The sequence below is a fragment of the Hippopotamus amphibius genome, chromosome 2 (genome assembly GCF_030028045.1).
Source record: "Hippopotamus amphibius kiboko isolate mHipAmp2 chromosome 2, mHipAmp2.hap2, whole genome shotgun sequence".
Classification (NCBI taxonomy): Eukaryota; Metazoa; Chordata; class Mammalia; order Artiodactyla; family Hippopotamidae; genus Hippopotamus; species Hippopotamus amphibius.
The window spans coordinates 174,490,593-174,612,488 of record NC_080187.1 but is presented as its reverse complement, the minus strand read 5'-3'; the positions used below and the strand labels follow the sequence as shown (position 1 = coordinate 174,612,488).

At 41.2% G+C, this 121,896-nt stretch overlaps 5 protein-coding genes and 2 non-coding genes across 16 annotated transcripts; 1 reads left to right on the top strand and 6 right to left on the bottom strand.

Moving 5' to 3' along the window:
* Window positions 1-202: 202 nt before the first annotated feature.
* Window positions 203-56,056, bottom strand: CHD8 (chromodomain helicase DNA binding protein 8). Of its 6 annotated transcripts, none has more exons than XM_057721263.1 (38): window positions 55,952-56,056; window positions 36,289-37,346; window positions 35,033-35,404; window positions 33,933-34,318; window positions 33,057-33,171; window positions 27,522-27,704; window positions 27,372-27,440; window positions 26,946-27,001; window positions 26,313-26,430; window positions 23,160-23,243; window positions 20,432-20,569; window positions 18,857-18,978; window positions 18,469-18,712; window positions 16,940-17,116; window positions 15,822-15,965; window positions 15,305-15,560; window positions 14,574-14,784; window positions 14,126-14,321; window positions 13,476-13,643; window positions 13,106-13,285; window positions 12,843-12,953; window positions 12,305-12,501; window positions 11,855-12,054; window positions 11,594-11,774; window positions 11,416-11,505; window positions 10,852-10,955; window positions 9,610-9,739; window positions 8,605-8,680; window positions 8,088-8,142; window positions 7,736-7,943; window positions 7,124-7,332; window positions 6,311-7,030; window positions 5,941-6,092; window positions 5,364-5,666; window positions 4,389-4,502; window positions 4,022-4,201; window positions 3,508-3,624; window positions 203-1,183 (listed from the first exon to the last, which is right to left on the bottom strand). In XM_057721263.1, the coding sequence occupies exons 2-38, from the start codon at window positions 37,129-37,131 to the stop codon at window positions 617-619; spliced, it is 7,776 nt and encodes a 2,591-aa protein (XP_057577246.1). In that variant the 5' UTR covers window positions 37,132-37,346; window positions 55,952-56,056; the 3' UTR covers window positions 203-616. The 6 variants fall into 6 exon arrangements, with proteins under 6 accessions (XP_057577246.1, XP_057577249.1, XP_057577252.1 ...); XM_057721266.1 differs by having other exon boundaries at window positions 11,594-11,750; XM_057721269.1 differs by having other exon boundaries at window positions 37,299-37,346; window positions 55,952-56,046.
* Window positions 4,719-4,827, bottom strand: LOC130847234 (small nucleolar RNA U6-53/MBII-28). Its single transcript, XR_009052018.1, has one exon. It is a non-coding gene; the product is annotated as a small nucleolar RNA U6-53/MBII-28 (small nucleolar RNA).
* On the bottom strand, window positions 9,047-9,156 carry LOC130847232 (small nucleolar RNA U6-53/MBII-28). The gene has a single exon (XR_009052017.1). It is a non-coding gene; the product is annotated as a small nucleolar RNA U6-53/MBII-28 (small nucleolar RNA).
* Window positions 56,057-58,236: 2,180 nt separating the features above from the next.
* On the bottom strand, window positions 58,237-72,802 carry RAB2B (RAB2B, member RAS oncogene family). The gene is made up of 8 exons (XM_057724968.1): window positions 72,447-72,802; window positions 72,151-72,222; window positions 68,955-69,022; window positions 65,531-65,613; window positions 65,221-65,313; window positions 61,315-61,426; window positions 60,662-60,730; window positions 58,237-59,895 (listed from the first exon to the last, which is right to left on the bottom strand). Exons 1-8 carry the CDS (start codon window positions 72,490-72,492, stop codon window positions 59,788-59,790), a joined length of 651 nt encoding a protein of 216 aa, XP_057580951.1. The 5' UTR covers window positions 72,493-72,802; the 3' UTR covers window positions 58,237-59,787.
* Window positions 72,803-72,840: 38 nt separating this feature from the next.
* TOX4 (TOX high mobility group box family member 4) lies at window positions 72,841-86,633 on the top strand. 2 transcript variants are annotated; one of them, XM_057722724.1, is made up of 9 exons: window positions 72,841-72,896; window positions 73,108-73,176; window positions 78,498-78,740; window positions 79,622-79,882; window positions 80,225-80,455; window positions 82,060-82,140; window positions 82,504-83,247; window positions 84,238-84,401; window positions 85,028-86,633. In XM_057722724.1, exons 1-9 carry the CDS (start codon window positions 72,891-72,893, stop codon window positions 85,086-85,088), a joined length of 1,860 nt encoding a protein of 619 aa, XP_057578707.1. In that variant the 5' UTR covers window positions 72,841-72,890; the 3' UTR covers window positions 85,089-86,633. The 2 variants fall into 2 exon arrangements, with proteins under 2 accessions (XP_057578707.1, XP_057578705.1); XM_057722722.1 differs by lacking the exons at window positions 72,841-72,896; window positions 73,108-73,176 and adding an exon at window positions 73,252-73,407.
* METTL3 (methyltransferase 3, N6-adenosine-methyltransferase complex catalytic subunit) lies at window positions 86,158-98,330 on the bottom strand. The gene is made up of 11 exons (XM_057722725.1): window positions 98,014-98,330; window positions 91,008-91,225; window positions 90,514-90,918; window positions 89,366-89,541; window positions 88,549-88,765; window positions 88,132-88,319; window positions 87,709-87,747; window positions 87,419-87,527; window positions 87,230-87,295; window positions 86,968-87,080; window positions 86,158-86,379 (listed from the first exon to the last, which is right to left on the bottom strand). Exons 1-11 carry the CDS (start codon window positions 98,111-98,113, stop codon window positions 86,268-86,270), a joined length of 1,743 nt encoding a protein of 580 aa, XP_057578708.1. The 5' UTR covers window positions 98,114-98,330; the 3' UTR covers window positions 86,158-86,267.
* A 6,934-nt stretch (window positions 98,331-105,264) lies between these two features.
* SALL2 (spalt like transcription factor 2) lies at window positions 105,265-118,421 on the bottom strand. Of its 4 annotated transcripts, none has more exons than XM_057724746.1 (3): window positions 118,349-118,421; window positions 109,581-109,898; window positions 106,948-109,181 (listed from the first exon to the last, which is right to left on the bottom strand). In XM_057724746.1, exons 1-3 carry the CDS (start codon window positions 118,419-118,421, stop codon window positions 106,951-106,953), a joined length of 2,622 nt encoding a protein of 873 aa, XP_057580729.1. In that variant the 3' UTR covers window positions 106,948-106,950. The 4 variants fall into 4 exon arrangements, with proteins under 4 accessions (XP_057580726.1, XP_057580729.1, XP_057580728.1 ...); XM_057724745.1 differs by lacking the exon at window positions 118,349-118,421 and adding an exon at window positions 110,286-110,413; XM_057724743.1 differs by lacking the exon at window positions 118,349-118,421 and adding an exon at window positions 110,286-110,576 and having other exon boundaries at window positions 105,265-109,898.
* Window positions 118,422-121,896: the final 3,475 nt, after the last annotated feature.

The following is a 121,896-nucleotide window of genomic DNA, read 5'->3' as shown; positions in this document are numbered from 1 at the left end:
TGAATCTGGAACAACATTTTAGCTAGGCTTTGCTTACATATAACCCTTTAAAGGAGTAAGGATGACTTGTCTGCCCTATCCAAGGTAACTTCGCATGAACAGTAATGAACTTTAGAGAAGTGGTGTTGAAATTACCCATCGTGAACATCAACTCAGTATTTATACTGGGTTTGAGCAAATATAGAACAAGGGAAGAGTGGGAAAGGATTAACTTAAATTTATTAATGCCAAGGGGGAAGGAAGGTAACAGTTCCTGACCCTCCAGCTGTATCCACAGTTCGGTCAGGAACAGGCTCTGCCAGAGGCTAGTGCCAGCGCTACATAGTCTGTGGTTAATGGAGGTGTCTAGGGAGGGGTGAGCACATCAGCTGCTCTATAGTCTCCTTTCCTTCCCCAGAAACGAGGAAGTAGTCGTGTATTATTTTAGGAGTTCCCCTGCCCACCCAATCCTCTCAAATTTGGAAGTAATCAGGTACAAGTTTTCTCTTTCCTTTTCACCTCCTGGAGTCCTGGGTTTCCCCACATCTCCCCTGCCCCTCCCACTTTTCCATAGTCCAAGGGCCAGAGTAAATGAAAATACAGCAGCCACCCAAGCAATGGGGACCATGCTGGGGCTTCAGTCATCAGCATCTTCGCTGGAGTCTGAGTTGGCTGGCATCATAGGATCATCAATGAGTGAGAAGTCCCTTTCTGAGCTGTCATAGCCCTGAGATAAATCATCATCATCATCTTCATCCTCATCGTCCTCATCCTCCTCGGGCTGCAGTGGTGGCAACCTCAAGGCAGTACCAGAGGTGGTAGTGGCTGGTGAAGAAGGGTAGCCAGTGGCTCTCAGGCCTGGATGGTGATGGTGGTGATGGTGGGGGTGGGGGTGGTGGTGGTGGTGATGAAGCATGGTGCTGGAGTCTACATGAGGGGATGATGCTGCACCACCCATCACAAACGGCATAAAAGGCAAAGATGCAGAAGTGGCACTGCTGTGACCTAGAGATGACACAGCCTGCAGGCCACTACTGCTGTGTTGGAAGGTATTATGCAGAGATAGGGACCCAGTGCCTGCACCCTGCATCAGGGCCATCATCTTAGAAAGGTCTGGTTGCGTCCTACGAGCCCGCTTCTTGCTGCTGTCCGGTGCAATAGGCCCTGGCAAAACCCGGTTGAACACAGTTTCAGCATGATGACCCTGGGAGGAAGGAACAGAAGACAGTAAAAAGAAAGGAAGGAAAAATCAAAACAGAGGTCAACAGAGTCCTAGCATGAAAATGCTTTTTCATTGAATCTATCTTTAGGTGGGGCAAAACAAGTATAGTCAGGTGAGGCTTGATGGTCATGGGGAAGAGAAAAAACTGGACGTAGCTGGTTGAATCATTATGATGCTGAAGCTAAGAGCAAGGATTTGACACTGATAACTCATATGAATCAGAGCTTTGATTTTTTTCTATGACTACATTGTACCTTTACTCCGGCCAACCATTTCAAAATCGCTTACCTTTGTTAGTAAGGGGCCTGAGTAAGACAGTGAATGAAGCAGTACTTGCACAGTGTGCTTTACCAATGGCAGGTTGTTCACATGATCTTACCATGTGAAGCACAGCACGACCATGTTGACATTTACACTACTATCCTTCATTATTGCATCGGAGTGGGATAAATTCAAGATAGACCAGATTAAGATTCTGGATGTCTGGAACACCAAAAAGATTATGGGGTAGCTCCTTACTAAATTTACTAAAAGTTTTTTTCACATTGATACAAAAAACTTACATATCTGCTGAACTTTAAACTGCTTTATCTAGATGGTCTCACTATAAATTTTGGTTAAATTCACTGAAGCTGGAACTTAACTACTTTGCTAGACCTAAGTACAACGCTGGACAAACTGGCAATAAACTCAGACAATGAGTACCTGTCTCTGGACTTGCCCAATCTAAGCCTGACCTTTCTGACCTGGAAAAGACAAATATCTCAATACTCTATCTGTTTAGGCTTTTAAGATGTAACTATAATAGCACCAAATCACTGTAGGGTCCAGTAATACTACAGTGCTAGATACGCCATCAATTCTGCAGTAAGAATTCTATACTAATCACATTGTAATTTTCTGTGATTTCCTATGATCTTTTCTTTCTCAGAGTTATCAACTGATTATAAAGAAGTGCAAAAGTACCTGAGGTAAAAATAGGTAATGCTGGAGGAAAAGACTGCTCTATAATGTTAAATTCAAGACAGAGAAGGTATCAGCCTTCTCACCATCAGCCTCCCACGTCAACCGTTCTGCTTACTACACCCTTGGTTCCATGGAGGCTAAGAGGGAAAATTAAAACATTCTTCCATGGTAACCATATTTATATGAAACCACTTTTACCAATATAAAAATAATAAATGAGCTTTATAAATTCCCTTCACAAGTAAATATATATTATGTGCAAAATAATGTTCTCTTTGGAATTTGTTAAATGCAAAAGACAAATATTTTTCATTTGGAAATTAACTTTGTTAAAAGATAAACCATGTGGTTTTATATATATATAGATCACATACACATAAAGATGTATATAAAAGATCAAATGGGGAATGATTAAAAGTGAGTATACAAAGTGCTAATCCATTTTAAATGCCTACCAAACCAAACCATGATTCATGTATGTTTATATTTAAACAATATGACTGTTGTTCAAAGTAAGGCAAAGATAGCCAAGAGAAACTTTTGCAGTTATATTTAGATGGAAAGGATTATGGGTTTTTAATCCACCAAATCCATAGCCATGATAAAAAGCATAAGTACATTTGAAAATAATGGAATAACCTAATGACCAAAATTGTTGTTACTATAAACTATAAAACATGATTTCCTGTCTTTTTCCATTACTGGCATATTATTAGTGATTCCCAACCTCTTCTATGTTGGGAAATCCCATGACTGTTTTCTCTAGTAGGTTCCAAATCCCATTTTCTTCTGGCTTGCCACGCAGCTTGCAGGTTCCCCGACGACCAGGGATTGAACTCCGGCCCTCAGCAATGAAAGGGCAGAGTCCTAACCACTGGGCCGCCAGGGAATTCCCCAAATCACTTCTAAAATATATAAAACCATAAAACTTTTAAGAGATTATCTGCTTCAAAACCCTCAACTTTTCAGGATATGTAAATTGAAAAAGTTAAAGAATCTGCAAAAAGATGTATATAAAAGTAGGGAGGGAGGGGGAGCAGAGCTAATGGTAGTCAGTATAAGAGCAGAATAAGGCCTTGAACTTTGTAACACGTCTTAATAATTCTTATATTTTAATATGCTGAAGTGCTAAAGTTAGCTTTTAGAATTTTATGCTCTTCTAGAGATGATGATTGCCACAGGACTGTAAAAATACCAATAAAAATGCTATGGTTTCTTTCTTTGTGAACTGAAGGTAAATTTTCTCAAACATACACTGGAAAAAAGATAAATAACATTAAATAATTTCTCTAGTCATATCTAGTGTGAGAACAGAGTCGTAATACCTCAGTTTCACTCACCTTTTTTCCATTCCTAGAGTTAGCTGTCTGTACTGGTTCCATTCCCAAACAGTTCAATTCTGCCTTATTATTTTTTTTACATCTCTGCCATTTCTGTTTCCTGCGATCCTCCATATACTGCAATACAAAAGCTGCAGTTATCCTAAAGGAATAAAAAAATCTTCTCTGGAGTAATTATTAAGGTACTAGTGTCTACTTTGACCATAAATGCTTATTGTGTCAATAAATAAAGGATTAGTCCTAGTGGAGAACTGCCATTAAGCAGACTTCTCCAAAAAACTTAGGTGATTATGTAATAGTTCATGGTAAATATCTGCCTAGCATTGAGTTTAACAAGTATTGTAACATTATTTTCATCCTCACAACAACTCTGTGAAGTAGGAAGACTGACTATAATTACTCTTATTTTGCCGATGTAGAAACAATGACATAATATGGCATGCTTCCTCCCTCTCACATAGCTTAAATACCAAAAGAATGACTTTAAATCTTGCTGGATGGAACTGCCACTCACCGCTAGAAATCGGGGATCGACAGCGAACTCTGGATGACCCTGTAACCACATCTCCAGTTCAGCCCGGCGAGGGGCATCCTCACCCACCAGCAAAGTACCATCCACCTTATTGATGACAGGGATCCGGGTCTCCAGGTCCACGTCAAGGTGATTAGGCTCTTCCATGCACTCCACCTCCAGCTGCAAACCCAGAATCCACCCCCATGAGCACATACTCTTCTTTTGGGTAGGGAGGGAGGGGGAGCAGAGCCAATGGTAGCCAAAAAATAATATCTTCTACTCCCTCAATCCCAACTGCCTTCAACAATTACTGAGAACAAAAAGATTTTATCTAATCATCATGTTAAAGGCTTTCTCTACGACTTACCTCAACTAGCTTCTTTCTGTTCCCTTTCTTCTTATGGAAAAGAGGATGTCCATCTCCCATTACTCCATTAGCCATCAACTTGTGCTTCTGGAATGTTAACTTCAATCCTTCCTCCTAGGAAGACAACCAACCCACCCAAGACGTCATATAGCATGTTTTTAAAATAAAGATTAAGTTTGGGGGACTTAGGGTAAGGGTCATCCTCTGGTTCAATAACAGTGAGAAGGAAGAAATTTTTAATTTCTACCCATCTGATTAATGGGTAGAAATTATAAATATAACAAAACCTACATATTTTTGCCTTAGAAAGATTTAATTTCTTGACCTCGTGCCCCTCAGGTAGATTTAAGAGAAGCAGAATTTCTCTCAACAACACCCAGTGCAGGGAAAAATCCCCTACCTGGTGTCTCAGTATTAGCATGGCAACTCATCATAGGGGCAAAATCCTGATATTCCTGTCACATGCTAATTTCAAAAAGTTTTCTTGTTGAATACTTAATCACAAGCTGCTAAGGTTCATTAGGGAAGAGTAGCAGGAAAAACAAAATTTTCCATCCTTACTACAATACTGATTTAATTTCAGTAAGAATGATTCCTTTTTATTTTTAACTTTAATAAGGCCTATAATACTTGGGTATCATTTTAATAGCTTTTCCACAATTCAATTTCAATTTTTAAAAACTGGGTTTCTAGGATCTAGAAGCAAGCCACTCAAAAGAACCACTGTGTCAATTAAATTTCTTTTAAAAATATGGTTTCTTTTAACCTAGACCCCAGGAGATTCAAGTCAGGATCAGAGCCCTTCCTTTACTGCAGTGACTTTTCCTTGATGGATCTTTGTGAGCTATAATTTTTTTTTCTCCTCTTATTTTTAAAGTTAGCTGACCAAATGAGCTTCGTATTATGTTCATAGAACTAGTCAGCAAGAATTACAGCCTCCTTCCTCACTTCCCAATGCCTAAATGCTCAGCTTACATCTTTGATCTGAACTGTAAACTCCTTCTCATCCATGCCTCGGCGAAGTTTGGTGAACTGAGCTGCTGCTGTGGTGACTGCGGATACTTCCTCCTCTGCCATGGAAGCTGCGCTGCTACTTCGTGGTGTGGGGACTGGAGAGTCACCATATTCTCCTGGAGTCAATGCGGGACTGTCTAGCAAGTGGTTGCCTGGCCCCAAAATTCCTCCTGTTACCATTTCTTGGCTCCGGCGGCTAGAGGGCCACTTCCCTGAGAGTACGGCCTGGCAGACGAGGTCAATACGGTTTATCAGGACACGATCCTGAGTAGGGAAAACGAAATCAATTAGGGCCCGAGTACTAGCTATGTGGTCCTGTGACAAATAACAGTGCCATCATTATCAGGATAAATAAAAATCACAAGTCAGAAAGGAGGGAGGTAAGAATATCAGATCCCAAAGTCAAATGGGAAGAGTTTCATAAAAAAACATGTAGCACTAAACCCAATCAAAGAAATCCAGAACCATCTATTCCTTGTTCTCTGTGTATGTCATGCTGTATTTTTAGACTCAACATATCCAGGAATGAGGCTGTTACCTTGGGCCACTCAGAAGCTCTCTGTCTTTCTTGTAGCAGCAGAAGCTCAGGGGTCATTTGTTCTCCATCTTCATTTGGGAATCCATCTTGGGACATAGGGAGGGACAGGAGACTCTCTTCATCATAGAGCTTTGAGCGAGACCGGTCAGCAGCTAGAGAGCATACAGAATGTGTGAGCAAAGGTGGAAGAATAAAGTTATATAGGAATGGTATTAGACAGACTTTAAATAAAGGCCCTAAAAATAACAGATGTCTTTCGATATTCTATCAAATCTGAATCTGAATCTCAGAAGATGCATTTAGAAAAGAAGGGAAAGAGCAGAGAGGAGAGTATGGGGAAGAGGGCCAACAGCCTGTCACATGCACTCACTTAGCTTCTCTTCCTTCTCGTCCTCACTCTCATCAGTGCTGGAGCTGGAGCTGGATGAGGATGAGGAAGAAGAGGATGATGGTGACAGCTTGCTCAAATCCAGCTCAGAGTCTGAATCATCCTCATCCTCCAGTTTGACTGGTGGAACACTCCGGGAAACCAGAGGGGTAGTATCAGAGGGGGCTACTCGCATCTCATAGTCTTGTGGGGTTGGTCGGCTCCTGGCCACCACCTCATGCTCTAGCTTTAAAGTCAGACTCTCCAGACTGGGGACCTGGGCAGCTGTCTCCTCAGGTGGCTTTTCAACAGGAGCATCTGGGCGCAGGGGCAGTGGTGAGGCAGTGCGCGAGGTATACTGCTGGTGTAGCAGTGGAGTAGAGCAGCGTGACAGGGATGGAGCTGGTGCTCCTGCCTGATGGTTCTGCATATAATTCATACGGGCAGCCAGAAAAGAGAAGTCTGGGTCCTGCATGATGTTGCAGTCTGTTTGGCTCACCCCATGGCGGGCTGCCCCTCGTAGAAGCTCCCCATCATGACGAATCGGCTCCCACCATTTGGGCAGTTCAGGACCTGGAGGCTGACATAATGCCAGCCGATCTTCCAAAAGAGGGTGGCATAAAACTTGTTCCCGTAAGCGCCGAAGCAATTCAATACGGTAGAGAGTTCGTGAGGCCCTTTCCTCAGTGATGGGCTCAATGAACAGATTAGGGTCCGGGGGTTCTACAAGACATAAGGGTGGAAAAAGAAATGAATCAAGCGTTGGTTCTGCCACAGTCCATCCCCACTCACCTAAGACTCTTCAGCACTGCTTACCATCTCCAGCTGCTGGGGGAAGGCGGCACACTTGGCGGCACATGGCCACAAAGCCATGGAAATACTTGGTAAGGCTTTCATCTGTTTTTTTGTCCAGTCGGGCAAAAGTGCGGAAGCGATCCCAATGGAATTGCATTGTATCAGGGTCATACTCCACACCAAAGGTAGAAACTACTCGATAGAAATCAGTTTGTTCACGCCTTGTCCATCTACAAAGGAAAGAGGAATCACGCAACAGTGATCAGAACACAGGGACTGGCTTAGAGTATCTACACATAAAAAATATAAGTAGGGAAAAAGAAAAACAAAAAAACAAAAAACAAACAACCCAGAAGACAGCAGAAGAGGTAGTAAGAGGTGCTCTATAACATGTAAAAATTTAAGAATTAGTAAGCTAAGGGGGAAAATGATGCTAACAAACAACTCAATGAGGAGACCTTCCTGGGAGTTAATAATTAAGTATGGTTTTACATCATAGAGGTGTAACAAAGGCAAAACAGATGGTCCCTCTGTAGGGGACTCTAAATAATGCTTCCTAAGATGCTTTTCAATATATGGCTCCTAGTTGAAGACAAGATTACAGCTCAGTACAAATTCCCAGCCATATTTTACCGTTGCTGTTTCTCCCGCCGTGCAATTTCTTTTAGCTTGAAGGCTGCCTCACAACGCCGCCTTCTCCGATCCCCACGTTCTGCAGCCTCTATCTTCATCTGTTCTCTCTTGTAGCTGCGCTGATAGGCTGTTACTAGGCGCCGAAGCCTAGCTGTCAAAGCAGAGCCTGGAGGCCAGAATAGATGGCCTGGCTGTTGGGTCACCTGGGCTGTGGGAAGCAAAGTAGAATAATACTGGTATTTCAACCCACCCAAAGTCAAAGCTCTCAGAAATCCCAGGAAAGGACAGAACTCAGTCAATCCCCAACCCCACCACCCCACACAAAATTGTACTAGTTGACTTAGAAGTTTACCTTCATCTCCATCTATCACTGAGATCTCCTCATCCATCATCATCAAGGGATCACCCTAGAGAAGGAAATCCACCCCGCAGGATGGAGAAGGGACGAAAAAGGGGTAAAATTGGCACTCTGAAATCACTTTCTTGGGTGTGTCCTTTATGGGACCAAGGTATCAAGAAAATTTTCTAATGAAAGGAACCCTCATAGAAAATTGGAAGCAAACAACTAAAAGAATAAGAAAAGAAAACCTAAACAGTCAGTTCTTACCAATGGCTTGAAGACAGTGGGACTCAGGAAGTTAAGTAGTCAAAAAATATACTTCATTGGCCAGGTTGGGTCCCACCTCCTTTACAAAGCCATCCCTGACCTCCCCCAGCTGGCATTACAATCCTTTCCACTAATACTTTATATTGTCAAACGGTGCTTTCCATTTTGTATTATAAACTAATCAATATACTTCACGATTCAGGGAACAGGAGAATACTATTTAGTAACAGAGAAAAGCTAGACTCAAATAAGAATTCCTCACCTCATCATCTTGGTCCTTTGGGGGACCCTGGAGTGGTTTATATTCAGGATCTTCACAATCTTTATCAAAGTCAACCCTAAAATTATCCAGAGGCATGAGAAAATGACAAAGTTCAGTTCTAAATTGCTTGACTTTAAATGAAAAACTTTGACCACCACATTTCTTCTCTCTTAATAGCTCCTTTTATTGTTTAACCTATTTTCCCCTCCTTCCCAACTAGTATTTACTTTTATTTCATTTGAATGGTCCATGCTTGCTTATTTTTACTCCTTTGCTCTACTGAGCAGAAGGATGGTATAATAAATGATTTGCAATAAATAAACAACCCAATTTCCTCTGAGGGTCCTACACTAGGCAAATTGAGGTTGTGACCGTCAGACAGAAATCCCTCAATCACAAAGGACTGGGAGGGTATTCATGAACTAAGCCAACTATTTCACATGCCCCTCAGGTCTCCACATGAGAAGTTTTGTTAAACTCACTGGCACCCAAAGCAGGGCAACACGGCCCTACCTGGTGGCTCAGTATTAGCATGGCAACTCATCATCGAGGCACGTATCCAGGCAGAGTAAACAACTTTATGCATCAACCGTCACTGGGAGATGACAAACCAGGGCTAAAATTTCCAGAGGCTCTATCACATAAGTGGCATGGGATTGCTGCACTGCTATTACCTTTCAAGAGGACCAGTGATCCTCTCAGCTACTGTGGCTCTACAGAAAAGCATTGCAGAGAAAACTGAATAGGACGCCAAATAAGCCACTTGAGAATAACATTAATTTTCACCCTTAGTTGCATCATATGGCAACGTATGGTTTTAGGCCAGTTTATGAAAACCATTCTGCTAGTCCCACTGTTTGTTAAGAATTTATCATTCATGAGTATAACCACCATTAAGAATCTCAATGGGTTCAGTAAAGGCTAGAGTTATCTCTTGGCACAAACAACAAATACCCTTCATAGGGCAGACACAGAGCTTTAAAAGAACTAAACACTGATGCTTACCCTTCCACTATGTCAGAAAAATTATCCAGCACTCGATGTTCTGCTGCAATGGCTTTGTCATCTGGTCGGCCAGCCTTTTCCAGGAAGCATAAGGCTGGGTCTGCCCTCATAGTATTATATTTTTCATAGCCTGGAAGAAAAGGAGCCATAATTTGAAGAAAATCAGAGATTCATTTTGCCTTTACGCTTCAAATGCTTACTTCATATGCTGCTGGAATAACGATGTGGGCTACTTTGCTCATAATGCAAAAAATAGTGAGAACGTTAACCTGGGCAGCTGTTTCTACACCAATTTAGAGTCAAAGACTTTTATCACTAGTTATTGAAAACAGGAATTTAATCTGTATTTATAGAGAATGGTGATAGATTTACTTAGCCATTTAACGGGTAATCTTTTATCATCATTCTTACTATTAATATATAGGTGAGAAAATTTCAAAAGTCAAATAATTTAGAGCTAGGTCACACAATTTTCAAATACAGGATAAGAAGTTTGTACCTGCAAACAAACAGGCACTCTGAAAGTCTGATGAATGATGAACACACTTCAGGATGTTTGGATCTTATAAAAGCCTCTGTCTCACAAGTAAATCTAAGACTACAAATGCTCACAGTTTTTCTTATTCAATTAAACTTGTCAAAAATGTGAATAAAGTGCCACTACCTTTATTTTATAGAAGTAAACAGAAAAATATATTCAAAAAAATGATATTCCAATTCACTAAGTCACTAGGCTGAAAATTAGCAGTTACTGCTTTCAATGCCTAGAATTTGTTATTAGGCAAGACTGAACGGGGAATTTTCTCCCTTTTCATACTCTATTTTTGTTTCACTCAATCATGGCTGTTCACACCTACATGAGAGAGACTACTGAATATTTAGACAAATAAGATATAAGACAAGAAGAACACTTTCAGCTAGCCACAGGAAAGTCACACGGATTAAACATGGTTATTAGTAACAAGAGTGGACATGCATTGTGGAACCTTAACTTAGATACCACTACATACAGATTGGTAACAGTGATCAGAGAACAGATGGGAGACTCCCTACCTTGGGATTTGACTATCCACCTGGTCTTTCTTGAAAATCTATTCATAGGAACTAATGGCTCTGCTCTGGATATGTAAGGACTAGTTTCTCATTCAAACATAATTATTGGTTATGAGCATTTTGCTAAATATTCCATCTGTGGACATAAATCTACAACAGGAAAAGAATAGACTAAGAGCAGATACCTACCATGCTTAAAGACTCCAATGAGCAGGGACTTATCAGCCTCACTGTCCCACCATGTTGTTGGAACCTCCAGCTGATCCACTACTGGGAACCATATGTCAATCTCACTAAAGGTGTAAGAGGCAGAGTCAGCACAGCAATGTAGGAAATTAAAGTAGATGATCCTTGGAAAGATTATTACAGGTATCTTCTTTTATCTATTAATGCAAATGGTCATACACCTGCCTATTTCCTTCCACTGGTATCAAAAACAGTTGTCCCCCGGTATCCACAGGGGATTGGTTCCAGGGGTCCCCTCAGATACCAAAATCCACAGATGTTCAAGCCCCTTATATAAAATGGTGTTGTACAATGAATACAGTTGGCCCTCCACATCCATGAATCCAACCAACCGTGAATCAAAAGGATGCAAAACCCACAGACACAAAAGTCTGAATATATAGGATTGACGACTTGATATATAGATTTTAATTACCAGGTATTCCAAAGATAGTTTAGAATGAAATAAGTAAACCAGTCTTTTCTGGAATAAAGCATGGCATAAAGAAAAATATAGCATAACATTACCTGGCAATGGCACCCCCTAACACCTTCTCTGCCTGGTCTCCAATAACCTCCTGTCTCAGATAGTATAGCATTCGTACCCGCAACAGCACCCTAGAAGGGAGAGAGGAAGAACTGGCTCAATAATAGTGTAAAAAGCTTGAGGTGGAAAATGCTTTAGTCTGCTAAATTCCACCCTTACTTGTTACACTGATGTTTCAAGTGCTTCTTATAACTCTCATCTTGGAACAGAGTATCAGGGTTATATTTCCGGATCCAATCTGCCTTATGGATATCAAAAGTGCTTTGTGACTTTACTTTTTTCCCCTTACGTCCACGGGGCACAGGGATAGACAGACCTGAGAAAGGGGATACATTGAAGACTTGGATTGAGAAAAACCCTTGGACCTGAAAAGGATTAGGTAACCTACAGAAAAGTGAAAAACAAAGACTTGATAACTACCTGAATGATTCTGCAATTCTTTTGTCTTGCCATTTTCAGCAGGGCTAATCAAGTCCCAAATGAAGCCTTTGATATTTTCATCCCCACGATAGTGTAAAAGACAGTACACGAGGATGGCCCGGCAAATTGTTTCCACATCTCTTTCAGTCATCCGTCGCTTGAAGCGTCCATGAGACAGAATATCTCGCCACCGTCCCCAACTTAAAAAAAAAAAAAAGAAAGAAAGAAATTATATCGATACTTTCCTGACTCTAATTCAATGATATTCCCCATCCCCTCAGAATCACATTTCCCAAAAGGTGGGAGACAAAAAGACCTTGGAAAAACATGGTAACAGAATAAAATTTTTCCCATTATCCACTCTTTGATCATAGTTTCCAACTTGAAAAGCAAACAAGGTGTCTCTCAGGATGGAGATGCACCATCTCTGATGGCAAAGTGGGTTCTTACCCATATACCAGGAGGTGCTTTTCCACCCGAAAGCAGTCAGTGCGTCCATAGGTATGATGACGGTCATGTCGGCGAGAGCGTGGCCGCTCATCATCTTCACTTTCCAAATCAGAGAATTCCACTAGGTCATCATCTTTCAGAGTGCTGAAGTGGCGGGTCTGTTTTCGTACTCTAGGTGTGTCAATCACCAAGTTATTCTATGCAGAGAACAGAAGAAGCAACTCTCTTCACAATATGATCATAAGAAAGGAATTAAAGATAATCAGATAGAAATAGCCTTGGATATAACATTTGTAGATTCTCAAAGAGAGATTCTTTTCTGGACATGCAAAATAACCTACGGGTACTCAGGAAGCAAAATTAAGTGGTAGTTATCTAAGTAGTTTTCTGGGACCTCCTATGTAGAAAGTTTTTACACTGGCCCTGGATATACCATCATAAGCCAAGGTCAGCATTGAAGAATCAGAGCAGCTATAAAGATTCCAGAAAGCAATGTGTTTTCTGCAATACTTCCCTCCTAAAGGAAAAGGAAGCTCACCTTGCTATTGAGTAGATCCATATCCAGGTCAGCCTTTTTGGCCCACTTTTGCCAAAAGTTGGGGTCATCCAGAGAAATATCAGTCCTATTTTCAGAAGCCACAAAGCTTGCCTAGTGAGGAACAAACAGTAAAGTTGACTATACTACTTTTTTGAGTAATGGGAAACCAATATATTTAAAACTACATTTAAAAAACATATTAAATTCTAGATATTCCTGTCTCTTTCTCTGCTTCTTTAGCCTCTAGAACCAACAGAACATACCTTGGCAAAGGTAGAACCCTTTCCTTCAGATTCAATGGTGATGGTAGTGGTTCGTCTTAACAAGATCTGGTCAATGTCCTCTTCACAAAACTTGGAGCCCTCATCATCTTCCTCCATTATGGCTGCATATGCTCCTTTCCGTAAGAGATCTTCAATCTCCTTCTTGGAGAACTGCTGAATCTACCAAATCCAATAGAAAGGTGAAAAAACTACAAGAGAATATTATCTAACCATATCATGACATTTTATATTTTAAGGAATAATAATTGAGAACCCAAACGAGGAGTCAGGTTTTTGTACAAAAATAGCTTTCATCTCCCTCCATTACTATGACCTGCTACAAATATAGCTATAGATTAAGAAGACTCACTCCAGTAATGTTGCCATCACGACCACTCATGGATTGAAGCACAGCTTTATCCAATCCCAACTTGAGGCTAGCCTTGTCAAACATCTCTCTCTCGTAAGAGTTACGAGTGATGAGACGGTACACCTTCACAGCTTTGCTCTGCCCAATTCGATGACATCGTGCTTGGGCCTGGTTTTAAAAAAAATGGGAGGAAGGGCAAAGATAACATAACATTAGAGGTGGCTCGGAGGAGAAGAATTCAAAATACCAATTTACATCTATAAAGCAGCCATGAGATCAACTCAAAATCAAAAGTCAACTTCAAGATGAAATTACTGCCCCACCATCTAGACCAGGGGTCAGCAAACCCTAGTCACCTGTTTCTGTAAATACAGTTTTTGCTGAAACACAGCTCTACCCATTTATTTACATATTGTCTACAGCTGTTTTTGTGGTACAAGAGCAGAGGTGAGTAGTTACAACAGAGACTGTCTGATCTGCAAAGCCTAAAATATTTACTAACTGGCCCTTTACAGAAAAAGTTTGGTAACCTAACTAACCTAACAATTCTATACTCTCTAAAAGACAAGACTTTCTATGAGATCCTGATCCTGTTGTAAAACCTCCCTAAAGGTTAGGTGATTAGTCCCTAAGACAATGATTTCCTTTACCTGCAGGTCATTTTGCGGATTCCAGTCTGAATCAAAGATGATGCAAGTATCAGCAGCTGTGAGATTAATGCCAAGTCCACCAGCCCGGGTGCACAGCAAAAAGACAAATCGGTCTGAGTCAGGCTTGCTGAAGCGGTCAATAGCAGCCTGCCGAAGGTTGCCTCTAACTCGCCCATCAATACGCTCATATAAGTACCTGTATGGGAATCAGAAAAAAAAAGATTAATCAGCTAGGCGGAAAAAGAGAACAAAAAAACAGACTGGGATCAATACCAGTACCTCTAAATCTCTAGTTCACCGAAACTTTACCAGAAAGTTGACAGTGAGAGTCTTAAACACTTCTCTTATCCCAGTCCTTGGTCAACTTTAATTAAACCCAGGCCCGCCTACTCTTTGCAGCTTTATGAGTACATAGTAAACACAAGGCAAAAAATGACTCTTTTCTCACCTCCTCTGGATTAGATAATCCTCTAGGATATCTAGGCAGCGTACCATCTGGGAGAAGATCAGAACCTTATGGCCACCAGCTTTAAGTTTCGGAAGTAACTTGTCAATAAGAACCAATTTGCCAGCTGAACGAACCATGGCCTGCAAGTGGAAGTCATGAGGTATAATATGGCAAGCTTCTCGAAATTCTGTTAGGATTTTTTCTTCTGCACCTGACAAAAGAAAAATCAAACCTGATGGTGAGATTCAGAGAAACATACTAAGGCTGCAGTTTATTTAACTGAGACAAGGAAGCAAAGAAAAAAAGGTAATCTGACTTGAGATCAATATTTCTCACACACAGAATTTCAGCACCCCCCAAATCCTAAATCATCCTCAATTTTGTTAATACAAAATATTTCACATAAGTCAGGCTTAAGAACTGGGTAAAATATGTGTAAACATGTGGACAAGGACTAGAATAATACTTGCAAACCACTAATACCACCCTACTGGCATCCAAAACAGAAACAGCAAAATGGAGTACCAGTGAAGACAGAACAGAATGACTTGAGTTCTTATTCATGAAATTCTAAGTAGCAAATCCTTTTTAACTTTGGAGATTATGTAGGATCAAAAGGGTAGAGAGAACTAGAGAAAGATGTTCCACATGAGAACTGTTTCAAAAGGAGAAATCCCCTCTATTCCCAAATTAGGATGGATCAGTCAATGTATCCATTGTTATTCCCTCACCATTGATGAGATATGGGTGGTTGCAGCATTTGCGCAACTCCATCATTGTATTGAGTAGATTAGGCATGTTAGTATGACCTGCCCCTTTGGAAAGAAAGGAGAAATTCTTCTCCAAAATAGCCCGGTAGTATTTCTTCTGAATGTTGGTGAGCTCTACTTCAATAATGGTTTCCTGCTTAGGTGCCAAGTTTTTTTCAACATCCTCTTTGAGTCTTCTCAGCATCATTGGCTTGAGAATGGCCTGTAATTTTTGAACCTGTGTCCAATACAGAGAAAAAAAGAAATCGTAACATGAGGACAAATATTCTCACATTAGGTGGAAACATGGAGAAATACAATGAGAGTTTCCCAGTAACTGAGAAAAGTAGATTTTGGACAATGTCACAAATGATGAAGGCACAAGGTTACACACAAGGAGTTCAGAACAGCCCTTGATATCTATGACAAAAGGCATCTGCCTAGTACAAGCTTTACCTTTTTTGTCCTGGGTTAGTACCACATTAGACAGATTTCCTACCTGTTCCTCTGTCTTGAGATCCCCAAAGTCCTTGAGGAATTCTGATTCTGACGGAAATTGTGAAGGTTCCAAGAAATGAAGCAAGCTGAACAGTTCTTCCACAGTATTTTGCAATGGTGTTCCTGTGAGTAGCACTTTGTGCTCCTAGAAATGGAGAACACAGAAGAATGATAAAACTCAAAAGGACTTCTGGGGTTTTCTATCAAGTTTATAACTTTAGCTTTCATTTCTTAAACTATAAAATTATGGAAATGTTCTTAACTTTTCTTTTACTTGCTCCTTCTTTTGATAAAGTATTCAAGAAAACCCTTGATATAATTTAACATATTAATTTATCTTAAATATTATACACCAATAAAGAAATATTCAGAATATGTTTTTTTCCAATAAAAAATGCCTCTCCACATGCAACTCCCCACAGATATCCTAATATATCCCCCTCTAAGGAATGTACCTGTGCTGGATTAAATATGGCCATTAATTTTTGGTAGTTCTTCCTACCAAGGTTCACCCCTTGAACATGGGCTTGCCTTGTAACTTGCTCCGACAAAGAGAATGTAGCAGAAGTGATATCATGTGAGTTTCAGAGCCTATCCCTCAAAGGCTTTTCAGCTTCCACCTTTACTCTCTTGGAACACTGCCCTGACTACCATGTACAGAAGCAAAGACTGGCAAAGCCATGTGGAAGATGACCCAGCCAACAATCAGCTAATTGTCAGCTGCAGCTGCAGCTGCAATACTGACTCCAGGCAAGACCACCGAAAGAATGGGCTCACTGAGCCCAGCCCAAGTTGCTGAGCTAGAGAATCATGAAAAACATAGTTGTTCCAAGCCACTAGGTTTCTGGATATTTTGTTATGCAGCAATAGATAACTAATGGATAACCCACCTCTCCACCCAGTTGGGAACCACTAACCTACAATCACCTTCCAACTCGAAAATTTATATGACTTTTAATGACTTTCAGGTTATCATTCTCATAGGCCATACCCACCACCCAATACCAAGATTCTGATTCTTTTCTTCTCTGCTAAATTAAGGTTATATTAATCCCGCAGGGAATTAGGGTTACTTTAATTCCAGGTGTTTCTGCCCACAAGCCAGTGAGAGGAACTCACCAGGTCCATGTGCTTGAGACTATCAAGCAGCTTGCAATTACGGTTCTTTAGTCGATGGGCCTCATCGATGATGACACAACGCCACTCAATCTCACGAAGCTCGGGACAGTCTGACAAAATCATCTCGAAAGTGGTGATCAGGGCATCAAACTTGTATGCACCTGGGATGAGGCGCCCCTAAGCATGAAGGCAGTAAAGTCAGAAAAGGCCTAAAATATACCTAAATGAGAAGCTATTCTGAATTACACATTGTTTTTTATATTCAAGCAGGCTTAATAGGAAACACAAATTGCACCACCACCCACCTCTACCACTGTTCTTCTTCCTGATAAAGAGTGCCAAATCACTGAATCTAAGATATGCTGCTTCCTCAACACACTCGGCTTCTTGGGAAAATGACAGACCTCACTGAATGAAACTGGACATTTTTGACTGTGCTGCATGTGCCTACCTACTGTATTTCAGCCCTACATCTTCTGTTGGTAAACACTAAAATCCACAAATGTTGAGCACTGCTGAAACATACAAAATAAAACTAAAAGTGAAATAACTAATGTAGTATGTGGTAATATTGGTTACTATCTAAAAGTAGACAGAAGAATCCAATTGTCTTAAAATTAAGAGCAACAATATATGACTTGAATAAGTTTGGTTAGGTAGAAATTAAAAACACAGGGGACTTCCTAGGTGGCGCAGTGGTAAAGAATCTGCCTGTCAATGCAGGGGACATGGGTTCGAGCCCTGCCCTGGGAAGATTCCACATGCCGCGGAGCAACTAAGCCCGTGTGCCACAACTATTGAGCCTGTGCTCTAGAGCCCGTGAGCCACAACTACTGAGCCCATATGCCGCAACTACTGAAGCTCATGCGCCTAGGGCCCGTGCTCCACAACAAGAGAAGCCACTACAATGAGAAGCCCACGCACCACAATGAAGAGTAGCCCCCGCTCTCAGCAACTAGAGAAAGCCCGTGTGCAGCAACGAAGACCCAATGCAGCCAATAAATAAATAAATTAATTAAAAAAAAAAATCTCTTAAAAAAAAAAAAAAACACGGGAAACTAATGGTAGGGAAAAAAATCTCATGAAATTCAATGTTAAGAAAGGATGAATGATTCAAAGTTTTATTTTCAAACTTAAAAAACTGATCTTGATGAAAATTTCAGTAGACTTAAAAAAGAAAAAAAGAAAGAAAGGACAAGGCTTATATTCACCATCGTATGAATCAAGAGATCAAAGCAGCTAAATGAATTTCATTCTGGAAAGTTCTTTCTTGATGAAAACGTATCAATGCTGATAAAACGCTATTTAAAATGTATTCATAAAAAAAGTCATAACTTCCACTGGATCAAAATATCCACTGGACAAAAACAGCAAAGACAAAAAAAATGCCCTGCACAATCTAGACAAAAATTTTGCCTTAAATCACCAAGAGTCTCAATAAAAGTCTCTGATTCACATAAAAGCCTCTAAAACACCAGGTACCTTGGCCTACTCTCTAAACCATAATATCTGTATTACATACAACTCACCCGTGAATCTTTGCAGTACATTTCATACTGCTGAATCATCTGCCGGCTGGCCAGACTGCCATGGTACACAATAGTGTTCATCTCTGTCCACGTGTTGAACTCTCGCTCCCAGTTAGTAATTGTAGACAATGGGGCAATGACCAGGAAGGGGCCATGGATGCCCACATTATATACTTCCTGTAAGAAGGCAATGGACTGAATGGTTTTGCCCAATCCCATCTCATCAGCCAAGATGCAGTTCTGCCTGCAGATTCATCATGGGAAAAGAAAAGCATGTCAAAAGAGACCATCTTTTTAAAAGTATGTAAAAAGAAACTCTTTCAACAGAAAATAAATAAAAATAATCCCAGACTAAGCCTATATCTTATGGTCCCACTCTTTTCTTTACCTGTTATACCAATTAAAGAGAAGCCAATTGACTCCTTCCAACTGATATTCCCGTAATTGGTTTCTGTTTTTATACTCATGTGACAACTCCAACTTCTTCCAGGCACTTGCTTGTGGACGATTCTAAAAAACAGGAGATTTGAATAAATGGGGTAGAGACACCAAGGAAATTAGGTGAATTTACTAGGCAGTTCTAACAGTTGAAGTCAATTCAAAAACATTATAGCTTGGATTAAACTTGTTAAATATATTCAAATTCATGAGTACATAATGACACTTTAAAAAAAAAGGAAAAAAGATGGAGAAAAAACCCTCTGATCACTTTTGGAGGATGCTAAGGAAACACTTCATTATTCTGAAACCGAGAAATAAAGAACAAGATAAATAAAGCATTTATCCTCCATTCCTATATCATCTGTACCTCAGGGTAACCAAACAGTAGGTGAAATGTATTTCTTTTTATAGAAGATTCTGGTTAATAAATGAAGAAATGACAGAATCACCATTTAAAACTCCTTAAAGAATGGATCTCATCAACTTGATGATGGGTGATGACTTAGAGGGCTGGGATAGGGAGGGTGGGAGGGAGGGGATATGGGGATATATGTATAAATACAGCTGATTCACTCTGGTGTACAGCAAAAACTGGCACAATAATGTAAAGCAATTATATTCCAATAAAGAGCTTAAAAAAAAAAAAAAGAATGGATCTCAACAATGAACAAAAATGGCTGCTAATATCACAAAAGACAACCTAACAGAACCACCTATAAAGTAGATTTAGTGGTCTCTCTCCCCAACCTGATCAAGCCTCTAAAATAGTGATATCTAATCGAACTGTCTACAATGACAGAAAATGTTTTATATCTGCCTTTAGCCACATGTGACTATTGAGTATTTGAAATGTGGCTAGTGGCTACTATATTGCATACACAGCACAGCTAAAAAAAGTTCTAATAGACATCTGTGCTCAACTTCTACTGATGTGAAATATAAGGGACAGAAAAGGTACCAAGGGGAATATAACTGGCAAACTGACTACGGAAAACCCTAGAGAACAAATCACCTGGTTTCTACAAGAGAAAATTGCGAAGGAGGGAGAGGAGATCAAGAGGAAACTAATATGATTAAGAAAGATTTGAGATATATTAACTAATAACAATATATGGACCTTACTTAGAATTTAATTCAATTTAACAAAAGTTAGAAGATAATCAGCGAAATATATCTAGTGATTGCCGAATTGATGATATTTAGGGATAGTTAAATTTTTTCAAGGGTAACAATGGTTACCTTTATTTACCTTTTAGACATAAACACTGAAATTTTACAGATAAAATGAAGGAATCTGGGATTTGTTTTAAAATAATCTGGGAAACAGGAAAATGAGTAGGGAGAGAACTACGTGAAACAAGATTGGCTATGTGTTCATTGTTAAACTTGGGTGATGGGTACATTATATGATTTCTTCCACTTTTATATATGTTTGAAAATTGCCATAATAAATAGCTAAAACAACAACATAAACTCTATACGAGGAAAATTAAATCATTGCCTATATGGCAGATGTACTTACCACCCTTTTGAGTTCTGGGTGCCTTGACTGGATCCGTTTAAATTCTCGAATTTTGCCCTCATCAACATCCTCTTTTAGCTCCCATGTACTATCCTCATAGGGCAGAGAGCACCATTTCACCAAGTAGTAAATTACAGGCTAGGAGAGAAGAAGCCAAAGCTTTAATGAAATGATTCTGTGTTCTCTGCTATGATTAAAAGATAAGAATTTGACTAAAGAATCAGATCACAAAGTGTTAATACCTAAAAAGGTACCAAAAAAGTCAGGCTGAAAATACCAGCCATAGGCTCACCTACTAATGCACTGTACTATTTGTGGCTTTGATCATGCCTCCAGACAATTTATCAGAATCTAAAAGTGAAATTTCTACCCAGCACTATCTAGAACACTAAGCACTGAAACATTATGTTCATCAACCAAAGAGATTAAAAAAAAACCAAAAACCTATATGGTGTTGAATTAGATTGAAATTGAATTGTTGAACTGAACTGTTGTTAACTGAATTAACTGCTATTAATTGAATTGTCGTTAATTGTTCAATTAAAAGATATGGTAGCCCTGTTCCATAATATCCTCCTGGCACCAAATTTGATATAACGGAAGCCAGGCTACTTTTAGAAGTGAGGAACAGGTTACATCCATAGGAGCAGAGCAGGGCTGAAATCACTGAGCTTCTGAGTTCCTGGAGCTCTGAGTGCAGATGCTATTTCAAAGAGCAGTCATATGGTGATAAAGAGATTTCCTTGCAAGCCCCAGGAAGCTAGGAGATAACTAGAAGAGGTATCATTGAAGAGAGGTAAGAGTGAAGAGGAAGGGAAAATGCTGAAGCGCCAACTACAGTGCTATGCTCTATCTATGCAGACATTCTAGTGCAAGGGGCGGGGCAGTGACCAGCAGTAATGTGGCTCCTAGTCTCACTAGTCAAGATGATCATTGACCTGACCGCATTTCCACATTCGGCTTATGTGAAGCATGAAAAATTCGACTGGGCCTTGTGTAATCATAATGAAATCTCTAATTATCCTCATAGAATACCCCTTAAAACAGCCAACAAGAAGTGTGAAGATATAAGTGTCTCAATAGAGACACAGGTCAAGGAATACCTAGAATTAATGTAATTTCTCTCCTACCTTTTTCTTTATTGTAGTGACTTGGGTCACTTTCTACATGAAGACATTTGTCCAGGTCACACATTTCCCCAGCACCCTTATTTTTCCAAGGACTTTAACATTTATTATATTTATTTCCACTATTGGGTACTATAATAAGGATGACAAATTAAACTCATTTTGGAGAGGAGGGGAAAATGGGTAAACAGAATGTTTTTACCTAATATTGGGAGTGTAAATTATGGTACCAGGGTACTAAAACACTTTCCTCTGTCATGTCAGTCCCAATACATTCCAGAGGAGCCTAATCAAAGTTCATTACTTTTGGAAGATGAAGGTATAAGCATAGTGGTAGAGAGCATAAGATTTTCAAGGCTGGGAAGGCTGAGATCCGGAAAGTGATGAGAATAATTTAATAGTAGCCAACCTGTCCTGACTAATAACTGGTCTGTTCCTCCCACAAATGAACAATAAGCAACAATTCCCACCCCTAACCCCAAAAGCAGAATATATATTTTCTGAGGCATTCTTGATAGGATTTAAAGACGCTGAATTGTAACGGGCCTTGGACATCTAAAGTTCTATCTGAATAACCCTGAAGGCTTATAAAATAAACTTAGAATTCTACAGGGGAAGACTCTGACTATAAGGATGATATATGGGAGCAAGTCACTTAGCTTGTGAGTGAGCCCTGCCCACCACCCAGCACTGACATCTTAACAAGGCTCTGCTGTTCACTACTAGTCACTCTGTTTGAAGTGATAAAAACTTGATGAAATGTGGCCCTGCAAAATTAAACCAACAACTATGACTTGAAGTGAGAAAGAGTTCTGACAAAATGGTGGTTCATAACCTAAGTAAATTTGAATAAAAGAGAGCAATGCTGAATTCACTGGTGGCTTAGATCTACATAACTCTTCTTTGGAAAATGAAAAAAAGTGATTAATGAAAACACATCACTAAGTGTTTTAGCATATGTAAAATCTGCTACCCAATCTAAGAAAGCTTTAGTGCCGTGGTTCCCAAATCAAGCTATGTACAAGAACTCCTTGGAGAACCAACTTAAAAATACAGATCTCCAGGTCCCACCCTAGATGTACTGAATCTGAACCCGTGCGAACAGGACCCCACAGTCTGCTTAAAAGTACTGATTCAAATGCAGTATATGTTTTAATGACAAATGAAAGTGCACTTAACTGATGCTAAGTTCAGGAACTAAATAATTCTCAACAACATGAAGAAAGCTAGGAGTCTATGCAAGTATTTTTACATTCATAAATTTGGAGATTCGTGAAGTATCCCTTTCTCCATCCCCACCTCGCACCCCCAACTAAATGTCAAGGGTCTCCCACACAAAATCGAAGAGAAAATGAGGCCAAGTCAAATGAGTCCTTGTAAATATAGCTCCCAGATATTTAACTTTATGAGAATCTTTCCTTTTAGCCTCTCTCTGTATTCCTTTACATTCCCAATATCATTCTAAGGATCTCTCAGAAAAATTCAAGAGTGCCTTTTCAGTCCAAAGGATTTTTCAGCCATATCTGAAAAATAAAGGATGGGCAAGCAGACAGGCAGAAATCTTTAAGAGGCCTTTCATGTTCCTCCACACCCCAACTCACCTCCCCATTGTCCTTGTCAATACTGTGAGACTCATCCAATATTCTATCCACCTCTACATAGTCTGGGTTGAAGGGCTCTTCATCCTAGAGGAGTTATGAAATCAAACAATAAGACCAAAAGATCATTGTCCAGGAAACCCACTCCTCCACCCAAACTTTAGGTGATAACCCTACTTCAAAATTGATTAAGAAAAAAGAAGGGAGTTCCCCATTTTCATAATATCAGATCCTACACACTTACCTGTGTTTGCACCTATCTTCTCACCTGTTACCAGATAAAGTGTCACTACTCCCTAAAAGAAGCCATTCTCTCCATATATGCTTTGGATTCCATTCTTTCTTGCTTTCTTAGGGATCCCTCTCTACTGAAGCATTCCCATAACATACAAACATGCTCTACTATTTTACTTTTTTTTTAAATTAATTTATTTTGGCTGTGCTGGGTCTTTGTTGTGGCATGCAGGCTCTCTAGTTGTGGCACGTGGGCTTAGCTGCAGTATATGGGATCTTAGTTCCTGGATCAGGGTATTTCACATCTTAAAAAGACCTCCCTGACTCTACACCCCCCTGCAACTATTCTTCTGTTCTGCTTCATACCCAAACTTTTTCCAAGAGTTTTAAACACACAGTACCTCCATTTCATCACTTCCTTCACTTACTTGTCCACCCATTCCACTCGTTTCTACTTCCATCACACAATGAAACTACTCTTGTCAAGGTCGTTAATGATCTCCAAATTGCCAAATATAATGGAAACATTTCTCTACTTAGCTTAGTTATCTCTACAAAGTATTCAACAATTCATCATTCTCTCCCCAAAGCACTCTCTTCCCTGAGACACCATATTCTCTTCGGTAGCCTTTATTTCGGTTTCACTTTTTGTTCTCAGTCACCTTCACTGGCTCTTTTTCTCTAAGTCACTGGTATCCAACTTTGGGTGCAATCCCAAGATAAATAACCCAAGGCTCCAGAAAAAGATCTCAAAGAAACCTTCAGGAAAAAACTCTTCTTTCTTAAGACACTTTCCCCCTGATTTCTGTGACATATCTTTTTCCTAATCTTTCTCCTACCACTCCAGCAAACAGTCCCCTCTCCTTCACCTGGTCCTCTAAATTTGTGAGAACTGCTTAAGGACTGGCTCTGGGCTTACATCCATTCTCTTACAGAAAGAACTTTAAAAAAGTACAGAACTATTAGAAAATATAGAACTTTTCCCCAGGTGATTTTGTTCATTATTAAGGCTTTATTTAATAACTATATATATATATATTGATACGTTCCAAATTTTAATTGCAGCCTAAAAAATCCAGATTTGTATATCTATTTGTTTGCTAGACATGTGCTATGGAATTTTAAGCTTAACATGGTCTAAACTAAAACCTTGATTTTACCCAAATCAGTTGCTTCTAAAATCTTCAGTTCTTTAATAAATGACTCCACCTCAAGCCATCTGCTCAGACCAGAAACCTATCTATACAAGCCATCACAGCAAATCCTGTCAGTTCTACTCTAAAATAAACTCAAATCTATCCACTCTAACCACTGAAACCACTCTGCTATGTCATGATAATTTCTCATCTAGAAAATTTCAAAGCCTTCTTACTGCTCATCCCACTTTCATGCTTAATGTTCCCCAATTCATTCTCCAAAGTCTAGATGATCTTTTAAAAATGAAAACTGGTTTATGTCTTTGAGCTGTTTTAAATAGTCCAATGGTTTCCCTCTTTGCACTCAGAATAAATACAAAACTAAAAGGTTTATAAGCACCTGCTTGCCTAAATTTCTGACCTCATTTTGGGCCATTCACTCTCTACTGTACATCAATCCCACTGTCCTTTCAGTTCTTCATCCTATCTCAGGACCTTCATATATTGCTATCTCCCATGCCAGGGATACTGTTTGCATGTGTTCATGGCCTTGCTAACTCCTATTCAAAATTCAATTCTCAGTGAAGTCTTCCTTGATTATCCAAAGCAGACAATTTTTTCTCACGTCTTCTTTCCTGGCACTTACCACAATTTGAACTATTTTTAAATCTCTCTCTCCCCCCATTAGATAGTGAGCTACGTGAGAACACAGACCACGTGTGCTTTGTTTATCATAATAAACAACGAATAAATGAATGACTGATTTGGTTAAATGGACCACTATAAAGGCAAATATGAACAGCATATGAGTCAGTCAGCAGAGCTTGGCTCAACGGTCACAAATTATATATCTAATACCAATTGGAATGGGATTACGGTTTCATTGTACATCTCACAAATTAGGCTTTAAAAGAACAGAAACAAAAAAACAAACAAACAAAAACAAACTAAAAGAACCCACAACAAAAAACAAACCTACAACCCAATCATTATTATTTTCATACAAAAAGAAATTATAAAACCTACATGGTCCTACTTGTCCTCTCCAAGTGATGTGGAAAATAACTCATCTACTGGCAAACCTGGTGATATAAAGTTAGCTTTATCAGATGTATTTGGCCACAACTGGGTTTTTTGCTGAAGCTATATTCCTTCTTTCGGTCTTTCTTACTGGGTCTTCTTTAGGTCTTAAGAAGCTTTGAAAAAGAATTCTTCTTCTCAAGGCACTTAGTAATGAAAATTCCCATTTTGGGAAAGGTATATGTATACAAAGCTTTCAAAGCAAAATTGAGAGTTAAAACACAGCTCAAGAGACCATTATAGATGCTCCAGTACTTAGCTAGTAGTAACACTGGTGGGATATTAAAGCTCCTTTATCACCATTTCTAGTTATACTGGATTAGAAATTTGAGAAAATAAATGTTCTCTCTTAATGATATGGTTGCTTATATCTACAGGTACCATCAACTGCTGAAGACTGACATTAGAGGGAGAAGAATGCCTCAAGTGGATCAGAGGTCAGTTTATCATCTGTTTTGAAAATACTTCATGAATATCAAACAACTCAATTTCAAAATACCCTATACCTTATAAAAAGACCATATTTAGACCAGGTAAAACAAAGCATGAGGCAATCAAGTAAGGAAAGTCCAACAAACAAAATGGAAACTTTATACCCATATATACAAAGCAACTATAAATCTTTTGAAGAATCAGTCAAGGCTGATAACCCCAGTAATTTATGCTTTTGTGAAATAAATGACAGGCGATACCCATTCCTAATTACCTCATGGAAGAAGTGTCTCATCTGAGCCATTTTGGTTTTGAAGCGCTTTAGCTTTTGATGGATCCTCTTATCCTTCTCCAGTTGGGAGATGGTAGCCCATTCACAGTGCAGATAGGAGCTATAGGGGATGGAAACAGCCAGTCAGGGGGCGAGAAAGGGGAACCTGCAGGCTAGTGTCTGAGATGTGGGGATTAGCCAGAAGCAGACATAAGAGTACGTGCTTCAGTGCGGAGGTAGTCTCTTAGGTCAGTGCTTCTTAAACTTGATTTTGCACACAAACCACCTGGTCTAGGGTAGGCTTGAAAGTTCACATTTCTAAAAGGCACCCAATGGACGCTAATTCTGCTGGTCCACAGATCATGCTCTGAGTAGCAAGGTCTTAATGTCAGACTAAGGTAGAGAGGATTACAAGGGATTTTATCAGGAACCACCCGCACCCCACCTTTCTGCAGGTAAATATCAAGAGTCAATTCCTGAGCTTTTCTCTGAATAGACATCCTCCTCACCAAAAACCATTTGGGCGAGGTAACTATAAAAAAAGGGACACACTCCCACCCAGGATAGACTATACAGGAGAACTTTTTACAACCCTGTGGAGTTTGGGGTGAAAAGCTTTTTGCACAGATCACATACTAGTTCTTGTACTTGACAAAAAATTCTTCTGCTTCAGTATATTGTCCAGAAGGAAGCTGAAAAGAAAGAAGTTACAGTTACTAATAACTTATTTGTCAGAGAGAACCTTTCATTTTAACACGCATGGTAGAGCTTCATATCAATGCTCCCAGAATATATTACTGCCTAAAAGATTAAAGAACTTAATCTGGTATTTCAATGCTAGAGGCTTGATAGCTAGAGAAAATAAACCCTTTCCCAGTTTAAACAGATAAACCAAAGAAGGGGCAATAAGACAGTTCCTACTTTCCACCTAACTTTTCTCCACCATCTCTTGTAACTACACTGTAGCAATATAGCCTGACATCCAAAGGTGCTCATTACATATCACTACATAAAGCCTGTAACTGTAGCATTATGGGCTGACATTGAAAGCAGAGGCCTCACCTCCTTCTTCACAATACGCATAGAAAGCACTTTGTCTACAATGGCTGCATCTTCTTCACTGGGATTCTCCTGCAGCAAAAGATGCAGTCAGTCAACAGAGACTGTGAGCTGCAAGACAAAGCTCTCAAATTGCTCAAGTTCTCAGCTTACCACAAAGAACTGCATGGAAGGCAAAGTTTCACCATCTGGTTCCTGCACTGGCTCAGGGAGGATAGGCTCAGTTTTGATTGGACCAGTTACATCTACTTCTTCTTCTTCTTCATCATCTGTGATCTTTATATCCAGATCCTCTGTATACTTTTTCCGCTTAACTTGGCGGTTTGAGCGTCTCTTCTATAGAGGCAAAAATGGTTAAAATAACTGCATAGGTCTCTCAAAGAGAAAACCTTTAAAACTATTTACCTATAGTCATATACTTAGATTTGACACCAAAATTCCTATGAAAAATCAAACCAAAAGATGATAAAGAACTTATTTATCAAATTATGTGATGTCAAATCATATAATTTATTCTATGTGCTGAAATATATTAATTTGCTGAGTTATTGTATCAAAGTATCAGACTCCACCTGAAAGTAACCTGGGTACTACTGGCAAGAGGCTCTGAAACATTGAAACAGGACTCTTAACCTGCAGGGTACAATGAACTTCACATCAAGAGCAACCCTGGAGTACAAAGGTGCAAGAACATTTTGTTTCTAATTGTTTCTCTGTTTTAGTTCTAAAGTTTTGTTTGTTTGTTTGTTTTAATAAATAGGGTCATACTGTATGTATTGTTCTGCTATTTACTTTTTTTGTTAACATTTTTCTTGGAGATGTTTTCCATATCAATACATTTCAGATCTGCTTTATTCTTTCAAGTGGTTGCATAAAAGATATCAATTAAATAACCTCAGTAATACTTGCAGCTCATGATAAAAAATTAGGAAGGATGGAGAGAAAATTATTTTATTTTTCAATCATGATTATAACCCCTGGAAAACCCCAAATCAAACGAGTCATTAGAAGCAGAACTACTAAAACTGAGTAAATTGCCTAGCATAAAATTAATTTTTAAAAATCAATAGCATTCTTATATCAACTAAGCCAGAAAATACAATGAAAGAAAAGATTCTTTTTATGAAAAAAGATTATCTTAAGCATAAAATTTAGTAAGAAATATATAAAATCTATGTAAAGAAAATTCTAAAGAACAATATAGGACATTAGAGAGCTGAATTGTGAAATATATATACCCTCCCTAATCACATAAATGTGAAAAACAAAATTAACAAAATTTTTTTAGATAAGCTGATTCTTAAATTCAAACAGACCTAAACATCTAAGAATAACCAGACAAAATATGAAAAAGTATACCTGGCCTTACCAGATATTAAGGACAATATAAAGCTATATTAATTAACACAGTTTGGTACCTCTCCAAGAAGAGATAAACAGGTCAATGAAATAGTGTCCAAATATAGACTAAAATACTTATGTGGATTTAGAACATGATAAAAATAGTACTTCAAATCAGTGAGGAAAAAGTGGATTATTCTACAAAGGGGATTGAAAACAAATGACTAGCCATTCAGAGAATGTAAGAAACAAATTTACGAAAAGTTTGAAAGATTTAAAAGTTTAAAAAAAGACAAAATTTCTAAAAGAAGATGTAGAAGATTTTTTTTGTTAAATAATTCTGGAGTAGAGAAGGTGTTTCTAATAAATTGACTGATTAATCTGACCTTGTTAAAAATTTAAGATATCTGCATTATATCAATATAATCCATCACAAACAGAATTGAGACAAATAATAAGCTAGAGAAAAAATGCCATATGATATATGATACATTTCCCAAGCATAAAGAGATCTTTTGAATAACTAAGAAAAGATCAATACAATAGAAATATGGGCAAATAACATGAATAGACAGTTCACAGGAAAAAAACATGAATGGCTTTTAATATAAAATGATGCTCACACTCAAAATTGTTACAACTGAAAACTAAACTGAGATACCCTTTTTTTTGGGCACCTAAAAGAGTGGCAAAAATCAGAAAGTTTGAACAAATATTTGAAACAGGAACTCACACATTGCTGGCGACAGTACACACTGGCATGAAGAAAATTTGACAATACCCCTTGATCCAACAATTCCACTTCAAAGATACTATCCTACAGATAAATTTGCACGTGTATACAAATCTCTGTAGCATTACTTGTGGTAGTAGAAGACCAGAGAAAACCTAAATGCCTACCAATAAGGGATTGGTTAAACAAATTACGCTATAGTCAAAACATGGAATACTATAGAACTATTTAAAAAGAATGGGGTAGATTAGCAAGGCCGAAAGTTGAAGAGGTGGAATTGGAACTCCGACTGCTGGTGAAAGTGTAAAATGACACAATCACTTTGGAAGTTAACTACCCCACAGTCTACTGACTCCTGGGGATTTAGCTATGAGAAATGAAAACCTATGTCCACAAAGTGTATGTATTAAGACTGTTCACTGCAGCCTTACTCATAACAGCTCCAAACTGGGAACAAACCAAATGTGTAATACAATGAATAAACACTGTGATATATTCATAAAATAAAATGTTTCTCAAGAGAAAAAAAAAAAAAGAATGCACTTCTGGTACATCAACAACATGAAAAAATCTGAACATTATGCTGAAAAAAGTGAGACCCAAGAGAACATACTATGTGATTCCATTTACATGAAGTTCAAGAATAAACTTAAGTTTACTCTATGGTAATAGAAATGAACACAATGGTTGTCTACGTGGGGGTGAGGGGGACAGGATAGCGACCTGACTGAAAGAGGGTACAAGGAAACTTTCTGGGATGATGGAACATGGGACTTCATTAAATACTTTCTCTACTTTGGTGTATATTTCAAATTTTTCATAATAAAAAAAGAGTATGAGGAAGAATGAGCTATATCTTATCTTTTCTGATAAAGAACTACCTTCAAGATAAAATGTTGGGGGAAAAAAAAACACAGTACAGAAGAGTTAGGTATGGAATACTTACAGTAAGTGGGAGTGGAATTAGAGTGCTTGTGAAAGTAAAGAATATTTCTGGAAGGATACACAAAAACAGTAAGAGAGGTTACCTCTGGGGAAGAGAACTGGGGGACTATGAGATCTACATTGCCAACACTAGCATTACCAACGTCAGGGGCGTAATTGTATCCCCTCAAATTCTTATGTTGAAATCCTAACTCCCAGTACCTCAGAATGTGACTGTACTTGGAGACAGGGCCTTTAAAGAGGTGATTAAGTTAGGGTGGGCACTAATTCAACTGGACTGGTGTCCTTAAAAGAGGAGGGAATTTGGACACAAGCAAAGACACCAGGGATATGTGGAATGAGGAAAGCCCATGTGGGGACACAGTGAGAAGGTGGCCTTCTGCAAGCCAAGGAGAGAGGCCTCAGAGGTGACCAGACCTGCTGACCTCTTGATCTTGGAATTCTAGCCTTCAGAACTGCGAGAAAATAAATTTCTGTTGTTTAGCCACCCAGTCTGTGGTATTTTGTTATGGCAACACTAGCAAATTAATACAGCACTTTTTGAATTTTATTAATCTTTGTATTTTTCATATTACAAAGATTTGCCTCCAGTTTGTGTTTTGATTATTTAACAAACACTTTATTTAAGCCTTTACTTATTTAACAAACACATAAATAATTCTTACTATGCTTTCTTACCTAAACACTGTTCTCCGTGCTTTATAAACGTTTACATTTAATCCCCCTAACAACCCCACTTGGTAGATATTACTATCTGCATGTTAGAGATGAGGAAATTGAGACACCAGGAGGTTAACTGAACTTGCCTGAAGTGACAATGTTAGTAAATAGCAGAGTTAAGATGAGAACCTATGAAATCTTGCTCCCGTCTGTGGTCTTAACCACTAGGCTGTCCAAGGAATTTCGTTGTTGTTGTTACACACGCATAATTTTTATAGTTAAATGTATCAATTTTTGCTTTATGACTTCTCAATTTTAATACCCTCCTTAGAAAGATATACCTGATTTTATAATTATTTTTAAAAAACTCATCCGTGTTTTACAAATGTTCATGATTTCAATTTTTACATTTAGACCTTTGATTAAACTAGAATTTGTTTTTGTTAGAGTAATGCAAGAAATCCAATTTTGGGACTTCCTAGGTGGTGCAGTGGTTAAGAATCCACCTGCCAACACAGGGGACATGGGTTAGAGCCCTGCTCCAGGAAGATCCCTCATGCCTCGGAGCAACTAAGCCCGTGTGCCACAACTATTGAGCCTGTGCTCTAGAGCCCATGAGCCACAACTATTGAGCCCATGTGCCACAATTACTGAAGCCCACGCACCTAGAGCCTGTGCTCTGCAACAAGAGAAGCCACCACAATAAGGAGCCTGCACACCACAATGAAGAGTAGTCCCAACTCGCCACAACTAGAGAAAGTCTGTGTGCAGCAATGAAGACCCAACACAGCCAATAAAATAACTAAACAAATTTATATAAAAAGAGAAATCCAATTTTATTTCTTCCTTAATGTGTATAGTCAGTTGTCCTAACATAATTAAATAATTAAATAATCTTTCTTTCCAGTGATTTTATTTTATTTTATTATTATTATTATTATGGCCATACCACGTGGCTTGCAGGATCTTAGTTCCCTGACCAGGGACTGAACCAGGCCCTCGGCAGTGAAAGTAGGGAGTCCTAACCGCTGGACTGTCAAGGAATTCCCTCCATTGATTTTAAATGGCGTTTTAACTCATATACTAATTTCTCATAACAACTATGTGAATCTATTTCTAGACTCTATTTTACTAATCTGTTACTTCTCTAATTTTAAAGTCTTAGTAATTATTTCATAATATGCTCTAATGTCTGTTAAATCTAGCTCTTGCCTCATTCTCCTTTTTAAAAATGTCTTGGCTATTCTCACGTTAATATCCCCCAGAAGAACTGAAGTCTCAGTTTATCAATGTATTCAATGTATATTAAGGAAGAGGGGAGACATTTATAAAGTACTGATAGCTAGTGAGGCACCTGAGGTTTGTTTAATTCAAACCTCCATTTTTCAGAAACAAAATTTAGACACAGCTAAGTAAACTGGCCAGGCCCATTAGAACTACTCAGAAGTACCATGGGTCTCCTGAATCATTAACAGCCCGTTCTTTCCATGGCTGGAAACTAGAGCAAAGATGGTACCATAAGGTAACAGAGATAGAGGACTAAAGTTCTTCCAGTCCAGCTTCTATTATTCTCTTCCCAATGTTTCTCATCTTCAAAAGGTAGCAAAAACATTGTACCTTAAAAACCCCAGTTCACAGAGTCAAAACTCTGAAGTGTAGAAGTAAGGCAAAAGGGATAGCTGGACAGTTCTAAGAGAAACCAATGTACTGACATACCTAAAACAACAATCTTGCAGCATAATTTCATATTTGTTTAGTCTTTGAAACACGAATTTAAGAAAACGAGTACTGCCATTTTTATAGTAATATGCTTTTTTTACTTAAAAAAATTAAAATTTAAAAGACATGACCATGACTAGATCTTGCCTCTTTTATTTTTTAGGACTACCTCTGGTTGAGAGAAGCTGCTGAAATGTGCACAGGCTTATCATCTCTCAGTATCTATTCCTGGTTTGTCTGTCAGAAGTAAACATGCTTTTTTTCACGAAGGTCTTTAGGGATTCTTTTACCTGAATGCTGCTTTCTTCATCTTCTCGAGGTGATTGTGCAGGCATGACTTCCACATCTGAATTATCGGATGAGGTATTACGCTTTCTCTTCTTACCCACCACAGGAGTGATGGTGCTAAAAAGGAAAAACCAAATTCAGTTACAGTGAAGGCAAGGAATATTTAGGAGTAAGAACATATAATTAATTTAGTCATAAACGAAGCCTCCAGGCATAAGTGTCTAGATCTTCAACCTGTGGGACACACAACTATTGAGTAGGGTGTTTGAAAAAAGAAGATATTAGGGTTTCTAAAATACCAGTTAACCTTTACACCAGAGACAAATCTTTGCTACCACTGTATTCACAAATACCTGAAGGAAGGTAGCATAACATTACAGAATGAATTCCTGACTAAGAATTACAAGGCCTCGTTTTAGTTCCAGTTCTGTCACTAGCAGGGCATTAGTTTCCTAACTAGCAAACACATGATAATACCTGGCCTGACAGTTGTTCAAGATCAAGTAAGATGATAAATGTGAAACTTGTTTTTTAAAGCTGAAAAATCCTGTACAAATATAAAGCATTATTATAATTACACCAGAAAGTCTGAAGAATCTCAGGGTGTAGGTGGTAGGAGGCTAGTGAGAAGTCTTTCACACTATAGTGATACAAAATCAGGAAGAACACAGAAAAACAACAGGCACAGCTTTTAAATGTACCCCATAACACAAGACTGGCTAGCTTTCCTATGCCTTGGGACAGGGAAAAGAAAGGCCTTATTATCTTCTATGATAGAGAGATCACCTTGAACTCTGTAGCTGCAAAATACAACACGAATTTAAACACATATGCACTATCCTCAAATGTCCCATCAATTAGCAAAGGGTGGTACTCACTTTAGCTTACTCTTGCCCTTGGTTTTGGAGGTACCAGATGTTTTGCTCTTCTTTGGCTTTTCTTCCTTGAGCCTCTCTCCACTGCTCTTCTTCCTGCGTTTCTTTTCACCTTCCTCCTCAGGCCGAACACTAGGCAACTCATCCTCATTCAGGACTCGAGGTATGTTCTGTTCACCCCGAGCACGGGCCCTAGCAATGGCCTCTGCTACAATTCGATTTGCTTTCTCTTGCTTCTTCTGGTGCTCCAGCCTACGGTTTTCCTCGATTCCTGTCTTGCCCCCCGTATGAGGAGCAGAGCTGGCTGATGAGGACAGAGCTGCCACTTCACTGGCACTTAGAACTTTAACTACGGAGAGCCCAGAAGAGGTGCCTTGGGAAGAGCCAGCCTACAGAAATAAAGACACTAAAATTTCAACATGCTTGTAGCTAAATGACCCGAATCAAACAGCTCTGAAGCAGGTAGGCTAGAAACATTAGTTCTCTAATTCCTCAAGAACCAGACTCAGATAAGTCTTACTGAACCTAGAGACACATTTAAAAAAAAAAAAAGTATTTTTTGGTGGGATGGGAATGAGAAAAGGCAAGAACTGTGGTAAATTAACCTTCAATATCCTTTAGCCATGCTCCTAATGCCAATATTCATCTCCATAATTCCAGAAAAATTTCAAACAATATAGCCAACACTGGTCTCTAGGCTAAAAGTAAAAAAATTCAAATTCTACTCTTGGCCTACCTTTATCTCCCTGGAGGTGAGAGGAGTGATAATCACTTGACCTCTTTAAGACTATTCTTTATATTTCAAATGAGAGGATACTTCCAGTCATTTTTACTTCACAAGAATATTAGGAAAAGATTACAAATGAAACAGTTCAAAGACAAATACTACACAAATCATCTCTTAATCCAAACCCAATAATAACCCTCAAATCTTTTCATGGTATAATTAAAACAAGGTTTCCGTGGGTGAAAGAAATAAAAGTCTGAATCTCGCTTTAGAGGTATGAGTCTAGACCGGCCCCACATTCACCAATGAGTGGTTACTGAGGGTAACAGCAAGGGACTAAGAGATTTGTTTTCCTTCTTAACTATGGAAGTCTCACCTGTGGCTGCAGCACCACCTTGAGTGGTACTGAAAGTCTTTGTCCCGGGCCCTGTCCTGGTCCCATTATCTGAGCCTGCTGCACAGAGGAGAGAGTCACTGGCTGGGTTGAGGGTGGCTGTTGGGGTTGTGGCTGCGACGATGGAGGCTGTGGTACAATCTGGATTTTCTGCTGTGGCTGCTGCACCTGCAGCTGGATAGTTACTACTTTGGCAGGCTGCCCCTGGGCATTCTTGGCTTGAGTCAGGGCTGCTAGCTGGTTGCCCTGTAACACTATCTTGCCTGGTAGACTCCCTAGTACGACATGCCGGTGTCCTTGGGGACCTCCAGACTGTGGCTGCTGGAGGACCAGCGTGATGCGTTTCGATTCACCCTAGAGTGAAGAAAGGAAATTGCAAGAGGTATAACATTAAAGAATGGTAGACTCCTTAATATTTACACCACTTCTTCTCATCCTAGAAATATAAAAACTGAGGGTCAGAAAACGTACAATTCCTTTTGTTCATCCTCCTATCTGCCCTGATAAAATCTTTTCTATAATCTCTGCCCAGCAGGTATCAAGCCTATTCTTGAAAAACTGTTGAGAGGCTTGCTATTTTCTAAGGCAGTCATTCCATTTTTTGGAAATCTATTAGAATCAAAGTCTTTATATTGAACTGAAATCCACCTCCTTATAGCTTGTCTCCACCAGCCCTACGTATCATAATGTTGTCTTTCCCTCCCCCCCAAATTCTTCTGGCCCTTGATTCTGAGGCTAGAGCCACTATCTTCTTATAATAGAAACTAGTCTTTTCACTGGGCAAAGTCAGAGGAGGACCATCTTAGTAATAAGAACACAGGAAAGATACATATAGCTTCTGCGAGTCCTGCAAATATAAATATCTTTTCAAAAATGATTCTTTATTCCCATTGCACCCTATATTACTCATATAACTTAACATCATACATTATTGTGCATTCTTGTTTAAGGTCTGTATTTCCTGACAGACTGTGAGCTCTGTAAGGACAGGGACTGTGTCTATCTTGTTCAGCACCAGCTAGGCACAGTGTAAATATGCAGTAAGAGCTCAAAAAATACATTAACACTACCTGCTTCCAACTAGTAAGTAACACATACATGGCTGTCAATACTAACTGATAAAAAGTAAAGACGGAGTTTAAACAGGATTTCCTAGAGACAGCTCTTGTGCTTGCTCTCACACAGTCGCTGGGCCCTCTACTAAACCAAAAGTCACCTCCCCCTTTCACTCAAGTCACCTGGGTAGGTGTAGAGGTCAGTGTAACTGCAGGCTTCAGTGGGGGCCCTGTGGCCCCAGGGTTTCCAGCAGGAGCTGAACCCTTAACTGGCTGTAGGACCAGCTGCTTTACTGGTCGGCTGGGCTGGACAATGCGCTGAACAGCAGCCTGGTTCCCAGGGACCTTGGCGGCCAACACTGTATTACCAGAGACAATGGAAACACCAGGTCGAAGGGGAGTGCCGGTTAGCACTTTGGTAAAAGTGACTTTTCCACCATTGGCTGTGCCAGCCACAAGGGGCTGAGCTGTGCTGGTGATACCCTGGGCCTGAATGTGTGCCACATGGGCACCAGTGACTGAGGAGCTTGGTGGGGCCTTAAGGATGACAATCTTAGGGGCTGACTGAGGCGGCTGCGCTCCAGCACTACTGGAGGAGACAGCTGTGGCAGAGACACCCATGAAAGGATTCCCTTGGCTCAGGATCTCCTGGCTCTTGGAGACCTGCAAAAGTCCTGACGTTGGCGGCGCTGTCTGTAAGACAGGTTGGGCAGGCTGCTCCTGGCTGACCGGCTGAGTGGTATAATCATGCAAGGTTAAAGATTCTGGAGCTGGAGCTGTTGATTCTTTGGGAAGTTCTGTGGGGGCTGTTTCCTGTGGTGGGGGCACCAAGTCACTTGCTGATGGATTCCCCACATCACCACCTCCACCATCCTGGTTCATCTGATCCAAGGAGTCCAGAGAGCTTGGCAGTCCAAGGGCTTCCTCAATGGGGTCTTGTGTGACCTGATTGAAGCTGTCATCAGTCAGAGAGTCCAGGCCAAATAAATTTGGGTCATCAAACAGATCCATGATGGGGTCTGCCATCTTGGGCAAGCAATGGGGATTACCTCCCCAAGGTTTAGGGAGGGAAGGGGAGGGGGGGTACTGGCTCTCCCCTCCCCTCCCCTATTAAGAAAAAAATGTACACAATGGAAGAGGACTACTCTTCAGGTAAAGAAGCAAGAAACAAGTGCATGTCAGATTGTCCTGACCTTCATGGAGCAAGATGGCTAGGTCTTCAGAGGAAGATGGTGGAACTCCTGTTGTAGGAAGACAAATGACAAATAAGCAAAGTAGGTGACCTCAGGGAAAATTTCTAGCCTTAATATCAAATAGCATCAAAATAATAAGAGAGGAGGGAAATGTGAGGTAATCTGAGGACAGAGACATAGTGGAAAGAACATCCACATTTCTGCTTTAAAACTAAAAAAAGAAAAAAAGAAACAAACCAACCCCCTTTCCGGGCTCTTACACACTTTGAAGCTCTGTCTGTCAAGATCATTCAGCTGTCTCTATTCATTTCTTTTTACAATTATCATCCTTAAGTAGAGATCAAGAAATGTAACATTCATTCACCTTCTATTTCAGGTTCTTAAATTGACAGAACTTAACAATATATCAGCAATACTTCAGTGAATATATATACAGGCTTCTGGATACAGTGTATTTTATAAGTTTCCCTTGTAATTTAGATACTTTTACTCACTACTGGCAAAAATAACCACCTTTAACCAAGCTTGTTGTATAATCTCGCTAAGTTTATAGCATAATTTTACCCAGGAAATTTCACAAACTTTATTCTAGTTGACCTATCCATGAATCTATACACAGTGTTTCTGTTATGAAGTCTCCTCCCAACTTTCTCATATTTAAGATCAAAAACTTCCTTTACAAGAGATTCAAAGAATTCTACAATTTCATTCTGGTTTATATTCCCAACTTTCACTCTCATCACTTCCTATACTCTCATCACTTCCTATATACCCTACATTCCTGTCCAAACAGACAATACAGTTCCCTTACTCACATTCCTATCTGCATGACTTTGCCTATTATGCTGTAGCTTCTGCCTGGAACATCCCCACCACCCTCCTCCCAAACATCTCTTTCCAGCTAAAATCGTTGACACCCTCAAAGGTCTTCTACTCCATAAGGTAAGCAATTTGTGATGACTTGGTCCCTTCACCTTCCTTAAATATCCACAGTGTTGTCTGCACCTTATTTAAAGCACTTATATTTAACATTTTATTAAAATGATAAGTCTCTCATCCGTTTCCTCTGAAGGCCCAAAAGGTTCCTTTGTGCAAATTATAAAAAGCTGCCTGCTCAAGATGCTTGTCTGCCATCTGCTGGAAAATTGTCATATTAAACACATTATCTATGATGATAATGAACATGTGCAATGCATACCCTGCACAGCCCTGCATGGTGGCCCAGCTCCTCTCTCCCCAAGAGAGAAGAGTTCCTGAATGGTGGGGACCATCTCTTATTTACCTGTAGATCCCTAAAGAACCAGAAGAATACCACATACACAGTAGCTACTCAAAAAAAAAAAAAAATTAATGAATTAAAATATTTGCTTGCAGTGTCTGGAAGAACCATTTAGTCTTTAGAGAAAATAACTGTTATTCCCTGATTCTAAGATGAGACAGTAGAAAACTTCCTATCTTGAAAAACTGTCCTACAAATAACTGAAATTATGTTTAACAAATCCACATCTGGGGCTTTAAGTTCATAAAAATGTTGGGAAAAGGAAAAACCAAGAGAAGGAATCATAAGTACATCACCATGTAACTAAACGACATGAAAATGTAGTATCTGCTCTTTGTATATGATATCAGTGTTTGTCAATCCAGGAAAGTCTTGCTTGGTAACACCATTTCTCCTCTTAGAAGATGTCAGAGAAGAAATTTGTCAGTGACACAGTACAGACTTGACTGAAGACAGCTTTTCCACACAACCCCCAAACCTTTCCCCCTCTTCCTTAACCCATTCCAGTTATCCTTATAAAACAATATAATGTGGGTAAGTAACCCAGAAACTCAGACACAGATAAGAGAATAGACTCATCAGTAGTTGGCACATCAGTCAAAATTACAAAGCACACCTGGCATCTCCTCCAATGTTAAAGATCTTCCTAGTTTCAGTAACCATATACCCTTCACATCTCAACCAGGGTCCATATCACTTCCCACTCCTGGCTAAACTATTCCACCAGCTCATTCCAGCCTCTCCTCTCTAATACCTGCCCCAAAGTTACTCAAAATGGTGATCAGAAGAGTTATGGCTATTTCTTAATTTAATGAAAATCTAGTCAATAATTTTATAAATTATCTCAACACTACCATCAACTTTTTTCTAGTTATGCCCTACTTTGCTACCTATTATCTTTCACCTCTTATTCACTGTCAGAGAAGTTACACTAAATACCTAACAGTTAGGTGTCACAAAAAAATACAGTGAATGTTTCCACTAACTAGAAGTTTACCCTAATAATAGTTTATAACCTGCCTTTTCTTCCATTGGGTATTTTGTCCTTTCCAGGACTCCTTGCTATTTATTCACCCAAATGCTCTTCCTATCCTCCACAACAGCCCAACTTCAGAGAGAGAGAGAGATCTCATTTTTTAATGGGAGAAACCAGGCAAACAGCTTCTAAAACATTTCCTTACTTCCATATGACTCAAGTATAAGTTTTTAAAGGTCAATGCACTTATCATTTACCTCCCTTCTCAATTTTTGGGCCAAATTTCTGCTTCTCCTGGTTTGGTCAGGGCCCAATAATTTAAAAAACTCACCACTGATTTAATGCCACACCAGCAAGTCTCACTACTTCTCAGTTCCATCCCATCAACTCACCTCTAGTGACCTAATTCATCTTGTACAATTTTCTTAACCCTCGTCTCCGGCTTCTTTTTAAATTCACATCTTTAAGTTGTCTTTGACTCAAAACCTTCTCCAAAAATACCTCCAACTTTCTTCACCCCTCCTTCTATTCCTACTTATGGGTCACGCTGGCTATACCTATATCTGGTCTGCTCTACCAAGCTCATCTATCCCATGAATTCTCTTTTCATGGTTCAAACTCTGGTAATAAAAATAAATAGATGTTAAGCATTCAAATATATGAAACCCATAAGATATCCCTAAGTAAAGCAATTGCCTAGATAAAATCACAGCAGAGTTCTATCATATTGAGAATGAAAGCCAGTCTTTGCCTACCACTGCCCCAAACAGAAACATGTATCTGCTCAAAAGGAAAGACAGTTTGATGGTTGCACTTAATCACTTTCCATAATTCCAAACTAATCAGTAGACTAAAGGGGGGGGCGGGGGAGGGGGAAGGGGAGAAATAGAACTAACTAGTCAGTTAAGGTTAAAATTCAAGGCCACCCATCTAAAACTTCCAAATAACAAGCCAGAGAAATTCTTTATATAACAGCCCTTCATCTCACCTTCTTCTTTAAGGGGAAACTACTCCTTTCCCTTGAAATAAATATAAACTGATGTTTTTATGCAGCTTTACCACCTTTAATATAGTTCTCCTGGGTTTTTTCAGAAATCTAGTGTCCCAATTCTCCTGTTCTTATTTTAATGTGTCTCCTTACCCTTGCCCATTTCAATAACAACTTGTCTGTCCAATCATGAAGGACTTAGTTTTAATTCTACTCTATACTTTTCCATCCCATCCATACCTTTCAACAAAGCAGTGGGAGATGGAAGGCCTGCAAAGTGTGAAAATGTGCATTTAATGTTATAATTTTATATTTGTCAAATGGAAAAAGAAAATATCTCATTGTTTAGGTTATTTATATTCAATAAAACTGGACAATATCTCTTGGCCTGTGAGGATCTGTAAAAGACAATATGAGTGGGGCTGGGGGGCAGAGAAAGAAGCAGTATGCCTGGTTTGGAAGGACTGTCAACATCTCTGTGATGGGATAAGATTTCTTATGGTCTCTCAAAAGGGAGTTTATCATATTGTTTATGACAGATGAGAAGCACTGCAACAGAAATTAGTCCAGTTGTCTAATACATAAAATTATATAAACTGAACTACAGACATCCACTCTCCATTTACAGAGTTCTCTGTACTGCCCATCCTCTTAGAAAATAAGAGACGAATGCCATATTGACAAAAACTGACCTTTTTGGGGGGATGCGGGGGTAAATATGCACTTTTAGAAAGTACCAGCCATGCCCACTTAACCTCTAACTGCTCACAGAACTATTTTACTTCCAAGTATTAATCTTGTTATTGGAAACTGTATCCTTTCAAGAGGATCAGGAGCAAGCAGAAGACATAAACACATTATGGAAACATAAGCTGGGTAGAAGCAGTCTGAAGAAATCCCTTGAAAATAAAATAAATCAGAAGGCTTAAAATGAAAATCACCAACATAATTTTAAAAGAGAAAGATTTAAAAACTGTACCATGGAGACATTTGTGAGACTCAAAGGGTCTCAAATCTTATAAAGAAATGGGAAATGAACACCCAAGGTGACTGTAATCACAATTTAGGGTCAGCAAAGGATCAGGATGGAAAAACATAGAGCATAAGAAATGGAGCTATTAACTTGAAGCCACTCAGGAGATTTCCTCAAGAAGATCGAGATCCTAAGCCATTTTCTCTATCTTCCCCATTATCACTGCCAAATGTGTGGCTACTCTGTTTTTGTTTTCCCAATTACCGAAGGAAAAAGCACTCAAACCTCAATCAGGAGTATGGACATTTGGGGCAAACATGGCTGGTAAAGTGAGTCCTTCTGAATAAACAGGGAAAGCAAAATAGGCAACTATGAATGCTAAAAGCACGTACGTATGTTCAAGAGGTAAAGGAGAAACTACAGACATTATATACTCATGTGGAAGAAGGAAAAGGGCAAGGTAAGGAAGTGCGGGGTTGATGGAGAGGGAAACGCGACTGGGGGCGGGGGTGGCGGGGACCCGGGTACATTACCTGCTCATACTGCCAGGGTTGGTGGCCATAAGGCCCATACAGCAGAGGCGGGAGCTTTCTGGCAACCGGAGCCCCCAAAATGGAGATGAGGTACATGCACTTGAGGGAGTGAGCTAGCGGGGTGCCCTCCAGGGTGGGGATGGCCAAGACGGGAAGATGCGGGGTGGGGGGGTGTGGATGCCCGGGTGGGAGCAACGTTAGGGCGGAAGCTACAGGCGGGAAGGCCCGACAAGCCCTGAAGGAGAAAAGGAGCTCGGCCTCACCCCAGCAGGGTAAGAGAGGTGCCTTTACCTGCAGCAGCCGTGGGGGGCCGGTTCGCCCCTCTCGCTGTCTCTCCAGCACCAGTTCCCCCTCCTCCTGCGCAGCCTAACTTGATGCTCCTGCCCGCCCCGTGCCCTCATTGGCTACACTCCACTGCCACTCAGCACAAGCGGACAGACGCAAAACAGCGCAAAGGGTGGGACTAAACAGAGCTTCCCCCTCCCCCGCCAAGGCGGAGTTAGGTTGAGAGCGCACGGAGAGGCCTATCCGGTTTCCAGGGCCGAGGCGAAGCCTGCAGCTTGCTTGAAAAAAAAAAGAGGAGCCTGGCCAGAGGAACCGTCTCAAGCTGCGGGAAACTAGTCCTGGGGATTAGATTGCCACACCACCTACAGTTTTCTGCACACCAAAGAGCGTAAACTCCTGAGGGAGGGTTCCACACTAGGCCAACTCCGCCTCCCTCTGAATCCCCTGCCTCCTATCAGCCCTGTCAACTCCTCTGCTGTAGTGACTATACCTTATCCCACGACCCATTAAAAAGGGCCAAATCTTCCCTCCATCATAGCAGTGAGTCAGCCCAATTGCTGGAACGTGGGGCCTTTTACTCTTAAAAGATAAAGCACTCTCTGTCACAACCCAAATTTCATTCTTGATACTCCAACCCTTGGGCACCAGCATCTCTCTAGAAAGTAATCGCAGGTAACCACGAACAATTCCCATCACCCTCCACTCCAAAATACACATCCACTCCTCACCCCCAAACCGGGTATCTAGCCCTCACCTCACTTCCCTTGAAACTCAGCCCACACGACATACTGGGCGAGTGTCCAGTTTGCAGTGCCACTTGAGACCACTCTAATTCCCCAGGGTGGTCAACCCCAGAATGATGGTACAAGCTTAAATCCCCCAAAGTAAACTGTTAATAAAAACAGCCGCTTATGTCTTGACCACTAATTTCCCCTGAAATGTAACCACCCTCAACACTGAAATCCTATTTTCTGTGCTCTAGGAAACAAACTAGGAAGAAGATCAACTTGGCCTTAGATCTCCTATTTTTAAAGATCTTAGCATTACCACTAAAGCTAGGAACATCCAATCCCCACTCCTGTAAACAGCAATACACTATTCACTCAGGCTCAAAACCTCAAAGGTGCCTCTGAAACCTCCCCCTGTATCCACCATCCAATCATCTGCCAAGTCCCATTGGCTCTCCTACAAATAAATCACAGATTTTGGAGCTAGCAAAAACTCCCCAATCATATCAAGTCAGCCCTCTTGTTGCACAAGAGAAAACGGAGGCTTACAGTTGAGTGATTCAACCATGAAACTAAGTGGTAAAGTCAGGATTCGTATATCTCACTCCTCTATTTCTGCGGCCACTTCTTTATGCAGCTCTTGTAAGAGAAAGAAGCCTCATAATTGATCTCTCCCCCAACTAATTCTTTCTGCCACCAGATTAATTTCCTAAAACACAGTATGGCCAAATCGGTCTCCTGTTTAAAACTTTTAAAGGGTCCCTGTTACTTAAGACATAATTCTTAAGCCCACATTTCGCCTTTCCAGTCTTTTTTTTTTTTTTGGCAGGGGGCGGGGCAGGGATGCCCCCTGGCTTGTGGGATCTTAGTTCCCCAATCAGGGATTGAACCCGGGGACAGAGCAGTGAAAGCACCAAGTCCTAACCACTAGACTACCAGGGAACTCCCTGCCTTTCTAGTCTTACTTTCATATTATTCTTCTACATATACACTTACATGCTGGCCAAAAAAGACAACTTAATATTGTCATATATTTTTTCCCATCTGGGCCTAGCTAATACGCTTGCCTTCAAATTATGTCATCCTTATTTCATTTCTTTGTCTTATCAAAATCTTACTTATCCTTTAAGATCTACATCAAATGCCTCTTCATCATCTCAACATTTATTGAGACTACAATATACAGAGTAACATGGTACTATTAGAGGACCAAAGATGAATAAGACAATCTCTACCCTCAGAGAACTTATAATAGGTCAGAGTACATTTGTGTATACACATGGGGAGAGGCTGAAGAGTAGGGACTATGACAACAGTGACAAACGTAAACAACTATAAGACAAGGTGATACGTGCAGTGACATAAACGGGACTATTTCAGGAACACAGAAGAAAGGGACTTAATAAACTAAGAGAAAAGGGGATCAAGGAAGTAGTTTCTTAAAGGATGAGGAGGCATTAACTAGGGAAGGTAAGGTGGACTACAAGAAAGGGGTATTCAAGCAACAGGGACAGTAAGAGGAAAGGCAAAACAAAGCAGAGCAATGAAAAACAGCATGAGATGGTGGAGAGGAAACTCTAAGTAGTTCTGAAGTTCAGTCTTGCTAAAGTATAAATCAAAAAGGAGAAACAGAGGGAGATAAGATTGAAGGGATAGGTATGGGCTAGACCCTTCAAGGAAAAAGCCTTGAATGCCATGTTAAAGCATTTTGTTATAGGTGGATGAGGAGCCACTGAAACATGGAATGACCTGATCAGAAATGCATTTTAGTTAGCTAACTCTGGCTGCTGCATAGAGAATAGATTTGGGGGATGAGGGGACAGAGGACACAGAAGTAGTTAGGAGGTTGCTGTGGTAGTCCAGAAAAGAGTTGTATTGTGGATGTTTGCTGATTTTTTTTTTCATGCTCCCCCTTTCCTATATTGGAAGAGTAGCTCAAGGTAAAACTCTTCAGTGGAAGGCTGGATCTTAATTCCCACTACAGAGCTGAGGTAGGTGGGTGGGGGTACTGAAATGAAGGACAGAGTCCTACCTCCTCTTCTTGTTGGAAAAGAAGTATGTACATGACCTAGCCTAGTTTAAGGCACTCCTATGGAAAACTTTGACTTTGCAGTGGTAATACAAAGACCCAGAACCAACCAGTTAGACAATATTCAGCAGTGGCAGACACTGGAATTCTGCAGCATGAACAGACTGTTCAGTGGTATGATCCTGGCCACGTTCTCCACATCTCCCACTTCCCTTGGTCTCAGATCATTTTCTAAATCAGATTCTCTAGCATTGCCACTGATTTTGTGAGCCATACAATATCCTTTGAATATGTTCCCATTCTGCTTAAGTTAGCCAAAAGATGATTTGTTGTTTGCAACCAGGAATCTTAACAAGATGATTAGAGCCTGAATCACAGAAATGAGGTTCAAAAGGTAATGATGGAAGGAAAGGACAGAGCTGAGTAATATAGGGGATAAAAATTGGTAGAACCTAGGTTTTACAGGGAAAGATGAGTTCAGCCATGTTTAGTTTCAGTTGCCTATAGCATGTTAAGTAGTGATATTCAATAGGAGGCTGGATGTATAAATCTAAAAGTTGGCTTGGTGACAGATTTAGAGTTATCAGTGTCAAACTAGTAGTTTTAAGAGTGGAGATTACCCAGGGAGTATGAAGAGCAGAGCAAGTATATGAAACACTGCACCAATACTGTTGGGGAGACAATAGGGAATGCTGGGGGGTCTGTGAAGAACTGGATGTCCATTCCAAAGAGAGCAGCTGCTATTCAGCTCTAGTTAAGTGCTGTCATGTAGAAACACATCCAAGGTTGAGAGAGAACTTCAGGTTTTTCAAAAGCCAGAAATACAGAGTTTTATGTAAATCTTCTGGGTTTTAAATGTAGATAACTAATTTTTTAACATATTTACTTTTGGCTGCGTCGGGTCTTGGTTGCGGCACGCGGGATCTTAGTTGGGGCTTGCAGGCTTAGTTGCCCCGCGGCATGTGGGATTATTAGTTCCCCAACCAGGGATCGAACTTGCATGCCCTGCATTGGAAGGTGGATTCTTAACCACTGGACCATCAGGGAAGCCGCTGTAGGTAACGAATTTTTAAAAATGTTTTAAACACTATGCAGGCTAAACAAAACACTCAGCTGGAAACCCCCAAATTTGAGATTTTTGGTGTGGAGTGAGAAAAGCTAATGAGGAACCCAGGAGAACATCCGGATTTAAGAATCAGAATAAGCCACACCTACTAAGCAGGTAGAGAAGCCAAAGCTAGAGAAGCAGAGAGGGCAATGTCACTGAAGCAAAGAGAGTAGGGTGTTGCCGGGGAAAGAATGATCAATTGCACTGAACAAAGCAAAAATATCCAAGAATATAAGAACTTTAAAATGTCCGTTAGATTTAACGCATCTCTGTTTTTCACTGTCAAGCTAAGAGTAATAAGTCCCATATGAGCTTTCGTAGTATTTTTAAGTACTCTTTTGGAATAATTATCTTCTACTTCATATTTTCTATTCGTATGTGGGGGTATGACAAGCTTAAAGTCAGAGGGATCTGGGTTCAAATTTCTGTTCCACTAAGTAAATAAACCTTTCTGAGTCTAGTTCATTCCTCTGTTCAAAGGGGGATCAAATTACAGGGTTATTAATGAGGATTAATGAAACACCTCACACACTTCTTGGTATATAACCACTATTTCTAGGAGGTACTCAACAAATGTTGCTGGATAAATATTCTGGAAAAAAATTGTTTTGCCAGTGTCTCTACCTACCTTGGAGATGCTAGTCAGCCTTAGAGGGGATCACCACCCAGATAAATGGCCTTCAAAATAATTCATTAATTTCAGCAGGCTAATTCTATTGAGCTTGAATATGCACTGTAGTCCTTGCTTCCTCTACATTAAATCTAAGTTACAGCAAACAGGAAGGACTACACTTCAGGTTCTAGAGTCTGAAGATCACGTTCAACTACTGGCTTCAGTTAGGCTAAACCTGCTATAGATGTTCTAAGTCACCAGCATCCAACTCTGAGTAGTGAGAGATCTAAATCAAAACTCTCAGGGATCCAAGGAAGGGTCATAAAGATTTCAGAAACACCCCTCGCCGCCCAAACACTTTTTTCTAATGGCTTCTAGGACATCACACTGTTTTGATTTTCCTTTTACCTCTCTGGCCAATTCTCCTTTACTACTCTTCTCCTCTACTGGCCTTTATTATTGAAGTTCACCAGGCTTTGGTCCTTGGTCTTCTTTTTTTCTCTTTCTATACTTTCTTTTCAAGAATGTCTAATTCATACACAAAGTCTCAATTCATTATTTGCTTCAACAAACTGTCTGTATACTTATGTCTCTCATTTACATCTCTGGCAAGATGTCTGAACTCCAGGCCTGTTTATACACTTGCTTACTCATTAGCTCTTCCTGGTAGTCTTTCCAGTCTCCCTGGCTGGCCAACTTGTCCAACTCTCCCTATAAGAGGCTTATTACCTCAAGGAGACCGATTCCTTGATAGTCTCCTCCATCCCCACCACCACGCGTGCACACACACAGAGGGTCATCATCCCCCAGCATCTCCTATTCAGTCATGGCTGTAGAGACCAGAAACTCTCTTCCTTACCACCCATCCAATATTTTAAAATTCTACCTTTATCTCCTAAACATCCCTCAAATCCATCCACTTCTGCCTCTGCTACCATTCTGGCTCACTTCCCTGGACTACTGCAACTGCCTTCTAACTGGTTCCCCATCCATTCTGCCTATTTGATTCTTTCTTATCCTTTGAAGGTAATTTCAACATTATCATTTCAAAGAAAAGCTTTCCCTTGAGCCCGCAGACAAAAACCAGCCAAACTTGTTGAATGTATATTATGCACCGGGCCCTCCTCTAAACAATGTAAATACATTAGCAGATTTAATTTTCTAAAACTTGAAGTAACTATATTTTATAGATAAGGAAACTGAGGCACAGAGAGATAAGCAATTTGCCCAACATTCCACAGCTAATAAAAAGTGGTGCCAGAATCGAATTTAGGCAGTGTGGCTTCTTTTGGCTGCAATGGGTGTTCGTTGCTGCACACAGGCTTTCTCTAGTTGTGTCAAGCAAGGACTACTCTGTTGCGGTGTGTGGGCTTCTCACTGTGGTGGCTTCTCATTGTGGAGCATGGGCTCTAGGTGCACCAGCTTCAGTAGTTGCAGCACATGGGCTCAGTAGCTGCAGCATGCGGGCCCTAGAGCGCAGGCTCAGTAGTTGTGGCACATGGGCTTGCTCCAAGGCATGTGGGATCTTCCTGGCCCAGGGATCGACCCATGTCCCCTGCACTGGCAGGCAGATTCTTAACCACCGCACCACCAGGGAAGTCCCCACAGTGTGGCTTCTGAAGTCATTCCTAACCACCCAACTACACTATAGTGTAAGTTATATGCCTCTACCATAAATTCTCTTGTTACACCCATAATTTCTCTTTTTTGGTAGACCAAATAACTGATTATATAATTAATTGTTTGATATCTATCCTCCCTCACCCCCATATTAGAATGCAAGCTGCACAAGGGCAAGGCTTGTGTATGACATTAGCATATTTCCTGTGCTTAACAGGTGGTAATGGGCACTCAGTGTACTTTTGTTGAAGGAATGCATTTTCAACTTCCAGCCAAAGGTGTGTGGGAGTGGGGCTGTGGAGGGGTAATGCGGAGGTATCTGACCAAAACCAAGGGCTTCTCTCAGACTGCTGAGAGAGTAAACAGGCAGTGGCACATTTCCTACCAGAAACATTCAGGAGAGGCATCACAAAATCATAAACATCTTCGTTTTTTAGGACCAGTAGCAGACACAGATTTCACATACAGCAAAAGAGACTACATCCAATATATATAAAAGACAATTTTTTATAGTGTGCTAACCACTATTGAAAGCAGAGACAGACCTCCCTGGTGGTGCAGTGGTTAAGAATCCGCCTGCCAATATGCAGGGGACATGGGTTCCATCCCTGGTCCAGGAAGATCCCATATGCTGTGCAGCAACTAAGCCCGTGCGCCACAACTACTGAGCCTGCGCTCTAGAGCCCACAAGCCACAACTACTGAGTCCACGCGCCTAGAGCCAGTGCTCCACAAGAAAAGCCATTGCAATGAGAAGTCTGGACGCCACAACGAAGAGTAGCCCCCGTTTGCCGAAACTAAAGAAAGCCTGCGTGCGTGCAGCAATGAAGACTCAATGCAGCCAAATTCATTAATTAATTAGTTATTTTTTAAAAAGCAAAGAAATTTTAGTTATCTCCTTTAGGCTTGGGGCCATAAAGCCTCAGTGGTGGCCAATTTAAAGCTGTGACAAGAAGTGAATGGATGAAACCATACCCACTCAAAAATAGGGCATGGATTCATTCTTAAGTCAGCCTCATTGTAGATTTTTTTCTAGTAAAACCCTAGAGTTTTGGTCTAAGTCTGAAGATAGAAAATAAGAGCCTAATCTTTAAGGATCACTGCCCTGAGGTCAAGTTAGACTGGCTCTGGAGAAGTTTCTCTTCACTGGCACATGTTCACCAAGAATATTATGAAAATAATATTCTAAGTTCTAGATGAGGAATCTCTAACTAGATCAATATAGTCACCATGTATGACACTACTTTTTTGGACATTCAGTGTAAATGATATATACATATATTTTTTAAACTGAGGAAACATTGGTTTGTAACACTATCTAAGTTTCATGTGTATAACATTATTTTTCTACTTTGTATACAATACAGTGTGCTCACCACCAAAAAGTTACTTTCCATTCACTGCCATACAGTTGATCCCCTTTGCCCATTTTGCCCTCCCCCCATAACATACATAATTTAGGTAACAGAGTCCTGGTCCTCTTTATGCCTTTCCACCACACCCTTGCATGCCCTACTTCAATTGGGCCACGTGCACATATATTTTTTCAGCCTAACAGAAAAATAGAAATATTTATTTAATTTTCTTTCTTTTTCTGGCCCTGCTGCACAGCTTGCGCAATGTTCCCCGACCAGGGACTGAACCTGGGCTGAGGCAGTGAAAGCCCAGAATCCTAACCACTAGGCCACTAGGGAACTCCTACTCAATTTATGAGGGATTGTTTTCTTTGCAACATTTATGCTAAAAAAGTGTCTGTGGCAGGGGAGGAGAAACACTGTTATTATCACACTTGTGCCTCTAGGCACAAAAAATTAGCCAGCAACATGGGACTGATGAAAATTCTGTGGGCTAGTCTGACTTGCCTTGGCTAAAAAATGGAGTTATTTGCAATACTAACCAAGTAATTTTCCTATGCAGAGCTTAAAGTATTTCACGTAATCTTATCTTCAAAATAACTAAGTTAAAAAAAAGAAACTATTATTCTTTTTTTATCCTTTTAACAGACAGAAATACAAAGACAAAAAGAAATTTTACATTCTCAAGGTTCTACAACTGCTAAAGGCACAGCATTAACAGACTATGGAATGCCTACTTGTCTAATGTAGTCAAAGACAGTTCTACAGGGGTCAGCACTGGATTTCTAAATGGGGGGGAGGCAGTAATGAATGAGGCTTTGAAGTCCGACAGACCGGAGTCCTACTCATGGTTAAGTTATCTAACATCACTAAGTCTTATTTTTTCTCTTCTGTAAAATGAAAGTAACATTACATATATTTTCAGGGTTTCTCTGAAGATGAAAAGATAATGTACAATGTTTGGCACAAGTAGGCAAATAAAAAGTTTATTATTCCCTGTCCAATAATTTAAAAGAGTACCACTAAAGGTTTCTCTCAAAGCAAAATTACTCCTTAGAGGTTTGGCTGAGCTGATCTGCTAAGCAGAATAATGGTGGGATACTAAAATAGATGCAAAAGTTTCACAATTAGAATAGCAGGACTGCTGGGCAGGATAAAAGGACTAGTACTACTGTGCTGAGAAAGCAGTATAACCCTTTAACCTCAAAACCGCAGAACAGACTTCAACCAGCACGGGTGGCTAGGGCAACACACAGGTAATTCAATTAATCATTTTTTGTGTTTGTAGGAATGATGCCAGTGTCTATCCGAGTACTCCATTTACTTTACAGCCTGCCTGTGGGAACTTACGGTTCTCCAACTGACTAGGCTGTCCCTTGGGAGTGCACATGCCCACACTCAGGTGCCTCAACTTCTGATTCCCATGACTTTCAGGAGAGCAGTGAATGAAAGTAACCACTACCCACATGTATTTAAGACCTCATGGAAAAGGTCCCCCCAGCAGGAGGCATACCTGAAAACCAGGCAAAAGCACTATACTTTATAGAAGAATTAATGTGTAAATAAACAATGAATGACTCGGTCCTGAGTGGAAGCAATGAAGCACTAAAAACTAAGTGAAAGTTCAGTGTTCCTGCAACTTGGCAGCCCCTATTCAGAACTCCTGAAAAATCTTCCCAGTTGTTCAGTTTACTCAGATAGATGTGTATCTGATATACATCTGATATCTGTAATAGAACACGAAAATCACAGAATATGTGAAATACGATTTTCACGTTCTACTACAAAACTCTATTGTGATTTGGTTCTAAGCAGACAGCCAAACTACCAAAAGCCCTGGTTTCTTCTAGAACCAAAGAGAAATTCCCATATCACTAATGGGACTGTATACTTCCCAATACCCATGTCCCAAAGGAATAATTCCTAAAGATACAGTGTATTCCTAAAGTATAAAGTGGAAGAAAAAAAAGGAGGCAGGATATTCCAAAGGTTTCTATAATGACCATGAGATACAATGTGAGAAACCCCAAAGCCTTTACAGGTCTTGAATATCCTTCCTCTCAGGTGAAATTAAGAATTCAGTTAATACATATCCTTTCTCAGAGAGTTACTGACATAGTTTTAGGAGAACTAGAAAACAAAGCAAAAAGGTGTTGTTATTACAGAGTAACTAATTACTGGAATATTGGGACATTACCAAAAGGATTAGAACTATCAGATTTACGGTGCTGACATACAGTGGAGCAAAGAAGCACAGTTCTATTATTATCTAGTAATTTCAGTAGTATGCCATTTAATTACCTTTTTAAAATGAAATAAAGTCTGAAAATACCAAACAAAAAGAAGCCATACACAATAAATTTCTTTGGAAATGTATTGAGGGAATAAAATCAGGAATGTTTCATTTTTTCAGTGACAAAGCCAATCTTTTCTTAACAATTATACAAAAGAGCAACGTTTAAAATCTTTGGTTTGATTTTGAAATTTTTTTGTACTTTTATTTGAATATGTTCTTGGAACTCTTTTCAAACAAATTAGTGAGAATACACTTGGAAACTCTGATTAGGAAGAGGCTAGAACGTTGTCTAGGCTTCCCACACTACTCCATTGCTTGGAATACATTCCTGGATTTATCCCTGCTGAAGGTGAATGCAAAGAAATTATCTATGCTAGTCTTTCTGTTTATGCCTGCTAGGTTTTTTATTATCATGTAACATACCTTTGTGGGTAGAAATTAAGTGCTTTGTTTTTAAAAGTCTCCTGCTGTGATCTTAAGACAAGAATTAAAATATTTTAAAGTTGACCATTTTGCTTCATGTGACATTCAACAGCCAAGAGTCTAGTGAAGGACAGAAAGTGATGGATGTAACAAGAAACAAACAAAAAAACGCAGAAAGTGATGGGTGATAAAAGGGTAAAAGAAATGTTACCTACCGTACAGTTTAATGAGAAATCTCAGAGACTAACATGCTCTGTAGTTTAAATTTAAAACATCCAGTAAGTACAAAGAGGTGGACTTATTTTGCAATATAGAGACAATGAAAATCTTAAAGGCAATATGAATTAGTTAGAAAAGGCAAAAAAAAGAGCCAAATTACTACTTCACACAAGTGCACACACAAAACAAAACAGAAGTTAAGGTTATCCAGGATAAAATTCAGAATGTAATAAATGCTTAAAAAAACTTTTAGGCAATAGTAAATGGTTCACACAATAGCTTTGTTACATAGAAATACAACTGTTGGGATTTCCCTGGATGTCCAGTGGGTAAGACTTTCACTACAGGGGGCACGGGTTCAATCCCTGGTCGGGGAACTAAGATCCCACATGCCACTTGGTGTGGTCCAAAAAAACAAAAAACACCAGAAATACAACTGCTACTTGGATACTAAGCACCAAAGGAACCATATCTTGAAAATCAGGATCTCTGCATTCTTAAATGGCCTCAAGATAGATGCAAAAAGGGACAATGTGATGTAATGTAAGTGAATTAAATGTAAGACAATGTAAGTGAATTAAAACAAAAGGCGGGACTTCCCTGGCGGCACCGTGGTTAAGACTCCGGGCTCCCACTGCACCGTGCGGGGGTTCAATTCCTGGTCAGGGAACTAGATTCCACATGCATGCCACAACTAAGAGTTCGCATGCCACAACTAAGATCTGGCGCAACCAAATTAATTAATTAATTTTAAAAAATCACCAAAAGGCAAAGTGAACAAAATTGTAACACAAAGATGAAAGGAATATCACGAATTTTGTGGGAAAAAGAATAATTAATTAAAGAGGAGATATAAAAAGTTAAACTCAGTAAGATATGAAGTGATAGTCTATCAATGGATTGAATGCTAAAAGTAAAATAGTAAATACTAAGTTGGTTACAGTAGTACAAGGGCAGGTCGAGCAAAGACCTGATGCAACTCCAAAAGTGGAGTGACTTCTAGGGGTGCAGGTGGAGGGTGCAGAAAAATATTTGTATTCTGTTTACCCTTCAGGTAGTAGGCTAAACCTAAGCTCAGAAGATAGCTTAACCCTTGCAGCACTGTGGACAAACAATATCTTCAAAGCATTTAGCCTGAACGCTGTGAAGATGTTACTGTCCTTCCACAGATGAGAATATCAAATCTCATTGTTTCAGTAAGTAAGCACAGTGCTTGGCACCCACAAATTAACCTTAAGTGGTAGTTCTGCCCAGAAAAACCTCACCCTTTTCAAAGGAGATGTGTACAGTGGTTTCTTTTGGAGACTAAGCCCCTTCACCATCCTACCTGACCTATCAGAAACTCGACCCTTCAAATAAAGTGGCAAATTTTCCCCGTTACAAGCAAAACTCTGTGGTGGTGGTGGTTACCACAATGCCAAGATTCTTCCACCCTATCACCCAGCAGGTGCTGCAGAGAAGGCTGTCCCGGGAAATACAAGATGTGTGCTTCCTGGTGATTCACAACCAGCTCAGCAGATTTCTATTTCCATCATTTTCTATCCACGTCTAAATGGATTTTGTCAATTTGGGAACTGACATACTCAAAAGGCCAGCTGCACAGGATAGATCAAACATGGGAAAGGTGACAACTGTGCAAGTACCCACACACTGCTCCATCAAATCCCTTATTCCAAACCCATTCCTCCTTTACTACTGCAGTTTTAAACCTTCCCCCAAGCCTGTCTTTACACACACACCTACCCTCTCTTTGGCCAACGTCCTTCATCTTGCCTTGCAGACCCACTGGCATACCACTCTTGAGACGTGACTTCTTAAACGAAAAACACTGTTTTCCTTATCATAACTCTTCTTTTGTTTTAAGGGGTGGGGTAATCCAAAATACTTGGAATGAGAAGTTTCCCATGTTCTGGCCCTAAGAGGCTGACCACAGTTTGTCCTGAAACCTATTTGTTCATTAATACAAAAGAAGTTTCCTAAGCAGAAGACATTATCTAATGAACTAAGAGAGAACATTATGCAAATCACAAACTCACCTTCTAGTACCTAAAGTACCACACACCAGATAGGACCTCACCTGATGCTAAGGATAACCAGTTAGAGAATCCCCCACTGAACTGACAGGTTCAGAACAACATGAAGAGTAAATAATCTGGGGATGCTAGTGTGATGGGAGGACGCAGTAGACAGATAATGCAGTTCCTCTGGTGTTTGGGGCGTTCCACTATATCTATTCTTTAAAAGAAAAACACATCAAGTTCTAAGTCTTCGACTTCTGGCTTACTGTGATCAGTTATTGAAAAGAGATTGGCCCACTGAACATTTACACACCACTATTCAACCTCTTCCTTGAAGACAATCATTTAGGGCTGACCCTTAAAAGGTAGGAGCTGCTGCATTTGCACAGCTGCTGCAATGGCAGGGAAATTTCCTGCGACACTAGAGACAGGTAAATAAAGAAATTGCATTCGCTCCGAGGTAGAAGGAGGGGTCTTCTGCCACTGAAGACTTTATATAATGCAACAGAAAACCAGTGAGCTCTGCAGACCTGTCAATGGAGATGCAAGGCCTGAGCTCCTCTCTTCCCACCATCTCTAAACACTGTCCAAAAGCCGGCTAGGCTCTCCCAAAGATCCAAAGAAATTACAACTAAGAATGTAAAACAATCTGCACACGCTGACCCCGTGCTCTCCTACCAACCTTTATTGCTAAAATGCAAAAGACCAAAAAAAAAAAAAAAAAAAAAAACCCACAAGAAAACAAAAACAAACGAAAAAAGCAATTAAAAAAAAAAAAAAAAAAGGAAGAAGAAAAGAAAAACCCCTAACCTCCCACTTCTGAGTCCAAAGTATGGAGTAACCAAACGGAGCCGGGGAGTTTTCCCTCCTCTGAAGGGGCAAAGAGAACAAGGGACTGCCTCAAATCTACACGATGCCCAGTACTGCAATGACAAACCCTAAAAACTCCACAGAGGCTGGGTCAGCCCCGTTCGCAGCTCCGCCCGGCACGGGCCCCGCGGTCCGGCAGCCGCCCTCTCCCCCGGCCTCTCACAAAGGAGAATGGTTCAGTCCAGAGCATCACCCAGCACCTGATCCCTTACAACTGGGGGACGGGCAGAGGGCGGGGGAGCGAGGAGGAGAATGAGTTGTGGAAACCAATTCTAGGAGCCTCAGCTTCTGCAGAGATTCTTGGACCAGCACTGAGCGGCGGGCGTGAGCGGACAGCCTACCTGAACAAGTCCTGGTGCTTCCTTTCCAGCCAGCGTTTCAACTCACCCTTTCGGAGAACAAGGCACCTTCCGGCGGAGCATGGCCTGCTCTCGCCTCAATCTAGCTTGCTAGTAGTCCATTCTCCTTTGCTCCGCCCACCTACGCTCCCACCCACCAATGGCAGGGCCGACGCCCCGCCTCTTCTAGCAGGGTCGTGTGAGTGCCATCCAGGAAGTCTCTTGAGGGTGGGAGGTCCTAGACAGCTGAGGCAACCACAAATATGCCTGATTGAAAATAAAATTTGGCGGTAGCTTCTCTCTGACGGCTCTCAGTTCATGGGCTTTCAGATCTCTCGGCATGTTTTCTTGACCCCCGCCGTTGGGGGCGCTCTAAACGAAAACAACATTTAGTTACCTGTATCTGGGAAGCCATCTTGGATCGGGCTGGTGCCTTTAGGGCCGGGAGGAGGAAAGAGTGCTAAAGGAATCTGAAGTCTTAGGCGTTCTGTCGGATTGCTTAGGTCTAGCCCCAACGTACTCTCCTTTATATAATCTGAGTATCCCCCAGTCACGATAGGGAGAAAATCTGGAATAATGATGAAAGTGCCTGGAGGCAACCCCCACCCTCCTTTCATATGAGTGAAGCGATCTTAACCAAATCAAAGAAGCAAAAACGAATTCTTGGAATGAGTAGATTTTCCGAGTTGCTGGGATAATCCTTTAGCGACACCTCACTCCTCAGGATATTAGCATAGATCAGCATAGGTTATACATCTATTCTAGATGTTTCTAACCCTTATGCTTGACTTGCAAGTCTTCCAGTGTTCTGACTTTGACGGTACAGAGTACTGCTAGTCAGTTGGAAACGAACAGGATTCAGGGAAGAATTTCAGCTTTTTTTTTTTTTTTTAAAAAGGCCTCAGTTCATCAATACGCCCAAACTGCCTGTGAATACAGAGACAGCAAACAATGTAAGTCTTAGAGGTCAAATTATATGCAAGGAGGAGGGACATTAGGAGACTGCCTTAGTTCTAATAAATGCGTTTAAGTTGTTAAGGAAATAATTTTATTGTAGGTGAAATTCTTTAGCCCTCAGTGAGAAAGAGTTTTCTGTGTTTTGTAGTTTAAATCTCTACTGCTATTACAACTTGCTACAAGAAGTTTGTTTTTTAATTCTTGAGTGAAGGGAGTCTTTCCATATCATTAAAGGAATTTCTCAAGGAGTAACATTTGCATGGCCACACCTGGTAGGAGCTCAGAGACCTTAAAGAGTCACATAAGTCAATATTTTATTGCAGGAGTGATTAAGACTTGGCCAAATATATTTTTCTGTATGTTGAACAAAACCTGTTGGCCAGATTAAATTTGATGTTAGTATTAGAACTTACCAGAACAGTGTGTCTATAAATGTATATACAGATGTGATCTTAACAGTTTCTAGAATGAGAACCTATTATCCTTCTGCTTATTTGGTACAAAAGAAATATACTATCAAAAGAACCCGTTCATAGGCATTACAGAAAGGAGAATGGGTGTGCCTGCTGTCTGCAATGTTCCATAAATAGTAATGATTTAGACTGTTATAAATAGTATGATTTCCAATGGTCCTGGCCTTCAAAAACCAACCAACACCCATATTATCTTATAACTACTATTCTTCATGTGGGGGTGGGAGATCCACTTTCTATAATTCTTCATGACCATTTCATTCAGAACATCAGCAGTGATCAACACAGGTCATGAATTTGCCCAGATACTTCTGTTTCTCATGCTTCCCTTAAAATTGGTAAAATACCTGAGTATAGAAGGTTATGAGTGGGTTGGATAAAATAATTGGATGTGGGATTTGGATCAAAAAGATATACTCCAAAATATCAAAATGGTATCCTTTAATGACTCTGAAAGCAGCAGCTCTAGGCAGCATGCTCTCTCTGATCAATGCTCTGATTCATCCCAATCACTAAAGCTTTTCTGGTTGGTAAAGGAAAACTCCTGTACAGAAACTATGAAGTTATATTTAGTTTTGTCCCTGGTGTGAGGGGGTAGGCCAAATTCAACAGCTTCAATTCTTTTGGGAATGAGGTAGGGTTTCTCAAAACCAAAACCAAACCAAATGATAATCAAAGCAATACTCTAAATGCCTTCCAACTTCCTGTGGTGCAGTGTTAACTAATACTACTACTCCTGGGGGCAGAATCCAGCATAAAATGAATGTATCTCAAGGAGGCTTCTTCCAATACCTTTGATACAGTTCCTAGAAGGAGAGTATCTATGTTTGGGATACAATCAGAAATGACACATGAAATGTCAGCAGCTTGGATACATGCATATATTTAATAATGAAATAATTCATCAACAACAACAACAACAAAAGAAATTCACGAGACCTCAGTGCTGTGGAAGAGAATGGGACATCAAGGCAAAATGATATAGCAACTGACCCAGACGGCTGCATGATGAGTGAAGCAAAGGCAAACTTGACCAGGATAGTATTATATGCTCTTGAAAAGGGGAATGGCTGGAGAAGTATCCACCCATTTGACTGCTTAGAAGCAGGCAGCCTTAGTGTATGCCGCATGGAATGGAGGTGAAGAGCCAAGGAAGAGAGAGAGAGGAGGTGGGGGAGAGCAATATAGAATACAGGGTAAGCAGATGGAAGAGAGTGAGATAGAATTACAAAGAGATGACTCTAAGGCCTTTTGTTTCCTCTGCAGCCTAAAATAAACCTGTTCCAAGTCTTTAAGTATGTCAGTTAAATTCAGTGATCACATGAGTAGCACTAGGCACTGTGAAGGAATGGTTGCGGAAGTGGTTTACAAAAGTAAAAAGATAACATGGTTCCTACTCTCAAGGAGCTTACAACCTATATGGGGAGACAGGTTCCACACACAAAGCTACTATAAAACATATTTACAAAGTAGCAAATACAAATAAATATAAATATGAATAAACATATGAAAGCTAAAAGGTACTATGTCAATAATTGTTCAGAAATCCCTATGTTAGTCAAAGAAGGCTTTCTGAAGGAAAAAAATGTGGACTTTGTAAGTTAGTGGAGAGTAGGGCATGTGCAAAGGCATAGGAGTGGAAGCAAATATGTCCAGTAAGCAGATTAGCTTGATTAGAGTAGAAAGTCTAAACAGGTCTCCTTAAGAAATGAGTGTGATGAAAGAGTAGGAGTCTATCCGGTGAAAGACACCGACTTACCAATGTTAGGTCTGGTCCCTAAAACAAAGCAAACAGGGAATGATGTTTTCTCTAAGTAATGACAGTAAGTGGCTACTGGTCCAGGGGCAACGTCACTGCTCTCAAAAGTTTTGTAGTTACTCTGAGACAGAGAAACTAGCAGTGGGATGGTGGAGAAGTATTCAGCATCTTTGAGCAGTTCAAGTAGAAGGAACTGCCTTCTGCCGCAATTCTTATGAAGTGGCAAGTGAAAAAACTCAATGAAATTCCTAGACTGAGGATCCATGGTCCAAAGGTCAGCCAGATCCCAGTAATCTTAAGTGCTCAAGCAGAATGTCCTAGACCTTTGTTACTAATTCTTGGTGAGGAGTAGATTATGTATGCTTATAAAAGAATTTATTTTGGAACTACCATGACAATCAGCTTTGTTCCTAAAATTTTAGAAATTAAAATAGGAGGATGAGAAGAGCCCTAATCTATAGGGAATGCTCACGTCCCTGAAGAAGGACAGGTCAATAAGGGCCCAAATTCTCCCCCAGTCTTTAAGTGGAAAGGCAAAACATCACACCTTGAAAAGAGGCTTTTCTCAGCCAAAGCAAGTAAGACCTCTTTCTTTAAGCCTATTGATCTGAAGCTGTTCCAGGAAGGTAAAAAGAGTCCAGGCCAGATGTTCAGCAGCAGCCAGAGTCAGACCCCATGTCACGAGAGCTCCGCTGGGAGGCACTGGGTCCCACTGATGTTGAAATACACTGCTGGGGGCCAATCTTGATGCCATTTGCCTGTAAAGAAAACAGGCAATCGTTCCCACCTCAGTGCAAAAGTAAGTAGGAGAAAGGAGATGCATAGAAGGAGAAATCATTAATCACATTTTCTAGAAGCAGATATGGCCTTGGCAGGTAACCATGAGCCCTAGCCAGACTGCTGTGGAACAATAATCTGTGACTGTGAACATGAGATGATCAGCTGTGGTATTATAGATCCCTAGAAGTGGCTTTTGTGCCCATTTTTAAACTGACTGTTGTACTTAAGTTTCATAGCTATGCGCAGAATCAGGATGTAATTAGGTAAGAGTAGGAGGAGGTAAAAGAGAAGTGGCAGCATATGAGCATATAATTCTTTTTTTTGTTTTGCCCCCAAATTTGCTTTATAGAAATGGCCGTGCTGAGCAATTAACAACCACACCTCCCCCATGCTCTGGAACAGTAAAAAACTAAGATTGGGAAGAAAATCTGCCATAATGTATAAACTGAAGTTGGGAAGAAAATCTCCCATAAGATAAAAACTGAGGTTGGGAAGAAAATCTCCCATAATGTATTAATGAATCTCACCAATTAATAATCTCTTTAATCATTCTGTCTCAGACTTGAGAAAAAATAGAAAAAGATGACAGGTTTCTGTGTACCTACATTAAAAAAAAATCAAGTATGAATTGGCATAGCTTCAAACAGTATCAGGTTAGACAGGCAGTGCTTACATTCTAGGGAGCTTCCTGTCCTGTTTAAGACAAAGCAGAGTTAATTGTCAGCACCCCCAATCCTATCTCACCTCATTGTGGACATCAAATAAACCCTGCTGGATCTTCCTATATATTTCTTTGGCTGTGTTAATGAAGGCCTAAAGGAGACATAAATCATAGTATTAGGCTCAAGTTTAGGTAGAAAAATTAAGAAAAGAGAATACAAATATTATTTCTATTTAGATTTAAGGTGAATTAGGAACCATTAGAAGAATGGAGTAAAAATACAGAAGGTCCCCCAGAGGCCCTGTAAAAGCCAATGAGAATAGTTTCAAAAAGAAAAAAGGATTCTATGGTATTTTGGTACTGACACAAGATGTACCTAGGGTTCCTAGGTTGGCACCCTCTGCAAATAAAACAAACGTGCTCTCTTCTCAGTTAGTTACTAAAGATACAGTCAATATCAGGCTTAGGAATGACTAAAGTAGAACCCATTAGTTCCTCCAACTAAAATGATTTACAAATAACAGTAGTGTCAATCCACACTTACCAATTAACGTTACCCAATATAAAAGTAAAGCCTTAGGAATCAAGGAAAATGAAATGGAACAATTTCCTTAAAGGGAGACATACAGTCACTATGACCATAAGACATCCCTTTCTTACCCATGTCTTACAGGGGAAGAGAATTCTGAATAAAAGGACAAATAATCTCTGAAGAGCTTTCCCTACTTTTTAGTACCTCTTCAACATTGCAGGCTGTTTTGGCTGAAGTTTCCATGAATATAAGTCCATGTTCCCGAGCAAAGGCCTCTCCCTCTTCTCTCTTCACGTCCCTACGGGACTCTAAGTCACTGCAAGAGATTAATTGGGGAGAAAATTAAAAAAGGATCCAAGTGAAAGAAGAAACTCTTGTTCTAAAAGAATCCCATAGCTGTTTCAACTGCCAGTTAATCCATTAAGAATGTAGATACTGCATGATGTTCCTTGTATAGGGTTACTGATTTCTGTAGTCTCTTGGAAAATATTCTTCAGATCAGATTCTTGACAGCTGCTGCACTGTTGAGGATAATACCTTACTCTTATTACAGAGAAAAAGGTTTATGAAAGGTTAGCCAAGCCCCATAGTTACTCAAGGTCTAGGCTCTATGCTTCTTTTTTGAATGAGATCCAGTTAAAGCAAAGGAAAGAAGAAAGGGAAATTCCAGTTATTGGAAAGTAGGAAAGTCATAGATGTCAAATCTCATAGTGATAAGTGTCTTCCTCTTTACTGGAATCAATCCACAAGAAGAGAGAGAGCCAGGAATAAGGAGAACACAGTTGTCTTAACTCTCACTAGTCTCATTATTAATGTGTATAATAAATAGCAGCCTGCCACCAGGGAAATGAAGGATTCAGAGAAAATGATATAGATAAAATTAGGTGATACTGAGGATATGAAGACAGAGCCAAGGACTGAGAAAGGATAAAGTGGCATGCAAAGACTTTATGAAAGACAGGATAAAACACTGCAGAATAAGGTAATGATGAACTGTCTGATTTTCATTTTTCAAACTGGGAATTTTCATTTGGGAGGATTCCAGTTTCTCACCATGAAAAAAAAAAAAAAACAAGGAGTAAAACCATTAGAGAACAATAAACCTGCAAAATGTATATTTATTATTCATCAGCTGTGTGAAGACCAGGGAAGAACTAACCCTAAATGGCAACAGTCCCGAATTTGTACTTCTAGCCCAGACACGCCTCTAAGCTCCAGATCAGTCCGTCCATTTGTCTGTTCTTCATTTCCACGCTGATGTGTAGGCACCTCAGACGTACATCAGAATGGAACATGATCCTTTCCTCGCAACCTGATTCTGTCCCAAGCTTCCACATCTCCATAAACGGCCCAAGCCCCAAACCAAGACATTATTAACACCTTTTCCTCCTTCATTCCAAACACCCAATCCACCCCAAAGACAGGTACTTCCAAAATGTACCTTAAAGATTTATTTATTTATGTATTTATTTATGTACTTATTTTTGGCTGCACTGGGTCTTCACTGCTGCACACGGGCTTTCTCTAGTTGTGGCAAGTGGGGGCTACTCTTTCTTTCCATGCACAGGCTTCTCATTGTGGTGGCTTCTCTTGTTGTGCAGCACGGGCTCTAGGCACGTGGGCTTCAGTAGTTGTGGCTTGTGGGCTCTAGAGCACAGGCTTAGTTGCTCCATGGCATGTGGGATCTTCCCGGCCCAGGGATCGAACCTGTGTCCCCTGCATTGGTAGGTGGATTCTTAACCACTGTTCCACCAGGAAAGTCCCCAAAATGTACCTTAAAATCATCCTTTTCTCTCTCTCTCCAGTGTCATCAACCTAGTCCAACCCACCACCCTCGCTTGGACTGCTGCAGCTGAGCTCCCCTCCAGGGTGATCTTTTAAAATCCAATCAAGCTACTTCTCTGCTTAAAACTCTTAAATGCTTCCTACTGTGTTCAAAATAAAATCCAAACTCCTCACTCAGGTCAGTAAATGCCATGAGATCTGGCCCCTGCCTTCTTTTCCAACCTCATCTTGCACCATTCCCCTTCAGTTTAGTCCAACCACACCAGGTTTCTTTCAACATTATAATTTTATTGAGCTTTTTCCCAGTTTAAGGCTTTTACACAGTCTGTTACCCCATTGATACCCTTTTAAAAAATCTTTGCCCACTCAACTCTTGCCCATCCTTCATATTCCAGCTTAAATTATAACTCTATATCAAAAATAAGTACCCTGGTACTCTTCTTTATAGTGCCCTTTTTTAGTCCCCCCCTTCACTGCATTTATCATGATTTGTAATCATACAGATCATTTTGTATTTAATATCTATGTCCCCATTGACTGTAAGCTCCATGGGAACAGGGGCAGGATTTTGTTTTCACCTTGCACACTCAGGGTCTGGCACAATGTCTAGGACATGCAGGTTTTCCATCAATTGGTTGAACCAGTAAATGAGCACAATTAGTCTGTGGCCACAGTTCTCAAATGGTGCACCTTAGGCACTCTTACAAACTCACAGGGTGCCACAGGTTACTTTAAATATTCAAGGGAAACACAGTAACATTTAACATCAGAACACCACATAAATTACGAGCTTAATATAATTGGCAGTGTCAACATCAGATCATAAGAGATTCCATTCAACATTTGCACATCTTTGTAAAGCGGAGTTTTTGGCAGTTGCTGTGACAAAAAGCAAACACTGCACAAAAATTAATCTGGAACAGAAAGGAGAGTGGCAGTGTGCAATATTGATTCCAAGGTTTGAGAAGCTGTGCTGTCATTAGCAAGTAATTATGGCTATTTAAGAATGAAATAAGGGGCTTCCCTGGTGGCACAGTGGTTAGGAATCCACCTGCCAATGCAGGAGACATGGGTTCCATCCCTGAGCCGGGAAGATCCCATATGCCGTGGAGCAACTAAGCCCGTGCACCACAACTACTAAGCCTGTGCTCTAGAGCCCGAGAACCACAACTAATGAGCCCATGTGCCGCAATTACTGAAGCCCATGCACCTACAGCCCGTGTTCCACAAGAGAAACCACTGCACTGAGAAGCCCATGCACCACAACGACGAGTAGCCCCTGCTCTCCACAACTAGAGAAAGCCCACGCACAGCAACGAAGACCCAATGCAGCCAATAAATAAATTAATTAATTTTTTAAAAAAGAACGAAATAAAAAATTCTTTTTATGTTTTTCATTTTTCAAACAGTTAGTTGTTATAACAAAAATACTTATGTTGTTTAGACCTAACTGTTTAATAACAAAACTATTAAGTGTATCTTTTGGTCTATGGGTGCCTTACAAAATTTATTGAGAATAACAAGTGTTGGTGAGGATGTGGAGAAACTGGAACCCTTGTGCATTGCTGGTAGTAATGTTAAATGGTGCAGCCACTATGAAAAACAGTACAGTGGTACCTCAAAAAATTAAACATAGAGTTTCCATAAGATCCAGCAATTCCACTTCTGGGTATATACCCTAAAGAATTGAAAGCAGGGACCCAAACAGATATCTGTTCACCCATGTTGACGAGCAGCATTATTCACAATAGCCAAAAGGTAGAAGCAACTCAAGTGTACATCAACGGATGAATAAACAAAATGTGGTGAATACATACAATAGATTACTATCCAGCCTTAAAAGGGAAGGAAATTCTGACACATGCTACAATACGGTTAAACCTTGAGGACGTTATGCTAAAGGAAATAAGCCAGTAATAAAAGGACAAATATTGTATGATTCCACTTACATGTGGTGCCAAGAGTAGTCAGCTTCATAGAGACAGAAAGTAGAATGGTCACTGCTAGGGGCTGGTGGGATGGGGAATGTGGAGTTAGTGTCCATGGGAACAGAGTTTCAGTCAGGGAAGATGAAAAAGTTCTGGAGATGAAGGGTGGTGATGATTGCAGAACAATGTAAATACATTTAATGCCACAAAACTGTATGCTAAAGGTGGTTAAAATGTTAAATTTTATGTTATGTATATTTTACCATAATAATCTTTTGTTTTTAACTGAGACACGAAATGTACCTAAGCTAAAAAAGTTTGGGGCCCAAATGATTCAATGTCCATAGAGTAGCTCGATGACTCCTGGTACTTATTATTTATAGAAACAAAATTTTACCTCTTATTCCCAATCAGCATGATAACCATGTTGGAGCTAGAGTGCTGCCGGGCATCCTCTAGCCATGAAGTCAGGTGGTTGAAGGTTTCACGCCTACAGCAGAAAAGTTTAGAAAGTGGGTCAGAGGCCTATTTCAAAATGCCAAACCAATTCCAAATGCATGGGAAAAGGGGGAAAGTCATATGTGCAAAGAAAAATATTAGAGAGGCCATTCCTCTTTAGCATTCTAACTAGATTCATTAGATAAAAAAGAAAAAGATTTTGAGAACAGAGGAAAGAATCTCCCTCTCACCCACCAGATCTGACTCACCTTGTAATGTCATACACCAGCAGTGCTCCGGCTGCTCCCCTGTAGTAGGAACGGGTGATAGAACGGAAGGATTCTTGCCCAGCCTTTTCCATCAACATGACAACAATAAAAAATCCCAACAAAACCAAGTTATTTCCAGAGAAATTACTTGATCACATGCTACTCTAATACAAAGGAGTTAATTTTACAAAAGAACTTCCATTAAGAAAAGAGAATTAGGGAAAAGGAAACCTAACTGCCCAGGGAGAAGTCCAAGTGCAAAAGCAATATTTTTCAGTGGGAGTGCAATTGATATTTTGGGTGGGTCAATTCTTCCTGTGAGACTGTTCATCAAATTGCTGAATGTTTAGCATCCCTGGCTTCCTGTCACAATGCTAGTAGTACCCCACAGTGTGACAATCAAAGACATTCCCGTACATTTCCCAATATCCCCTAGGAGGGAACTAGAAATAGAACTAGAAACTCAGAGTATTTTCAATCCCATACGATGCTGAACATATCACATTAACCTTTATTTTCTGTTTCTATTCCTTTATCTGTAAAAAGGAAAATTATCTAAGAATGCCGATGCCCTGCCTAATGGAAGTTTCATTTTGATGGATCAATGTAGCAAATTAGACACAAAGCACTTAAACTGGGTATAAGCTGATTGACTTTCAGTGTTCCATTAATAAAGGCAGGACTACCAAGATGTCCCTTGCCAGGATCTTGTCATGGCAAACGGGAAGAACAAATAGGGGAAAAGCCCAGGGCCCGGAACAGAGTTTTCCGTAAAAAAATCCAATGGTTTTATACTCTAATCTCATTTCTGATTGGGGCAAAAATATTAAGTTTTATTTATAACTGAGCAATTTATTAATGCCCCCATATAGTGGATACTTTTGCTTTCTTGATGGAAGAGGTTTTTGGTTTTGGGGGGTTTTTCATTAAAGGAAGCAAAATGATCTAAATATGAATACCCTAGTACTCAGGCGCTGAATCTATCCTATTGGAAAAGTTCTCACATTCTTGAAATTGTTTATCCTCATATCCCTATATAAAGGTTAGGAAGGAAGACTATTGTTCATAATTTAAAGACAGGAAAACTAAGAGGTAGACACAGGAAAATAAGTAGTTTTTTCATAGTATAATAACAATAACAGTGATGATACTAATAATGTCACAAATGGGAAAAATTAAGCTCAAAGCCCAGTTCAGTAACTGGCCAAAAGTTATAAACCCTATAAATGCTGGAACCATAATTTAAACTTAGGAGCTTAGTACTTTATAGCACAAAAGTTTGTTTTTTCAGACATTATGTCATATAATCTAAACCCAGGTTTGAAGGAAGGTGAGAAAAGCATTCCAGTACACTAATTCTAAGGTTACTTTTGCAACAATACAAGAATCTCTTACTATAAAAAATATACAGGCCTTCCCTGGTGGCACAGTGGTTAAGAATCTGCCTGCCAATGCAGGCGACACGAGTTCGAGCCCCAGGCCAGGAAGCTCCCACATGTTGAGGAGCAACTAAGCCTGTGTGCCAAAACTACTCAGCCTGAGCTCTACAGCCCTCGAGCCATAACTATTGAGCCCACGCACCACAACTACTGAAGCCCTCGAGCCTAGAGCCCATGCTCCGCAACAAGAGAAGACACCGCAGTAAGAAGCCTGTGCACTGCAATGAAGAGTAGCCCCGATAAAGAAGATGTGGCATATATATACAATGGAATATTACTCAGCTATAAAAAGGGATGAGATGGAGCTATACATAATGAGGTGGATAGAACTACAATCTGTCATACAGAGTGAAGTAAGTCAGAAAGAGAAGGACAAATATTGTATGCTAACTCACATATACGGAATCTAAAAATGGTACTGATGAACTCAGTGACAAGAACAAGGACGCAGATACAGAGAATGGACTGGAGAACTCGAGGTATGGGAGGGGGCGGGGGGTGAAGGGGAAGCTGAGACGAAGCGAGAGAGTAGCACAGACGTATATATAGTACCAACTGTTAAATAGATAGTCAGTGGGAAGTTGTTGTATAACAAAGGGAGTCCAACTCGAGGATGGAAGATGCCTTAGAGGACTGGGGTGGGGAGGGTGGGGGGGACTCGAGGGGGGGGGAGTCGAGGGAGGGAGGGAATACGGGGATATGTGTATAAAAACAGATGATTGAACTTGGTGTACCCCCAAAAAAATAATAAAAAAATAATAAAAAAAATAAAAGAAAAAAAAAAGAAAAAAAAAAAAAGAGTAGCCCCTGCTCGCTGCAACCACATAAAGCCCTCATGCAGCAATGAAGACCCAATGCAGCCAATAAATAAAAAATAGAATAAATAAATAAAATTTTAAAAAAATCTTACAAACGTTTTAATGAGTTGCATACCTATTAGAACACCAAAATCCAAAAAGAATTCTAAAGAACTTTGTTGGTAATATTAACAATACTTCAAGATTTAAAATATACTTTTTCCCTCCAAGAGCTCACTTAACTTTTACTTATCCCCTAATGGTTTTACATCTTAAATTATTTGATTCCTGTTTTGCTTTTACTTTACTTTTTCTCCTCTTCTGCTACGGCTGAAAGCCCGCTCCTTCCTTGTGGCCCTCTAGGAACTAAACGGGAAAGTCTAAGGGAGGCCTGTGTGATGGTTGAATCATATGGCAGCATTTAATTTTAGCCGATGAAAATACTTCCAGTGGGCCATCAGAAATGCTCTTTAAAATCAAATCACTTTACTTCTTAATCTCAATCCAGTTCCTGAACCAAAGTTTGTGAGCCAATAAGCTAGAAAGAGTGAGCAGCAGTTCAATTTGCGTTGGTCTCCATCAGTCTGAGATATCTTTGTCCATCCCCAGTAAAAAAAAAAAAAAAACAAAACACAAAAAACCTGAAGCAGAAAAGAATTAAGATGGAAATAAAAAGAAATAACAGCTTTCTAATTTCCCCCAAATGGAAGCATCAGATTATATACAGTTTCAAAATATATAAAGTATCCATTCCTACCAAGTCAGATAGACTCATTTCCTAAGAATCAAAATGCACTCCAAAGTAAAATACAAATGAATTTGGGATTTATTTTTGGTTTTTTTGGCCGTGCCATGTGGTCTGTGGGATCTTGGTTCTCCGACCTGGGTCCTTGCAGTGAAAGTGCAAAGTCCTAACCACTGGACCACCAGGGAATTCTCGAATTTGGGATTATTTAATCAATATTTTTACTAGAGCAACCTCATATATTACATAGGTAATTTAAAACAAAAAGATATGGCATTCAGAATTTGTAAGTATAACAGATGGAAGTGAAAGCTTCCCTATCTCTTTGATTTCACTCTTCTCCTACTCTGACCTCCACCATTAGCCCCATTGTTATAGCCCTTTGCCCTTGCATCAGCCTTCACTGTTATATTTGGGACTAAAGTATTTTTGTTTTCTCTCACCGTATCCCAGATTTGCAGTTTGATTTGTTTTCCATCAATGTTGACCATACGGGCCCCAAACTCCACACCTGTCAGTGAAAACCGAGAAAAAGAATGAGATTCTCATGAACAACAGCCATGATGAACAAGAGGTTCATGCTTTCCCTAAATGTGCTAAAGACTCACCCTCTGTCTGCACTTAGTGCCACTAAGCCCATTGTGGCTACCTATCTGCTCCAATTAATTTTGTGCTCCCTGAAGTTTTATTTATCTTCTAGAATTAAAAACTGTTCTAGGTGATAACGACCTCGGGAATATAACCAAAAAGCAGACATGGGGATAAAACTAACAAATCAAACAGAAAATGTGAATACATTTTTAGCATTATTATTTAATGCTTAAATTTTATTAGGTAATCTTTAATTTTGTAACTTTTTTTTCAAAGCATGTTTTTTGTTTTTTAATTTAATTAATTAATTAATTTACTTATATTTATTGGCTGCCTTGGATCTTCGTTGCTGCAAGCAGGCTTTCTCTAGTTGTAGAGAGCGGAGGCTACTCTTCATCGCAGTGTGCAGGCTTCTTATTGCAGTGTCTTTTCTTGTTGCAGAGCACGGGCTCTACGCGTGAGGGCCTCAGTAGTTGTGGCTGGCAGGTTCTAGAGTGCAGGCTCAGTTATTGCGGCACACGGGCTTAGTTGCTCTGCGGCACGTGGGATCTTCCTGGCCCAGGGCTCGAACCCATGTCCCCTGCATTGGCAGGCAGATTCTTAACTACTGTGTAACCAGGGAAACCTTAATTTTGTAACTTTTTAAAAACTTCCAAAAATTTTGAAAATAATTCCTAGTATTTTCTAAAAGTCAGTCTCTAGTCCTCTATATGAAACAATTTCTTTTTTGTAATTCTAGAATTTTTGTTTTAGAAAAGCATCTATCTAAAAAATACATTCTCAAGAATGAATCATTTTAAATCTCCAATAATTCCCAGAGTTCATCGGAAAACAGCCTTCCTCCTAGGAGTTTGGAAACAGATAGTCTGAATAAAGGTTTCGGTTCACCTGGCATTCAACTTTTTTCAAATTAGTGTCAGAACAAAACTTAAAAATCAAAGATCACTTCCATTAAAAATACTTGATAAGTCAAATAATTTGTCCTATTTTCTTTTTTTTAATAAATTTATTTTTTATTTATTTTTTATTGGCTGTATTGGGTCTTCATTGCTGTGCGCAGGCTTTCTCTAGTTGTGGAGAACGGGGACCACTCTCTTCGTTGCGGTGCGAGGCTTCTCATTGCAGTGGCTTCTCTTGTTTTGGAGCATAGGTTTTAGGTGCATGGGCTTCAGTAGCTGTGGCACTCAGGCTCAACAGTTGTGGCTTGCAGGCTCTGGAGCGCAGGCTCAGTAGTTATGGTGCATGGGGTTAGTTGCTCTGTGGCAGGATCTTCCCGGACCAGGGCTCAAACCCGTGTCCCCTGCATCGGCAGGCGGATTCTTAACCACTGTGCCACCAGGAAAGTCCCCTATTTTCTATTTTTAGACAGTACTTTACTCCAGGAATTCTGATTTGCAAGTAAGAAAGAGCACTAATCTAGCTTCTGCTATTCAGTGGCCCCAGGCATAATATATCCAGGATCTCAACTCTAAAGTTCTACAGCCAATAAGATAGATTAAAAAAATTGTTTCTTACTACTCTAGACTGCTTCATCAAAAATAGTGATAGTTACTGGAAAAAAATTCATTAATTTTGTTTTCTTTTTGGACAAGAGGAATGGAATTTCAATGGGAAAGAATTAAAAAATAAAACTTCTGTCCCTGTTTATGCAACTTCCTCTAGTTATGCAGAAACCCTCATATTTTGCACATATTTTCTATCTAATTTCCTTGTTTATCTTGGTACAGAAGACTGAATTCAGAAAGAAACAAAACCTATATTGGACTCTGGGGAAAACTTGATCACTTCATTCCTCTGCTTTGAAACTTGTTATTTGCTCCTGACCTTCAAGTGTTTCAAAACTTCATCCCTAGTATATTCTCTAGCCTTATTTCATCCCACTCTCCACTTTAAATTCCATGCTCCAGCCATATTAAACTACTTTCAGTTTTCCAAATGTAGCCTGATTTCTGTCATTCCTGCACATGTTATTCCTTCTTGCCCTGATCACTTTTCCCTCATCTCTACAACCCCTCTGCCTGGCCAACTCTGGCGCATTCTTCCATTTTCAGCCTTTCCTGATAGAGGTGGCAGCCTCTTCTCCCTTTTGCAATAGGAATTTCCTTGTCATTATCTGCCCCCAGCCCCACCTCCTACATTGGAGCTTTCAATGCAGGCACAATATGTTTGCCTTGTTAAGCACTGTATCACTAGCACCTAGCACAGTGTGGTTGTTCACTTAATATTCATCTGCAAAAATATTTTCCTGTTGATACTATCCTCTAAACCCTTTTCTAACTTCATTAGGTATTTGGCTCTGAGTAAGTCCTTTGGTATAAGTAGTCGCTTCAGACTTCCATAAGGTGGGACTTGGAAGTGGCAATTAGGGATTTTATTCTGAAACTGCATCTGCATGGCAAGAAGGCTAGTTTTACCTACATATTCTCCATTTGGGCTGGAGTTATGAGGATTATGGGGAAGGGGCTGTTAAATCCCTAGCAGGCCATGCCTTATCACAAATGTGTGGAAGATGTTCATACTCTCCAGGATCACCAAGTGTGTCTTTGAAACTCTATCATACTCTTTCTTTAAAACAAAAGTTATAAGTTTCATGTACTTTTTAATTCTAAGCCTGGGATGGCTCTTCAACTTGCTTCCTTCTCTCCAACACACACACACAAAATCTATATAGTAGTGATTACTTTGAAAAACACAAGTGAGGATTGTACTAATTTACCGCAAAGCAAGGTGAGTTTTTGAGTAAGTAGTTGTGTTTTCATGGGATTTTCCATAAACATACAAGTTGCATTTGGAAAAAAAAACCCCACGGCAACCAATCTATACCTCGTGGTCATCTCTATATCTAAAGTTATTTTTCAATTACTTACTGACCATTACACTACTCCCTATTTATCAGCATTTGATTAGTCACTCTTCACTTAACATAACTTTAGACTAGTTCAGGAACAGCGAGAGGTAACTTTTTCCTTCCAACACTAAAGGCTGCTAACTTTCCCCTTTAGCTAGTCAGATTTCATAACCTATTCTAGGACAGGTATATGCACATACCTATTGTGAGGTCGTGGACAGGCTGGAACCGCTTGTCTGTAAACTGCAGGAGGAGACATGACTTCCCTACACCTGAAAGAAGAGGACGCGCGTTCTAAGAGTTACGGCGCCCAGGAACACTCCAGTGTCGGGGCGCCTCGGACTGGGGAAGGGGAGCCCCGAGCCCCGCCCCCGGCCGCCCGCCCCGCCCCCGCTTCACTTAATCGCCCAGCCCACTGAATGAGCCCCGCCCCCACGACCCGATTTGGGTGCTTCGGATCCCCGCCCCGGCTTGAGGGCTGTCGCCCGCGGGTTACCTGTGTCCCCGATGATGATGTACTTGAAGAGATAAGCATAAGTCATGGTCCCGTTTCCTCTGGATTCCGGGTCCGCCCGACTTCTACAGCCACTTACCTCCGGCCTCTCTAGCCACTTTATCAATCAACCTCCGGCCCCTCTAGCCCAGATCACGTCTCTATTGCTCTCCCTCGGAATCCCCTTTCTGTCGGAGCGACGGTAACACCCAGATACCACCTCCAGGGACGCCTCTAACACTCCTATATGCCATTATCCCACCAAGCTCCAGGGGGCGATAGCTAGCCTTTCAGTCCGCTCGGCCTTCCCGGGCCTGACTCGCAAGGGCGCTCCTTCCAATCAGCAGAGAGCGACGCACGTCTTTGCGGAAGTGACGGTAGTTCCGTGTCCTGTGGGGGCGGTGGGAGGGATGAGGGCAGTGAGACCGTGGTAGCCGTTGTGTGAAGATGGAGGTAGGCTCCTGAACGCTAAGAAGGCTGGCGAGAGAGCGCGGTTGACGGGGTTGAAGCAGAAGCGGGAAGCCGGGCGGAGAGGCAGCTGACGGGAGGAGAGAGAGAGCGGGGTTTGGGGAGTGTTGTCATAATGTCGGGGTCAGAAGCTGTCGCTCCGATCTGACTCCCTGCTTCCCCTGACTTATCCCCGCGGCTTTCTTTTGGTTTCCAGTTTCCCGGAGGAAATGACAATTACCTGACGATCACAGGGCCCTCGCACCCCTTCCTGTCAGGGGCGGAGGTGAGCACGAGCTGGCGACGCTGTGGGGGGAGGGCGTGAGGCAGCGGTGGGGTAGGGTGGTGGGGAGGAGAGTGCGGACGCGAGGAGCCGGGGGTTGGGAACCGGGGGCCGCTGTTGATGTTTGGAGAGAAGTGAGAGCTGTCTCCAGAGCCTATGAGGACTATGGGGAAGTCCCGGGAAGCTGCTGTCATCAGAAAAGCGGGGTGTTGCAAAGAGCGAACCTATTTCCGAGTAATTGTGGATTGAAATACAGAGTGGAATTGTCTCTTTTCGCGGGGGTGGGGGGAGGATAACTAAAATAATCTTGGGAGATCGCAGCGGGGAGAAAATGTTTCAGCCAAAGAAATTGGGGAGAGAGGAGGAGTTTACCTAACAGAGGTTAACTGTGGAATGTGCTCATTCTTAAAACGTACTCTGTTTTAAGGGATGTTTCATTTAAATTCCTACCCAGTGATTTTTGGATAAGTTAATAGTTACGTTTATTTACATGGTGTTAGCTTGTTTTGCTAGTGACAGGATGAAAGGAAATAGTTGCCATAAAACATGAAGGGAGTTGAGTAGAACATGCATTTCTGTTTGCCAGTGACTCAGAGTTTGGGGAGGTTACTTCACCTTTGTATGTTCACAGTTTCCCTAGCTGTCAAATGGCTGTAATAATAGTTTTTATGATGTGGGGAGGACAAATAATGACCATGGTGAGGTCCTTTAGTATTCGTGGAAAAGTTTTAGTCGAAATATTGTCATAAATGTGTATCATTTGCTTAGGCAAGGCAGAAGAGAAAGATGGAACAGGAAAATAAATTTCTCTGTCTTTAAGATACCGAAGTCTTGAACTTCTTACTATCTTTTGAGGATTTTAATTTTTTTTAAACGTGGTGTAAACCATCTGCATCAGTTTTTTGTGTGAAGAATTCTAAATCGCTGTTGAATGAACTTATCCTATAACAAATAATGTTTTCATGGATGAGAATTAGATTGGCAAGGGGCATTTGCTACTTTTTAAAACTGCTTTTTGTAATTACTATTTATTATTCTTCTTCTCAGCAGGGAAAAGTGTGAATCACATGAGCAGCAAATTTAGAAACAATATCAAATGAAAATCTGTTTGATGCTTTGTGATCTCATTGCTAGTTTCTTCTGAGTGATATCCCCCATGGTTTAATTTCACTGTTTGGACTGTTGTAAATTTCACATTGGTCCCATCCACATGAAAGCGCATCATTACCAATTTCTTCCTCATCAGGTCTCCACAATTTAAATTTATTTAGCGTGTTGTGAATTTCACATTGGGCTTATCAAGAAACTTTCCGGGTTTGAGTCTATCCTTTGTTTTTGCTTTTATGACTTCAAGAAATTTTTTAAAAAACTGTCTTGCCAAGAAGCTCATAACTAAATTTCAGTGGATTCCTTTAGCCTCAGGCCCTGTCAGTGTTAACATTTTTCCTTGTCATTACAACTTTTCACCTTTCCCCTCTTGTTTGTTTGGTTTTGTTGCTGTTGCTTGGTAGTGGTGGTAGTGGTGCGGTTTTTTGTTTGTCTTGTTTATTTTCCCTCTATTTCAATTGGTTTTTGGTTTTTGTTGTTTCTGGTCTTAGTGTGAGCCACCCAAATATGTCTTAGAACTAGATAAAGGTAATGAAAATTTTTTTTCTTTTAGAAGAAGAGTAATTTTTAGAGTTTTCTTGCAAGGAAAAGAAATGTCCACAAAAGTACTAACCATAAAAAAAGTTGAAATTGAAATTGGACTTCATTGAAATTAAGAATTTTTTTTTTTTTGGCTGCACCATGCAGCTTGTGGGATGTTAGTTCCCCAGCCAGGGATCAAGTATGTGCCCCCTGCAGTGGAAGCATGGAGTCTTAACCACTGGGCTACCATGCTTCCACTGCAGGAAGTCCCCATGAGTTCATTTTTTAATGAAGATCAAGAATAGACAGCACTAAACTATGCTGATAGAAATCAGAATACTGGTACCTGTTGTGGAAGGGAGGGAGTATTGACTAGGAAGGAGCATGAGAAAATCTTCTAGAGTGATGGAAATGTTCTGTATCTTTATCTGGGTGGTAGTTAATGGGGTGTTTACATATGTAAAAATTCACTGAGCCATACACTTAAAATCTGTGTGCTTTTTGTAAGTTATAACCTCAGTAAAATAAGAAATAATAATAATTTTTAAAGAGTACATGTCCGGAGAGGAAGGCTTAGCATTTATTACAGCATTGCTTGAGATAGTAAAGCTCTATAATCTGAAGGGAGTTTAATCTTTCTGTTTCTCTTGTTTGGGTTGGCACTTATACAATGACATTGTGTTTTGAGCACTCTGGGGAAATAAGTTATAAAGATACCTATCCTTAATTAGGAAAAGTAATCATTAGGACCAGTTGATGATTTCAGGCTGAATAGTTAAAACTTTCACTACTGTATTCATTTTTAAGAACAATTAAACTATTTTAATAACGCATAGTACTAGGGTAATGTTGAATAACTAGGTGTTTGATTAAAATAAATTTCCTTAAAATGAATAATCTACACAAGAAAGTACTTAAAGAAATACTGGACTGTGTGTTTTGGTATAGAGGATTGGAAAAGATAGGGAAATGGTATTTTTTATTTTTTGGTTCTCTCAATAGCTAAGCATCCTTGCTTATAAATTGTAATTCCCAAACTGCTTTCTTCCTCATAAAGGCCCAGGAATTTAACAAAGGAGGAAACGAAAGCTGAGTTGAGAAGGTAGCTGCTTCATGTTCCTGTTTCCTCCTTCTGTGTCCAAATCATTTATTTTTATTTTAATATTTGTCACAGTTTTATCTTTATTTTATGTTTGACAGTCTAGAGTATGATTTAGTTATGTAGTGAATCCACTAAAATAAAGTAACTTTAGATATTCATTATTGGATTTTACCCATAATCTTACAGATAATTTGTAGTAGAAGATTCACAGTGGATCTCTATTTTAGTGTGTGGTTTACCCTTCTGTATTCTTGATCATTGCCATTATTTTACTTTTCTTTTTTAAAGGAAGAAACAAGGAAATAAAATAGAATCTCAAAAGCACCCTTAAAGCCACAGATACAGAATAACAAAGCTGTTTCCACATTCCTGGGGGTGGTACATAGAAAGATTGCCTTGTTAATTTGATACAATGGAATCTCTGCATGTCTGGTTTTTTAGTGTAGTGGATGAGAGCACTCCAGATGGTTTATAAGGGCTAGTCCTTTGTAGAACACTGGTCTCTTGTTCTGGATATGAATTTTTATTCTTTTTCAGTTCTCATTAACAAATAGTATCATTTTTATATCTTGGCAGAGTTGCTTTTTATTTGTTGTGGTAAGCAGAAAAGGATAGTCATTTCTTGCTTTACCAACGCAACCTGTATCCTCTTAAAAAACTGTAAACCACTGTGATACATCTATTAATCTAGGACAATAAATGTTTCCCAGATCCTTTTTCCTACACCTGTAAATTTTGTTTGCATGAGAATTTGGTAAAAATCTTTGTACTCTTCTTCCTGAAAAATGCTGACATGAACTTAAACTGAAATCTCAGGAAAAGTCATGGACCTGAAGTTAAAAACTTCCACACAATAACAAAAAGTATGTTATGTACTGAGAAGAGTTCAGTTCTTGGGGAGAGTTGTCGTTTTTCCTCAAGAATTGTCTGCTTGCATGCTCTTTATGCTCCCCTCATGTCATGTCCCAAATTTTTACCATGCTGAGTAAAATAGTAAGGCTCTTGGAGGAGGAAAATATAGAAATGAAGCTATATACATATCTTTTTGTCTTTTAGGAACGTTTTTTCTGTTTCCCAATGTGATTTCAGGGAAATTGGGCATTTCACAGAAATACTCTTTCTTCCTAGTTTTACTAGCTGGAAGTATTCTTTCTAGCAAAATTAAAAAATGGTGATATTAGTGAGACCTTTTCTGGGTCTGGAAAAACCTTGAGAGATTCCTAAAGAATGCTTTACTTAATCATGAAAAAACCCCAAAAAACAAACAAAAAAAACCACCTGTGGGTACCTATTTAATTTGATCTGAATCATTTGGTATTTACTGTGCCATGTGACAATGTTGATAGAATTTAAAGTTTCTAAAATTCCAACCATCTGTGGTAATTGGTTGGGGCAGGTGGCAAGTTAATAATAATTAGAATATTAATATTATCATTAAGCAGTTATATATATCAGGCCATGTGATAAACTTTTGTGTACTAAATCCCATTAATCCTCATAATAACCATATAAGGAGATTACCATTACAACTCCCATTTTATAGATGAGGAAAACCCATTCAAGGTCCTATAGTAAGTGGCAGAGAAGGGACTTGAACCCAGATCTCTGTGACACCAAAGTCTCTTGCCATTATTAATGCTTTATTGCTGCAGATGCTGCCATTTTAGTTTTTTAGTGTCAAAAGGAACCATAGCATTGAATGTATCCTAGGTCAGACATTTGTCTGTTAGTTCTGTGAATAGTGGCCTCATTCAGAATAGAAACAGTATATTATTATTGTAGTTGGACTCAGAGGAAGAGATTGGGTCTTCCAGCTGGAGTAATCTTTTTCCTCCTCTCTTGCAGAAAGACTTGTTCAGAGCAAGACAGGAATGTGTTCAGGAACTGTTAGAGAACCAGTTTGCCCTCTGGCTATATCTCTTATGAAGATTTTTCTCCTCCCTATTATCCTTATCTTGGCATTGTTGGGTTTTCCAAAAATCTTGTACAAATGGGAATTTTATTTGTTGTTAATATCATAATTTTTAAAATGGAGAAGAGGTAGGAAACTCTTTAAGTGCATATATTTTAGAGGGGCATAAGTTTCCCATGATCCTTTTAGGATCTGCTTCAAAGGAACCTAATATAACAACATATAATTGCCTGGTTGGCAGTGAATTTCTGTGGTCTAACAGTTCAGGTGTAGTGACTAAGAAATAACTGCTGTTAGAATCTTTAGAGAGATTTTAAGCATCATAGCTAAACAGATTATAAAGGTTGGGTCCTTACTAATGGTGCTGAGAATCATTCATTAGACCACTAGGCAAAATAGTTTAGGGAAACTAAGGTGGTAAAGGTAGAAAAGAGATAAAAAACAAAAAATTGAAAACTGTGATTGATGTTGGCAGCCTTGTATGTGATATATGGCCAAAGGATATGAGGAAGAAGATTTATTTGTAAAATTGAATAGGTCCTAAGAAATTGGTAACAGAAAAGGGATCCAGGCTGAAAAGAGGTACACTGAGAATCAGTGTACTCAGCCATGTTCTTCACTTAGCAGTATGCAGTTCCTTCTCTTCCCACTAAGTCTTTTTCCCTTTTTTCTTCCCTACAGACATTCCATACACCAAGCCTGGGTGATGAAGAATTTGAAATCCCACCTATCTCCTTGGATTCTGATCCCTCACTGGCTGTCTCAGATGTGGTTGGCCACTTTGATGACCTAGCAGACCCTTCCTCCTCTCAGGATGGCAGCTTTTCAGCCCAGTATGGGGTCCAGACATTGGACATGCCTGTGGGCATGACCCATGGCTTGATGGAGCAGGGCGGGGGGCTCCTGAGTGGGGGCTTGACCATGGTAAGGGGCAAGACATTATCAGGCTTACTCAAGCTCATGGGCATGGTGTTAGGGGAGACATAAGTGACTCTATTCCCTACTACACTTGGGTAGTACTTATTTTCCATCCTTCTGGCTAAAGGCTCACCAACAAAGACCTCATTTCCCCTGAATAAGTGAGATTCATCATCTGAATCAATTTTACTTGAAAAATGGTTTAAAATTGTAAAATCCTCAGTTAACCCTGAACTGAAAATTATTTATTGGCATTTTTAAAAGAAAAATTTTTTCCTTACTATTATGGCTTTCATACCTAGGATTCAAATGTGAGTGTGATTGCTGGCATGTTGAGGGATGTATTCAGAAACTGTCTGAACCAAAAGTATTGTGTGGATTAATATGTGTTATAATTCACTGTATTTGGGCTTCTAGCATATCTCATTAGTAGCACATCTTCACACACTATACTTGATGCCAAACATCTCTAACATTGGCCTTCCTCACTCTGATTTGCCTGTGTATTGCAACTTTAATAGCCATTATTTAGGAGGGTACACAGAGAGAGGTTTTCTTTCCCCTGTGGGTCATCACTGTCTCCAGATTACTGAATAATTTACTTTCTCTTTAAATTCACTTGTCCAAAATTAAGACTTCTTTGGTTATTTTTAGCTATTTTGGAATAGGCCTTTGAGTACGAAGAAGTGACTTAGTACTCAGTTTGTAATTTCTGTACTTTATGAAAAAGCTTAATATGTTTTATACATAAACGAATTATTTGATGTGTTTAAATGATGATACATTCTGGGTAAGCAGGTTTATAAACTGTCATGAATTCTGGTGGGGGGAAGGGAAGGGTAGTGTTTTTATATTTAGTGTTTAATTAGTCCTTCTGCTTCTCTCAGGACTTGGATCATTCTATAGGAACTCAGTATAGTGCCAACCCACCTGTTACAATTGATGTACCAATGACAGACATGACATCTGGCTTGATGGGGCACAGCCAGTTGACCACGATTGATCAGTCAGAACTGAGTTCTCAACTTGGTTTGAGCTTAGGGGGCGGCACCATCCTGCCACCTGCCCAGTCACCTGAGGATCGTCTTTCAACCACACCTTCACCTACTAGTTCACTTCATGAGGATGGTGTTGAGGAATTCCGGAGGGTGAGGCATTCCCTGCCAAAACCAAATCTGCCATGCTATTCTGGGATAAAATTCTTGAGCTACAGATCCTACTAAGTATTCTTTACTCCTCCCCTGCCATCTCCTCTGCTCTTTTTTGGGTATGGGGTCCTGCCTCTCAATTTATAGTTTACAGTGCTCCTTCCAACCCCCATTCTTATTGGTTCTCACATACTTTACTAATGTCTTAATCCTATTGCCTCTATTTTTAGCATTTCTGAAAATTCCACTCATGTGACTAGTTTACCCCATATAAAATCCCTTCAGTTCTCCAGACTTGATACTTCCCTTCTTCTTGTAATTCTCTCTCTTTTCTCCCCACAGCAACTTCCCAGCCAGAAGACAGTTGTGGTGGAAGCAGGGAAAAAGCAGAAGGCCCCAAAGAAGAGAAAAAAGAAAGATCCTAATGAACCTCAAAAACCAGTGTCAGCATATGCTTTATTCTTTCGTGACACACAGGCTGCCATCAAGGGACAGAATCCCAATGCCACTTTTGGGGAGGTTTCAAAAATTGTGGCTTCCATGTGGGACAGTCTTGGAGAGGAGCAAAAACAGGTGAGCAAATAAGGAGGAAATTGTGGATAGTGAATGTTCTAGAAGTTTTTAAGAAGTAAGGGGATAAAAACTAAGTCTTAACTTTCCTGCATGTTCTTATTTAATATCAGCTCTTTGTTAACGGCATTCAAGGTCATCCTTTGTCTTAAAAGTTGCAGCCAGACACTGAATCCCAAATACCCATCTAAAAATTATTATAGGCACTTCCCTGATGGTCCAGTGGCTAAGACTCCACATTCCCATTGCAGGGGGCCTGGGTTTGATCCCTGGTCAGGGAACTAGATCCCACATGCCACAACTAAAAGATTCCCACATGCCACAACTAAAGATCCTGTGTGCCACAACTAAGACCCAGTGCAGCCAAATAAATAAATATTTAGAAAAGAAATAAGTAAAATAAAAATAAAAATTATTATAAAAAACACTGAATCTCACTTTTCTACGCCTTTTCTTCCCATCTGTAAAATTAGATTATTCTTTGGTGAGTTGCATGCTGTAACTAACTCAGAAATCCACAACCAAGTTTGAATTTTTTCATTGGCTTCATATAAACTTGAGAACTGTAGTTAATCTCCCTAAATTTAACCTGGATTAAACAAATGAAAATTGTCATACTACATAAATATAAGATACAGTCGAAATTGAAGATGGCTGTAATTATCATTACCCTACATTCCCCAGGTCTTATGTCAAAGTAAGTTTGCTACTTAATCATTAAAACAAAAAACTGAACTTACTATAGATCATTTGTATCAGTTATGTATTGCTGCTCAATAAACCACCACAAATTTAGTGGCTTAAGGCAGCAGTAATTTATTATTTCTCATGATTCTGTAGGTTGGTTGGGTAGTTTTCCTGGTGTTCTTGCCTGGGCTCATTCCTGCAGTTGTACTCAAAGGACAGCTGGTATGACGGGTCAAGATGACCTTGCTTCCATATCTGGTAGTTGGTGCTACCTGTTGGCTGAAATGCCTTGGTTCTCTTTCACATGGCCTCCCATCCTCCAAATAGGCTAGACTGGCGTCTTTATGCTGTGGTAGACTTAGAGCAGTACTCGAAGAGAACAAAAACAGATGCCCCCAAGTTCTTTTTGTGTCAGTTCAGCCACATTTTAATGGTTAAAGCAACTCACAGAACTAGCCCAAATTCAAAGAAATCGGAAATAAGTTTAAGCTGTTGATGAAAGACTAGGTATGCGGCACAGGAAGAGTTCTTGTGGCTGTCTCTGCAGACTTTACCAGATTCCTTAAGGGAGAGTATACTGGTTAGATACAATCCCAGACTAAGAAGACTACTGATCTTATAGTTTGGGGTCAGGAATTGCTTTGGTTACACAAGTGTGGTCAAGAGTTGCTGTTAGCTTTAGAAGTGTAGTTGTTCTGCAGGCCTACTGTTGATTGGCATTGGCTGGCTTTCAGATGCATGATCACTGCAAAGTCTGCCATGGTGGCTGTCTTGATTACTAGCTTTCAGAAATGTGTTCAACTAAGAAGAGTTGTCAGTATTTAGACTGAGATGAATTGTCTTTCATCGATGAATAATATAGGATTATCAGTCTTTACTAGGAGTTTGTGGACTTTCTAAGCAGTCTGTCTTTCATGCAGGTATATAAGAGGAAAACTGAAGCTGCCAAGAAAGAATATCTGAAGGCGCTGGCTGCTTATAAAGACAATCAAGAGTGTCAGGTAAGAGGATTGGGGTAGGTGGATATTTAAACCAATAAAAAGATTTTTTGAGCTGTTTATTAGCAATTATAAGAAATAAATACTACTGAAAACTTGTGGAACCTATTAAAAGTATTAAAAGCTTAAAAGTATGTAACAGGTTTCCCATTTGTTTCCATCATAAACCTTGCCAAACAGTCTGAGTTTATTCTCATTATTTACTTTAGCCAGGTAGCACCCCTGTCTGCTCTTTTTTCTTTCTCTTTGTCCCCCTTCCCCCCCACCCCCAAATCTGTGATGTATCTTTTCTTGGGAGGTGATTGGAGTGAATATGTCCTGGGGAAGAGAATAAATCTGATTTTTTTTTTTTTTGTCTTCTTTTAGGCCACTGTGGAAACAGTGGAATTGGATCCAGCGCCACCATCACAGACTCCTTCTCCACCTCCTGTGGCTACTGCTGACCCAGCCTCTCCAGCACCAGCCTCAACAGAGCCTCCTGCACTGTCTCCTTCCATTGTTGTTAATTCCACTCTTTCATCTTATGTGGCAAACCAGGCATCTTCTGGGGCTGGGGGTCAGCCCAATATTACCAAGTTGATTATTACCAAACAGATGTTGCCCTCCTCTATTACTATGTCTCAAGGAGGGATGGTTACAGTTATCCCAGCCACAGTGGTGACCTCCCGAGGGCTCCAACTAGGCCAAACCAGTACAGCTACTATCCAGCCTAGTCAGCAAGCCCAGATTGTCACTCGGTCGGTGTTGCAGGCAGCAGCGGCAGCAGCAGCTTCTATGCAACTGCCTCCACCCCGACTACAACCCCCTCCATTGCAGCAGATGCCTCAGCCCCCCACTCAGCAGCAAGTCACCATCCTTCAGCAGCCTCCCCCACTCCAGGCCATGCAACAGCCTCCAGCTCAGAAATTTCGAATCAATCTACAGCAACAGCCACCTCCACTGCAGGTCAAGATTGTGCCTCCGCCCACTCTGAAAATGCAGACTACCTTAGTTCCACCACCTGTAGAAAGTAGTCCAGAGCGGCCTATGAACAGCAGCCCTGAGACCCATACAGTGGAGGAAACCTCTCCTGAGGCAATCTGTGAGATGATCACAGATGTAGTTCCTGAGGTGAGCCTCTGTTTTCAAGTATTTCCTCTAGACCAATGAAAACGTATGAGAGCATTTTGGGTTGATCTAATAAAAGCAGGGGCTGCTACTAGCATTTAATACCTGGCATAACCAGGAATATGAAATATCTTGTAGAGGACAGTTCCCTGCAACTGACTTGTCCTACGCCAGATACTCTGTAGTATTCTTGGTGAGAAACATTAAGAGGGCCTCCTGTCCTAGACTACTCCTCAACCAAGCAGAAGTAATACTATAGTTCAACTAAAGATACAGCCTAAGCATAGAGTTATTTTTCAGGTGTCTACCCAAGGATCTGAAGCTTTGGAGATAAATCCTTCCATTTTTCCCAAACCTGACTGCTTGGCTTGATGTTTTAAGTAAGGGGATGAGTAGGGAATATAGGTAGAAAAATTCATTTGGTTCATATCATTGAGTGTTTCCAAAGAGAAACAGATGCCAGTTTACCCTGGTTTTAAACTTGTACATGACCAACAATCATTTTGAAATATGGGTCTGTTTGCAACTCTAGCTCCACAATTAATGAAGCAATCAGTTTAAAGAAAAATACCACCCCACCCCCCAAAAAAATCAGGAAACTATGAAGTTTGTTTCCTTTTTTCTAATGGCACCACATTTTATCTTTTCTTAGTCTCTGATCTTAGTTGAGATGACCCAGCCTCTACTCACATTCTGTTTATTTCAGAGAAATATTTCAACTATAGAATAAAGTTAGTGATAGGTAAAATTAAACACTAGCATTATGGCAGCATTCCCCTGATACAAAGCATCTTCACGTCAGTCTGCGTGGCAAAATTCTAAAGTTGGATATAGAGGAGGAGACCAAGAACTCACATTCTTTTGGAACTTTACCCCCATCTGTGAGGAAATGTAGCATCTGTTCCTCCATTGGATCCCAGAGTTAATTTGACTAGCTGGCTAGCTAGGTAGGTAGCAATCCAGTCCATCTTTGGTGCTCTCTTCCTCTCACAGGTTGAGTCTCCTTCTCAAATGGATGTTGAATTGGTGAGTGGGTCTCCTATGACACTCTCACCCCAGCCTCGATGTGTGAGGTCCGGCTGTGAGAACCCTCCCGTTGTGAGTAAGGACTGGGACAATGAGTACTGCAGCAATGAGTGTGTGGTGAAGCATTGCAGGTGAGCTCACAGTTCCGCTTCTTATAATTCAGGTATGGCTAAATTAACTGTGTTGGAAAACACAGTAACCCTGAGCATATAATCAGTACCACCTTACCTTAAGTAGAGTAGGTTGGTATATATGTCTGATTGTAGAAGCTACTAGAAAAGTTCCCTTGCTTAAAAAGAATTTACGTTTGCCATGTAGATAAAGATGCCATAATTAGCAGTTCACACTTTTCAGTTACCACATTACCCCTATGTGTGCTCTTTAAAAATATGACACGTCAACCTGTTGGTGACTGAATATTAGTTTAGCTCATCTCCTTAGTGCAAATCTGACCACTTAGGGAATTAGAATTTGAGAAAGAGTGGATAGGTAGTAGCACAATAAGGAGCTAAGTATGGGGGGAAGGGAAGAAGTTCTGAAGATTTTGCCCAGTTCCCCAATTTTTCTGAGACTGACCTAACTTCCTACTTTGAATCTTCTAAAGTAAATTAGGATTGCCTATACTTCTGACTCTTAGGCCCACTGTTCTTATACTCCTTTTGGGTGGCATCTGTCAACCTATTTGTTTAAGACAGAGTTTTAAAAGAATATATCTAGGCTATAATTCTGAGTTTCTGTGTATCTTTTTCTTTTTTAGGGATGTCTTCTTGGCCTGGGTAGCCTCTAGAAACTCAAACACAGTGGTGTTTGTGAAGTAGTCCTTCCTGTTCTCCAAGCCAGTGAAGACTTATCTGCTGGGAACACATCCACCAAGCCTGTTTTTTAAGAGAAAAGCTGGGCTTCTGGTAGTGCCTGATCTCAACCCATGATGGTCCTTTATGTCCTTCACATTTCTCCCCTTTTTCTCTCTCTTCTACAGGGGCCAGGCTATGGAGCAGGGCCACTGAGTTTGCTGGAATTGCTTTTTACTTTGAACTTCAAGCGGAGACATCAGTGTTAATAACAGAGGAAAGGGTGAAGGAAATATGAAAAGCAGAACATAGCGGTGGTGGCTGGGGGTGGGGAATTGTTTGAGGAAACTTGGTATAATTGTCATAGGACTTGCCTAAAAGATTATTGAAGTGATAGGATAGTACTCAGCTTTGAGCCTAGGAGAAAACATCATTGCGTGCATCCATTTTAAAGGGGCTAAAAGGCTGCATTAAAGGTTACCTATTAAACAGGGAACCATTACTATCACATCTGCACATTCATTACTTTGAGAACAAAGGTTTTCAACACAGTAAGCACACTGGGCTGTAGGAAAAAATCACCTAGGAGCTTCTTATTTATTTATTTGCAATAATATTTCTGTAGTCAACGTTTTTCCTTATCTCAGTTATCATAGTTTATGAGTGTAAAAGACAGAATTCTACATCTTTAATATAAGAGATTTCACCAAAGTCTAAAGTTGTGTTCACTTGTGTTTGATGAGATACCTTTTAAAAGAGAGGCCACACGGTTGTAACAGAATAAGCAATATTTAGAGCATGACAGCCCTAGTGGATGATAATCTTGAGTGAAACTCAAATCTTACCTTGAGAAATGTTGTCCCAGAGAACCCCCTTCTTGATTACCATGTTTACTAGTGCTAATCACTTTGATCCTGTACAGTATAATCAACATTTTAATGCTTTTCATGCATTCATTTACTTTGAACCCTTCTAGCAACCCAGTGAGGTAGGTAATATTCCCAGTTTACATATAAGCAATCATACTGAGAGGTGAGTTACATAAGATCACACACTGTTAAGTGGCAGAGCCAGAACTTGACCTTGAAATCCCAACCACAATACAAACTTTTATTTAAATAAAGAAAAAAAGCTATTGTACAAATATTACTCTTCAGGTGCAGCCTGCAGAGCCATGGCTGTGGATGCTTAGGTTTAGAAGTACTTCTATAGATTCTTCGGTTTAGAGATGATACCATCTGGATACCTCTGCTTGAACCGGGCAACCACATCTGGGTCTAGTAGGTGGATCCCATCCAGTTGGTTTCCAAGGGTGATCCTGAAGCAAGGGGAAAGGTAGGGCAAACCAAAAATCCTGGAATTTAAAGGCTTAATACTGTTAAAAGATGTGTATACTTTTTATTAAGACTTCTTACCACCTCATCGAATATTCATGCTAGTTCTTTTAAAAAAATCTTAGTATATGGTAGTATGGCTGGTTAGAAATTGGGCACAGATTCTGGTGTTAAAAGGGGCTGGATCTGTACTAATTAAAGGTTAATAAATTATGGCTAACCAGGTCTACTTCACAAAGTTGCTGCTGTCAGTGAGTATTCTTTGGATTAGTGAAATGCTAGCAAGATCAGTGATGAAAATTGTTGCCAGATTAGATTCTCAGTAACCACCAGGGGGCAGATTCAGTACATCCCATAGAATAACAAAGATCTTTAGGTTGTAACAGTGGAGACCTTAAGAGCAGTGGTTTAAATCTTAAAACCTGTTGGGTTTCCAATGATGTTGGTTGCTTAAGAATCCTCTGAAGCTCATTTATAGACTAGCGCAATGTGAAGTGAAGCTATACTAACTTCTGTCCTTGACCATAAACAGTTTTGCCCTTGGGGGCTAGCATATTCTCTGGTCACCTTACCAGTTGGGTTGCACATTGTGTGGTCGTCCAAATAACTCAATCTTGCGAGTGCCAGGGGACAGTCTTTCAATCATGCCATAGATTTCATCTGGCTTATGACTAGTGGAACGAACCTAGGAAATAAAAGCTCTGGCTACTTTTAAGTTACCCAAGATTGCAGTTTTAGCCCTTTCCATTTGTTTATGATCCCAATGAGAAAAAAACCTGGCATAAGAACTAGAATAATAGCAGTTTTAAAATGTGGGTCTTTAGATGCACATACCTCAGCTACGATCACATCACAATCCAGACCCTGGTTGAAGCCTTGGGGATTTCCTTTGACACCAACCTGCTCACCACAGAGAACAAAATTACTTTATGAGACCCCAGCACTTGAACTGTTTCTCAATGACAAATCAAACAATTCCTCTTTTTTGCTCCACCTACTGAATTGGGCCCCACTGCTGCTCACCAAGCAGTGTTCCTTCCCATGGTTCAACCAGTGACCTGTACGGCCTGTCCGAATGATGCGCTGCAGTTGATTTGTCTTCACCCAGATAATTTCATCTACCCGTTCATAACTGTGGGGTATAAGAAAAAGAATTAGAGCTTTAATCAGGCTTTCATAGATTAGAGGTGGTACCATCTATTCTACAAAGGCAAGGAATCACAGAATGCTCTGGAAGAAGGGAACACATGTCAACTGTAGTAATTATGTATTTATTTGCCTCAAAAGAAAGCAATACAATGATCGCTACTTACCCCCAGAGGTTCAGACATTCTCTGCCCAACTCCATGGCCCTGGAAAGAAATAAGGGTTAAGCAGCTATTTCCATGCCCATATTTTTTTCTCCCTTCAAAACATATGTGTTGTTTTCAATAGACATTCAGTGAACACATACATGCAAGACACCATTTAGAGCAACAGGATGGATCTACAATTGAAAAAATAAAACACAGTATCTATTCTCAATGGCCTTACCTTTCACAAGCAACAAATGTAGAGTTAAATAGAATTCATGGTATCATTTGTGTTATAAACACGCATTAGATCTCAGTAAGTAAAAAAGGCTGACTCAGTCATATATTTAATAGCAGGGCTAGGAAAACCCAAGATTTTATCCCCACCCAGTACTCACTCTATACTATATCTGCCCATACCTACATATCTTTGAACTGCATTACCTGCCTGTGACCCAGAGGAAGAGAAAGCCATCATCCTGCAGTACTGGTATGTTGAGCCTGCGCATCTCATCATCTGTCAGGGTCCCATAGGGCAGCTCCATGTGAATATCCCAGGGTGGGTCAGCCATCACAACTGCAAACTTGCCCAAGATACTGACGTCCAGGTAGCGGATATCACAACAGATCCACTGCATGAGGTGGTATTTGGTCATCTTCCCTTCCTTCACTCTCAGGTTCATGGCCCCAGTCCCTCTTTTTCCATTTGATTTTCCTATTCCCTTATATGCATATCTATCCCACTCCATTCCCGATCAGCAGGGCGGACTGCTGATTATGCCCTGCTCTCCTACACATATGGCTGCCCTACTGAGATAAAGGTCCTTTAAGTCGAGGTAAGTTTTCTGAGCATATAGGTACCTGAGGTGGGAAGAGTCGATCTGCATTGGAGTCACCTCCAACGCTCTGTGTAAGGGCAAGCTCCTGGCTTGGTGTATGGTCTTTGCTTCCAGGAGCCTCAGAATCCATGCAAGCATCAATTTCATAGTGAACATATTTGCAGGTATCCATGTGGAAACACGTGTTAAGGAAAGAGCAGTCACCTAATGACTCATCAGTGTGTTTATTGATGATCCGTCTGGGGAAATAACAAGGGAGACTTGGAATCAAGATGGTGTTCCAGTTAGATCCCACAGTTCAAGTCCAAATTGTGCAAAATTTCCAGTCTTTCACTAGAGCTTCCTCCAAGAGTTTTCAAATAAAGAAGGCAGGTGATGTTAAAATCTGTAATTTACACTGAAGAGTTTTAATTCTTCTCTGAGCAAAGAGTTAACTTCCTTATCTTATGACAGGAAGGAAAGGCTTGCTAGTTAGAGCAAAATAAAGCACTGACCTAAGAGCCCAGGTTCCTGTTTCTCCTAAGATCATCCTTCCAGAGAACTTTAACTTTCACTGGGGCTCAGAGACAGAGATGTCTTGCTATTGCAAGAAGAGAGAGGCATTTTTTTTTTATATCTCACATCTTTTTCGGAGTGCAACCTGTATTCCCTCCCATAGTGTTCAGAAGTAGAACACTACATCTGCAAGTGTACCTTCTGAGTCTGAAAGTCATAGGACAAATCACACTAAGACCAATTAATAACAAGATTAAAGACAGAAACCCAATGACTAGAAGGAATGTGCTTAAGACAATGATGGCTGCTAGCAGACTCATACCACCCCCTCCCTCCCAAAAGACCTGAAGTGTAGCTTGCGACAGGGCCGGTCAGCATCACTGGCTTTCATGCACTCCTCCTTGGTTCCATAGTCACAGAACTCCTGCACTTGAGCCCGACCTCGTGAGCGAAACTTTTCAACAATGGATTGTTCCTTGGCTGTTGTAGTATTTAATAGTTCTAGGATCTCCTGACTAACCTGTGATAGAAGAAACCTTGGTCTTAAAAGGGTTTATAGATAAAATTAGCCCCTAAACCACCTCTGAAAATTCTACTTGGCATCATGTCAATAAGTTAAGTTAATATGGGAAAATTGGAGCCCTAGGAGAAGAGATTTGTCATGGGTTTAGTCCTTTCTCACAAGTCTGCATTTAGGATGAAATTAAAATATAAGAAGACAGGTTGCTACTGCTAAGCATTAAGCTAAACTCCCCTCCCCAAGAAAGAATTCCTTCCAACCAAAACCACTTATATTTATTAGATACTGAACAAAGGCACAGTGCTAAGCACTTTACTGTTTAGCTCAGAGCCTATGCAACAATTCTATAAGGGGGTGAGGGGGTGCTACTCTAGTTATCCTCACAGATGAGCAGACTAAGGCTCAAGAGAAGGTAATTAACTTGTTCAAATTTACATAGCTAGAAGTAGGAAATGGATAACTCATGTGGGTCCAATATTTATACCCAGAGCCACTACACTGCCATTTCACATTGTACAGTTTCCATAATTATTGGTTCACATGACTACCGTCTAGTATTCATCTCCCTCTATTTCTATATTTGGATTCCTCAAGATCTGATGATTCTTCCAAACAGAACCAATGAAAAAGATCCTCTAAATCAGAGTTTTGCAACATTGGTACATTGTTGACATTTTGGGCCAAATAATTCTTTGTCGTGTGGGGGTTGTCCTACTAAGATTGTAGGATGCTTTGTAGCATCCCTTGCCTCTACCCACTAGATGCCTGTAGCCATCCTGTGTTGTTACAACCAAATGTCCCCAGATATTGCCAAATGTCCTCTGGAGGTGGGGGGGGAGGGTCATCCTCAGTTGAGAACCACTGCTTTAAACCCTCAATTCTAAGAATTGCTTTTTGCCCTGGGGGTAAATTCCTCTCAACCAAAGCTAAAAGTCAAAGTATATGTGTGAAAACATTTCTATCTACCCCTACCTTCTTGCTCTGTTGTTCCTTAGTAGATTGTTGGTTAAGAAGGCTCTCTATCTCCAGATCAACATCTGAGGCAGCATGTTTCCTTGATTTCTTGGTTGGCTCCTTGGCTACTTCTGATGCTGAAGAGGCCAGACCAGAGGCCAAAGAGCTAGCAAAGGCAGCTACTGTGGTCAAGTCCTGTTCTGCACGCCGCTTCTGCCCTATGATAGTCCCTGCTACCTCCCCAGGGCCCTTCTTTTCTGCCACAGCACCCATCATGGCAGAGAGCTTGGAATGATCAGCGTAGGTCACAAGAGTGGGATGTGCATCATCTTGTAGGAGACCTCGCTTTACTTCAATCAACTCCTGAGCTGCGAACTTCTGTAGGAGGCTTTCCACCCCATCTTGAGTGGCAGGGGCATCTGGCTAAGAAAGGAGGGTGGGGGAAAAGCATTAAGACACTGACCATGAACTGAAAAAAGGTACTTCCCAACCTTGTCTTATCTGGTCATTACCGTGGAGATGGCAAGACGGATGGACACAGCATCAGTGGGCAATGTTAGCGCCAGATCAGAGAGGTGGTGTAGCAACTTCTTCTCTAATTCAGGGTCTGTAGCTAGTTCAGGAACTGCTGAAGCTGTGCTGGGCTTAGGGCCACCAGAAGTGGGCACAGTAGGCACCGGGCTGTCACTACGGAAGGTTGGAGACAGTGCTGCCTCTGGATTCCGAAGATCTAGGAGTAAAGAGAAAAGAAAATGAAAAAGGGCAACCACTGTCTATCTACACATTCAAGTTCTCCGGCATTCACAATACACAGTTCTTTTATTTCATACAGAAAATTCTCTGACCAGATTTAGCACTAGATACCCTTTATTCAATCACACTCAAGCACTCACTGCTTTGCCAAGATAATCCTGGATTCTCTGGGAACCACTTACCTTTTCTCTGTTGCATGAGAGGTGTTTTCTTAATTCCTTTCCTTGCTGTGCTTCAAGGAAATAAATTAGCAGCTTGGTAGATTTAAAAGTCCATACCACCTCCCTTCAGTCACTCTAAATGACTACTGATATAATCAACCTGAATTTATAAGCCAGGAAGGTTTTCAACAACCTACACTGTGATCAGATCTTTTTGAAGAATTGAATTTGAATTTTAATGGACATCAGAGGGTATTAAAAAAAAATGACTGCTTTGGCAGTTAGAATGATGTGATGTTTAAACTCAAACACAAAAATTTTATAAAACTGCTGAAGCCCTGGTCACCAGTTATATTTTCTGACTATATTCTTATCACTTACTCTAGCACTTCACAAGCTGGGTAGCCATCATAACCTTGGTAAGATTTAAGAAACTCAAACTAGGGCAAAATATTACCTTTGGTAAAGCCTAATATCTGTGATTATTTAGTTAAAATACAGATGAAATATTAAATATTCAGAACCTGTACTGGAATTCTGTTAAATACTATGTTAAGTGGGCCACTAGTTTACATTTAGAAATATTTTGGTAACTCAGAAATTTCTACTCTAATGGAACTGATTTCAGTAAAATTTAAATTCAGAATTCCAAGGGAAAAGGAGCTGAACTATACTAAACACCTTGCTGGAACAGTTAAATTTTAGGAAAATAAGTTATACCCTACATGGAAGATAGACTCCACAATTCCATGCTAGCTGGAAATGTTAAATAATTGACAGAACTTTCTTTACCTTGCTTACTTATGATTCTTTTATGTTCTGCTGAATCTCAGACTAGAACTTTTGCCAGATGAAGTTCCTTGTTTTGTTTTGCCAGAGAGGTATTGTACACATGGAAGGGTCATGGAAGCACTTTGAAGGTCTGGATGAGAAAGTCTGAGAGCAAATGATCTAAGCTAAACATATGTAAAAAATGTGAAAATTTTATATTTAGCTTATATGGAAGACTACAGGCAAAATTCTTGCATTGAATAGGATTGAATTGGTAACTACTGAAGTCCCTTGCAATTCAGAGATTCTACCAGTGTAATAAATCTGAGTTAAAATATACCAATTACAATTTACACTAATTTCAAACTCTGAACTCTTTTAAAAATCAGTCAAGTTTAAAATTTTTTTCGAACCAAAAACTTCTTTCATTAAGCCACCTAACCTAGCACAATTAACGATAAACTTCATTATTAGAGTAGAAAAAACACAAAGTGTTTTAAAATTAGGATTTTAGGCATTACACCACAAATTGTTTTATACATTATATACTGACCATTTTAACTCACAAAGTATGCTAAACGGAGTACATCATGTAAGGTATTAAGCTAAAGAGTTTGATAATAGAAACAGGAGCTAAAGAAAGATGTAGATTTTAAATCAATACTCTGGGGACTTCCCTGGTGGCGCAGTGGTTAAGCATCTGCCTGCCAGTGCAGGGGACATGGGTTCGAGCCCTGGTCTGGGAAGATCCCACATGCCGTGCAGCAACTAAGCTCAATTAAGCCCATGTGCCACAACTACTGAGCCTGTGCTCTAGAGCCTGCAAGCCACAACTACTCAGCCCATGTGCCACAACTACTGAGCCTGTGCTCCAGAGCCTGCAAGCCACAACTACTCAGCCCATGTGCCACAACTACTGAAGCCCGCACACTCAGAGCCCATGCTCCATAAGAGAAGCCACTGCAATGAGAAGCCCACGCACCTTAACGAAGAGTAGCCTCTGCTAGCAGCAACTAGAGAAAGCCCACGCAGCAACGAAGACCCAATGCAGCCAAAATAAAACAAATTTATAAAAAATAAAATCAATACTCCGCATACAGGTCCTTTGTTGTGCAGTTTTGAAACTTTTAATAATTTAGATAAGCCATAAATTATCCATTTTCCCCCTTTAATTTGTATTCAAACTTTCGTTAATAAAGACCTAAGCTCCCTATAGACAATCCCTATTGTATCTTTTTTTAAACCACTTTATTGCATTATAACTGACATGTAAAAAGTTGTATGTATTGATATTTAATGTATACAACTCAATGAGTTTGGAGACAGTATATACACACATTAAACCATCACCACCATTAAGGCCACAGACATCTATCACTTCCCAAAAGTTTCCTTCTGCTGCCTTTATTATTATCTTTGTGTGTACAGTGGAGACCGCTGAAGATCTACCCCCTTAGAAAACTTTAGGTATACAATACAGTATTTGTTAGCCATAGGCACTATACTGTACAATGTATCTCCAGAACTTAGTTATCTTGCATAACTGAAACTCTGTACCTTTTTACTATCACCTCCCCATTTCCTCCTCCCCCAGACCCTGGCAATCACCATTCTACTCTTTACTTCTATGACTTTGACTATTTTAGATTCCACATCTCAAATACGATCTAAGTGAGACTATACAGTATTTGTCTGTGTCTAACTTATTTCACTTATATTGTCCCCCATATCCACCCATGTTGTCACAAATGGCAGAATTTCCTTCTCATGGCTGAAAAATATTCCATTATATGTATATTCCACATTTTCTTTATCCATTTATCCCATCAATGGACGTTTAGGCTGTTTCCATATCTTGGCTATATATGAATGCAGGTAATGCTACAACGAACATGGGTGTGCAGGTATCTCTTTGAGATCCTGATTTCAATTCCTTTGAATTCCTAGAAGTGGAATTGTTGGATCATATGGTAGTTCTAGTTTTTACTTGTTGAGGAACATCCACACTGTTTTCTATAATGGCTATACCAATTTACATTCCCACCATCGATGAATCAGGGTTCCCATTTCTTCTTGTCAACACTTGTTATCTTTTGACTTTTTAATAACAAGTTTGAGGTGATATCTCATTATGGTTTTGATTTGCATTTCCCTGATGATTAGTGATGCTGAACATGTTTTCAGATACCTGTTGGTCATTTTCATGTCTTCTCTGGAGACCTATTACATCTTAATTTTGGATATTTTGCTTGTTTCTTGCCCATGTGACTTCAAAGAAAACGAGAGTGTTTTCACTGATTAAAATAAATGTCAAGTTACTAAACATTTTCCATGATTTCAAATTTTCAATCAGTGCTTCATTCTTGTTAACGTAATCTAACCCAAATTCTGTTAGGGAACATACTTATTCACTGCCACATTACTTTTCTTTATTGCCACAAATAATGGTTCTTGACACACTTGGCTTAAATATGCAATAATACCACATATTTCTTTGATAAACACTCTATTAAATTTATCTTAAATGAAGCCCAGAATCTAACAGTTTAAAGAAAAAAAGCAATCTACTTGACACTGTTATATCTCCTATCATCATATTTAAAATAACAATGTATAAATTTGGTTAGATGTTAATGCTGTCATTTTCTGCCACTGAATAGTTTACCCAACTTTTCATGCAAATGCTATCTGCTATTTCTAAAATATACTACACATTTTTTTCATGTAGACGTTAAACACCCTAACAGACATTATTTCAGTGAGGAAAAGCATTGATTTTGCCCCAGTATTAACGTCAATAAGTTGAAAATGTACTTTTTATAATTAACCTACTGATACTACCAAGAATGTAATGTAAACATTTCTTCTTTTCAAAGTTTTCACATTCTCTGTTAACTAAATTTATGTTCTTTGAGTCATGTATAATTTTTCTTAAAGTAAGCAAGAAGTCTATGAAAAAAACCACTTTAACATATATTTTCAATCCCTGGAACTGGATACATTTTTTTTCTCCTTGGTAATTTGACTAATCACTTGTTTTAACACAGTTCCTTTAAAAAGCAGCCTGTGATTCCAGTTATGAATCCTTGTGTTAGTATCACTTCCTGGTAGTTTCTTTTTCATGACATTCAGGGCACTAAAGCTGAAAACACCTCTTTTAAGGTTATTGGGAGGAGGACGCTCACGTTTAATATTTCGGACAAAATTTAACAGCTGATTAATGCAACTGTTATTTATAGATGGGCTTTAGCCACTCTGAATTCCCTGAAGTCACTACATATTTGGAGGAAAGACTCCAATGTTTTATCATTCTTAAAATGGGTTAAGGGCAGAAAATCATTAGGAATCCCTGAGTTTCAACTCCTTCAGGAAGTATTTGTTCAGTTATTAATTCAGTACATTTACTGATGCTTCCATTATGCTGGTAACTATGTAGACACTCTGCTTCTAATCTAATGAAAACTTAAATGTGCTGGGCTCAGCAAAGGAATGCTTAATACTTGAGTTTATTCTTTGGTTAGGAGCTCCATTGAAGATAAATAAAATACTAGGTTGAAGACATAAAAATATGGCCAGTCTACTAATTTGCTGATCCCTATAATAAACATCTATATTCATGTCTTCAATCCCATTGATGAAATATATTGAACAGTTCACATATTTACTATGTGCTATGCCTGTTTCAATTAAAATGAAATAAATATTTATTGAAAGTAATAATACTTCAAAAATCTGTACTTTTTCTGTGGAAAACAGTACAGTGGTTCCTAAGAAAATTGAAAATAGAATTACCATATAATCCAGCAATTCCACTTGTATTATATATTCAAAAAAGCGGAAAACAGCATCTTGAAGAGATATCTGTACAGACCTGTTCATAGCAGCATTACTCACAATAGCCAAAAGGTAGAAGCAATCCAAATATCCACCAATGGATAAATGGATAAACGAAATGTGATATACATGTACAGTGGAGCATTATTCAGCTTTAAAAAGGAAGGAAATTTTGACATCTGCTACAACATGGATGAACCTTGAGGACATGCTAAGGGAAATCAGCCAGTCACAAAAAGACAAATACTTTATGATTCCATTTACATGAGGTACCTAGAGTAGTCAAACTCACAGAAACAAAGTAGAATGGTGGTTGCCAGGGACCAGGAGGAAGGGAGAATATGGAGTTATTTAATAGGCAGAGTTTCAGTTTTGCAAGACAAAAAAGTTCTAAAGATTGGTTGCACAACAACATGAATATATATACATCACACTTTCAACTATACATTTTAAAATGGTTAAGATGGTAAGTTTTATGTTTTGTGTATTTTGCCACAATTTAAAAAAAAACTGTACTTTAAAAATGCCACACTAACAAAGGTCTCCCAATGATTCTTTGTTCATGGCATTTTGCATTCATCAATGACACGGACACATTTTAGTTTACTTAATATCCCTGTCTTTTAACATTAAGCTCAGAAGTAAGCAACGAAGTATCAGATTTCAGTAATGCTATAAAAATCTAAATGTGGTAAGAAAAATTTTATTTCCTGTGAGAAAAGAACAGAATGAAGGAAAAAAACTTTGTATGTGGCGCAAAGTTTAGTTAATACCAAAGTGTGGAAAGTGAAGCAGAATTTCTATTAATTAATCTCTGATAATATGACTTGCACTTCTTTCTCTACTTACCCTGCCCTCTTGCTTTTTTTTTAATTATCTAAGTCCTATACAGCCATCAAGACCAAATTCCAAGCGCCAACTCTTCCATGATGCCTTCACTGACTAAACTCTTGTTACTTCTACCTTCACGATACTCATTGTGGAATCAATTCATTTTACATATATTGTATTTCTGACTTTTCCTTTATCCCCAACTAAATTTTAAACTCCTTGAGGGCAGGGACATTGTCTTACTTATTTTTGTCTAACTAGACTAATGTACACTGTAGATACTCGATAGATATTCATTTATTACTTTAGTATAAGAATCCTGCCAGGGCATCTTCTAGTTCCAAGGGCCAGAATACGAGTGCAGGGACCTAATATTTCAACAAAAGATTTAGAGACGGAGTCAAGTATGCTGATAAACAGTGGAACAAGCTACCACAAGAGTGGTACGGATTCATTATCCTTGTAGATCTTCCATTTGCCTTAAATAACTCAGGGCTTGTGCTGGGGATGTGGTATGGGTAGGAATTAATCTTCTGAGGTTCCTTCAAGTTTTAAGACTGTGACACAGGGGACAACAGGAGGGAAGAAAAAGTTCAAAAACAAATGTTTTCAGGTTTTCTGCCCAGTGTGTAAACAGAGAAGACAATGCCAGTTCCTCTACTCATTTAGCAAGACCAAGTGCCAACTCTGTGAGGGGCACTGAGCTGAGCACTGTGTATATAAAGGTTTGGTACCTGCTCTCACAGAGCCCAAAGTCTCAAAGAAATGACCACTACAAAGCAACTGCTATAACCGAGGGAAGAACAAAGCGCCATGGGAGTAACCGAAAAAAGGGACTTGGCCGCTTCGAAGGATAGGGGGCTGAAAGGCCTAGCAAATGCGACGCTCTCAGACTGAAAAGGAGTCAACCAGACACGGGGAGGCGGAGGCTTCCGGCTGGGGAAAGTGAACAGAAGGAACCAGGGCCCAGGGTGGGAAGGAGCCGAGACTACCTGCAGGAGGGCGAGGCGTCTGTGCTGCTCAGGTGGGGGGAGAAGAGTACCAATGTATGAACCGTTAAAGAAACGGCCATCTGGGGAAAGGCACCGACTCGGGAGCTGTCTTTTTCTCCAGAGTTCCCTCCAGCCCTCCGCGACTAAGCATTGGCCCCAGCATTCCCGCGGCTCACCCAAGTGCCCCGAGTCCTGCTTCCGCCTCCGCTGCAGCCTCTCCCGCAGCGAATCCAGCTGCTTTTTATGGGCCTGGATAGAGCTCCACGTGTCCGACATTTCAGTCTCGCAGCCCAGACACGCCTCGTACCAGGCGCAGCAGACCAGCACCTCTCAGCCCTACTTCCACGAAACATACAATGCTCGCGCGGACACCCGGAAAGAGATCCCGGGAGATGCGCTGGACGGAAGGTCATTTCCGGTTTTGCTCTCCCTTTGAAGCTGAAACTAGACCCCCTTAAGTGTTGGTAGAATGGCGGATATATTTTTTATGGGCGCTCTTTGGCGCTTCCTGGTACGGTGAGGCTGTGGTTGCCATGTTGGTGCCTGGCAGAGCCGCCATGTTGCTTACAGCCGCGCATGCGGCCATGTTGAATATTAGGAAATGAGTTTGAGTCATAGGGCAGCGTGTGTACTCCAGATTTTTGAAATGAAGACTCATTAATTCTTCTTGACAGTTTGATATTAACATACCTTTGCCACTGAAGGTGTACGTTCATATTTCTGTGCACTTGTTTACAAAAATATAACCATTATGCGTGCTTCTTTGAGGGAGGAGGACTGATGGAACAGAGATATTATAAGGAGTGGACAAATACATATTCTCACTCTTCTTTTTTTTTAATAAATTTATTTATTTTATTGGTTGTGTTGGGTCTTTTTTTGCTGTGCACTGGCTTTCTTTAGTTGGGGTGAGTGGGGGCTACTCTCTGTTGTGGTGCGTGGGCTCCTAGTTTCTGTGGCTTCTCTTGTTGCCGAGTGTGGGCTCTAGGCACGTGGGCTTCAATAGTTGCAGCACATGGGCTCAATAGTTGTGGTGCATGGGCTTAGTTGCTTCGCAGCATGTGGGATCTTCCTGCACCAGGGATCGAACCTGTGTCCCCTGCATTGACAGGCGGATTCTTAACCACTGCGCCACCTAGGAAGTCCTCTCACTCTTCTTAATACCAAATCTACAAGTATCATGTGTAATACATTCAAAAAGAGTCCTCAAGGAGTTCCCTCGCGGTCCAGTGGTTAGGACTCTGTGCTTTCACTGCGGAGGGGGAAAGTTCAATCCCTGGTGGGGTAACTAAGATCCCAGAAGCCTCCAGGCCTAAAAAAAAATTTAAAAGAAATAAATAAAAATAAAATAGAGGACTTCCTAGGTGGTGCAGTGGTAAAGAATCCGCCTGCCAATGCAGGGGACACGGATTCAAGCCCTGCCCTGGGAAGATTCCACATGCCGCAGAGCAACTAAGCCTGTGAGCCACCAGTATTGAGCCTGCGCTCTAGAGCCCATGAGGCACAACTACTGAGCCCATGTGCCGCAGCTATTGAAACCCATGTGCCTAGAGCCTGTGCTCCGCCACAAGAGAAGCCACTACAATGAGAAGCCTGTGCACCACAATGAAGAGTAGCCCCTGCTGGCAGCAACTAGAGAAAGCCCGTGTGCAGCAACGAAGACCCAACACAGCCAATAAATAAATTAAATAAATAAATTAAAAAAAATAAAATAAAATAAAATAAAATAGAGTCCTCAGAAGGGAGCACTAGGGGGCTTCTGAGGTTCTGGTTGTGCTGTGTTCCTTATTCTGAGAGCTGATTGCATGCATATGTTGTTTTTGAAAATTAATGGAGTCATACATTTTGGTATGTGTACTTCTCTGCATAGTAAACCTAAAAACTTTGGTTTTCTTGATGGGGTCCTCTGAATAGAAGCATTTGAGAACCACTGATTTATCAAGTCTGCAGAATGCCAAACACTGCCAGAAAGAACAGCTTAAGAAGACATGATCCCTGTTTTCAGAGTTTCTCGTCTGGTAAGGGAGCTAAGACCCAGTTTACTGATACTGAACCATCTTTACAGCCTAAGGCAGCACAAGCATAGGCTTAAAAAACAAACATGATTGCAAAGAAGTGAGGACTCCAAGTGCAAGTGACCCACTGGAAAGAAGATGACATCAAGGTTCAGGCTTGAAGTGACAGCTAGGACTTGAGTAGGTGAAGCTATAGGAAAGAATTCCAGGCTAAGAACATGATAAAAGCAAAGGTCTAGACTAGATGTAGAAAAACATGATGTATGCCATGCTGATCCAGATTAATTTTGCTGGAACATAGAGAATTATATTTGGGAATTTGGGAGATTAATGTTTCCATATTTGAGGCCAAATTGGAAAACGTACATGTTACCTGAGTAACAAGCTTGCAATTTATTCAGAACACAAGGGGGAAACATTTTAAGGTTTGTGAATAAAGAATATTTTAGGGAATCTGGTGTTCTAGTTGAATTAGAGATAGGGAAAATGGTTAGTAGCCTATTGTAACTGATGATAGGACCTTTATGTCAGAAGCTATCTATGGATAGTAATGGAAAGGAAGGGGTGAATATGAAGGGGGACCACTGAGAAGAAAGATGTATGTGTTTTGGAATGTGGCAGTTTCATTCATTTATTCAGTAAATATTTACTGAGTGACTTCTATGTGCTAGGTACTGTGAAGATTTAGTAGTGATCAAAATATTCATTTCCATCTCATTTTCTGAATTTAAATTTACCTAGTAGATAATTTACACTGTCATTAGAGATGTGTACCTTTATATATGAGCACTGAAATAGAGGACACGGAAATGAATATGGGCTCATGTGAGCATCTCTGGATGTTTAATTCTCAGGATTATACTTAATTAGAAGCAAAAATGCTATCTTAGCATATTTGGCCTCAAATATGGAGACATTAATCTCCCAAACTCTTGGCAAAGTTGTCTGATGTGAGATCATAAAAGATCACTTCCAAGAGACTGCTCTACCTAAGAGTTTTTGTTGTTGTTTTTGTTTTGTTTTGTTTGGCCTCACCTTGCAGAATGTGGAACTTACCGAACCAGGGATGGAACCCACATTCCTTGCAGTGGAAGGCAGAGTCTTAACCACTGGACCACCAGGGAAGCCCCTACCTAACAAGTTTTGCTTCCTCTAATAAGCTGGGTCTAACAACTACCCTCCAGAAAGTTAACAAGGGATGCTTTTGCACTTTCATTTGGGATATATTCTATGTGGTCCTATGTTTAGACACGTATTATTACTGAAGTAAGATAATCCCATTATTGCTAAATTAGAGAACTGTTAGAATTAATTGTTCACAAATCTGAATCCCTCTCTTGCTGTAAAATCAGTTTCTTTTAAGGTCCTTAATACATAGAAATGAAATATATAGAAATTATATAGCAGAAAAATTAAATAATCTTGGGGGAGGAAGACAGTACTGGATATAGCGTCGCAGAAGATGAAGGGAATTGATTCATCTTAAAGACAGATTTCCATAGGTCAGCCCTTAAACTTGTAAGCATTTTTGTCTAGAAAAGGAAGGAATTTTCTAGTGGAAGAGATTCAGTCTCTGGTAGAATTCAGGATACCTAAGACATGGATTGCCTCCTCTCACCTATAGAGGAAGCCAAAGAAGTAGTACAGGTACACCTGTAAGTCTGCCAAATTAAGGGCAGCTCCCAGAAGGCTTTGCTTTCACATACACTCTGGATAAATTATTACAGTAGTAAATTAGGCAGATTTTAGGAGCACAAGAGGGCCACTTAGCAAGATCTGCTTATAGAGGGATTTTTTTTTTTTCTGGACTCCTCAGGACCAGTTTTCAGCTCAAAAGAAAGCCACTGCTTTCTTGTCTGCCCACTCTTAGCCAGTCTGCATTCAACAACCCTAAGCAGTACAGAGGAGGAAGAAATCTCCCCCAGACCTCTTCTAGTCAAAAGAGTGTAAGCCTACCTGTGAGTAGATGAGTGCTGCATGCACTACATTTCTTGACTTTTCCTTCTATCTGCTGTGGTAGACTGTTTCCAGGGCTAGCCACAACAATCATGGCTCCCATCCCACATGCCCTTACGCAGTGTGACTTTGCTGTTCTTCCCAATAAGAGGTAAAGCTTATTTCCCCTTCTCTTGAATCTGAACTGGTCTTCTGACTAGCTTCGGCCAGAAAGCAGCAGAAATGATATTCTTTGAGTATCAGAGTCTAGGCCATAAGAGCAGCTTCTGCTTTTGTCTTCTTGGAGACCTAGGCCTTCGTGGAAGTCCAGTTATCCTAGTAGCTAAACCACTTGAACAGAGTGAGGGAGAGGGAAAGGGAGAAGGAGAGAAAAAAGAGTGAGAGAGAGAGAGAGAAATCCTAGAGGTTGAAAAATGTCAAAAAGAGGCCCTGAAGAATGAAAGACTCTTAGGAGAGAGACTCCAGCATTCCAGTCATTCAACTGAGGGGCCAGAGGTGAATGAGGCCATCTTGGATCCTCCAGCCCAAACTGAAGCTGCTGAGTGAGCTCAGCCCTCACCACGTGGACCACAGACAAGCCGTCCTAGCTGAGGCCTGTTCAGACAACCCATGGATTCACAAGCAAATACATAATTATTGTTTAAGACACTAAGTTTTGGATGGTTTGTTACACAGCAATGGGTTATTGAAACATTCACAGTATTGACCAAATACTGCACTTCTTAATTGGCTCTTTGGTCAAAATTTTTTTTCCTTCAGTTTTGTCCTTAGTTTTTAAAATTATATGATCAAAAGCAAAATGTCCACTGGGGTTAGTAAATCTGTTGTTAAATTAAACATTAGAAAAGACAAGGAAATGTAAAGGGAAGTCAAATTTGGGTCTAATGGAGAAACACTCATGTGAGTGAAGTTTGTTTTAGTGATCAGAAGACAGATGTTCCTTGGTTTACTAAGAAGATCCAAGGACGGTAACCAGAGTCCCAGGAACAGAAATTTGTGAGAAATAAAAATATGCCAATAGAATTGAAACCACTTTGGGGAGTAACACAGGCCGAAATCTGGGGGAAGCAGATGCTGAGACAGAGTCGAGTCCAAAAGTTTTATTGGGAAGTAACACATGTAAAAAGAAAAAGGGAAGAAAGCGGGATTGGGCAGGGAAAGCTGTCCAAAGCTATCAATGATGCAGACATGACAGCCTCTGCCAGACCAGAGGGGAGTCCTATAGCAAGAATTGTTCGTTAGTCCCATGTTCCCTGGGAAAGGCTAAGCTCTGTACCACCCACCACCTGGCTTAGACTTTGGCCAGGGGCTGGAGAAGAGTAGGACACCCAGAGGCTATCAGCTAACCAGGTTTCTTGCAGCTAGATAGCCAGATCTTCCTTAAAGGGACATCTCTGAAGTAGCACATCTCTGTATCTGCCAAAGGGGACTTGATGTACCTTATATAGGTTTTTTTGTGGTAACTGCATTGGTCCTTAGGTTGTCATATGGATTCAGTGAATATATTTCAGCATGGTTATTATGAAAACTGAATTTAAGAGAATTGAATGTCCCCTCCCCTTTCTCTTTGTAACATGAGTTAGTCATTCCCCTTTCTGGAATCTCCCAGGCCACTGTGTCTATCACAGTGTTTATTACCACCATATAAAAATGTCTACATTTTTCCTCTTCCTTGACTGAGCTCCCTTAGGGGCAGATGTCTTGTTTACCTTTGTACCTCCCCAACACTTGGTCTCTGAAACAACATAAATCCTCAAAAATTAATTGAATGAATGAGTGAAGCAGCTGTCTCTTGCTTCTTATCCTGGTGATCTTTTTATCCATCTAGTCTGAACTGAATCCACTATGTATATTTCAGGTAAAGTGTTTTGCAAGCTGCATTTATTTACATATTCATTCCAGCAGGTTAGTTAATTCACCTTTCAAAAAGATGATCAAATAAGAAGTGATTGAGCGTAAGACATGGTGGGGTTGAAGGTGGGGATTGGAGGGGACTGCGAGAAGGAAGAAACGAAGGGCTCTGAGAGAAGAATAAATGAAAGGTGAAGAGAGAAAAGAAGTAAAAGTTGTCAGATAAGAGAAGTCAGTGAAAGAAGAGGAAAAAGAAGACTGAAAAGGAGGTAGAAGGGAAAATAAAGTAGAGCTATGAAGGAGAGGGATGGGAGCCAGGCTTAGCGCTGACCGGCCCAAGGAAGTATACATTAGTAGAAGCCTCACTGACAGCTGTCACCATAATGGGAACTGGCATCTAAAGAGCAGGCAAGTCTAGTTTAATTAGTTAAATGGCATTATCTATGTCCAGTGGGGGTAGGGGAGGTAACGGGAATAGAAGGATTGGTGACCCACCTCCTTCCATAGGCTGAAAGGAAAAACAGATTTATAAAGCTCTGGTAAGGAATTAAAGAGACAGGAGCAGTTTCTTCTCCAGCTGACTTCACAAGATTGCCACGCCCTATTCACTAGTACCTTTAAAGCGGGACAGGTACTGCTCCAGGAGGCAACTAGAATCAAATCTCTGTTCTTTACCTTGAATTGGAGCCAAGAATAGCTTCACTCACCTTTTCCCTTCTGTCGTCCAGCCAGCCTCACTTCAGGAGTCTTTAGTGATGTTACAGGAAGCAAGCGCCATCCCTGACCACTGGTGGTAGCACTGAGACTGGGATTCTGCCTACCTGGGTTCTTAATCCAGTTCTGCCACTGATTGGCTGAATGTCTTTAGGCAAATCATCTTATCAGTCCCATCCCTTTAGCATGTGGCTTCAGTGATATAACCTTACAAAAGCAAAAAAAAAAAAAAAGGCAAAAAAAAGAAAATTCCGGAGAATGTTCTCTTTAGGAAAGCAAGGTCTTAGAGTCAGATCTGAACCTTACCATATTGTGGAGAAACAAAACCAAAAAATATATATATATATATGTTCTTCATTTCATTCTCCCACCCCCAATGTACTTCCTCTGCTATGAATTCTCCTTTACGTTCTCTTGCTGGTAGAAATTATTAGGGTTTAATTTTTGTTTTTTTTTTTATAACATCAGACCTCAAGTATCATAAAGATGAATTCATCTTGGTTCTGCAGACTGACTTATGCCAGCTAGGCTGGCCTAGGATTCAGGAAAGACAGATAAAGAAACAGCTTTCAACCTCCAAACAAAAGAGAACAAACAAAAAATACAAAAGCCTGGTGGTAGAAGGTTCTAGGCAAAGAGAAAACCTGGACAATGGCTGTAAACAGTGAGCAAATCCCCAACCTTTTGAGCACACAAACACCATCTCTACAAGGAAATTATGTTCACTGAAGGTTGTTTTAGGACAAGGCTGAGCAAATTAAATATTTCAACACCATATGTTCAGCTTTGGCAGATGCAGGTGGGAAGGGAATCTCAATGTTAGGGAATGCCCGTATCACACCCCAGCTGGCTATTTAGTCATGAAATAAGGAGAAACACACAAATTTTTGGTTAAAACACCTTTAATGAAAAGGGAAAGACACTAATATCTCCCTTGTCTGCTCTTCACGTTTTACTATGTTAGGAAACTCTGGAGCCTACACCTTTGGAGGAGGAGCCATCACTCAAGTCAGTCAATAGCAGAACCCTCACTCCCTCCTCCTCAGAACTCCTGTTCCAAATGATCCTATGTTAAGAGTAAATACTACATCTCATTACAAGACGGAGAGGCAGGGAGGGCAGCACCTGGGGCTCAGCTCCCAAAGTCTGGGACTCTAAGAACCAGACAGTGGCAAAGACATCAGCCCCAGTCCGTGGACAGGCAAAATGGGAAGGAAGTGGACCTTGAGAGAGGAAGATGAGGAAAATACAAGGGGCCAGGGAATAGAGGAGGGAGTTATCTAAAACTAGAAGCACACCAGTGCTAGGAAATCCCCCGTGATTCATGGTGCATTGCTGCACACTAAGTCATCATTGGTCCCAAAGAACATTCATGAGACCCATCAACCCACCCAATTAAGAATTTGAGGTCCCCTCCCTTACATCACGCCCCTTTCTTAATCATGTAGGTTCTTAGCAAGCCCTATGCTTTAGCAACACTCCTCAACTCTCCATCATTCCTTCAACTACCCTCATCAACAATGCCTGTTAAAAATATGAACTTCACATTTCCTTCCCCAAAATATCCATCCCACGGGAGACCTCTCAGCAAGAAATCCACTTATTTCCTAATTCTGAGGGGCAAGGATGAAGGATATGAGAAGCTCAAAATGTCTTTGCATATTAACCAGCTAACACCTTTGCCTTAACGTGATGAAGACACATTAGTGCCTTACTACTGGGAAGAGTGTCCTATGCCCTTCATTTCTCCCTGTCCCCTGGGGCTAAGCCACCAGTTACAGATATTGTTGCATCTTAATTGTTGGCACCTTCTGGAGCAGGGGGAAGGAGAAGGAATGTACAATTTGCTACTCCTCTTCTATGATGAAGGGCTTCTCAGGCAATGTCTTGGATGCAAGAGGCCAAAAGAGGAAGAGGGGGGATTCTCTTCTCCATGGCTTCTCTGAATCCCATTGCTGGAGGCAACTTCCCAGCCACAGTTCCTGGGCCAAACAGCACCAGTGGTGCGGGGCCTGACGTGGTAGTGGAGTTGGAGCTGGAGCTGGAACTCTGGGGCTGTGTGGGCAGGTCACTTGACAGGAAAGCTGTGGGGGCCCACCCTCACCAGCTGGGCAGTAATGCCCTGGGACAAGAAGTCCTGCACATTGACCTGGTCAACCAGAGAGAAGTGGCCCTGGGCTCTCCAGGGACAGCTGCCGGCCCCTTCAGGCTGGGCTATAATTCCAAATGTGGGTGCTCAGGTGCACCTGCCAAAGGGAAAGGGAGAAGAGAGAGGAGAGGGTAGAAGGGTCATTCCCAGGGAAGCTGGAGAGGGTTCTTCTTGGGAATGTAAAAGCTGTAGAGAATCTATTTTCCTCAGCTACAATGAATGAAGAGGGAAGGAAAGTTTCTCAGGGGGCCATCCCCCTGTACGCACAGATTTCGAAGCTCAGGGATTAGAGAAAAGCCATTAGGGACATATCATATAAGAACTCAGATAAACAGACAAATAAGGGCTCCTAGATCTTGGAGGTCCTTCTACAGAGCTCTCAGTTTCTGCTCCCTGGGTCAAGGGGCAGCAGGTACAGAAAATCAGGCTCATGGGATTGTGGGGTCATCTTTTCGGGGGAAGGGGGAGAGCCCTGGAGAAGTGATGGAGGGTGAGCAGCCTGGGACCAAGGAAAGAGCAGCAATATTCTGAGGGCTGCGGGGGGCAAAGGGCTGTACCTGGTGGTGAGCCAGCAGCATATGCTTCTTGAGCGTGGCCCGCTCGAGGAAGCCCTGCCTGCAGAAAACACAAGTGAAGAGCGGCCCCTCCTTGGGGTGGATCTTCTGATGCTCCTCCACAGCTGCGTGGGTGGGAAAGGTCTGGCCACACACCTCACAGGCCTTCCTGCTACTGCTCTCTCCTGGCTCCTTCCTCACCGCTTCCTGCAGGCTCAGCTCCTCCACCAAGGTGGTGCTGCCGCCTTCCCCTTCTAGGGCCAGCGCTACCGCTGGGCTGGAGCTCAACTCCGGTCTGCCCCCCTCTTCTGTGCCTCCTGCAACATCGCTGCCTCCCTGCTCCGTTGGCTGTGTTTGATCCAGGCTGTCAGGTGGTGGTGGCAGCGGTGGCGGCAGAGAAGGCTGCTGAATCGTTTTCTCATTACTGTCCATCTCCTTCCCAGCTGTGGCCACGGCCGCCACAGTCCCCACCTCCTCCTCTGCCCCGGAGGCCTCTTCTGAATCACCCCGCACTGATATCGCCTTCTCACCTCCACTCTCGGAGCCTCTCCCTGCCAGGGAATCTTCGTCCGTCACATCTTCCTCCTCTTCTTCGTCCTCTTCGTCCTCCTCGGACAACTCCTCTTCAGGGGATGGCTGCTGGGATGGCTGCTGGGGGAAGCTCCCCGCCCCAGAGGCTGTAGACTGCTCAGAGCCGTTCTCCTGGGCAGCTCCCCCGCCTTCAGGGAGCGTGGTGCCACCATTGGGGATCTGGCCCCCCAGGTGCATCCGAACGTGCTGCTGCAGAGTAACAGCATTGGTGAACTTCTTCTGGCAAATGGGGCAGGAGTTCTGGGCCCGGGCAGCCGGACTCGCCTTATGGCCCACGAAATGTGCACGCAGGTTGCCCCGGGTGGAGAAAGCTCTGCCACACACTTTGCATTTGAAGGGCCGCTCACCTCCATGTTGGCCATAATGCAGGCGCAGTGCTCGAGGACAGCTCAGCACCCGGAGACAGATGACACACTGGTTAGGTCCAGACGAGGCGGAGGACGAAGCTGCAGGGGCAGAGGTGGTGGGGGCTCCCGAGGCAGTAGAGGCCACTGCCACGGCTCCTTGACGATCAATCTTTTCTACCAGTTGCTGCAGCTTGGATGTCTCCGAGGGTGAAGCCCCCAAGGGCTCCAGCACATAAGGAAAGGGGAAGCTACCAGTGGACTTAAAGTGGTTGGTAAGCAGAGCCCAGCTGGGTAGCGAGGTCACCAGCTTACTCAGCTGCATGCGGGTCGCCGTGCCACTTTCTGCCACCCCGGCGATGGCTGAGCCCTCACTCCCCGGCGGGGTATTTTCGTCAGCTTTGCTCTTTGGCTCTACCGCTTTCATGAGCACAAACTTATTGAAAGCAGGGAGTGCAGGAGCTGTGGCTGTGCCGGCACCGGTGGAGAGCAGCGTCAGGCTCTCTGTGGCACTGAGGGCCGTGGTGGAGGCCACCAGAGGCTTGCGTTCCACACCTCCGCCTGGCATGGCCGCCTCCTCCTCGGCCTTCTCTGGCGGTACAGACATACCATAGGGCAGGCCGCTGCTGGTGATGACGTAGTCTAGATGCTCTGGCACTGGGTGAGGGTTCATCTGCACATGTGGGTACTTCTCCCGATGCCGGTGGAAATGCACTTTGAGGTTGCCACGCGTGGTAAAGCGGTTGCCACAGACATTACACTTATAGGGCCTCTCACCTGTGTGGGAACGCAGGTGGATCTGCAGGGCACTGTCACTGCCAAATACTTTGGCACAGAAGCGGCATTTGTGCCGTCCACCAGGCTTCTCCAAGGGACCCATCACTTCCCCATAGCCCAGCTCACCACTTCCATTCTTTGGCTTCAGGAGCCCTGGGGAGGCAGCAGCCTCAAGGCCCCGCGCTGCCCCAAGACACTGTGCTGCCAGTAGTCCCGTGGTGCCTGGGAATGCCAGATGAGGCGAGGCAATCAGCTGATCCGTGCTGCCTGACAGGGCCGGGGAGGGGGCAGGGGTGGGTTTGTGGCTTCGCCCGACCCCTCCAGCAGAAAAAGGATGCTGTGACCCCAGTGGATGATAAAGGTGGAAGAAAGCCTGCTTGGGTGTTTCCGCCCCTGAGGAAGAGGAGGTGGAGGAAGGTGCCAGTGTCTTGCTGGTTTGGACAGGCTTGATGGGGCTGAAGAGGGGAAGCAAGGGCTTGGTGGAGGAGGCAGTCCCTGTCCCAGGTAGCTCTGAGGGACTGGAAGGGGCGCCCACTGTCTGGCCTAAGGAGCCAAGCAACAGCACCTGCCGGCAGATTTGCTCAGTCATCTGCATCTGATGGATCTGCCGCTGCTGCAGTACCCGGAGCTCTTCCAAGATCAGAGGGATGTTCAAGTGGCCGCTGCCTACACCTGGGGGCGGAGGAGGAGGTGGAGGAGGAGGGGGTGCAGGGGTGGATTCTGGAGGTAAAGGAGTTGCTCCCAGCTTAGGGCTGGCTAAGATCAGGCCCCCACCTCCCCCAGCTGCTGTACCTGTGGCAGCAACGAGGAAGTGCCCTGAAGACTCCTCTCCCCTCCGCTCGGGGCCCCAGGTGGGATCTGTGGGTACAGAGGACCCGGCATCCGAGGGGTTGCTCTGCTCGGCCTCCATGACCTGGGGACTGTTGTGGCCCTCAGGCCGGGGTTCAGAAGAGGTCGAAGAGCTGTTGGGGTTCTCCTGGCCCCCAATTATCACCATTACAGGGGGGTCCGTAGAACATGCATTCTGGTGGGCGAGGAATTCAGTTGGATCAGTGAATTGTGCGCAGCACTTGGCACAGACTTGGGGGTGGTCCTCCTCGCTAGCATCACCTGGGGAGGAGACAAGGAGAGAGCGTGGGTGGTGCGGTTGGGATGGGTTTACAGAGGCTGTAATTAACAACGAGCCCAGTCAGTAACCGCTAGTGGGGGTGGGGAGATGAGCTCACCCTCAGGCCGCGCAGAAGGCTAGAGCTCAGTGCTGACCCGCCTGGACAGGAGACTCGCCTGTACTGGGGGTCAGGAGGGAGAGGGGGCGGGCATGCACAAGCTATTCCCCCCACCCCCCCACCGGGCCACTGGCGGGCGCAAGGACTGGGTGTGAGGACAGGGTCCTGTGCAGAGAATCGTGCGTTTTATCTCGTCCACCGAAAGTCTTTCCCCACCCCCCCGCGTGTCCCCTCCACCCCCCACCCCTGCCCAGGCCGGGCCCTACCGCACCTCCAAGCTCCGCCGGCTCCCCGCAGGGCCCCCCGAGACGAGAGGTCCTCCCGGCTTCGTGCGCCATGGTTGTGCGGGAGGTGGAGGGCCAGGTGGAGTGGGAGACAATGGGTATCCGGATTGGGGGAGGCGGCAGTGGCCGCCGGGGATGCAGCAGCCTCTGCACCCAGCGGCCCAGACTGCAGAGATGGAGATCGGCGGCGGGGGCAGGGAGCAGCGGAGGAGGGGGAGGGGAGCGAGAAGACGCGGAGGAGGGGAGGAGCTGGAGCGAGAAAGCTGGGAGAGGGGAGATGGGGGAGGAGCTGCTGGGGAGGGAGGCGGGAGCTGGAGGAGGAGGGGGGAGGGGGAGCGGGGGATGAGTGTGTGGGGGCGGGAGTCCAGAGCCCAGGAGGGTTTCCGGAGGCTCAGTGACAGGTGCTGTGGAGCATGGTGGGGGTCCACCTTTCCTTATCCTCTGCCAGCTTCCCCCCATCTCCAGATGTCTTTGCCCAGACCTGCCCCCTCCCCCCTCCCCCCCCCCCCAGCAAGCTCAAGGGGGCACAGTAGGAAACACAGCCTTGCTCAATAGAGCGAAACGATAGGCTTCTCTTATTTTCTTTTGGATAAAGGATCCACTGAGCCTGGAAAACGTGGACTCCAGAGAGGGTGGTCTGAGGGCCAGAGCGGGAAGGGGCTCCCAGAACACCCGCCCCTTGTCTACACATACATACCCCCCAAATACCCCAAGTTTTGTCCTGTTTTCTTGACCTCCATTCCCACCCTACCCCCACCCCCTCCACAAAAGAAGTTTCTCAGAGTGGGAGGCTGCGAGGTAGAATTTCCAAGGAAGTCATTTCAGGACTCCTCTCTGCGGAACGCTTAGCCCCTTTACTCCCCGCCCCTCCTCCCCCAGAATAATAGCTGAATGCAAGTCACTCCACAGATCACCCAGCCTACACCTAATTTATAGAGTTCATGATTATTTAAGGAGCCATCTCCTAGTTAGTACCCTCTTCTTTACCCTTCTTCCTCCGTTGTCCTTCTCTAATAATACATCACTATTAAGGACAGTTGGGTTTGGGGAGATGCTAGCCTGCAGAGGCCCACCTAGCTCTAACCTGGGGGGGAGGGGAGCTCCTCCTGAAACAATGGGGAAAATGCAGTAGGAGGAAGTTACCCGCAGCCTCTCAGTGCCTAAAAGCCCCTTTTAGCTCCAACCTGGTTAGAATGCCTAGAAATGACTTAACACCTGCTCACTGGCACAGAGGTGGACTCCTATTCAGAGAGAGGATAATTAGGGGTAAGCTGCCTCCTGGACCAGGTACTCTGTATTCACTTTCTACCTTGATGGGTTTCCCTTAATTTCCCTTCCCTTAATGGGTTTCCCACTTCCTTAAAAGAACTTATCTTACTTACAGGAAGTGACCACAAGTCCTTAGTTTTGTGGTTTTCCTGGGCATCAGTAAATCCACACTGTTCTAATCCCAGTTCCATTCCTGCTTGGCTGGTAAATTGAGGCATGGTGGTCAGTCACACCATGCTATGCAACTATTTCCTTTTTTGTAAAGTGATAGTATTGTAGCTGTGCTATCCTTATCAGAGAAATATTGTAGGCATAAAATAATATGTATATATGGGACTTTAAATTTGGGGGAGAGTCCCAAATATTATGAATTAGAGAATTTATATTGTCAGTGGCAAACAATCAAAATAACCTAAAATACATATGTACTAAAATTAGATCTGTTTTCATGTTGCCTATTAATTTCTTATTTATTTATTTATTTATTTATTTATTTATTTATGGCCAAGCCACATGGCTCGCACAGAACCTTAGTTCCTCGAACCCGGGGCCCTCAGCAGTGTAATCGTGGAGTCCTAACCACTGGCCCTCCAGGGAATTAGCAATCTTATTCATTTTGGAGGCTGATATCATTGGCATATGTTAAGGGTAGGAAGTCTTTGGAGGGGGAGGGGTACTGAAACAATGTAATATTAGTATTGTCCGCTTCCATTGAAAACATTTTACTGAATTATGTTTTGAAATTTCAGATAATCACAAGGTCCTTAACACTGTGGAGGATGGCTCTGAAATTTATGAGCTGTGTTTCCAGGCCTGACCCTGACAATAAGGGAGAAGGGGTTCTATTTCAATTATGTCAAGTCACAGGTTAATGCAAGGTTGTTTATTTTTACAGATAAGGAAATTGAAGCTTGGAGAGGTTAAGTGACTTTTCCAAGTTCACACAGTAATTCAGTGAAGCAAGCATTCAGAATTTTGACTCCTGTCCAGTGCTTTCCCAAGCACATCAACATTGTGTGGCTCTCCAAAGCTAGAGAAAGGGCCCTGTGTGGCTCCTACCTGCCATTTGCTCTCTGGCCTTAGTAACAGAGAGGGAATCAGATGGAAGCCTTCTACTGAGCATTTGTTAATTAGCATTGAACATTTGATATCAAGTTGCTGTTTTGTCAAGTCTTCCGACAAGAAAAGAAATCCTTTTCTTTTCATCTTCTCCTGGGAAACACTGTCCTCTTTCTTGCTCTTTAATGAAACTTGCTTTCGGATGCGTAATTTGATCTACGCTCTTCTTTAAGGTAAATTCAGTCCCTGGTGAAAGGTGATGGATCAACAGCCACCTGTAAGAGGAACCCTCTATTTCTCAGCACTTTGCACTCACGGCCTATCCCGAAAAGGGGGGCAGGATTCTTAGGCAGACATGAATGAAGTCATAAACACAGGAATAAACTAAGCTGGTAATGGTGTCCCTAGATAGCAGATAAGGTGAGGTAAGCTATCCTGGGTCATATGCAAAGTCTGGGATGGATACAGGACTGAGACTTGGACACGCTTGTTTAAATTTATAAAGAGCTAAAAGCACAAGGAAAAAGGAAACCAGCGACTCTCTAAACCTGGTGGCTCATCAAACTTGGGAGAGGATAGCTGGGAGAACTGAGAGAAAAATCGGTGGGTAGCAGGGTGGTAGAGATGAACAGAGGTTCTCAAACTTTGCTGCCCATTAGAATTACTGGGAGAGCTTTTAAAAATCCCAATGGCCCTACCCTAGACCAATTAATTCAGAGTCCCTGAGGATGGGATCTAGGCATCAGTGTTCGTAAGCTCCTCAAGTGATTCCAATGTACAACTAAGGATGGGACCCACAGTACATATCAGAGGAGGGCCCTCTCCATCAAACCTTCCACCCTGCTCCTCACAAATCTTACCTGTGCTCAACTTGGCCAAAATTAGGACATAGGCAAAATTAGTTGCTCAAAATCTTCCTGTTGGGTTCCCTCTCTATTCTGACCACACTTTAGCTCTCTTGTATCCTGCTTCCATACTCTGACTACACTTTAGCTCTCTGGTATCCTGCTTCCATGAACAGAATTTGACATGATATATACCTGACTATGAATTTAAGTGACTGTATTGTCCTTCCCAGGGTATGTGCATCTGGAGCCATACTTCTAATTGTAAAATGAAAGGCTTTGTTCTACAGAGTTCAAGCATCAGCCAGCCAGCCATTAAAGAAGCAAGCATACTATGTAAGCCCCTGCCTAAACTTACTGATGTTGGACCAACACCAATTGGTAGTATCCACAGCTATGAATTGATTCTGTAACTGCTGCTATAGATGACTTCTAAGAGAGAAAGTCTCATCTCCCCTTCCTCACTCCTCTCTCCTAAATACAGAAACATACTCCTTTGCTACCCACACCTAGTAAATGCACCCTTGGCCTATGCAACACAGTGCACAAACAGGCACAAGGATTTATATACACCTGGTGCTAAGTGAGAAAAATATATTTGTTTCCAGAATAGGAATATCTTACATCAAATACACAAAAAGGTTTTTTTTTAAGGACACTTTTCTGACATCAAAGGACTCAGCACTTAACATGTAATTCATACCATTTTGGAGCTGGAAGGAACTTTAGAGATCTGACCTCTCATTAAGCACAGTGATTGAGAGGGCCAGCTTTGAATCAGACCTGAGTTAAAGTCCCAGCACTTTCTAATCTTCATGACCTTGGGAAAGTTTCATTTCTCTAAGGCTTGGATTTCTTTTAAAAATGGGGATATAGCCACAAAAAGGAATGAAATTCTCATACATGCTACAACATGGATGAGCCTTGAAAACATTATGCTAAGTGGAATAAGCCAGACACAAAAGGACAAATATTGTATAATTCCATTATATGAGATCCCTAGAATTCGCAAATTCATAGAGACAGAAAGTAGAATGGTTATCTCCAGGGTCTGGGAGAGTTGGGTGAAGGGAATGGGGAGTTACTGTTTAATGGGTATAAAGTTTCAGTTTTGCGAGATGAAAGAGTTCTGGAGATGGATGGTAGGGTGGCTGCACAACATTGTGAATATACTTAATACCACTGAATTGTACGCTTAAAAATGATAAATTTTGTTATGTATATTTTACCATAAATTAAGAAAAATTTAATGGAGGTAATAATAGCAGAGTTGGGAGGAATAAACAAGAGGAAATACATAAAGGGCCTAGCATAGTACCTGACAAATAGTAAATGCTCTGCAAATATTAGCAACGACTATTATTATTTAAAGACTAAAAGTTGAAGCCCTGGGAGAAGAATGGACTTACCCAAGGTCACAAAGCTTCAAGGTCCAAGCTGGATTGAAAACCAGGTTTTCTTGCTTCCTTATCCTGTGCTCTGTTGCACCCTGCCTGAGTGACTTTCTATCTACTTAGAAATGTTTTCTTTTTGACCCAGGAGTCCTGGGGGCTAAAAGGCTCAAGGATCAGTATCCTGAGAGGCAATGCTCTCTACTTCCAGCTATAAAGAGAACAGAACCCTCAAAACTCTATTTTTGCCTTATTTCCCCTTTTGCTGCTCTTGATGTCTGCCAACTGCCATTTTTCCCCCTAGATCTGTTTGGCTGCTGTCCTGGTTTCTCCTTCTCACTAAATATCTGGGTTTCTGATTGTTTCCTTTATTTCCCAGATGTACTAGTTTACATTTTCCCTGTTCACATCCCTTATGTTCTCTAATCCAGATTTCTAGACTCTGCAGGGGAGAGAGAAATTTTTTTTCTCTCCAGAGTTTCTTAAGTAAATAGACTATTTCCTTCTCATTACTTATGTGCAATAACTATTCTGGTAGGTTTTGGTGTTCTGGTCAGGGAAGCTGAACAGAAACAGGGCTGGAAAACAGGTTTTTCAGACTGTGCCTTGGTGATATCTTAGGTCACTGCAGAGATGAGGCTTTTAAAATGTGCAACAAAGGCTCAGCATTTGATTGTCACATATGGTAAACATTGCTTAAAAGAAGGCAAAGACTCTTGAAAACCTTCACGGCACCCTAGCTTATTAAATAAATGTCTGCTGACGGTCAGGATGATGCCCATAGTTCCACAGGTACACCTGGAAAAGGACACATACAAGAGCCCCCAAGTAAGAGCCCTCCCTACCTAATTTTGGGACATGCAGTACAAGAAAATATCCCTGGGGTAGAAGGAAGACGCAGGAACCTGCAGATCACATAAGTGAATAGAAATCCTATCTATATATCTTATAAGGGCAGGAAGGAATTTTAGATTTGATCAGATATTAGCCACCTCATCTTACAAATGAGACCCAGGGACACTCCAGGTTATGCAAGTAGCCCAAGGATCTTTCACTCTCAGGAGAATTCTGAACAGAAAACCCTTAGGCTTTCTTAAGGCAGATCTTTCTTAAGGCTACTACTGCTTTCTTGCTCCTTACATTTTTTTTGTTTTACAGCTCAAAGGCAAAATTTCAACTGAAATTTGTTGCTTCCCTTGAGTTCAAGCCTGCACCGTTTCCATGGAAACAGCTATGCAGCTGCAGCCCAATGCCCCCGAGTGTTCACAGCCACAAGTGGGCGCTATAGTTCAAGGGGCTGGAGAATCCACTTGTGGAAGTTGTGAAATATTTCTTGTGGCTCCCTCCCAGATTCTTCCTCAGCAGTGGTATAGGGAATGGGGGAACTGAGGACGTGTGGAGAAGAGAGGAGAGGGGAGGAGAGGAAAGGATTCCTCTGGGGTGGAGGGGATTCAGCATTGTTCCACAATCCAACCAGCAGGGGAGCAGGACTATAAGGCAACTCTGAGGCTCTGGGGGAAGTCTCCTGTAGAGCAGGAGGAGGATACATCCGGCCTGCAGCAGCATTAAGGGGGGCTAATGTGTCCCAGGAGGGAAGGATGCCACCAGCTTGAACCTCTTAATACTGGCACAGTGGGATCCCAGTAAAGCAATGACTTGAGGGGGATGTATTCTACCCAAAACACAATATGTCTGTTAAGGTTGTTCCATAGCATGTGGTGCACTGATTTGATGTCAAGTTTTTATTTACAACAGGTGGAAAGGTAAGTTTAATCCATGTTTTAGTTTTAGCCACTAGCGCTTTTCATGGCACACATCTCATAAATGCTGAAGTTTGCCAAGAGGCTCCCCAGCTTTGGTCATATTTCAGCACTTGCAGGAAGTGCCACTGTATTCACATAATAACAATAATAATAATAATAATAATAATAATAATAATAAGTGGTTAAGTAGTTAAGACTTCGCCTTCCAATGCAGGGGGTGTGGGTTCAATCCCTGCTCGGGAAGCCACGATCCCACATGTCTTGCGGCCATAAAACCAAAACAATATTGTAAAAAATTCAATAAAGACTTTAAAAATGGTCCACATCAAAAAAATCTTAAAAAAATAATACTCACATATTAAATACTTATGCAAGGGACTGTGTCATATGTATTAAGCATTTATTTATGCTAGTTATTTTTCCAAGTGTATTAACATGTATTAATTCAATAACCTAATGAGGTAGCTAGTATATTCATCCCTATTTTACAGATGAGGAAACTGAGGCATAAGAAAGGCAAAGTAAACCAACAAGGTTTACTTGTTGCACCACTAACCAAGTGGTAGAGCCAGAATTTGAATCCTGAAAGTCTTCCTTCAGAACCCTTGTGCTTGATCCTGTTCTACATTGTTGGGTGAATCAACTTTTTGCGAAATAAATAGTTTACCCCTGAGCCAGGATTTTCAGACTTTTACAGTGTGAACATATGTAGCCATGCCAGATTGTCCCAAACTTGCTTGATCCTAAGAATTACCTGGACGTTTGCAGAGATACAGATTCCCAGACTCTAGCCCAGATCTACCCACAATCAAGCAAACTTGGAAACCTCTAATTTAGGTAGAGTGAGCGCCACTAGCCCTGAGTGTCATGAAATCTAGGTTTCTGTCCTGACTATGCCTCTGTTTCTGAGACTTTGGGCAATGTCACTTCTCAATACCTTAGCTGCTCTATTGGCTGTCTCTTACTTACTGGAATGTTATAAGACTACATGAAATTTCCCCCCTTACAAAGAAGATCTGTTACTTAAAAAAACGATTATATCCTCATAAAATGATATGCATGTATTAACAGGGATGTTAACTCATAACTATTTTTTAGCTTGGCTTCCCTTGAAATACAAACCTAAGCCCCTCATCAAGACCTTTCCTCCAGCCTCTACCCCAGGTGACACAGATACACACCCAAAACTAGGCTGCATCTGACCGACATTAGCTCTCTCCTCTGGGAGCACTGATCTGTTCTCTGCTCAGCCCAACAATGAGAAACTTTTTTCCCTTCTCCCTCAGGGGAACCTTTACGTTTATCCAATTCATTCTCTTGCAACCCAACTCTCCAGAAAGAAAAGTGGGGAAAATCCCACCCCTAAGAGACGGTCTTCAGGTCTGAGGAGGTTACTTAGCAACGGCACAAAGACCAGTGAGCAAAGGGGGGCCTGGGGAGAAAACTCTTGGGTGGGGAGACACAGCCAGTTTGAAAACTCCATTTCATCCAGAGAAAAACAACACGGAAAACACAAACAGACTCAACCCTGAGAAAAGCCAAGCGGGGCTTCTCCACAACACAGGTCATCTCCTTACTCGCTGCATCTCAACTCTTTCAACCCCAGCGACCAAGTCCTCCCCTCTGGTTTCGCCCATGGCCCGGGTGCCCTCCCCCTGCCCTGGCCTGACCCACACATGCCTGGACTCAGGGCCCCCACCCTCCACCCCTCCCCGGCACCCACCGTTCTCAGACGCGCTGGGACCTTCGCAGTCCGAGATTAACTGTTGGGGTTTCCGCTGCTTTCGCCGAGACATTCCCGGGTAGAGAGAGGTGGGACAGGGAGGGGCAACGCTCACTTAGTCTTAACCGGGGTGACCTAGTCTGGTCTCCCCCTTGGGTCTGAAGCCAACTGATGCCTCTCCCCCAGTGCCAATCACTGTGAAGCAGAGATGTTCTCCCTTCCCAGGGACAGACAGACAGACAGACGCGCGCGCTCTGATTCTCTGTCCCTGACTCTCTCTCTCTCTCTTTCTCTCTCAATCTCTGCAAGTCTTTAAAGGGGAGACGCCCCCTTTTTTTTCTTCAGCTTCTTCCCTACGCTTCTGCAGCTCCCATTGTAAAAGCAAAAATCCTAATCTTTCCGCACACTCTTTTCTTTTGTACTGCAGAGGAAAGGATTTAACCCTCTCCTCCCTGCTCAGGCTCCAGGCCGCTCCCTGTGTTGTCTGCTCAGAAAATGTCCCTCGGTTGTTTTTCTAACTCTTCTTCTAAGCTCTTCACAGTGCTTTTTGGTTATTTCATGATTCTATGCCACTTTGTTTGATGATGTGACTGCTTCTGATGTATAAGCTGAAATGAGAACTTTCTGGCATATCCTGATTAGAAGGCCAAGAAGTCAGCTACCTGCCAGTCAAAAAAGAGGATGTGAAAGGCTGACAAAAAGATTGAGTAAAAATGGTCATTATAATAACTTAATATATGTAGATCTCTATAATGTATAGGATATTTTCATGTACAGGACATATTTTGAGTATTACAACTCTGAGGTTAGCACAGCAGGTTTTACTACTCCTATTTATAGATGATCCTCTTTATAGATAAACTGAAAGGCTCAGTGAGGTTAAGTAACCTATCCAAGATTGCACAGCTATCATGTAACAGAGACAGGCCTGAAAGCCAGGTGTATCTGACAGTAGTCTAGCATTTTTTTCCTTCTGTATTGTTAAAGGTACAATATGCCACCAGACTCCCAGCATGAAAAAAAGTGACTGATCTTAATAAATCTCGTTTAAAATAGTGGCTCTTCTGTCTCTCCCACTCCTGTCCAGCTCCCGGGGTTGAAGGGATGCCACCTTTGAGAAAATGATGTAGATGAGTTCTTTGGTACTCCAGAGTAGAAGCTACAAGGAGGCACTTTCAGCTCAATATAAAAGAACTTTCTAAAGTGTAATGGACTCTCCATTAAATCTGTGAGCTCTCTGTAATATGTTCTCACAGAGGCTGAAAACAGTTGTCAAGGATTCTGTGGAGAGAATTTCTTTGTGGATATGAAGTTTGACCTTTCAGAATACATCACTTGGGAACCAACCTACCCGCTCCTCTCCTGTCCAGCTTGCACACTTAAGGGTGATTGGTTTATTGTTCTTTAACTTCTGACCTTGCTGTTCCTCTCTGAATTTGAGATACTACTTTATTACTGGGCATAGAATATCCAGATATGCCCTGTCTTCTAGCTATAATGCCTGGGTGCTCTCTTTTAACCTTGTTTATCTTTTACTCTTCTGGCTGAGATAAGAGAGCAACCGAAACACCAAATGTTAGGAGAGTGGGAATTGTTTTCCCCTTTGGAGTTCAGTGATGTAAATTTCTGATGGCTGTGTCTTCAGAGAAAAGCAAAGCAAAGCTCAGTCAGTGTTGGGTGCAGACTTGAAGTTTCCTTCATTTCTTCCCTTACACAAGTCCAGGCTAGTTTGGCAATATTAAGAAAGGGAGGGGAAAACACATAGTAGGAGGGTTGCTGGTGATAAATGAGTCAGGTACCCCCATCTGAAGAGATTTGGGAAGCACTCTGATCTTTGCTTTGGAGTTCACTGAATCTTCATTATTTTCCCAGTCCTTTGGGGTCAGGACCATGAGTGATTCCCTCATGGTCAACCTTTGGAACTCTTGCTAACATTGTCTCATTCATCCTGTTAACCTCCCTGTGGCAACAGGTGCAGTTATCACTAGGCTATTGTAGGGGAAATGGGGACCCTGAGGCCAGGAAAGCTTCTAATTTCTCAGTGGAATAGAGTGGATTTTGTCATTCTTTCATTCCACCATTTCCATCATTTACTTCCTCTTTGAGGAAAAGAAATGAGAGGAGGAACATAGCTTTCTGCTTTTCTCAGGAGTCTGGAGATCTCCAAGGGCAGATCTGGGGGCCCAATATTCATCTCTTTCCTCAGTCTTGTCTGTCCGGTCTTTTCCTACTTTGGTCCACCCTCCTTCTTGCTGGCCTTATTGTGAAAGGAAGGGCTCCTTCCCCTCCTCTCCTTTCTTCCGCCCTCCCCCATTTACCATTTTTTTCCTTTTACCTCTCCACTGTGGCCTCTTGACCTCCCCACAGAGTTACAAAAGTAAAATCCTTGAAGAGATGCTGCTGTGGGAATGTTAATGAGCCTTCCCCACAAAGGGGCAAAGACTTTACTTCACTGAGTTGGAAAAAAGCCCCTTTGAAAAGGGGTTTCTGTGTGTGGTGAAGTGGAGAGGGGAGGGGAAGGAGAGAGAGGGAGGGAGAGGGAGAAAAGAAGGGAGGGAGAGAAAGAGCAAGAGAATGAAAGGAGAGAGAGAAATGAGAGAGGGGGAGAAAGAGAGAGAGAGAGGTTGAGAGAAACTTCGTAGCAGAAGAGAATATTAAAACAATGCTGTTCTTTCTTTAATTGGTGATTTAATTTTTGGAAAAGGTTCCATGGTCATTTGACCTTGTAACCTAAGCATTTAAGTTCCCAAAAAACTGAAGAGGAACTCAAGGGCATTGAAGATAATAAAGGATGGGAAAAAGGGACTTATCCTGGCACCGCCAGTCCCTTCCCATGTGTGGCAGCCCAAGGGGCTCTGGGGGGATATTCTGGATGAGGCAAGTTGGTGGTAAAGATTGACTTTTTATTCTGGCTTTGTGGTTCCTTCTTATGATATTTTCTAATTTTATCAACATTTTCTATTTTGGCTTCCTCATTGACTTAAAATTTTTCCTCTCTTTAGGAACAGCTTAAAGTACTGTTGGGTGTTTTCATCACGGAGCCAATTTTCAAGCCAGACCACTTGAACATAATCTCTGTATCCTCCATTTGTGAGCATAGGTTGCCTCTGAATTAGTTAAAACGGATGTTAAGGTATTGTTAGTATTAAAAAAATAAGTCCTTAAAAAGCAAGGATATGATGTTGCTTTAAAAAAAAAAATTGAAGCATAACTGAATGGTGTCGCTCTTTAAAGAAAGCCAGGCATTATGTTTGACTCAGAGGTTTTCCTACATGTTGTTTTGTGGTATCAGCACAGCACTCCAGTTAAAGAAGCCCAGAGCTGTGAGGAACAAAGAAAAGGTGATTGGAATGAAATCCTTGGAAGAGAAAGAAGAGGGGCCAGTCAGGGATGCTAATTCCCAGAGCTCTGTAACTCCTCTGGACTCACGGTAATCACAGGTAATCACATGGGGAATTTATCAGAATTCACATTCCTAGCCTCTACCCCTGATCTACTTAATCAATCTCTGGGGGAGGGAGCCTAAGATTTAAAAATAAGCTCTAAGA

Excerpts from the sequence above, each read along its gene's own strand:
- CHD8 (XM_057721263.1), bottom strand. The coding sequence starts at position 37,131 with ATGGCAGACCCCATCATGGATCTGTTTGATGACCCAAATTTATTTGGC. Across the intron at positions 17,117-18,468 it reads TGTACTGCAAAGATTCACGG|GGGCGCCTCATCCCAGGTGC; the intron begins GTGAGTTGTATG and ends CTTCATGCTTAG. Across the intron at positions 14,322-14,573 it reads GATTATCTAATCCAGAGGAG|GTACTTATATGAGCGTATTG; the intron begins GTGAGAAAAGAG and ends ATTCCCATACAG.
- RAB2B (XM_057724968.1), bottom strand. The coding sequence starts at position 72,492 with ATGACTTATGCTTATCTCTTCAAGTACATCATCATCGGGGACACAG. Across the intron at positions 72,223-72,446 it reads CATCATCATCGGGGACACAG|GTGTAGGGAAGTCATGTCTC; the intron begins GTAACCCGCGGG and ends CTCTTCTTTCAG. Across the intron at positions 61,427-65,220 it reads ATGCTGATTGGGAATAAGAG|TGACTTAGAGTCCCGTAGGG; the intron begins GTAAAATTTTGT and ends AATCTCTTGCAG.
- TOX4 (XM_057722722.1), top strand. The coding sequence starts at position 73,330 with ATGAGGACTATGGGGAAGTCCCGGGAAGCTGCTGTCATCAGAAAAGCG. Across the intron at positions 78,741-79,621 it reads TGAGTGGGGGCTTGACCATG|GACTTGGATCATTCTATAGG; the intron begins GTAAGGGGCAAG and ends TGCTTCTCTCAG. Across the intron at positions 79,883-80,224 it reads GTGTTGAGGAATTCCGGAGG|CAACTTCCCAGCCAGAAGAC; the intron begins GTGAGGCATTCC and ends TTCTCCCCACAG.
- METTL3 (XM_057722725.1), bottom strand. The coding sequence starts at position 98,113 with ATGTCGGACACGTGGAGCTCTATCCAGGCCCATAAAAAGCAGCTGGAT. Across the intron at positions 90,919-91,007 it reads TCCGTCTTGCCATCTCCACG|CCAGATGCCCCTGCCACTCA; the intron begins GTAATGACCAGA and ends CTCCTTTCTTAG. Across the intron at positions 89,542-90,513 it reads AGGAACAACAGAGCAAGAAG|GTTAGTCAGGAGATCCTAGA; the intron begins GTAGGGGTAGAT and ends CTTCTATCACAG.
- SALL2 (XM_057724744.1), bottom strand. The coding sequence starts at position 118,421 with ATGTCTCGGCGAAAGCAGCGGAAACCCCAACAGTTAATCTCGGACTGC. Across the intron at positions 109,899-118,348 it reads TCCCAGCGCGTCTGAGAACG|GTGATGCTAGCGAGGAGGAC; the intron begins GTGGGTGCCGGG and ends TCTCCTCCCCAG.